Below are 143,683 nucleotides of genomic sequence, written 5' to 3'. Positions count from 1 at the left end.
TTATATTGACAAAAGAACATGTAACCAGACTGGGTAATGTGGCACAAAATGGAGAGAAGAGTTCTTTTTAAGTCAACAACCAAATGGCTTCCTGGTACACAAACATTCACAAGCATGAATGGCTATAAAATGATTCCTGGTACTCTGTGTCCCGCAGAGCAGTGTTGTCCAGTACATTAGCCACGAGGCACATGCTTCCTTTTACTTCAGTGACCAGAACTGAATGCAACATTCAAGTTGCGATCTGATAAGGGCACTTTACAGCTTCAGCCTGACGGCATCAGGTTTAAAATTGGACTGATTTGGTGATGTAGCTCAGCATTCTGTTTGCTTTATTAATTGTTGCTTTGCAATGACTGGGCATTGTCGGAGTTGAGTCTACTACCACTCCCAGCTCTTTTTCAGTTTCTCCCCATCTCGTTCAACACCATTCATTAAATATTTCCCACATTTTACTTTTAACTAGTTGATCTTCCGTGGCATTGCACACAATAAGTACAGGAAACTTTTTTTTATCCGGCACGGACGGGACCGACGTGGTGCCGGTTCATCAAACATTCCAGATAACCGAACGCTATAGTAAAAGATAGGGAGCTGAGAGCGGCGTATAAAGCAACAAACCCTGTTGCTTAGCAACAGCTTCAGAACAATGGGCACAAGTTGCAAGCGTCTCTGTAGCTTAGCAACAGCTGCAGCCACACCCTTGCACAGCAACAAATGGAGTAAAAAACGTAATAAAAGTTACCTGAACCTACTCCTGAATTTTGCCGGTTAACCGAGATTTCCGGTTATTTAGGTGCCGGTAAATCGAAAGTTTCCTGCAGCGAGCATGATCTCTCTCTCTCTTATCTCTTTGCTCCGTTTTGCTGCTTCCCTCTCTGTCTCTCCTCCCCTACTTCTGTCCTTCTCTCTCTCTCTCTGCCTTTTTCTTCTTTCCTTTCAGGTTGAGGGTGATGGGCGGCATGGCATGTTGTAGCAGGGAAAGGAGTCGTTGATGGATGCAGGCTGCTTCTGGGGTGGAGGTTGCAAGAAAAATATGGCCTTTGTGGCTTTTTTCCTCCTCAATCACTTGTACTTCCCCCACTCCCATTGCATCCCATTACCGCTTCACTTTCCCACTGTCCCTTCTCCTTCCTACCAGCCCTTGCTTCAAATACCACCTGACCTTTTCCCATTTGAAATCACTGGTCAACCCCTGTATCCTGCAAATAAATTCCTATGGTTAGGCAGTATTTATCCCATGGCTTTAAAAGAGGAAGCTCCTGCACAACAAACCTCCTGGACTTGTTTGAGGAAGTGACCACCCAACACGGTGCATCTAGATTTTCGAAAGGCATTTGAGAAAGTGCCACATGAAAGACTACTAGTTAAGCTTATAGTGTAGGGATTCAGGATAAGTCTTGCGAATGGATAAGAACCTGGCAGCACAACAACAACAACAACTTGTATTTATATAGTGCCTTTAACGTAGTAAAACGCCCCAAGGCGCTGCACAGGAGTATTTTAAGACAAAAAATTTGACACCGATCCACATAAGGATAAATTAGGACAAGTGACCAAAAGTTTGGTCAAAGAGGTAGGTTTTAAGGAGCGTCTTAAAGGAGGAAAGAGTGGTAGTGAGGCGGAGAGGTTTAGGCAGGGAATTCCAGAGTTTGGGGCCTAGGCAACAGAAGGCACGGCCACCAAAGGTTGAGCGATTATAATCAGGGATGCTCAAGAGGGCAGAATTAGAGGAGCGCAGATATCTCGGGGGGGTTGTGGGGCTGAAGGAGATTACAGAGATAGGGAGGGGCGAGGCCATGGAGGGATTTGAAAACGAAGATAAGAATTTTGAAATCGAGGCGTTGCTGAACCGGGAGCCAGTGTAGGTCAGCGAGCACAGAGGGTGATGGGTGAACGGGACTTGGTGCGAGTTAGGACACGGGCAGCCGAGTTTTGGATGACCTCAAGTTTACGTAGGGTGGAATGTGGGAGGCCAGCCAGGAGGGTGTTGGAATAGTCAAGTCCAGAGATAACAAAGACAGGGATGAGGGTAGAAAACAATGGGTGCTTGATAGAGGAATAATGTTGGGGTGGGGGGACGTTCTGTGTGGAGTGCTGCCCCAGGGATCAGTGTTGTGAGCATTATTTCTAATTCATGTCAATGTCTTGGATTCAGAAAACTCAATGCAATTTAGTAAAATTTTCAGATGGTGCCAAACTAAGAGAGGCAGTGGAATCAAAGGAGGCAGTTCAGAAATTACAGAAGGAGTTAGACAAAATATAAAGGTTGATGATGAAATTTAATGTTGACAAGTGTATAGTATTGCACAAGGGAAGGAAAATGGTCAACACATGATACTCCATGATTGTTACTGAACTAACTTAAGAAAAAGTTGAAAGAAACCAAAGAGTCTTAGTGGACGTGAGAGATTTTAAGTCCCGGGCAGGAACACGGCTTAGCGAGTGGACGGTCCACCTGGAGCAACAGCTGAGAGGCTCAACCAATTTTAATGGCTGGGTCTCATTAGCTTGCCGCTGGCCAACTTCCCGACAGTCAACGGGAAGAAGCTGCCGGGCCGTTAAAATCGGGCGGCAGGAGGCGGTTGCTATGGACTGGAGGGAACAGTTCTCGATGCTAAGGTAAGTCTTCAGGAGGGGAGAGGGAGAGGTAAGTCTTCAGGAGGGGGGAGGGAGAGGGAAGTCTGGAGTAGGGGGGAGGGAGAGGGAAGGGGAAGTCTGGAGTAGGGGGGGGAGAGGGAAGTCTGGAGTAGGGGGGGGAGAGGGAAGTCTGGAGTAGGGGGTGTGATGAAATATGCCATTCATCAGGCACTGTATTCTCTGTGTTTAGTTTAGTTTCAGTTTCATTTCCTTACCTGGATTGTATTGTGTGTAGGGCTCCGCCCATACGTGGCCCCTACTTAAGCAAGCCCCAGCGTGTCTCTCAGACAGTACAGCAGATCTCTGGATGAGAGACACTTCTCCAATGTGTATTACTTTCTGAGTTAATAAAAGCCTTGCTTTGTTCCGTTAACATTGAGTCTCGGATTCATTGAGGCACATCAATTTTATTAACTCAATTTTCAACGCAATGGACCAACTCTTGAAACCCGAACGTTTGGATTTGGACCCGTATGCTTCGGACGCATCGGCACGATTCGGACACTGGTTTAAGTGTATGGAATTCTTCCTGGACAATTCCGCAGCCATCACAGGCGCTACGGACGCTGAAAGTATGAAACTCGGAATCCTGCGGAATTGGGTAAGCCACCAGGTTTACCCCCTCATCCAAGACGCCGACACGTACCCGGCCACCTGCGACATCCTAAAGGCGCATTACCAGCAGCCTACGAACGAAGTGTACGCTAGGCATCTGCTCGCTACTCGCACACAGCGACCTGGGGAATCGCTGGATGAGTTCCTAGTCACCCTGAAAACGCTTGGCAAAGACTGCAAGTGCTAAGATGTAAAAGCCGCAGTGTACACTGACGAGCTTGTTCGTGATGCCTTTATCGCAGGCCTCAGCTCCACTTACATCCGGCAGAGACTACTGGAAAAAACGGGATTGGACCTGAAACAGGCTGTGGACACAGCGCGATCCCTGGATGTGGCCCAGAGAAACTCGGACGCCTACTCTTCGGCCCACGCCGTCCACGCCACCACGTGTGCACCAAGGGTGCCGCCATCTTGGAAGGCATCTTCCCCATCCGGCAGCCCGACACCGTCGGGGCCCCGCTCCCCCCCCAGAAGCCCTACGACAGCCGCGACGCGTCGGGGCCCCAACTGCTACTTCTGCGGGCAGCCGAAGCACATCAGAAACCTGTGCCCGGCGAAAGGCACCACCTGCTTTAAGTGCGGTAAGAAGGGGCACTTCGGGAAGGTGTGCAGAGGGAACCCCGCTGGAAAACCCGCCACCGCCGCGTGTACGCCGTGGGAGCGGCCATCTTGGACGCCATCTTGCCCGACCTCGTGGGGTCCGCCATCTTGTGAGCAGACAGCGTGGACGCCATCTTGTCTCGATCAGGGCCCTACAGTGGCATCGGTCACAGTGGACCAGACCAGACCGCACCCGCTATCCAAATCAATGGTGGACATCGAGGTAAACGGGTGCGGGGTTAAATGTTTAATTGACAGTGGAAGCACGGAGAGTTTTATCCACCCTGAACTAGCACAACAACTCTCTCTAACGGTGGTCCCTGCTCGGGGCACCATCTCTATGGTTGATAAAACCCAGACATCGCCCATTATGGGTTACTGGGCGGTACAATTGTCCGTTAACGGAACTGTATACGATAATTTTAAATTACTAATCATGAAGAGTCTATGTGCGAGCGTGATCTTGGGCCTGGATTTCCAGTGCCACCACCAAAGCATCACGCTCAATTACGGTGGGTCCCAGCCGCCCCTCACAGTGTGCGGTCTGGCTACCCTGAAGGTAAAGCCGCCTTCGCTATTCACGAACCTTACTCCCAACTGCCGGCCAATAGCGACCAAAAGCAGGAGGTACAGCTGGGAGGACAGGCGGTTTATCGCGACCGAGGTAGACAGGCTCCTGAAGGAGTGCATTATCGAATGCAGCAACAGCCCGTGGCGCGCCCAAGTGGTGGTGGTGAGGGGTAGCGAGAAGAAGTGGATGGTGATAGATTATAGCCAGACGGTTAATCTATACACCCAGCTAGACGCCTACCCGCTACCCCGCATATCCGAGATGGTGAACCAAATCGCCCAATACCGGGTGTTCTCCACCATCGACCTCAAGTCAGCGTACCACCAGCTCCCTATCAGACCAGAGGACCGCCCGTACACCGCCTTCGAGGCGAACGGACGCCTCTACCAATTCCTCAGAGTCCCCTTTGGGGTGACGAATGGGGTCTCGGTCTTCCAGAGGGAGATGGACCGCATGGTCGATGACCACCACTTGCAGGCAACCTTCCCCTACCTCGACAACGTCACCATCTGCGGTCACAACCAGCAGGATCACGACTCGAACCTCGAGAGGTTCCTGAAAACCGCACGAAAACTCAACCTCACTTACAACGAGGACAAGTGCATTTTCAACACCACGCGCCTCTGCATACTAGGCAGCGTGGTGGAGAATGGGGAAATCGGACCAGACCCCGACCGATTGCGCCCCCTACGGGAGCTCCCCCTGCCCAACACTCCCAAAGCCCTGAAAAGGTGCCTGGGGTTATTTTCTTATTATGCCCAATGGGTCCCCAATTACTCTGACAAAGCCCGCCCCCTCTTGAAAGCATCCTCTTTTCCGCTCTCTACTGAGGCCCACGCCGCCTTCAAAAGCATTAAGCGGGATATTGAGCGGGCCACGCTACAGGCAGTGGACGAGAACACTCCCTTTCAAGTGGAAAGTGGAAAGTGACGCGTCTGACTTTGCCTTGGCGGCCACCCTCAACCAGGCGAGGCGGCCCGTAGCTTTCTTCTCGAGGACCCTCCAAGGGCCCGAGATCAGACACTCCTCCGTGGAAAAGGAGGCCCAAGCCATCGTGGAGGCAGTGCGCCACTGGCGCCACTACCTAGCCGGCAAACGCTTCACCCTACTTACTGACCAGCGGTCGGTAGCGTTTATGTTCAATAATAAACAGAGGGGGAAGATTAAAAATGATAAGATTCTTAGGTGGCGGATCGAGCTCTCCACCTTCGAGTATAACATCATTTACCGGCCAGGGGCCCTTAACGAATCCCCCGACGCCCTCTCACGAGGGATGTGTGGCAGCGCCACCGGGGATCGGCTACAGACCCTCCACAACGACCTCTGCCACCCAGGGGTCACACGGCTGTTCCACTTCATAAAGTCCCGCAACTTACCCTACTCGATTGAGGAAGTTCGGTCTCTGACCAGGAACTGCCGCACTTGCGCTGAGTGCAAGCCTTGGTTCTACCGCCCAGATAGAGCCCACTTAATCAAAGCTACACGGCCCTTTGAGCGGCTCAGCTTAGATTTCAAGGGCCCCCTCCCATCAGTCGACCGCAATGTTTACTTCCTGAACATTGTGGACGAATACTCCCGTTTCCCATTCGCCTTCCCCTGCCCAGACATGACCAGCGCCACGGTCATTAAATGCCTCAACAGCCTGTTCTGCCTGTTCGGTATGCCGAGCTACATCCATACGGATAGGGGGGCGTCCTTCATGAGTGAAGAGCTACGCCAGTACATGCTGTCCAGGGGGATCGCCACGAGCCGTACCACCAGCTACAACCCCCAGGGTAACGGCCAGGTGGAGCGAGAGAACGGGACAGTATGGAAAGCAGTCACCCTAGCTCTAAGGACCAAGGGCCTCCCTATCTCCCGCTGGCAGGAAGTCCTCCCAGATGTGCTCCATTCGATACGGTCGCTATTGTGTACTGCCACTAATGCCACGCCTCATGAACGAATGTTTGTCTTTCCCCGGAAATCCACCTCAGGCGTATCCATGCCGTCATGGCTCTCCACCCCAGGTCCGGTATTTGTACGAAGGCATGTGAGGGGCCACAAGACGGACCCTCTCGTGGAGTCAGTGCACCTACTCCACGCCAACCCCCAATACGCGTATGTCCGGCACGCTGACGGAAGGGAGGACACCGTGTCCATAAAAGACGTCGCCCCAGCCGGTAACGACAACAACCACGACCACAACAGTAACAACGATCACAGCAATTCTTACCCACCCACTATCCTTTCATCACCCCCGGAAGAAGATCGACCAACGGTGCCCCCACCAACTACCCCTTCAACAACCCTGGCGGCACCCCCGGCAGAGACCCAGGAAGCCACCGGGGACACCCAGCCGACACCCGCGGCAACACAACAGCCACGTCAGTCACAGAGGACTATCAAACCCCCGAACAGACTAAATCTGTAGAAGGGGTGAATGTGATGAAATATGCCATTCATCAGGCACTGTATTCTCTGTGTTTAGTTTAGTTTCAGTTTCATTTCCTTACCTGGATTGTATTGTGTGTAGGGCTCCGCCCATACCTGGCCCCTACTTAAGCAAGCCCCAGCGTGTCTCTCAGACAGTACAGCAGATCTCTGGATGAGAGACACTTCTCCAATGTGTATTACTTTCTGAGTTAATAAAAGCCTTGCTTTGTTCCGTTAACATTGAGTCTCGGATTCATTGAGGCACATCAGGGGGGAGGGAGAGGGAAGGGGAAGTCTGGAGTAGGGGGGAGGGAGAGGGAAGTCTGGAGTAGGGGGGGGAAAGGGAAGCCTGGAGTAGGGGGGAGGGAGAGGGAAGTCTGGAGTAGGGGGGGGAGAGGGAAGTCTGGAGTGGGGGTGGAGAGGGAAGTCTTCAGGAGGGGGGAGGGAGAGGGAAGTCTGGAGTAGGGGGGAGGGAGAGGGAAGTCTAGAGTAGGGGGGAGGGAGAGGGATGTCTGGAGTAGGGGGGAGGGAGAGGGAAGTCTGGAGTAGGGGGGAGGGAGAGGGAAGTCTGGAGTAGGGGGAGGGAGAGGGAAGTCTCGAGTAGGGGGGAGGGAGAGGGAAGTCTGGAGTAGGGGGAGGGAGAGGGAAGTCTGGAGTGGGGGGGAGAGGGAAGTCTGGAGTAGGGAGGAGGGAGAGGGAAGTCTGGAGTAGGGGGGAGGGAGAGGGAAGTCTGGAGTGGGGGGAGGGAGAGGGAAGTCTGGAGTAGGGGGAGGGAGAGGGAAGTCTGGAGTAGGGGGGAGGGAGAGGGAAGTCTGGAGTGGGGGGAGGGAGAGGGAAGTCTGGAGTAGGGGGGAGGGAGGGAAGTCTGGAGTAGGGGGGAGGGAGAGGGAAGTCTGGAGTAGGGGGGAGGGAGAGGGAAGTCTGGAGTAGGGGGGAGGGAGAGGGAAGTCTGGAGTAGGGGGAGGGAGAGGGAAGTCTGGAGTAGGGGGGAGGGAGAGGGAAGTCTGGAGTAGGGAGAGGGAAGTCTGGAGTAGGGGGGAGGGAGAGGGAAGTCTGGAGTAGGGGGGAGGGAGAGGGAAGTCTGGAGTGGGGGGGAGGGAGAGGGAAGTCTGGAGTAGGGGGGAGGGAGAGGGAAGTCTGGAGTAGGGGGGAGGGAGAGGGAAGTCTGGAGTAGGGGGGAGGGAGAGGGAAGTCTGGAGTAGGGGGAGGGAGAGGGAAGTCTGGAGTAGGGAGAGGGAAGTCTGGAGTAGGGGGGAGGGAGAGGGAAGTCTGGAGTAGGGGGGAGGGAGAGGGAAGTCTGGAGTGGGGGGGAGGGAGAGGGAAGTCTGGAGTAGGGGGGGAGGGAGAGGGAAGTCTGGAGTAGGGGGGAGGGAGAGGGAAGTCTGGAGTGGGGGGGAGGGAGAGGGAAGTCTGGAGTAGGGGGGGAGGGAGAGGGAAGTCTGGAGTAGGGGGAGGGAGAGGGAAGTCTGGAGTAGGGGGGAGGGAGAGGGAAGTCTGGAGCGGGGGGGAGGGAGAGGGAAGTCTGGAGCAGGGGGGAGGGAGAGGGAAGTCTGGAGTAGGGGGGAGGGAGAGGGAAGTCTGGAGTAGGGGGAGGGAGAGGGAAGTCTGGAGTAGGGGGGAGGGAGAGGGAAGTCTGGAGTGGGGGGGAGAGGGAAGTCTGGAGTAGGGGGGAGGGAGAGGGAAGTCTGGAGTGGGGGGGAGAGGGAAGTCTGGAGTAGGGGGGAGGGAGAGGGAAGTCTGGAGTAGGGGGGAGGGAGAGGGAAGTCTGGAGTGGGGGGGAGAGGGAAGTCTGGAGCAGGGGGGAGGGAGAGGGAAGTCTGGAGTAGGGGGGGAGGGAGAGGGAAGTCTGGAGTGGGGGGGGAGGGAGAGGGAAGTCTGGAGTAGGGGGGAGGGAGAGGGAAGTCTGGAGTAGGGGGAGGGAGAGGGAAGTCTGGAGTAGGGGGGAGGGAGAGGGAAGTCTGGAGTAGGGGGGAGGGAGAGGGAAGTCTGGAGTGGGGGGAGGGAGAGGGAAGTCTGGAGTAGGGGGGAGGGAGAGGGAAGTCTGGAGTAGGGGGGAGGGAGAGGGAAGTCTGGAGTGGGGGGAGGGAGAGGGAAGTCTGGAGTAGGGGGGAGGGAGAGGGAATTCTGGAGTAGGGGGGAGGGAGAGGGAAGTCTGGAGTAGGGGGGAGGGAGAGGGAAGTCTGGAGTAGGGGGGGAGGGAGAGGGAAGTCTGGAGTAGGGGGGGAGGGAGAGGGAAGTCTGGAGTAGGGGGAGGGAGAGGGAAGTCTGGAGTAGGGGGGGAGGGAGAGGGAAGTCTGGAGTAGGGGGGGAGGGAGAGGGAAGTCTGGAGTAGGGGGGAGGGAGAGGGAAGTCTGGAGTAGGGGGGGAGGGAGAGGGAAGTCTGGAGTAGGGGGGAGGGAGAGGGAAGTCTGGAGTAGGGGGGAGGGAGAGGGAAGTCTGGAGTAGGGGGGGAGGGAGAGGGAAGTCTGGAGTAGGGGGAGGGAGAGGGAAGTCTGGAGTAGGGGGGGAGGGAGAGGGAAGTCTGGAGTAGGGGGGGAGGGAGAGGGAAGTCTGGAGTAGGGGGGAGGGAGAGGGAAGTCTGGAGTAGGGGGGGAGGGAGAGGGAAGTCTGGAGTAGGGGGGAGGGAGAGGGAAGTCTGGAGTAGGGGGGGAGGGAGAGGGAAGTCTGGAGTAGGGGGGAGGGAGAGGGAAGTCTGGAGTGGGGGGAGGGAGAGGGAAGTCTGGAGTAGGGGGGGAGGGAGAGGGAAGTCTGGAGTAGGGGGGAGGGAGAGGGAAGTCTGGAGTAGGGGGGAGGGAGAGGGAAGTCTGGAGTAGGGGGGGAGGGAGAGGGAAGTCTGGAGTAGGGGGGGAGGGAGAGGGAAGTCTGGAGTGGGGGGAGGGAGAGGGAAGTCTGGAGTAGGGGGGGAGGGAGAGGGAAGTCTGGAGTAGGGGGGAGGGAGAGGGAAGTCTGGAGTAGGGGGGGAGGGAGAGGGAAGTCTGGAGTAGGGGAGGCATTGTCGGAGTTCAGTCGACAGCCACTCCCAGCTCTCTTTCAGTTTCTCCCCATCTCGTTCAACACCATTCATTAAACATTTGCCGCATTTTACTTCCAACTAGTTGATCTTCCATTGCACACAATAAGTAGCGAGCATGGTCTCTCTCTCTTTACTCCGTTTTTCTTCTTCCTTCTCTGTCTCTCCTCCCCTACTTCTGTCCTAACCTCCTCTTGGCCCACAAGGAAACTTTAAAGAATTTTTTTTTTAATGAATTTTATGTGCCTCTTTTGAAAGAAAGAACTTGCGTTCCTATAGCGCCATTCACGATCTCAGGACGTCCCAAAGCGCTTTACAGCCAATGAAGTACTTTTTGATGTGGAGTCACTGTTGTAATGTGGGAAATGCAGCAGCCAATTTGCGCACAGCAAGCTCACACACACAGCAATGAGATAAAAACACGTAACAAACTTTACTTGAATAAAGCGTGTGAAACTTGTCCTCCAGCTGCTCCTAAAATAATTTTAAACATAGAAACATAGAAGATAGGAGCAGGAGTAGGCCATTCGGCCCCTCGAGCCTGCTCCGCCATTCAGTGAGATCATGGCTGATCATCCAAGTTCAGTACCCTGTCCCTGCTTTCTCCCCATATCCCTTGATCCCTTTAGCCTTAAGAAATATATCCAACTCCTTCTTGAATATATTTAATGAATTGGCCTCCACTGCCTTCTGTGGTAGAGAATTCCACAGGTTCACCACTCTCTGGGTGAAGAAATTCCTCCTAATTTCTGTCCTAAATGGCTTACCCTTTATCCTTAGACTGTGACCCCTGGTTCTGGACTCCCCGACCATCGGGAATATCCTTCCTGCAACTAGTCTGTCCAGTCCTATCAGAATTTTATAAGTTTCAATGAGATCCCCTCTCATTCTTCTAAACTCCAGCGAGTACGAGCCCAATCGACCCAATCTCTCCTCATACGTCATTCCTGCCATCCCAGGTATCGGCCTGGTGAATCTTCGCTGAACTCCTTCCATGGCAAGAACATCCTTCCTCAGATAAGGTGACCAAAACTGCACACAATACTCAAGATGTGGTCTCACCAAGGCCCTGTACAACTGCAGCAAGACATCCTTGTTCCTGTACTCAAACCCTCTCGCTACGAAGGCCAACATACCATTTGCCTTCTTAACCGCCTGCTGCACCTGCATGCTTACCTTCAGCGACTGGTGCACAAGGACACCCAGGGCTCGTTGCACTTCTCCTTCCCCCAATCTATTGCCATTCAGATAATAATCTGCCTTCCTGTTTTTGCCACCAAAGTGGATAACCTCACATTTATCCACGTTATACTGCATCTGCCATGCTTCTGCCCAATCACCCAACCTGTCCAAATCATCTTGGAGTTTCTCGGCATCCTCCTCACCGCACACACGCCCACCCAGCTTTGTGTCGTCTGCAAATTTGGATAATTTTGAAAAACAGCTGAAATTTTTGAAAAAATGCCAAGTCCTGAGCTCCGGAATTCCCTCCCTAAACCTCTGCGCCTCTCGACCTCTCTTTCCTCCTTTAAGACGTTCCTCAAAACCTACCTCCATCTGCCCCAATATCTCCTTACGTGGCTCGGTGTCAAATTTTGTTTTACTGCGCTCCTGCGAAGCGCCTTTGGGACGTTTTACAGTGTTCGAGGCGCTATATAAATGCAAGTTGATGTTGTTGAGTACAAACTCCTAGAAGCTAAAGAAAAATATGGCAGCATTCTGACCTACTCGCTGGTCCTGATTTGCCCCGGGCAACTAGGCACACTGCACATGTTCAGTCTGCACAATCCAAATTCAGCTCTCAACATCACAGCTCCAGGCAAAAAATATCAGCTCCAAGCCCAGACCTTTGGGAGGCTCTTGAAGTCAATGTTTTAATGATGGCATTTAAAGACACAAAGAATATAAGAACATAAGAAATAAGAGCAGGAGTGGGCCATACGGCCCCTCGAGCCTGCTCCACCATTCAATAAGATCATGGCTGATCATCGACCTCAACTCCACTTTCCCGCCCGATCTCCATATCACTTGATTCCCCTAGAGCCCAACAATCTATCGATCTCGGCCTTGAATATACTCAATGGGCTGGATTTTATCAATGACGGCGTGTAGGAGGCGGGACTACAACTTTTGGGGTTGTAGTCCCGCCTCCATCAAGTTGTGGCCAACCCACTCGACTTTCACTTGATTGACCTTGTTGAGCCCGCCCAACGGGCTCAGCAGGCCAATTAAAGGCCACCCGGCAACAGGTAACGTCACAGATTGACATTTCATCTGTCAAGAGCTTTTGACAGATGAAATATCAGCATTTGACATAGAAACATAGAAGATAGGAGCAGGAGTAGGCCATTCGGCCCCTTGAGCCTGTTCCGCCATTCAATGAGATCATGGCTGATCATCCAAATTCAGTACCCGGTCCCTGCTTTCTCCCCATATCCCTTGATCCCTTTAGCCTTAAGAAATATATCCAACTCCTTCTTGAATATATTTAATGAATTGGCCTCAACTGCCTTGTGTGGTAGAGAATTCCACAGGTTCACCACTCTCTGGGTGAAGAAATTCCTCCTCATCTCTGTCCTAAATGGCTTATCCCTTATCCTTAGACTGTGACCCCTGGTTCTGGACTCCCCGTCCATCGGGAACATCCTTCCTGCATCTAGTCTGTCTAGTCCTGTTAGAATTTTATAAGTTTCAATGAGATCCTCTCTGATTCTTCTAAACTCCAGCGAGTATAAGCCCAATCGACCCAATCTCTCCTCATACGTCATTCCTGCCATCCCAGGTATCAGCCTGGTGAATCTTCGCTGCACTCCCTCCATGGCAAGAATATCCTTCCTCAGATAAGGCGACCAAAACTGCACACAATACTCAAGGTGTGGTCTCACCAAGGCCCTGTACAACTGCAGCAAGACATCCTTGTTCTTGTACTCAGATAAGGCGAACAAAACTCTTTGAAGCTGTCAAACACTGACAATCTGGACTCCCCCACCATCAGGAACATCCTTCCTGCATCTAGTCTGTTTGAGAAGAGACGAGAGAAACTGATGCTCTATTCATTGGAACTGAGAAGGTTAAGGGGGGGTCTAATAGAGGCTTTATGAGAGGCTTTGATAAAGTAAATCAGGAAAAGCTAATTCCATTGGCTAGAGGGCATAAAATTTAAGATCATCAGCAAAAAAATGAAAGGGTAGGTTAAGAATTTATTTTACGTAAGCGATTGTTAGGACGCAGGTTGAGCATCCCTGATTTTCTTTCAGCCGCCTCGGCCCCAAGCTCTGAAATTCCCTCCCTAAAAACCTCGCTGCCCTTTTATCCACCTTGAAGGCGCTGCTTAAAAACCTACCTCTTTAACCGAGCCTTTGGTCACCTTGCCCTAATGTCTAACATGGCTCGGTGCCAAATTTTGTTCGATCGTCGCTCCTCTGAGGTGCCTTGGGAGGTTTTGCTGTGTTAAAGGCAGCTGCATAAATGCAAGTTGTTGTCAGTCGTGAAAGCAGCATTCAAAATAGCTTGAAAAAGAAAAAGAAAATAGCTGGGGAAATGGGACTAAGTAAGTACCACAATTGGCGGAATGGTCTCAGTCTGTGCTGTTAAATTCTATGATTATATGATTCTCTATGGACCAGCGGTAAAGTAAAATTTACAGAATGCCTCCTCCATATATTTTGTGTAACGGCAAGCGTATTTTCATTGTTTAAAAACAAGCTTCAGATTATTAAAGCATTAGTTTTCATTGCAATACAAAAGCTGATAGAAGCAAGTCTGGGGAGAAGGTACGTTACGTACATCCCACCACATTCTTAGTGGGCTTAGCAAAGGTACAGAACCAATTAAAGCTACTGTCCATCCCTCCTCAGTTACAAAGCTTCCTCTAGTCAAAATTCTTGTTATTGTTTGTTCCTAAGCTGTGAGAAATTGTTCTGTAGCCATTTGCTTTTAAGTGGAGTAGTCCAGAACATTTCATACCACTGCTTCTGTTGAATTACAATCACAGCAAGCTGCTGTACAGCTAATTCCAAATCTTACTTGGAAATTCCTAAGGAAACTATGGGGGAAAAATAGGGTATCGCCCATTCTGGGGTGCTAATATCGGCCGGGCGCAAAATTCGCTTCTATCGCCCCTTCTTCTTAGGCAGTCCCTCGGAACCGAGGATGACTTGCTTCCACATTAAAAATGGCTTCTCAGGTGACTGATGAGTCCAATGCGGGACCTACAGTCTCTGTCACAGGTGGGGCAGACGGTAGTTGAAGGGGCGGGTGGGTGGGGTGTTTGTGTTGACGTGCGCTCCTTCCGCTGTTTGCGCTTGGCTTCTGCTTGCTCCCGGCGAAGAGACTCAAAGTGTTCGGCGCCTTCCCGGATGCTTCTCCTCTACTTTGTACGGTCTTGGGCCAGGGGTTCACAGGTGTCGGTGGGGATGTTACATTTTTTCAAGGAGGCTTTGATGGTGTCCTTGAAGTGTTTCCTCTGCCCACCTGGGGCTCTCTTGCCATGCCGGAGCTCCGAGTAGAGCGCTTGTTTTGGGAGTCTCGTATCGGGCATGTGGACGATGTGACCTGTCCATTGGAGCTGATTGAGCGTGGTCAGAGCTTCGATGCTGGGGATGTTGGTGATGCGCTATTAATTACTCATAAAAGACTGAGAGTTAGAAGAGTAACTAAAGGCTTTTATTAACAACAGAATGGAGGTCTGCCTCGCGTGGTCGACCGGTCCAGGATACAAAGGGCTGGGGAGCAGTCACCTTTATACTAGGACCTGTGGGAGGAGTCAGCCGAGGCATGTCCAGGCATGTACACAGTGGAATACAAACAGGACAAACAGGAATACAAACAGTGGTTTACCACATTCACCCCTTGTTTAAAATTGAGTCCGGCGGGGTGAAGTGTATTAAAAGTTAGTGTATTGGAGTCTCTCCGGAGGTCTTGTCTGCTGCTGTGATCAGCGTGGCGACGGCAGGGGTAGTGAAGCTTCCGGCGTCGAGTCCAGTGTAGGCTGTGGCACAGGCGTGTCGTCCTCGTAGATGTCGAGCGGGTCGCGGGGCCCAGGCCTGCCGTCTGCTGGGGCTGGATATCGGATCGTGGGGGGGGGGTGGTAGTGGGTAGTGGGTTACTGCGGCCCCCGAGGGTGCAAGGTCTCTTATGGAGACTGTGTCCTCCCGCCCGTCCGGGTATGCGATGTAAGCATACTGGGGGTTGGCGTGGAGGAGGTCGACCCTCTCGACCAGGGGGTCCGTTTTATGGGTCCTCACGTGTCTTCTCAGTAGGACCGGCCCTGGGGACGTCAGCCATGGCGGTAGCGATGTCCCCGATGTGGACTTCCTTGGGAAGACAAACATTTTCTCATGAGGGGTGGCGTTAGTGGCAGTGCAGAGCAGTGACCGAATAGAGTGGAGCGCATCGGGGAGCACATCCTGCCAGCGGGAGGTTGGAAGGCCCCTAGACTTTAAGGCTAGCAGGACGGCCTTCCAAACTGTCGCATTTTCTCTTCCCACCTGTCCGTTCCCCCGGGGGTTGTAACTGGTGGTCCTGCTTGTGGCAATACCCCTAGTTAGCAGGTACTGACGGAGTTCGTCGCTCATAAACGATGAGCCCCGGTTGCTATGGATATAGCTGGGGAAGCCGAACAGGGTGAAGAGGTTGTTCAGACATTTAATGACCGTGGCACTGGTCATGTCCGGGCAGGGGAAGGCGAACGGGAAACGGGAGTACTCATCAATAATATTGAGGAAGTACACATTGCGGTCGGAGGAGGGGAGAGGCCCTTTAAAATCAACGCTCAGGCGCTCGAAGGGGCGAGTGGCTTTTATCAGGTGGGCCCTGTCTGGTCTATAAAAGTGCGGTTTGCACTCAACGCAGACTTGGCAGTTCCTGGTCATGGTCCTGACCTCCTCAATAGAGTAAGGCAGGTTGCGGGCCTTGATGAGGTGGAAGAACCTGGTGACCCCCGGGTGGCAGAGGTCATTGTGGAGGGCCCGCAGTCTATCGATCTGCGCGCTGGCGCAGGTGCCACGTGATAGCGCATCCGGGGGTTCATTTAGCTTCCCGGGCCGGTACAAGATCTCGTAGTTGTAGGTGGAAAGTTCGATTCTCCACCTCAAGATCTTGTCATTTTTGATTTTGCCCCTCTGCTTGTTGTTAAACATAAAAGCAACTGAACGCTGGTCAGTGAGCAGGGTAAATCGTTTTCCGGCCAGGTAGTGCCTCCAATGACGCACAGCCTCCACAATCGCCTGGGCCTCCTTCTCAACAGCGGAGTGTCTGGTCTCCGGGCCTTGGAGGGTTCGTGAAAAGAAGGCCACGGGTCTCCCCGCCTGATTGAGGGTAGCGGCCAGGGCAAAGTCGGACGCGTCGCTTTCCACCTGGAAGGGGATGGATTCGTCCACTGCATGCATGGTGGCTTTGGCAATGTCCTCCTTGATACGGTGGAAGGCTAAGCGGGCCTCTGCCGTCAAGGGAAAAGAGGTGGACTTGATCAGCGGATGGGCCTTGTCCGCATAGTAGGGGACCCACTGGGCGTAATAGGAGAAAAACCCTAGGCACCTCTTCAGGGCCTTGAGGCAGTGGGGCAGTGGAAGTTCCATAAGGGGACGCATCCGGTCGGGGTCGGGGCCGATGACTCCGTGTTCCACAACACAGCCAAGGATGGCGAGGCGGTTTGTGCGGAATATGCACTTCTCCTTGTTATATGTCAGGTTTAGGAGTTGGGCGGTGCGGAGGAATTTTTCGAGGTTTGCGTCATGGTCCTGCAAGTCACGGCCGCAGATGGTCACATTGTCCAGATATGGGAAAGTGGCCTGCAACGCATTTTGATCTACCATCCGGTCCATCTCCCTTTGGAAGACGGAGACCCCGTTGGTGACGCCAAAGGGAACCCTAAGGAAGTGATAGAGGCGGCCGTTTGCCTCAAAGGCAGTGTACTGGCGGTCCTCAGGGCGGATGGGGAGCTGGTGGTACGCTGATTTCAGGTCAATGGTCGAGAAGATGCGGTACTGCGCGATCTGGTTGACCATATCAGCTATACGGGGGAGTGGGTAGGCGTCCAGCAGGGTGTAGCGATTTATTGTCTGGCTGTAGTCGATGACCAGGCGCTGCTTCTCGCCGGTCTTAATGACCACAACCTGGGCTCGCCAGGGGCTGGTGCTGCCCTCAATAATCCCTTCTTTCAGGAGCCGCTCCACTTCGGTTTTAATGAAAACCCTGTCCCCGGCACTGTATCGCCTGCTCTTTGTGGCGATGGGCTTACAGTCGGGGGTGAGGTTAGCAAACAGTGGTGGGGGGGTGACTCTGAGTGTGGAGAGGTTGCACCTGGTGCGCGGCGGGCAATTTGGAAGCTGCTGGCTGCGGACTGTGAGTGGGGGTAGGGGTCCACCGTACGCCATCGTAACACTTTTAAGGTGGCACTGAAAATCTAACCCCAGCAGGACGGCAGCGCAGAGGTCAGGCAGGACCAGAAGTTTAAAATGATCGTACACGGTCCCGTCTACTACGAGTGTCACCACGCAGTAGCTGCCGATGTCCGCCGACTGGGACTCGGAGGCCATAGAAATCCGCTGTTGCGCAGGCAGGACTGGGAGAGAGCAACGCCGCACCGTGTCGGGGTGGATGAAGCTCTCCGTGCTCCCAGAGTCAAAAAGGCAGATTGTATCGTGACCATTTACCTTAATGTCCATTGTGGAACTGGCCAGTTGGTGCGGTCTCGCTTGGTCCAGTGTAACGGATGCCAGCGTAGGGGTCGGTGTGTCGCTGCGGGTATCAGATGAGGCGGTGTCGGGGGCCTGCTGCATCCCGGCTGTCGTCCAAGATGGCGGCGTCCATGATCCCCATGTGGCTGGAGGCGTCCAAAATGGCTGCTGTACCGGTGATTCGCACATGGCCGGGGAGGTCCAAGACGGCGGCCCGCATGGCCCACACGCGGCGCTGCTGGGGTTCGGGGTGGCTTTGGCCCTGCAGACGCTAGCATAGTGTCCCTTCTTCCCGCAGCCCGAGCAGATCGCGTTTTTCGCCGGGCAGCGCGCTCTGGGGTGTTTTGCCTGGCCACAGAAGTAGCATTTCTGGCCTTGGGGCACTGCTGTCTGGCCTTGGGACACTGCTGCGGTAGTTGGGCCGTTGTTGGGGTGTGGCTGGGGTGGCACGGCGCTATGAGGCGGTCCTACCGTGTCCCAGGCTGTCATTCCCCGCGGCGTCCACGGTGCAGAGGAGTAGGCATCCATGCCCTGGTAGGCTGCATCCAACGATAGTGCGAGTTCAGAGGCCTTGTTGAGGTCGAGGTTACTCTGCTCCAACAGTCGCTATCGGGTGTAATTGGATCTGTGGCCCGCTACAAAAGCGTCCCGGATAGGTTCCTCTGTGTACACGGCGGCCTTTACATCCTTACAACCACAGGCCCGGCCAAGCACAGACAGTGCCTGAAGGTATTCCACGGTCGATTCCCCAGGTTGTTGTTTACGACTCCCCAGGAGGTGCCTGGCGTACACTTCGTTCACTGGGCGCGTGTACTGGTCCTTGAGGAGCTTGATAGCATCCGCGTACGAGGTCGCGTCTTGGATGACCGAGTACACTCGGTGGTTAACTTTGGAGGTCAGGACATCTAGTTTGTCCTCGTCCGATTTGATTGCTTCGGAGGCGGTCAGGAATTTTTCGAAACACTTAAGCCAGTGAGTAAACTTGGTGGATGAGTCCGCCTCCCGATGATCTAAGTCCAGGCATGCTGGTGTGAGGATCTTCTCCATTATAAAAATGTTGTTAATAAAATTGATGCGCTATTAATTACTCATAAAAGACTGAGAGTTAGAAGAGTAACTAAAGGCTTTTATTAACAACAGAATGGAGGTCTGCCTCGCGTGGTCGACCGGTCCAGGATACAAAGGGCTGGGGAGCAGTCACCTTTATACTAGGACCTGTGGGAGGAGTCAGCCGAGGCATGTCCAGGCATGTACACAGTGGAATACAAACAGGACAAACAGGAATACAAACAGTGGTTTACCACAGTTGGCCTCAGCGAGAACACTGATGTTGGTGCGCCTATCCTGCCAATGGATTTGCAGGATCTTGCGGAGGCAGCGTTGGTGGTACCACTCCAATGCTTTGAGGTGCCTGCTGTACATGGTCCATGTCTCTGAAGCATACAGGAGGGTGGGTATCACTACTGCTCTGTAGACCATGAGCTTGGTGCCGGGTTTGAGGTCCTGGTCTTCAAACACTCTCTTCCTCAGGCGACCGAAGGCTGCACTGGCACACTGAAGGCAGTGTTGGACTTCGTCATCGACGTCTGCCCTTGTTGACAGTAGGCTCCCGAGTTATGGAAAGTGGTCCACGTTGTCCAAGGCCTCGACTTGGATTTTGATAATCAGGGAGCAGTACTGTGTGGCGGGGGCAGGTTGGTAGAGGACCTTTGTCTTACGGATGTTTAATGTAAGGCCCATGCTCTTGTACGCTTCGGTGAAGATGTTGACAATGGTTTGGAGTTCGACCTCAGAGTGTGCGCAGATGCAAGCGTCTTCTGCATACTGTAATTCGACGACAGAGGATGGGATGACCTTGGATCTGGACTGGAGGCAACGGAGGTTGAACAGTTTCCCGTTTGTTCTGTAGATTACCTCCTGGAGGTGATTTGAGTGCTAAATCAGGCGCTACACACCTCTCAAGGCGCTAACATCGGGGAACGAGGCGCTACCTCAGAACGCTACCGAAGCTCAGGCGATGTCCGTTACCATGGAAGCCAGACAGACCGGCGCCGTCCAGTTCTTGAAGGGGAGGGGCCATCTTGCTGGCCAGTCACACCCTGCTCATTGCAGCCTTGAATCTCGGCCTGGAGAGACCTCGAAAGCAATTGTGTTGGAAGCACTAATGGAGAGGCCCAGGGAAAGAGCTCGGCGCTTAGGAACCTCAAAAGTGGTGCCGAGGACCAAAACTCCTTAGGGCAGCGTTAAATCTCTCCAGACGTCTCTCTCCCTCTCAACCTGTGTGTACCAAAAATTTTGCCGACAAGAAAAGGCAGGAAGCGCCCGCCTTTAAATAGCGTTCCTCCAGCCCCTTCCCGACATGAAAACGTTCCTCTCTACCTGTCGTTCCTACCGGCAGGCGCTAAGGCAGGGGGCGCGACTCAATATCTGGTCCGGTGTGCTACCGGGGCATTGCACGCTCGACTGACGTCACGATCTGTGGGCGCAAAAGATCGTGGCGGTAGTGTTTAGCGCCACCGCAAAACGACTGGTCAATTTCGCGAGCGACGCTAAAATCACCGCGCTCAGGCGCTAAGTTCCTAGCGCCCCCCAGAGTCGCTAATGAGAGGCGCTAACCAACCAGATTTTGCCCCCTATATGTACTAATCAAGTAAGAACGTACACGGATGTTTCCATTTGTGAGGGAGAACAAAACTAGTGGGCATAGATCGAAGAGAGTCACTAATAAACCCAAGAGAGAAATCAGGAGAAACGTCTTTACCCAGAGTGTGGTGAGAATGTGGAACTCGCTACCACAGAGAGTGGTTGAGGCGAATAGTATAGATGCATTTAAGGGGAAGCTAGATAAGTACATGAGGGAGAAGGGAATAGAAGGATATGCTGATAGGGTGAGATGAAGAGGAGTGGGTGGAGGCTGGTGTGGAGCATTAACACCGGCATAGACCGAATGGCCTGTTTCTGAGCTGTACATTCTATGTAATTCCGTGTAATCATGCCCCTGTGGGAGTCTTAGATGGAAAATGTAAGACAAATTAGTCTTCTTTTCTCCAACAATTGTCCATTTCACTTCCTCTATCACTGTTCCACAGCAACCGTGCTGACGGGTTGATTTATTACCTTGCATCTGCCATTACATAAACCTTCTCAAAAATTCTTCTTCCACTGTAAACTGGACTTAAAAGTTTCTGAAAGTACTTTGTGTTCTAATGGTGAATAAATCCGCTCCTGAGGTATCAGCAGTTTAGAAATCTTATGAATAGAAAAGTTGACACCTGTCAAAAGAACAGATTGTTATACCACTGAACCAAGTTTTCTTTTAAATGCCGGTCTTGCCAGTGACGCCCACGTTCCATGAATGAATAAAAGAAAAGTTAACCCACTTTTACATGAAGGAGGCAAATTGATGCCATATCTGATCGGTTTGGATTAAGTTATTCCCTTTTGGTTAATGGCTTGTTTTCTCAGCCAGAGATCAAGTGAGAAAATCTCCACTGAGGGCCAATGCTGAAACCAAATATATTTATCTTTATAATTTATTCATATTAGCAGATCTCCCGTGGCGTTGCGCAAAGCAAATGTTGTTTTATCCCACGTACCATACAATATATTATCAGATTTATGGTGATTTAACAAGTTACGCTGCATCTTAATAAGCATATTGCAGCAGTTAGTGGTATTTTCAGGTTGAATTCCATGATTTATGTGCATGTTTGTCTGGCAAGTATAAATCAATGGCCACAATTATTGTGTCCGTATTCAGTCGGTAAGGGTGACCCCGAGCTTCCGGTCGCCTGTCACTTTAATTCTCCGCTCCACTCCCACTCTGACCTCTCTCCTCGGCCTCTTACACTGTTCCAACGAAGCTCAACGTAAGCTCGAGGAACAGCAACTCATCTTTCGATTAGGCACTTTACAGCCTTCTGGACTCAACATTGAGTTCAACAATTTCAGACTATAACCCCTGCCCCCATTTTTTCAGGTGGCAGCTGTTGATGATTCTGCCATCCCCATTTGCAACATTTAATCTCTCCTGCCTTCTGTCCTAGCACAGACCGGCCCTTTAGTTCCTTCCTCCCCTCCCCCTTTCCCTGCCTCTGCACCTGCTTAAACCCTGTTACATCTCTAACTTTTTCCAGTTCTGACGAAGGGTCCCAGACCTGAAACGTTAACTCTGTTTCTCTCTCCACGGATGCTGCCTGGCCTGCTGAGTGTTTCCAGCATTTTCTGTTGTTATTTCAGATTTCCAGCGCCTGCAGTATTTTGCTATTGTGCCACAATTATCGTTATATGTTTGTTTAAGTATGTAGTTAGTGCTGCCTCCTTTTTTAATAGTCCAGGATACACCAGAAGATGACAGGGAAATCTTCCAGAATGCAGGTAGTAGGAGGGAGGTTGCGGGTTTTATGTGTAGGAATGCTGGAGAGCTTGGCGGTCTGTGTTCTTAGGGTAGTGTTTGGTAATTGATGGTGAAGTTCAGGGCATGTGGCGTTGCTGGAAGGGCGCCCTTGAGGTGGAGGAATACAGCGATGTCAGGTGGGAGCGTGTGGGGTGGGGGGGCTATGGGAGAGATGGGAGGGTAATCCTGGAGTTGGGAACACCAGAAAGGCTGCTGAGAAAAAACATAGTAATCAGAGTTTTGTTGCGGCGTGTTAGCAAGTGTGGGAATCGGCTTTAGCGCTCGGCTGGAAGTAGGGAGGCAACGGTGGAAGCCGAGTCCATCGTTGTTTTTAAAAGGGAAGTGGATCATTTGCGAGCAAAATATTGAAATGGGTATTGGGGAAAGACAGGGGGATGGGACTAAGTGGCTAGCTCTCTTAGAGAGCCACCACAGGCACGATGAGCTGAATGGCCTTCTGATTCTATCAGAAATCTCATCACCTCAGATACGTAAGAATTCCCCTTCAAGTGTATGAATCCTAAATCCATTGCCATTTCCATTCATGATTTCAGGGGCAACGATAAACCACAAATTCATTCACCAGAATTATGTTTTCACTAGAAATGTCACTGCTGCAGAAACATAAGAACATAAGAACTAGGAGCAGGAGTCGGCCATTCGGCCCCTCGAGCCTGCTCCGCCACACGGCCCCTGGAGCCCGCTCCGCCACACGGCCCCTGGAACCCGCTCCGCCACACGGCCCCTGGAACCCGCTCCGCCACACGGCCCCTGGAGCCCGCTCCGCCACACGGCCCCTGGAGCCCGCTCCGCCACACGGCCCCTGGAGCCCGCTCCGCCACACGACCCCTCGGGCCCGCTCCGCCACACGGCCCCTCGGGCCCGCTCCGCCACACGGCCCCTCGGGCCCGCACCGCCACACGGCCCCTCGGGCCCGCTCCGCCACACGGCCCCTCGGGCCCGCTCCGCCACACGGCCCCTCGGGCCCGCTCCGCCACACGGCCCCTGGAGCCCGCTCCGCCACACGGCCCCTGGAGCCCGCTCCGCCACACGGCCCCTGGAGCCCGCTCCGCCACACGGCCCCTGGAGCCCGCTCCGTCACACGGCCCCTGGAGCCCGCTCTGCCATTCAATGAGATCATGGGTGATCATCAACCTCAACTCCACTTTCCTGCCCGATCCCCATATCCCTTGATTCCCCTAGAGTCCAAAAATCTATCGATCTCAGCCTTGAATATACTCAAAGACTCAGCCTCCACAGCCCTCTGGGGTAGAGAATTCCAAAGATTCACAACCCTCTGAGTGAAGAAATTCCTCCTCATCTCAGTCTTAAATGGCCGAACCCTTATCCTGAGACTATGCCCCCTAGTTCTAGACACTCCAGCCAGGGGAAACAAGCTCTCAGCATCTACCCTGTCAACCCCCCACAGGATTTTATTGGTTTGGGGAGAGAACATTCGGCGCGGAAACAGTCTCTGCCACAGCGCAATGTCCTAATCAGTGCTTGTGCTGCCACCAACTGAGAGGCTAATTTTAGACCATCTGCACAGCTGCCACTATATAAACCTACTGACATCCGACTGTATCCCCCCCCAGTGCAGCTTAAAAGGCATATCAGAAACAAAATAACATCTAAAGCAACACATGAATAAAAAGCAATCTGGAGCAAGTTGAGCTTGAATTATAATGTAATGCTCGAGTTCCCTCGGTAAACGCTAGCTTCAAGTACCTACAGAACAGGATTGCTTTTTATTGGAGTTCAGGAAATGCCATCTTAGCAGGTAGGAACTGCAGAAAGTATATCGGTTTGATTATTTGCTAATGAGCAAAATAACTGAGCATTTACAAAATTGAAAAGCTCAAGGATTTTTTTTCAACTGAAATGAATAGCTGAGCGGAGCTGAGTAGATTCTGTCATCTGACTTAAATGCATTTGTCGAGTTATTTTCTCCAACGCCATCTTTCTCCTCCCTCCCCCTTAAAGACACTGGCCTGTAATTTCCGATCAGAGGCTTCCTGCGTGCGGAGGCCTCCTATCGGAAAAAAATCTACGCCCTTACCCGAGGGCTCCCGAGGTCCGGACACTTACGCTCCTGGGATACGAAATGCGCAGGGTCCATGTATCCCAGAGGCGCAGGTGGTTCGCAAGCGTCCCTGGGATCACGTGGGCCATGGGGAGCCAATAGGAGAAGGGAATCTCCCTTCATACACTTGACAGATAGACCCGTCAAATATATGAATGGAGATCTCCCCAAAACACAGTAAAACATTAAATAAATTTTTAAAAACCATCACATTTTTAAAATGAGTTAAAATTACAATAAATTAAATATTTTAAACAAAAATTTAATTTTTCTGGAAAAATAATTAAAGCTTTTTACAGGGCTAAAAATAAACTTACCTTTTTTAAAAGTATTGTTAAATTATAAATGATTTTACCAGGCATAAGATTTCTAAGGGTTTTCAGCGGGCGGAGGTTCTGCAGAAAGCGGAACTTTCCCCCCGCAGAGGCCCTTCTCCAAGGCAGGCGTCCGATCTGTCAAGAGCATTCTTGACAGATCGGAAATGCCGGTTTTCAGCGCATGCCTGAAACCAGCATTTCCAATGTCCGCCCATATAAGCATATGGAGGGAGTCATGGGAGAGCCTGGGTGCAGCCCTGTGCCTCTGTGCAGTGTTTGTCAATGTTTGCAGCACCTCAATGCTGTAGAACACTGACAGCAGAAATGTCAAATTAAAGTTGGCCATGGTCCCTTTAAGAAAACCGACTGATGACACGTCATCAAATGACGCCACCAGACCCGCGTCCTCTAATTGGCCGGGAAATGTGCTGGACGGGCTTAACGAGGCCAATCAGGGGAAAATTCATTTCAGAGGCCGGGATGGAGCCAACAGCGGGGGTCGGGACCCACCACCGACATCGCCCGCCACGGACCCGCCGAGGTTCGTGAAATCATAATCATAATCATAATCAACTTTATTGTCATTGTTAGTGCACAAGTGCAGTACAACGAAATGTCGGCTTGCGGCTCCCGAGAGTGTACATTTAGATTAAGACATTTAAATATTCAACATTCATTTGGCTTGTAATACATTAACATAAACATAACCATAATAAAGTGCATTGGCCGATGTGCAGGCTTTAGAGTTTATTTGTGGAGTTCAGTAGGATGACAGCCCTGGGAAAGAAGCTGTTCCTAAATCGTAGCTTTACTTCCCAATATTCTGTTTCACAAGTTAAAACACATGGCGATCAATGGTCATTTAGTTTCATTTACACAAAATGTAGCAGAAAATTGACATGTAGATTGTCAAAAATAAATGTTCTGGTTGGTGGCACAGTGCTGAAATACTTGATACAACCAGCGGTGGGACTATCAATCCAATACACTAGCAACCAATCCAATACACTATTCCGGCAAGTGAGGTTTTTTGGACTTTTTGTCTGAAGGCATTGGGTCATGCTCGAGTGCAGCCTATGGGAGGCCTGCCATACCTCACCAAATGGCTAGTCTTCATGTGGCAGCTTATTTGGACACTGCCAGCATTCAACCATGGGTAGCGACAACCACACCTGCTTGTATTTATATAGCGCCTTTATCGTAGTAAAATGTCCCAAGGCGCTTCATAGAAACAAAGAAACATAGAAGATAGGAGCAGGAGTAGGCCATTCGGCCCTTCGAGCCTGCTCCGCCATTTAATGAGATCTTGGCTGATCATCCAAATTCAGTACCCTGTCCCTGCCTTCTCCCCATGTCCCTTGATCCCTTTAGCCTTAGAAATATATCTAACTCCTTCTTGAATATATTTCATGAATTGGCCTCAACAGCCTTCTGTGGTAGAGAATTCCACAGGTTCACCACTCTCTGAGTGAAGAAATTCCTCCTCATCTCTGTCCTAAATGGCTTACCTCTTATCTTTAGACTGTGACCCCTGGTTCTGGACTGCCCCGCCATCAAGAACATCCTTCCTGCATCTAGTCTGTCTAGTCCTGTTAGAATTTTATAAGTTTCAATGAGATCCTCTCTCATTCTTCTAAACTCCAGTGAGTACAAGCCCAATCGACCCAATCTCTCCTCATACGTCATTCCTGCCATCCCAGGTATCAGCCTGGTGAATCTTCGCTGCACTCCCTCCATGGCAAGAACATCCTTCCTCAGATAAGGCGACCAAAACTGCACACAATACTCAAGGTGTGGTCTCACCAAGGCCCTGTACAACTGCAGCAAGACATCCTTGCTCCTGTACTCGAACACTCTTGCTACGAAGGCCAACATACCATTTGCCGCCTTAACCGCCTGCTGCACCTGCATGCTTACCTTCAGCGACTGGTGCACAAGGACACCCAGGTCTCGTTGCACTTCCCCTTCTCCCAATCTATTGCCGTTCAGCTTCACAGGAGTGTCCTAAGACAAAAAATTGACACCGAGCCACATGAGATATTAGGGCAGAAAGAGAGAGGTTTTAAGGAGCATCTTAAAGGAGGAAAGAGAGGTTGGTAGCGAGGCGGAGAGGTTTAGTGAGGGAATTCCAGAGCTTGGGGCCCCGGGCAGCTGAAGACCCGGCCGCCAGTGGTGGAGCAATTAAAATCAGCCTATGGGCGGCTTGCCATACCTCACCAAATGGCTGTTCTTCATGTGGCAACTTATTTAGACACTGCCAGCATTCAACCATGGGTGGCAGTGCACATAAACCAGATTCTGTTCTCACCAGACATCCACGCACCATCTACTTTTCCAGCAGAGGCCACAGTGATCATCAGCAGGGCTGCTGGGTGATGCTTGCTTCTGTGACTAGGAGTACAAAGTCCATTTGAAATACCGTAATAGCCGCCACTTAACTGTCTCACTGGCCTTTATAGCTGGCAGCTTGAGGTTGAGTGAAAACTAGGTGTTAAGTGTAGCTGATTCAGCCATTGCCATTTACACCTCATCTAGAGCCATCTTTTGTTTCTTAACTTGTCCCATTACCATCTCCTTTTGCCTCGCACCATCATCCCTTTTGTCTCTTAACCCCTCCTGCCTTCCATCCTATCACAGACCTTCCCTTTTGTTCTTTCCTCCCCCTCCCCCCTCTCCCTGCCCCTACACTTGCTTAAATATCTGTTACATCTCTAACTGTTTCCAGTTCTGGCGAAGGGTCATCGACCTGAAACGTTAACTCTGTTTCTCCCTCCACAGACGCAGCCGGACCTGCTGAGTGTTTCCATCATTTTCTGTTGTTGTTAAGTGTAGCTAGCTCATTTAGTTGCTTTTCTGTTTAAAGGACTGGTATTTTTTAGCAGTTTATCTTCTCGTATGATAAGCAGAACTTAAACATTGAAACTACTGGTCAGAGCTTCTCTCCATTTCATGTTAGGGTTTAGAATTATAACATTGTCTCTCCTGGCAGTAAGACCAACACTTCTTGACAGATATACTAACTAGCTAACCAGTTACATTCAACAACATCCACCGAACTAACTGGCACATTAAATACAAGCTAACGTTGAATAGGAAACAAAATGATGAGGCAGTGTTTGCCGTACTAGGCCATATAGTTTGAGCATTTGGAACACTGACACTCAAAGATTGAGGCTGGATTTAGAGTTTCTGTAAACCCAGCTGATCAACAACAACAACTGGCCTGGATGAGTGCAGCTCCAACAACACTCAAGAAGCTCGACACCATCCAGGACAAAGCAGCCCACTTGATTGGCACCCCATCCACCACCTTAAACATCCACTCCCTCCACCACCGCCGTACCGTGGCTGCAGTGTGCACCATCTACAAGATGCACTGCAGCAACTCGCCAAGGCTTCTTCGGCAGCACCTCCCAAACCCACGACCTCTTCCACCTAGAAGGACAAGGGCAGCAGGCACATGGGAACACCACCTCCTCCAAGCTCCCCTCCAAGTCACACACCATCCTGACTTGGAAGTATATCGGCCGTTCCTTCATCGCCACTGGGTCAAAATCCTGGAACTCCCTCCCTAAATAAATTTAAAACGGAGATAGACAGTTTCCTAGCTGATAAGGGAATTCGGGGTTACGGGGAGCGGGCAGGGAAGTGGACGTGAGTCTAGGTTCGGATCAGCCATGATCCTATTGAATGGCGGAGCAGGCCCGAGGGGCCGTATGGCCTACTCCTGCTCCTACTTCTTATGTTCTAATAGCACTGTGGGAGCACCTTCACCACATGGACTGCAGCGGTTCAAGAAAGCGGCTCACCACCACCTTCTCAAGGGCTATTAGGGATGGGCAATAAATGCTGGCCCACAAACGAATAAAATATATCGCACTTTTAACGTAGCAAAACTTCCCAAGGTGCTTCACAGGAGCGTAACCTAACATAAATTTACCACGCCAAAGAAGGAGACATTAGAGCAAATGACCAAAAGCTTGGTCAAAGAAGTAGATTTAAAGGAGCATCATAAAGGAGGAGGGAGAGGTGGGGAGGTTTAGGATGGGAATTCCAGATCTTCGGCCCTGGACGGTGTGGTGAGGTGAAGGAAGGAGGGATGCATAAGAGACCAGAATTGGAGGAGTGCAGAGTTCTCAGAGGGTTGCAGGGCTGGAAGGAGGTTAGAGATAGGGAGCGGTGAGACCATGGAGGGATATGAACACGAGGCTGGGAGTTAAGATTAAGGAGTGGAGCTCAGTGAGAGTAGATAATCTCAATGCACTTCAAAATTGTGAAATGTTTGTGGATTAACAAAATGGATATCAATGGAAACTACTTGTATTGTCAAACCAGTGGCTCCAACGCAATTACAATGGGGAAATGCTTTCCAGGGAAGTGCAAAAAGGTAGGGGAGAAATTCCACAGCAGTGGAGCTGTGGAGCATGGGGTTCTCCGCATATTGTGGTTGTATTATATTCAGTTGAGCAAGGGTGTCCCATGTGTAGCTGCATCTGATGACAGGAAACGTACTTTGTAAGCGTTTCCTGTACTGGGATAGCCAACCATTCCACTGCTCACACAATCGGACTGCATTGCCTCCTGGAAGTATTTTAGTGCAGTAGAAGTTATATTGAACAGATGCCATCGAGTGGTTTGTCAGATTCAGTGTGTGCTACCCCTCCAGGGAGGCACTGGGCAGCAGTGAGCCATTTCCCTATGGCCACTGATAGCTAGTGAACGATTAAAGTGTGGGCAGAGTCCAGGGTTTACTTTGGCTTAGGATCATCATTAGGCCGCAAAGTATCTTAGCTGAAGGGGTTTTATTTATGGGGTGGGATGGGAAGGAGGACAAAAAAGTGGCAAGAAGGATGTGGAAGTCCTCCATTATAAGATGGTGGGATTCAATATAGTGTGAGTTTTCTGGAAAGAGATAAGAGAATTTTGAGTAGCTCCAGACCAAAGTGCAATTCTTTGGCCTCAACTATATTGAAACTTAACTCGAATAACCAGATGAGTCCAGATGTATCCACCACTTGAAAATGTAAAAAAATATATTAAGAATGGTACTATGGGTTAACACTATCCTTTCACCTCCGTGTTACAGCATTGTTTCTAGCTTAATTCTGTTTCCTACAACTGGGAGTCTCAATAACTATGTTCATTAATAGAGCAACTTGTTTCCTCCCCTACCCTGGCTTTATTTTTGGAGTTTTAGTACTGATTTTCAGGGTTTTTTAAGAGTCCAATTTTTTCCTGCTTTTTAAATGCTAAAAGTAGAAGTTTGAGAAACACTTGAAACCCCCTTGAGCTGTTAAAATAAAGCTTTTAATGATCCTTATACACAGTGACGTAAGAAAACTACTAGGCACTTGGTCTGAGTGTTAAACAAGGCTTTAATCGACTGTTTCACAACATGGAGATCTAGTTGTGTCCTTCACTAGTTCCTGTTAAAGAATGTCCTGAGCAAGCTGGGCCCGTGCCCGAGTATTTATGCTGTCCCTGGACAGCGCCACCAGCAGGCCGCCCAGTATTATTTCATAAGTCATTTCCACATGAATGACAAGATTCATGTCACACAGCGCTGGAAATAGAAAAATCTCCCACACTTACCAACTGTGCCACGAAACAGGACAAGTCAAAAAGTGTTGAGAACATGAAATATGTCAGGACTGGAATATTGCAGGACCTTTGTTCTTAAGGTCTGACTCCGCCACCACAGCTGGGTCGGAGTGTACAACTCTTCGCCCTGTGCATTGCGGAGTTTGCTGTGCGTGAGTACGAGCGCTCTGGACGGGGAAGCTGTGAGCTTTCGGAGCAAGTCAGACTCTCCCTTTCTGTGAAAGCGGGTAATGATTTTGGCCCAAGGTAAAAAGACCTGGCCGGAACCCCGGCTCATTGTCCTCTTAGGAGAGCAGGAAAATGGGTGAGAGGAAAGTGGAAATATTTTCTTACCGACGCAAGAGGAGGAAAAACTCTATTACAGTGTTTTTTACCTATAGAGTTGGTTGGGAGAAGAAGAAGTAATTTTGGAGTTATATACAAAAAAAAACACAGGACACACATTGCTTTGCTAATCCTTTATAGTTATCAGATTGTCACATACAAGTAACACAATTGCCTCCACCTCTGCCATGACCTTCCATAAAATAGCTTCCCAACAGACAACCATATTCCAAGAGTGTAATGTCACCATAAGGCGAATGTTAAGCTATTACACACCCTGAGGCAGATCCACACTGAACATCTGGGTATCTCAGCTCTTCAATAATACAGAGCGATAAGCGCCTCAAATGTTCTTCTTTATCGCAGTGTGGTAACGAGAACATCCTTCCTTGAAGCCAGTGGGTGATGGGTAAATTGAGCACCTTTGGATTATTCATTGAAGAAAGGCAGCCCTAAAATTTGGTCAAAATCAGCATCCTTAAATTAATAGGAATCGTGTTTGGCATCTTCGCCCTTTTATGCCGTGGACACTTTCTTATACACTTGATGGCAGACTTGGTTTTCACAGCAGATTTCCTAGAGAGAAAGCAATTATGTCAGCTAATGGCCACAAGCAGTGTTATCAATACTCAGCTGCTCAGATTGTGATGTATTGTATTATTAGAGCAGGAACAACCATCATGTCAAGTTCATCGAGCCTTTATTTTCCCTTTGCCTTGAACATAATTGTAACTATTTTAAGATATTACAATTTAGGAATCATTCTTCCCTATGTACCAAAGGCTAAAAGCTATTATTATAGTATTAAAGGACAAATCAATAGTATTATTAAGTTTGTACACTCCAAGCCAGTCTGATTAACCCTTTCCTTTCAATAGCTTTTTTATTTAAAAAAACCTATAGCTACACAAAAAAAAGCAGCATAAATGTGAGCTGGTCTGTATAGTACGGCCGTGAACTTCCAGTAACAGCAGCTTTCAAACCCTTCAGTCATAACTTGTAATAGGAATCCAATTCAAGGGAATCTAACTGGGCGAGATTTGGCTTTTCAGAATCATAGAATCATTACAGCACGGAAGGAGGCCATTCGGCCCGTCGAGCCCGTGCCGGCTCTCTGCAAGAGCACTTCAGCTAGTCCCACTCCCCCGCCCTTTCCCCGTAGCTCTGCAAATTTCTTTCCTTCAGGTACTTATCCAACTCCCTTTTGAAAGCCACGATTGAATCTGCCTCCACCACCCTTTCAGGCAGTGCATTCCAGATCCTAACCACTCACTGCGTAAAAAAGTATTTTCCGCCTGTCGCCTTTGGTTCTTCTGCCAATCACCTTAAATCTGTGTCCTCTGGTTCTCGACCCTTCTGCCAATGGAAACAGTTTCTCTCTATCTACTCTGTCCAGACCCCTCATGATTTTGAACACCTCTATCAAATCTCCTCTCAATCTTCTCTGCTCCAAGGAGAACAACCCCAGCTTCTCCAGTCTAGCAACGTAACTGAAGTTCCTCATTCCTGGAATCATTCTCGTAAATCTTTTCTGTACCCTCTCTAAGGCCTTCACATCCTTCCTAAGGTGTGGTGCCCAGAATTGGACACAGTACTCCCGTTGGGGCCGAACCAGTGTTTTATAATTTCCACACTTTTGTACTCCATACCTCTATTTATGAAGCCCAGGATCCCATAAGCCTTTTTAACTGCTTTCTCAACCTGCCCTGCCACCTTCAATGATTTGTGCACACATACCCCTAGGTCTCTCTGTTCGTGCACCCACTTCAGGATTGTACCCTTTAGTTTATATGTCCTCTCCTCATTCTTTCTACCAAAATGTATCACTTCACACTTTTCTGCGTTAAATTTCATCTACCATGTGTCCGCCTATCCTACCAGCCTGTCTATGCCTTCCTGAAGTCTATCACTGTCCTCCTCACTGTTCACCATACTTCCAAATTTTGTATCATCAGCAAATTTTGAAACTGTGCCCTGTACACCCATGTCCAAGTCATTAATATATATCAAGAAAAGCAGTGGTTCTCGAACTGACCCCTGGGGAACACCACTGTATTCCTTCCTCCAGTCCGAAAAACAACCATTCACCACTACTCTCTGTTTCCTGTCACTTAGCCAATTCTGTATCCATGCTGCCACTGTCCCTTTTATTCCATGGGCTTCAACTCTGGAGAATTTATCAGAACAACTATTCGTTGGGGAGACCAAACGCAGATTGGGTGACCACTTTGTCGAACACCTCCGTTCAGTCCGCAAACGTGACCCTGAGCTTCGGGCTGCCTGTCACTTTAATTCTCTACTGGCCTCTCTGTCCTTGGGCTCCTACACCGTTCCAGTGAAGCTCAACGTAAGCTCGAAGAACAGCGCCTCATTTTTTGATTAGGCACTTTACAGCCTTCCGGACTCCACATCGAGTTCAACAATTTCAGACCAGAACCTCGGCCCCCGTTTTTTCCAGACAGCAGCTTTTGATGATGCTGCTATCCCCAGTTACACCTCCTCTAGACCCATCTTTTGTTTCTTTACTTGTTCCATTACCATCTCCTTTTGCCTTGCACCATCATCCCTTTTGTGATTTAGTCTCTCCTGCCTTCCACCCTATCACAGACCTTCCCTTTTGTTCTTTCGTCCCCTTCCCCTTTTCCCAGCCCCTGCACTTGCTTAAAATCTGTTACATCGCTAAACCTTTCCAGTTCTGATGAAAGGTCATCGACCTGAAACGTTGAGCAGGAATTTAACTTAGGAGTTGGGTTGGAGGCGGGACTACAACTTTCGGGGTTGTAGTCCCGCCTCCATCGAGATGCGGCCAATCCACGCGATTTTCACTTGATTGACCTTGTTGAGCCCGCCCAGCGGGCTCAGCAGACCAATTAAGGGCCACCCGGCAACAGGTGATGTCACAGACTGAAATTTCATCTGTCAAGAGCTTTTGACAGATGTAATATCAGTGTTTCACAGCTGTTTGAAGCTGTCAAACACTGACAGTCTTCTAACCTGAGTCCTTCTCCACAGACTCAGTTAGAAATCTCTCCTGCACAGTAAGCTAAAGGCTGTCACTTTTGACAGTTCGTAGCCATTCTGCTTTCTGTGCCGGTGAGATGAGGGACTCCCAGAACCTAAAGGAAGGAAGGCTGAAAAGGTAAGAAATGGTATGTAAAACTTATTTAATCACTTTAGACACACCAAACACACTTACCTTTGCACTCATGCACCCATCACTCACCTGAACACCGACATCTCGACCCCTCCAAGTCCTTCAGCCCGACGGCCCGCCTCCTCTAACTTGGCGTGGTTTGGAGCCATCGGGAACCCCACACTTCAACATCAAAAATAGGGATTAGGCTAAAAACTACCTGTTAACTACCTGTTAACAGGCAGTTAATTGGCACTAATCCCCTTCCCGCCTCGGGGAGGCGGGTCCCAGTGCGGGGCGGGTACACGCCTCCTTTGAAACTGGCATGGAGGCGGGTTTGGGTGCGGGGTGGGGTCGGGACCCCCGATTTCGGGATTTTAACCCCCCCCCCCCCAACGCCTCCAATCCCGACTCCACGGCACAATGAAAATCCTGCCTGTTAACTCTGTTTCTCTCTCCACAGATGCTGCCTGACCTGCTGAGTGTTTCCAGCATTTCCTGTTTTTATTGAGGTTTAATATTGCACTTCGGTTTACTGCTTAGAACCCGGTTTACTTGATGTAAAGCATTTTTCTCTTGACAATTGCAATAGTTTAATTTGAATTTTGAGCAATAGAACAAGCTTCTGCTATAACAAAATCCCACTACTCTGGAATTAATGAAATTTTAAACCCTCAGGATTTCTTTCAGATTGACACATTAGCACTGAAGACCAGCGTTCCAACTGTGTGCTTCAGAATGTTGGGGGTGGGTGGGTGGGGGACCTGGGGGAGACAAAGCAGAAGAAAAAATCCGCTCTTGCATCCAGAGGTATCGGGATCAAGGGCTGCATTGGCAGAATTCTGGGACTAGGGAGCTGGGCTGGTTGATGTTGCACAGAATGGAGAGAAGGAATGAATGTCAAACAAATGGCTGACTATTCCACAATTCTTCGGAATCTTATCTGAGGAAGAATGTTCTTGCCATGGAAGGAGTGCAGCGAAGATTCACCAGGCTGATACCTGGGATGGCAGGAATGGTGTATGAGGAGAGATTGGGTCGACTGGGCTTATACTCGCTGGAGTTTAGAAGAATGAGAGGGGATCTCATTGAAACTTATAAAATTCTAACAGGACTTGCCAGACTAGATGCAGGGAGGATGTTCCCGATGGCGGGGGAGTCCAGAACCAGGGGTCACAGTCTAACGATAAGGGTTAAGCCATTTAGGACTGAGATGAGGAGGAATTTCTTCACCCAGAGAGTGGTGAACCTGTGGAATTCTCTACCACAGAAGGCAGTTGAGGCCAATTCATTAAATATATTCAAGAAGGAGTTAGATATATTTCTTAAGGCTGAAGGGATATGGGGAGAAAGCAGGGACAGGGTACTGAATTTGGACGATCAGCCATGATCTCATTGAATGGCGGAACAGGCTCGAGGGGCCGAATGGCCTACTCCTGCTCCTATCTTTTATGTTTCGGGAGCATGGCTGCTTATAAAGTGATCTATTGGCACTCTGAATCCTTGAGAGAACGTACCAGGTACAGTTCATCGCCCTCTATCCAGTGGGTCCATCCTCGGTTCTTCTTTTCTCCTTTCTGTACACATACTAGTTTGTTGTTGTCCCATGTAACGAGAGACTGCAAAAGAAAGCACCCAGACGAAAGGTGTCACCAAAACTCATCTTTCGGAACATGATTATTGAATTTTACAGCTAGTTGGAATAGACGTTGAGTGATCTAAGAAGTGGTGTTGAAACAGCACAGACTTTGATTAAGCCGCAGTTGGCGTACTGAATGCAATTTTGACCATCCCATTATAGGAAGGATATTCGAGCCCCGGAAAGGCTACAGCGCAGGTTCAGGGGAATACTAGGAATGTGAGCTTACTATCATGAAGAAAGGCTCATAAAATTGGGGCTCTTTTCACTTGAACAGAGAGGGCTAAGGAATGGAATCAAAGAGGTCCTCAAAATGATGGAAGGTTTTGAGGGGTAAACAGTGAAGGACTATTTCCATTGGTTGGCAAATCACTAACAAGGGGGCATTACCTCTGGATTATCATTAGCATAATGAAGAGAAAAGTTAGCACAATTTTATTTACACACGTTTATTAGAATGGAATTTACTACAAGTGGCTATTGAAGCAGAGACTATTGCATCGTTTAACAAAAATTGAGAAGCATTTGAATATAAAAAAGAGAGCATTCTATCTCCCACAGCATTACACACAGGATGGGGAGCGGCGGTAACTTTGACTTGGTGCGTTAGTGTAAAACCGCTGATAGCGAGTCGCGAGCCTGTTTCAATGGAAATAAAAATCAGAAGAGATGCAAAACAGGCGGCCGACTCGCTATCACCTCTTTTGCATTATCGTACAAAGTCAAGATTTACCGCAGGGAGATAAGTTCAAGTATAGCCTTACAACAACAACTTTTATTTATATAGCGCCTTTAACGTAGTAAAACGTCCCAAGGCGCTTCACAGGAGTATTATAAGACAATAAAACAAAATTTGACATCGAGCGGTGGTTAGACTCTCGTTTGTTGGAAATAGTCATTGCCTGGCACTTGTGTGACGCGAATGTTACCTGCCATTTATCAGCCCAAGCCTGAATATCATCCAGGTCTTGCTGCATGCGGGCATGGACTGCTTCATTGTCTGAGGAGTTGCGAATGGCACTGAACACTCTGCAGTCATCAGCGAACATCCCCATTTCTGACCTTAAGATGGAGGGAAGGTCATTGATGAAGCAGCTAAAGATGTTTGGGCCCAGGACACTGCCCTGAGGAACTTCTGTAGCGATGCCCTGGGCCTGTGATGATTGACCTCCAACAACCACAACCATCTTCCATTGTGCTAGGTATGACTCCAGCCAGTGGAGAGTTTTTCCCCTGATTCCCATTGACTTCAGTTTTACTAGGGCTCCTTGGTGCCACACTCGGTCAAATGCTGCCTTGATGTCAAGGGCAGTCACTTTCACCTCCCCTCTGGAATTCAGCTCTTTTGTCCATGTTTGGACCAAGGCTGTAATGAGGTCAGGAGCTGGGTGGTCCTGGTGGAACCCAAACTGAGCATCGATGAGCAGGTTATTGGTGAGTAAGTGCCACTTGATAGCACTGTCGATGACGCCTTCCATCACTTTGCTGATGATTGGGGCGGTAATTGGATGGATTGGATTTGTCCTGCTTTTTGAGGACAGGACATACCTGGGCAGTTTTCCACATTGTCGGATAGATGCCAGTGTTGTAGCTGTACTGGAACGGCTTGGCTAGAGGCACGGCTAGTTCTGGAGCACAAGTCTTCAGCACGACAGCCGTGATCTTGTCAGGGCCCATAGCATTTGCTGGATCCAGTTTCTTGATATCAAGTGGAGTGAATCGAATTGGCTGAAGACTGGCTCTGTGATGGTGGGCACCTCAGGAGGAGGCCGATATGGATCATCCACTCGGCACTTCTGGCTGAAGATGGTTGCAAACGCTTCAGCCTTGTCTTTTGCGCTCACGTGCTGGGCTCCGCCTCGATTTCAAAATTCCCATTCTTGTTTTCAAATCCCTCCATGGCCTCGGCCCTCCCTATCTCTGTAATCCCCTTCAGCCCCACAACCCTCCGAGATATCTGCGCTCCTCTAATTCTGCCCTCTTGAGCATCCCTGATTATAATCGCTCAATCATCGGTGGCCGTTCCTTCAGCTGCCTAGGCCCTAAGCTCGGGAACTCCCTGCCTAAACCTCTCTTGCCTCCTTTAAGACGCTCCTTTAAGCCTACCTCTTTGACCAAGCTTTTGATCACCTGCCCTAATCTCTTATGTGGCTCGGTGTCAATTTTTTGTCTTATAATACACCTGTGAAGCGCCTTGGGACGTTCTACTAGATTAAAGGCGCTATATAAATACAAGGTGTTGTTGTTGTTGCTGCAATTACACCTTCCTGCCAGTGGTGGTGCTGCAGCACCTCAACGAGAGTAATTAAAGCAGTTTACCATTAAATGACATTAGCTTTCAAAGGCAGTTCCCATTATAACTGTGGACATAGGAAATTCTGAATGAAAAAGATTGACAGATGTGTACAGATGCAAAATTTTAAATATATTATCAATCTACCTCTCAAGGTGTTGCATGCGAGGAGTCAAGGCCAAGTATAACTTGCAGGTGAAGTGGGGACAGGGAGCTGAAGGTAGCTGGATCAGGGAGCACAAGCATTTTTATATTTTCCATTATAAATTTTTATGGCCACATTTATAACTGCCTACGCGAACTCTCGCAGCATGATTACATCCTCCCTCGAGTGATGGCGATGCATCTGGAGACAGTAATTACAACTTGTTTACTTAGAAATGATTCCATTGTCAATTGTGGGCAAAGGAAATTATAATGGTAAAAGGTTGACAGGAAGTGCAAGCTGCTGTAAGATTTTTTTAATATAGATGGGGAAGTGGGAATAAAGCAGATAGCACCAGTTACGAGCTAGCGCCAGTGCAGTGGATCAGACAGTGTTCAATGAGCTGTAATATCGAGGGTGTGTGCTGAGCTTGTAAGAGATGATAAGGCGAGGATTATCTCTGAATTATTGTGTGGGATTTATGAACGAGTGGAAAGGTAAATGTTAATGAAGGCCTGAATATCCTCGTTTTGATCATTCAGGCAATATGTATTGGAATGTACCCTTTGTTGTTGAAGTTATCAGAACAAGTTTGAAGTGCTTAAGAACATAAGAATTAGAAGCAGGAGCCAGCCATACGACCCCTCGAGCCTGCTCCGCCATTCAATCAGATCACGGCTGATCATCGACCTCAACTCCACTTTCCCGCCTGATCCCCATATCCCTTGGTTCTCCTAGAGTTCAAAAAATCTATCGACCTGCGAGGAGTCGGCGGATACACAAAGGGAGGCTGAGGGCAGCGCGGACCTGCGAGGACCTGGGAGTTAATGTGCAGAGGTCCCTGAAAGTGGCGGGACATATTGAGGGAATGGTTAGCAAAGCATATGGGATCTTGGGCTTCATAAATAGAGGTATTGAGTACAAAAGTAGTGAAGTTATGCTGAACCTTTATAAAGTGTTGGTTAGGCCACAACTGGAGTATTGTGTTGTTATTTCGGATTTCCAGCATCCGCAGTATTTTGCTCTTGTACTGGAGTATTGCGTCCAGTTCTGGTCACCACACTTTAGGAAGGACATGAAGGCCCTTGAGAGGGTGCAGAGGAGATTTACCAGAATGGTTCCGGGGATGGGGGATCTTAGCTACAAGGACAGTTTGGAGAAGCTGGATTTGTTTTCATTAGAGCAAAAGAGGTTGCGGGGCGATTTGATAGAGGTGTACAAGATTATGACGGGTTTGGATAGGCTAGATGGGGAAAGGCTGTTCCCACTAGTTGATGGTACAAGGACTAGGGGACACAGATTTAAGGTTTTGGGCAAGAGATACAGGGGGGATGTGAGAGAAAACTTTTTTACGCAGCGAGTGGTGAGGACCTGGAACTCGCTGCCGACAGAAGTGGTGAAAGCGGACACACTCAATGTTTTCAAGGGGAGACTGGATGGGCACTTGAGGGAAATAAACTTGCAGGGCTACGGGGATAGAGCGGGGGAATGGGACTGACTGGATTGCTCTACAGAGAGCCGGCGCGGACTCGATGGGCCGAATGGCCTCCTTCTGTGCCGTTATGACTCTATGGGGGCGATTTTGTTAATGGGGGCACGTTGGAGGTGGGACTGCTGCTTGTCAGCTTTTAGTCCCGCCTCCATCGATTTGTGGCCAACCCACGCTATTTTCCAGCGGGCTTAGCAGGCCAATTAAGGGGAAGCTGGTTGCAGAGAATGTCAACGTATGACATTTCATCTGTCAAAAATTTTTGACAGTTGAATTGTTATCATTTGGCAGCTCTGTGAAGCTGTCAAACTGTGACATTCTCTGCAGTTTGATGAGGTCTTGCATTCAAGACCCCATCAACCACCTTTCTTTTGCAGAAATGAGATGGTTGTTGCATCTGAGAATGCAATGGCCATCTCTCATCTGCAACACAGAGGTCCGAGAGTCTCCGCATACACACCGACTGAAGCCTGCAGGAAGAAATGAAGTTAAGTACACTTTTACTAACACTTTGCACTTACCTCAGATACTCACCTCTCCACTCTTGCACCCATCACTTACCTTCACACCACACTTTTGCACCCCCCCGACCCCCGCAGACCCAGTACTCGCTGAGCTGAGGTGTTTTGGAGCCTTCGGGAAGCCCGCACTTGTGAGGGCAAAAAGGCGTTAATCCTATTTCTGCCTGTTAACTACCTGTTAACAGGCAGTTAATAGGCTTTAATCCCTTCCAGCCTCCAAGGAGATGGGACCCGGCGCGGGCCGGCTACTCACCTCCTGGCAAGATGGCATGGAGGTCGGTTGGGGCGGGTTGGGCACCCACCCCCAAATTCTGCCATTTTCCCGGCAGTCCTGCCTCCCCAGGGCTGGCAAAATTGCCCCCTATGAATCTACGGGCTGGATTTTCTCAATGGAGACGTGTTGGAGGCGGGACTTCTGGTTTCCGGGTTTCAGTCCCGCCTCCAGCGACATCTGACCAACCCATGCTATTTTCCCTTGATTGCCCTTGTTACCGGTCAATTAAGGGAAAGCCGGTGACAGATGACGTCAGCGGATGACGTGTCATCTGTCGAAAAATTTTTGACACATGAATTGTCAGCGTTTGACAGCTTTGAGAGGCTGTCAAACACTAACAATCTCTGTTCTATGGTGAGCCCTTGCACACAGGCTCACCAAGACCTCTCTCCTCAGCAGAAAGCAGATGGCTGCTGCATCTGAGAATGTAGCAGCCATTCTGTCATCTCTGCCATTGAGATGAGGCACCTCCGGATCCTCAAAGGTTGAAGCCTGCAGAAAGAAGCAAAGGTAAGGAAACTTTTTCCAACACTTTACACTCACCTCTCATAATTACCTCTCCACACTTGCGCCCATCACTCACCTCTACAGCTGACATTTCGACCCCTCTCACCCCCGCAGACCCACTGCTCGCCTCGCTGACCCTGGTGAGGTTCGCAGCCGTCGGGAAGCAATTGCAGGCGTAAAATAGGGATAAGCCTCAAAACTGCCTGTTGACTACCTGTTAACAGGCAGTTAATTGACTCTAATCCCCTTCCTGCCTCGAGGAGACGGGTCCCTGCGCAACTCGGGGACCCGCCTCCCGGGAAGATGTCAATACCCACTCCCAGTTTCTGCCATTTTCCCAGCAGTCCAGCCTCCATTCCCGCCTCCCCAGGGCTGGGAAAACTCCCCCCTATGAGTCGGTCGATACAAATCTGGCGAATTCCAAAAGAACAGCAAAATCAAGGAGTGATGTCACAGGACAGCAGGTAGGTGATTGGTGGGTGAGTATTAGCATTTTATTCTCGCTAACTTAACTAGATAAACGAATTAATATAACTATAAATAATTGTGTGAATAAAGACTTTAACTAAGAGAGTGAGAGAAGCGGCCGGGGATAAAGTTCGGCCCAACTTTTAAGACTCTTTGGGGGAAAAATTTGGTTGCTTTGCGCCTCCCGTTAGCACCTTAAGAGGGCGCTAACAGGGCACAAAGCAACTAGCGCCCGGGCGCGGTGATGTTTGCGCCGCTCGCGAAATTGACCAGACATTTTGCGGCGGTGCTAAATACTACCGCCACGATCTCCTGCGCCCGCAGATCGTGACGTCAGTCGAGCGTGCAATGCCCCGGTAGCGCCCCGGACCGGATATTGAGTGGCGCCCCCTGCCTTACCGCCTGCCGCTAGCAACGACAGGTTGAGGGGAGCGTTTTGCAGTCGGGAAGGGACTGGGGGAGCGCTATTTAAAGGCGACCGCTTCCTGCCTTTTTTTTCGGTGACATTTTTGCACCACGCATTCTGAGAGAGGGAGAGAGAGACTTCTGGAGAGATTCAACGCTGTGTTGAGGAGTTTTGGGTACTGAGCAGCACTTTGCAGGTCCTTGCATCAATTTAGAAGAGACTATGGGGGCTGCACTCTGACATCTTTCCCTGGGCCTCTCCATTGTTCTTTCCAGCAGATTTGATGTACAGGTCTCTCCAGGCTGAGATTCAAGGCTGCAATGAGCAGGGTGTGGATGGAGAGCAAGATCGACCCTCCCCTTTAAGAACTGGCCGGCGCCAGTGTGTCTGTGTTCCATTGCTGACTGACATCACATGAGCTTTGCCAGCACTCTGAGGTAGTGCCTCGCTCCTCGGCGTTAGCGCCTTAAGAGAGGTGTGTAGCACCTGATTTAGCGCTCCAATCACCTCCAGGGGTGATAGAAGCCAAGTTTGCAGTCGGAGGCGATAATTAGCGGCAGGCGCTAAACTTTGCGCCTGGCCGATAATTGCGCTCCAAACGGGGTGATACCAGATTTCTCCCCCTTAGTCTTAAGTTTATTTCTGTAAGTTAGTTAATAGTCAAATAAATAGAGGCATGGCAGGGCAGCTCAGTCCCGTGGAATGCACATCTTGTGCCATGTGGGAACTTCAGGACTCTTCCCGTGTCCTGGACAACCACACGTGCAGGAAGTATTGTCGGCTGGAGGAGCTCGAGCAGCAGCTGGCGTCACTGCAGTGCATCCGGGAGGCTGAGAGTTACGTGGAAAGCACGCTTCGGGAGGTGGTCACCCCGCAGCTAAGGAGTGTGCGGCCAGAGAGAGAATGGGTGACCGTCAGACAGACAAGGAAGACTAGGCAGGTAGTGCAGGAGTCCCCTGCATGCATCTCTCTCTCCAGCCAGTATTCAGAACTGAATACTGGTGAGTGCAATGGTTCCTCTGGAGAGTACAGCCAGAGCCAAGTCCACGGCACCAAGGGTGGGTCAGCTGTACGGGGCGGTGGAGGAGGAAGATCGGGAAGGCGATAGTGATAGGGGATTCGATAGTGAGGGGAACAGACAAGCATTTCTGCGGCTACAGACGTGATTCCAGGATGGTATGTTGCCTCCCTGGTGCCAGGGTCAAGGATGTCACTGAGCAGCTGCAGAACATTCTGAGGCAGGAGGGTGAACAGCCAGCGGTTGTGGTCCATATCGGTACCAACGACATAGATAGAAAGACGGATGAGGTCCTGCAGGCAGATTTTAGGGAGCTAGCAAAGAGATTAAAAAGCAGGACCTCAAAGGTAGTAATCTCCGTATTACTCCCTGTGCCATGAGCTACTGAGTATAGAAATAGGACGGTAGAGCAGATGAAAGCGTGGCTGGAGAGATGGTGCAGGAGGGAAGGCTTCAGATTCCTGGGACATTGGGACCGGTTCTGGGGGAGGTGGGACCTGTACAGGCTGGACGGGTTGCACCTCAACAAAGCCGGGACCAATGTCCATGCGGGTGGGGGGGGCGGCAGTTGCTAGTGCTGTTGGGGTAGGTTTAAATTAATTTGGCAGGGGGATGGGGACCAGGATGTAGCATTAGAAAGGAGAAACAAGGTGCACAAAGGATTCGGAGAGACAAATAGCACTAGAGTAAGAAATAGTCCAGTATTAGGTGGGGTCAGACTAAGAGAGAATACAAGAAGGTCTAAGACAGGTTTTCAAGGAGAGGCAATATAAACTAAAGGGTACAATCCTAAAGGGGGTGCATGAACAGAGACACCTGGGGGTATATGTGCACAAATCGTTGAAGGTGGCAGGGCAGGTTGAGAAAGCGGTTAAAAAAGCTTATGGGATCCTGGGCTTCATAAATAGAGGCAGAGAGTACAAAAGCAAGGAAGTTCTGATGAACCTGTGTAAAACACTGGTTCGGCCTCAACTGGAGTACTGTGTCCAATTCTGGGCACCGCACTTTAGGAAGGATGTGAAGGCCTTAGAGGCGGTGCAGAAAAGATTTACAAGAATGGTTCCAGGAACGAGGGACTTCAGTTACGTGGATAGACTGGAGAAGCTGGGGTTGTTCTGCTTAGAGCAGAGAAGATTGAGGGGAGATTTGATAGAGGTGTTCAAAATCATGAGGGGTCTAGACAGAGTAGAGAGAGAGAAACTGTTCCCTTTGGCGGAAAGGTCAAGAACCAGAGGACACAGATTAAAGTTGATTGGCATGAGAACCAAAGGTGACATGAGGAAAAACCTGTTTACGCAGCGAGTGGTTAGGATCTGGAATGCACTGCCTGAAAGGGTGGTGGAGGCAGATTCAATCGTGGCTTTCAAAAGGGAGTTGGATAAGTACCTGAAGAAAAATAAATAGTAGGGCTATGGGGAAAGGGCGGGGGAGTGGGACTAGCTAAGGTGCTCTTGCAGAGAGCCGGCACGGGCTCGACGGGCCGAATGGCCTCCTTCTGTGCTGTAACCATTCCATGATCTCAGCCTTGAATATACTCACTGATTCAACATCCATAGCTCAGTCTTCATTTCAAATAGAAAGGCTGACCCAAACATATTGAAAGAAGAAAAACTGGCAAGTTTGCAAAGATGGTTCCAAGGAGTATGGATGGACCATTTCCATCCCACCATCCTCTGTGACTTAGATGGAAAATCTAAACAAGATTGAAAGCATTTTTATTTCCTCTATCAATTGGCCATTTCACCTCCACTGTCGTTGTTTCACAACAATGGCAGGCGTTGATTTCTTACCTTGCATTTACGATTATCTAAGCCTTTTGTATCTTCTTCAAATTCTTCTCCCACTGTAAACTGGACTTGATAGTTTCTGAATGTGCTTACTGTTCTGATATTGAATGAATCTCCTTTCTGTTCAATAATCTTCTGAGGATGCAGCATAAGAGCAATCTTACGAGTACCAAAGTCGATATCTGTCAAAAAGAAAGACTTGCATTTCTATAGCGCCTTCCACATCTCAAAGTGCTTTACACAGCCAATTAAGTACTTTTTGAAGTGTAGTCACTGTTGTAATGTGGCACTCAATTTGCGCACAGCAAGCTCCCACAAACAGCAATGACCAGATAATCTGTTTTAGTGATGTTGACTGAGTGATAAATATTGGCCCCAGGACACCAGGGATAACTCCCCCTGCTCTTCTATCGAAATAGCACCATGGGATCTTTTACATCCACCTGAGGAAGCAGACGGGACCTCGGTTTAACACCTCATCCGAAAGACGGCACCTCCGACAGTGCAGCACTCCCTCAGTGCTGCACTGGAGTGTCAGCCTGGATTTTTGTGCTCACGTCTCCTGGAGTAGGACTTGAACCCACAACCTTCTGACCCAGAGGTGAGAGAGTGCAACCCACTGAGCCACAGCTGACACCTGTTAGGCTTTTATATCAAATAAGCCTGCTTTTAAACTGAGGAAGTAAATTGAATTCCTATTCCCCCAAAATTTGGAAATTTTCAAAAATGATACATCGGGAACATCCTTCCTGTATCTAGTCTGTCTAGTCCTGTTAGAATTTTATAAGTTTCAATAATATAGTACAGAAGGAGGCCATTCGGCCTATCATGTCTGTGCTGGCTCTTTGGTAGAGCCAACCAATTAATCCCACTCCCCCGCTCTTTCCCCACAGCCCTGCAATTTTTTTCCCTTCAAGTATTTCTCCAATTCCCTTTTGAAAGCCACAATTGAATCTGCCTCCGCCGCCCTTTCAGGCAGCGCGCTCCAGATCACAAGTCGCTGCGTAAACAAATGTTTCCTCATCTCCCCCTCTGGTTCTTTCGCCAATCATCTTCAATCTGTCCCCTCTGGTTACCGACCCTCCTGCCACTGAGAACAGTTTCTCACTCTTTACTCGATCAAAACCATTCATGATTTTGAACATCTCTATCAAAGCTCCTCTTAACCTTCTCTGCTCTAAGGAGAACAATCCCAACTTCTTCAGTCTCTTCACATAACTGTAGTCCCTCACCCCTGGTACCATTCTTGTAAATCTCTTCTGCACCCTCTCCAAGGCCTTGGCATTTTTCCTAAAGTGTGGTTTCCCAGAATTGAACACAATACTCTATCTGAGGCCTAACCAGTGTTTATTAAGGTTTAGCATAACTTTTTTTTTGCTTTTGTACTCTATTCCTCTATTAATAAAGCCAAGGATCCCACAGACTTTCTTAACAGCCGTCTCAACTTGTCCCGCCACCTTCAAAGATTTGTGTACATACACTCCCAGCTCGCTCCATTCCTGCACCTCCTTTCCAATTGTACCATTTAGTTCATGTTATCTGCTGGAGGGTTTTATTCTATGATCATCAACAACGATCGTGAATGATCAGAGAGTGATCGGGATATCAATAACCATCGTGAATGATCAGAGAGTGATCGGGATATCAATAACCATCGCGAATGATCAGAGAGTGATCGGGATCTAGTCGGCGCTCTACCTGAAAAGGTGGTGGAAGCTGATCCCATAAATAATTTTAAAAGGGAGTTGAGGATGAGGAACTTACAGGGTTATGGAGAAAAAGCGGGGGGGGGGGGTGAGACCAGGCACGACCGCTCTTTCACAGAGCTGGCACAGGCACGACGGGCCCATCATTCTATGACGGGGAACCCTAGCCATTCTTTTCCTCTCCTCAGCCCTGAGGACCTTTGTAGCAACACAACTGCATCCTCAGCTAACACAGCACAGACCAAGAATTGAACCTGTGCACCTCTGGTCTAGTACGGCTTCACACCACATCAGGAACAAGGATGTTCTTGCCATGGAGGGAGTGCAGCGAAGATTCACCAGACTGATACCTGGGATGGCAGGAATGACGTATGAGGAGAGATTGGGTCGATTGGGCTTGTACTCGCTGGAGTTTAGAAGAATGAGAGGGGATCTCATTGAAACTTATAAAATTCTAACAGGACTGGACAGATTAGATGCAGGAAGAATGTTCCCGATGGTCGGGGAGTCCAGAACCAGGGGTCACAGTCTAAGGATAAGGGGTAAGCCATTTAGGACAGAGATGAGGAGGAATTTCTTCACTCAGAGAGTGGTGAACCTGTGGAATTCTCTACCACAGAAGGCAGTAGAGGCCAATTCATTAAATATATTCAAGAAGGAGTTGGATATATTTCTTAAGGCTAAAGGGATCAAGGGATATGGGGAGAAAGCAGGGACAGGGTACTGAATTTGGATGATCAGCCATGATCTCATTGAATGGTGGAGTAGGCTCGAGGGGCCGAATGGCCGACTCCTGCTCCTATCTTCTATGTTTCTATGTCAGGCACTGCTTTTACCCAATGGCACAGAGGAGTGGTTTGGTATCTCCGTGGTTTTATGTATTTCACTCAACAATTTCACACATGAATCGGAGCTCATGACATTATGGGAAGAATCTACACAATGTCATTCTTATTCTAACTGGTGAAAAGCTAGAAACAGTGGAGGTCCAAAGAGGCTTGGGGGGTCCAGGTACATAGATCATTAAATTGTCATGAACAGGTACAGGAAATAATCAAAAAGGCTAATGGGATGCTGGCCTTTATATCTAGAGTTCTAGAATACAAGGGGGTAGAAGTTATGCTGCAGCTGTACAAAGCCCTGGTTAGACCACACCTGGAGCACTGGGAGCAGTTCTGGGCACCACACCTTAGGAAGGATATACTGGCCTTGGAGGGAGTGCAGCGTAGGTTTACCAGAATGATACCCGGACTCCAAGGGTTAAATTACGAGGAGAGATTACACAAACCAGGGTTGTATTCCCTAGAATTTAGAAGGTTGAGGGGTGATTTGATCGAAGTTTTCAAGATATTAAGGGGAACAGATAGGGTAGATAGAAAGAAACTATTTCCGCTGGTTGGGGAGTCTCGGACTAGGGGGCATAGTCTAAAAATTATAGCCAGACCTTTCAGGAGTGAAATTAGGAAACACTTCTACACACAAAGGGAGGTAGAAGTTTGGAACTCTCTTCCACAAACAGCAATTGATGCTAGATCAATTGTTAATTTTAAATCTGGGACTGATAGATTTTTGTGAACCAAAGGTATTAAGGGATAAAGGGCCAAGGTGGGTATATGGAGTTAGGTCGCAGATCAGCCATGATCTCATTGAATGGTGGAACAGGCTCGAGGGGCTCAATGGCCTCCTCCTGTTCCTATGTTCCTATATTCCTAAACCCAAGGCATCCCCATCAGAATGCACAAAACTAGAATTTAGGCAATACAATTTATATTGCCTTGATAGCACAGACCATAACTCACTCCGTCAATCAGGAGTCAGTTGTGCCTACCAATGAGATATTTATGTAGCCCGCATACCTGGGGCAGGGCAAGTGGAAACAATTCCAAGGAGGATGCCGAGAAACTCCAATATGATTTGCACAGCTTGGGTGATTGGGCAGATGCATGGCAGATGCAGTATAATGTGGATAAATGTGAGGTTATCCACTTTGGTGGCAAAAACAGGAAGGCAGATTATTTTCTGAACGGCAATAGATTGGGAGAAGGGGAAGTGCAACGAGACCTGAGTGTCCTTGTGCACCAGTCGCTGAAGGTAAGCATGCAGGTGCAGCAGGCGGTTAAGAAGGCAAATGGCATGTTGGCCTTCATAGCGAGAGGATTCGAGTACGGGAACAAGGATGTCTTGCTGCAGTTGTACAGGGCCTTGGTGAGACCACACCTTGAGTATTGTGTGCAGTTTTGGTCGCCTTATCTGAGGAAGGATGTTCTTGCCATGGAGGGAGTGCAGCGAAGATTCACCAGACTGATACCTGGGATGGCAGGAATGACGTATGAGGAAAGACTGGGTCGATTGGGCTTATACTCGCTGGAGTTTAGAAGAATGAGAGGGGATCTCATTTGTTGTGTATGTACCTTTAAGGGAATAACTGGTCTCAGACTGCAGTACCGGCAGTGACCACCCCTGTATAAAAGGCCCTAGCAGGCTTCTGTAGTTTCAGTTTCCAGGTTGTCTCCATTCAGTAAAGACTTGTTATAATCAACTCCTGCAGTCCGTGTCTCAATTATACACGGACATAATACTGGCGACGAGTGAGAAACGAACTTACCTGCAACTCGGCAGCACCTCAGACGACGTTATTGAAGGTCGAAGCCAGGAGAAAGAAAAAAAAATAATCCAAAGGAACTCGAGAAACGGGCGTCGACCGTGGGCAACCGCCCTCCAAATCATCGAATTGAAAAGTTGCAGGAGAGACTGTCGAGAGCCAGGCTTGGTTCTCCAGTCTGTGGTTTCCCAGCTAATCGGGCTGGTGGCAGGTAGTGCACTGATCCTTCCTGGGCTGCGGCGGGCTAGAGCTCGATCGGGTGGCTCTGCAACGGGGCCGGGCAGCGAGTCGGGAAACAAAGAGAGAGAGGAGGGTGGAGCACACAGGGCGCGGCCGGTGCTTCGAAGCCGGGCAGCGTTTGGACCTAAGAAGAGGGAGGGAAGTGTCCCAGAGGGTCCGCTCCACGACGGGAACGGTTCTTCAATTAACGGAGCAAATATTGAAGCGCGATAGAAAAATAAAAATACCGCGGAGAGCGGCGTTGGCAGCAGCGATCGGGGAGGCGCGAAGACCATAAGGCGTCGCCATTACAGGATAGTAAAATAAATATAATCGCCAGCAACAGCGTTGGCAGCAGCGACAGCGGCGGGAAAGCGCGGGAGGCGCCATCTTAACTCCGGGGAAGAAGGAAAAGCGCGGGAGGCGCCATTTTGATCCATGGGGGACGAAGGAAAAGCGCAGGAGGCGCCATCTTAGATTTTCAAGATGCCAAAAACTGGCGATATCACTGCCTTCGATAATGTAATAGAAGACTGGACCACGTATGTGGAAAGAGTCGAGGTATATTGCGAGGCAAACGAAATAGCCGATGAGAAAAAGGCATCGGTATTGCTAAATTTAATGGGCGCAAGAACGTACGGCCTATTGCGGGACCTGATTACTCCAGCCAAACCGAAGGCGAAGAGTTTTAACGAAATTGTTGCTATCCTACAGGAACACCTAAATCCTACACCGCTGCTGATAGCAGAAAGATTTAAATTCCACAGGAGAAATCAGCATAAAAATGAGAGCAATGCTGATTACCTTACGGAACTAAGCAAGCTATCAAAGCACTGCCAGTTCGGAGCAGGACTGGCAGATACCTTACAGGACAAATTTGTCTGTGGACTCCTGAGTGAAGGAACCCAGAAGAGGTTACTCTCAGAGAAAGAGCTGATGCTAGATAAGGCTTTCAGCGTGGCAGTATCGTACGAAGCAGCAGCAAGGGGAGCTGCAGAAATACAACAAAAGCCACAGGAATACGGCACCCACGAAATGACACGGGGATTTGCAAAATGTTATCGCTGCGGCAGAACAAACAATGACCAGAAGGACTGCTGGTCCAAGGACAAAATATGCAGGCAATGCGGAAAGATGGGACACATTGCACGAGTTTGCAGGTCTGGGAAGAAGACCAACGACAACAAAAAGGCTACGAAGAAACCGTACAGGAAAGTACAAAAGATGACGGACAGTAGTTCCGAAGACCAGATGAGCGATAGTGAATCCGGGAACAAGAGACTAAGCTGTCTCAAACTTCACAACGTAATCGCAAAAGAGGATCACCGAACCATTTAGGTCACCCTCACGATAGCAGGGTGCCAAGTCAAAATGGAATTGGATACAGGATCAGCGCTAACCGTCATGAATCGACGAGACTACGAGCGGCTATTCTCACACATACCCTTGAGAGAGACATCCATTGTCTTGAGGACGTATACGGGGCAAAAAGTATACCCCAGAGGAAAAATAAGGGTGCCTGTCGAATACAACGGCAAGAAAATACGGAAATTGTATCTCTACATTCTGCAAGATGGTGGACCACCGTTATTGGGACGTGAATGGATCAGAAAGATAAGTTTAGACTGGCACTCCATTCAGGCACTGACGGTGGCTGGTAAAAAGGATGACGACGTCACTCCTGGACGATTGTCAACAATCTTAGCTGATGCAAAGAGGTATTTCAACAAGAACTGGGCACTCATAAAGACGTAACCGCCTCGATAAAAATAGAGGAGAATGCAATTCCCAAGTTTTTCAAAGCAAGACCGGTACCATATGCAATTCGCCCAGCCGTCGAGGCAGAGCTGGAGAATCTGGAGAATGCAGGCGTGTTATCTAAGGTAGACTGGAGCGAGTGGGCGACACCCATCGTTCCTGTCATGAAGAAAACGTTAAACAATAAGTCTGAGGAGCGAAGGAAGGTTCGCATCTGTGGGGACTTCAAGGTGACGGTGAACCCAGTCCTTCACACAGTACAATATCCTCTTCCAAGGATAGAAGATATCTTCGCCTCACTATCTGAAGGGAAGCGTTTTACAAAAATTGACCTAGCACAAGCATATTTGCAGATAGAGGTTGAAGAATCCTCTAGGAAGTATCTCACGATAAACGCTCACAGAGGTCTTTACCAGTATAATCGACTGGTATTCGGAGTAGCATCAGCTCCGGCGATATGGCAGAGAGCGATGGAACAAGTCCTGCAAGGGATTCCGGGGACTCAGTGTTACTTGGACGACATCCTAGTGACAGGTGAAGATGAGAGTGAACACCTTGCCAACCTAGAGCAGGTGCTCACTAGACTACGTGAACATGGGCTACGAGCCAATCGCCCCAAGTGCGAGTTTTTTAAGAAACAGATATCGTATTGTGGCCACGTGATTGATGAAGAGGGGTTGCATAAGTCCCCTGACAAAATTGAAGCGGTTGTTAAGGCTCCAGCACCTGAAAATGTGTCGCAACTGAGGTCATTCCTCGGATTGGTGAATTACTACCATAAGTTTTTGCTGAATTTGTCCACAATTCTGCATCCACTGAACGCCCTACTACGAACGGGAGTAGCATGGAAATGGAGCAATGAATGTAAGCGGGCCTTTCAGAAGAGTAAGGACCTGATCACTTCAAGAGAAGTATTGGCTCACTACAACCCATCACTACCGATAAGATTGGCGTGTGATGCGTCTCCCTAAGGCATTGGGGCAGTACTGTCACATAAATTCCTTGATGGTTCAGAGAGGCCGATACAATTTGCGTCACGCTTGTTAACTTCAGCCGAGCGTAACTACGCCCAGATTGACAGAGAGACCCACAGCCTGGTGTGGGGGGTGAAGAAGTTCAATCACTACCTGCACGGTCAGAAATTTACTCTACTGACTGATCATCAACCTCTCGTCTCCATTTTCAACCCTCAGAAGGGCGTACCGATAATGACGGCACAACGGCTACAGAGGTGGTCCCTTTTCCTAGGGGCACACCAATATGACATCGAGTACAAAGGAACTAAACAGCATGGGAATGCTGATGGATTGTCGCGCCTACCGTTGCCGACGGTGGAAGAAGAACTGGCAGTGGATCCAGTGGAGCTATTCCACTCGACTATAGTCGAATGTCTCCCTGTGACGAATGCAAACATAGAAAAGGAAACACGAAATGACCCGACACTCTCCTGGGTCTATGATTTAACGGTGAAGGGATGGCCAGCACATGGCGAACCACTGCTGCCAGCATTCTCGCCAGCATTCTCGCCGAGAAGAGAACAGCTGTCAGTGTGCAGAGGAACCTTGATGTGTGGATCCAGAGTAGTAATTCCACCCAAATTGAAGGATAGAGTGCTCAATGAGCTTCATGAGGGTCATCTGGGAGGGGTAAAAATGAAGAACTTAGCCAGAGCGTTTGTGTGGTGGCCGGGAATCGATAGAGAAATCGAAGAGATGACCAAGAGCTGTACAGGATGCCAGAAGGTCCAAAGCGCCCCACCACAAGCCCCTCTACATCCACGGGAGTGGCCCTCATCTCCATGGCAAAGGGTGCACCTTGATTTTCACACAGAAATCACAGAAACCCCACAGTGCAGATAGAGGCCATTTCAGCCCATCGAGCCTGCACCGACACATATCCCACCCGATCCCCGTAACCCCTACACCAACACATATCCCACCCTATCCCCGTAACCCCACGTATTTAATCCCCCTAACACTAAGGGTCAATTTATCAGAGCCAATCAACCTAACCCACACACCTTTGGACTGTGGGAGGAAACCGGAGCACCCGGAGGAAACCCACGCAAACACGGGGAGAATGTGCAAACTCCACACAGACAGTCGCCCGAGGCCGGATTCGAACCCGGGTCCCTGGCGCTGTGAGGCAACAGTGCTAACCACTATGCCACCGTGCTGCCCATTTTGCTGGTCCCTTTATGGACTCGATGTTTTTAATTGCGGTGGATGCATATTCAAAGTGGCCAGAGGTAATAAAAATGTCCTCAACCACCACAGAAAAAACGATCACAGTCTTACGAACCATATTCGCCAGGAATGGGCTGCCTGAACAGATTTGCTCTGACAATGGACCAGTTTGTGTCTGAAGAGTTCCAGAGGTTCTTAAAGAACAATGGTGTTAAGCATTACACATCCGCCCCATATCATCCAGCCACTAATGGATTGGCCGAGAGGTTTGTTCAAACATTCAAGAAGGCTATCAAGGCAATGTGTAATGAAGATATACCCCTACAACACAAGGTGGATAACTTCTTGTTTGCCTACCGGAATGCGACACATGCGGTTACCAACCAAACTCCAGCCATGATGTTCTTCAATCGAAGACTACGATGCCGCTTGGATTTGGTTAAGCCAAACGTCAGAAGAGATGTGGAGAACAGGCAGTTTCAGAATATGAATGAAAGGCCGACCAGGAGTTTTAAGATAGGTCAACCAGTTTTGGCCCGGGACTACCGCACAGAGAAATGGCAGCCAGGAACGATCTGTACACGGCAAGGACCTCTAATGTATACCGTGGACGTTGGAGAGAGCATTGTAAGACGCCATGCTGACCAGATTCTAGAGTCACTGGAAAACGTCAACTCCACACCACGATCTGATACACCTGGCGATGAAACCGAAGTACCAATTGCATCTACCGCAGAATCGGTGATATTGGAAGCAGACGAACCAAACAACGACATTGATCCCGACAACCTTGCCAGAAGAACCTGATATCCCAAAGAGGCATTATCCAGACAGAATCAGGAAGCCTCCTCAAAGACTGAACTTATAATTGCTTAACTTCAACCAATGTATCTAGCAACCGTAATTGTAATTGTAATTAATTATTATTTAGTTGTTAAATGAATGTTATGTACTGTTTATCTAAAAGGGGAGGAATTGTTGTGTATGTACCTTTTAAGGGAATAACTGGTCTCAGACTGCAGTACCGGCAGTGACCACCCCTGTATAAAAGGCCCTAGCAGGCTTCTGTAGTTTCAGTTTCCAGGTTGTCTCCATTCAGTAAAGACTTGTTATAATCAACTCCTGCAGTCCGTGTCTCAATTATACACGGACATAATATCATTGAAACTTATAAAATTCTAACAGGACTAGACACAGGAAGGATGTTCCCGATGGCTAGGGAGTCCAGAACCAGGGGTCACAGTCTAAGGATAAGGGGTAAGATGAGGAGGAATTTCTTCACCCAGAGAGTGGTGAACCTGTGGAATTCTCTACCACACAAGGCAGTGGAGGCCAATTCATTAAATATATTCAAGAAGGAGTTAGATATATTTCTAAAGGGATCAAGGGATATGGGGAGAAGGCAGGAACAGGGTACTGAATTTGGATGATCAGCCATGATCGCATTGAATGGCGGAGCAGGCTCGAGGGGCCGAATCACAGAAACCCCACAGTGCAGATAGAGGCCATTTCGGCCCATCGAGCCTGCACCGACACATATCCCACCCGATCCCCGTAACCCCTACACCAACACATATCCCACCCTATCCCCGTAACCCCACGTATTTAATCCCCCTAACACTAAGGGTCAATTTATCATAGCCAATCATCCTAACCCGCACATCTTTGGACTGTGGGAGGAAACCGGAGCACCCGGAGGAAACCCACGCAAACACGGGGAGAATGTGCAAACTCCACACAGATTCGAACCCGGGTCCCTGGCGCTGTGAGGCAACAGTGCTAACCACTATGCTGCCTACTCCTGCTCCTACCTTCTATGTTTCTATGATGGTCCATTTACTTGAGATCATGAACAAAATTAAAAGGTTGTCTGCTCTTTAAAGTTCTTACTACACGTTCCCTTTTAGCAGATTAACTGGAGCACCTGGATTTCACGTCAGTTACCAAGGTCATGGGGAAAGGGGGCGCCAGACAGAATTTCCGACCCCCAAACTCTCATTCCCCGACGAAAGAAAAGACATTTATATTTCACGTTGGCAAGGAACGTTACCAAGCTACCTCGGGAGTTGCAACTGGATTCGACATGCAAGACTTGTCCACAGAAATATGTTCAGACTCACCCAGTGCTTGCATGTAAGGCTCAAAGTTCTCATTACGGATCATGTTCCAGGTCCCATTGAAATCGGTAGGCATTGTGAAAATCGAGTGGTACGGTTAAGACGAGCGGGAATAGAGAGCTAAAATGACAGCGGGAGTTCAGTACAGAAAAAACTTGCAAGTGAGCAAGTACTCCGAAAAATTGGAAATGATTACAGGCTGACCTCGAGAGCTCTGAACTGCCAACTGGACTGCAAGTAAAGGTCACTGTGGGCAGGGCTGTTAACCTCGTAAATTCCCTGAACTAATATTCAAGGACAGTTAGCACAGAATTGTTAAAAGCAAGTTCTGTTTGAAGAATACATATCTTTTATGAGGAGGTGTCTGGATTGATAAAGGGAATGCAGTAAATGTAATGTATATAGATTTTCAGAAGATGTTCGATAAAGTGTCTCATTTGTGGCTTGCTGGAAAAATTCAGGCAAATGTAGCAGCATTAATAGCAACTTGGAGAACAGACATAAAACAAAGAGCAAATAGGTGTTGTTCAGACTGTAGAAGGGCTGGAAATGTTGCGAAATCTCTATGCAGAGGATTATTGGAGTGTTAGCAAGCTAGCTTTAGATGAAACAAAAACAGAAAATGCTGGAAATACTCAGCAGGTCAGGCATCGTCTGCGGAGAGAGAAACAGAGTTAACGTTTTAGGTCGATGGCCTTTCGTCAGAACTGGAAAAAGTTAGAGATGTAACAGGTTTTAAGCAAGTGTAGGAGCAGGGAGAGGGGGGAGGGGAGGAAAGAACAAAAGGGAAGGTCTGTGATAGGGTGGAAGGCAGGAGAGATTAAATGACAGAAGGGATGATGGTGCGAGGCAAGAGGAGATGGTAATGGGACAAGTTAAGAAACAAAAGATGAGTCTAGATGAGGTGTAAATGGGAATGAAAGAAACATCAACTCCCCTCTAAACCTTCTACCAATTACTTTAAATCTATGCCCCCTGGTTATTGACCTCTCTGCTAAGGGAAATAGGTCCTTCCTATCCACTCTATCTGGGCCCCTCATAATTTTATATACGTCAATTAAATCTCCCCTCAGCCTCCTCTGTTCCAAATAAAACAACCCCAGCCTATCCAATCTTTCCTCCTAGCTAAAATTCTTCAGTCCCGGCAACATCCTCGTAAATCTCCTATGCACCCTCTCTAGTGCCATCACATCCTGTCTGTAATGTGGTGACCAGAACCGTACGCTGTACTCTAGCTGTGGCCTAACTAGTGTTTTATACAGTTCAAGCATAACCTCCCTGCTCATATTTTCTATGGCTTGGCTAATAAAGGCAAGTATCCCATATGCCTTCTTAACCACCTTATCTACCTGTCCTGCTACCTTCAGCAGGAGATGTAACACTTGCCCTTTTACCTCCTCCCTTCCCACTGTCGCGGAGGAAGCGGTTCCTTTGAAAGGGGAGGGGAGGGGAAGATGTGTTCGGTGGTGGGATCATGCTGGAGGTGGTGAAAAGGGCGGAGGATGGTCCGTTGAATGTGGAGGTTGGTGGAGTGAAAGGTGAGGTCAAGGGGAACCCTATCGTGGCTCTGGGAGGGAGGGGAAGGGTGGGAGCAGAAGTGCGGGAAATAGAATGAACATGGTCGAGGGCCATGTCAACCACGGTAGAGGAGAATCCTCGGTTGAGGAAAAAGGAAGACATATCGGAAGCACTATTATGGAAGGTGGCATTGTTGGAACAGATGCGATGGAAACGGAGAAAGTGGGAGAATGGAATCGAGCCCTTCCAGGAAGCGGGGTGGGAGGAGGTGTAGTCCAGGTAGCTGTGGGAGTCAGTGGGCTTATAGATGATGTTTGTTGATAGCCTATCGCCAGAAATAGAGACGGGGAAGTCGAGGAAGGGAAGGGAAGAGTCGGAGATGGACCATGTGAAGGTGAGGGAAGGGTGGAAATTGGAAGCAAAGTGAATGAAATTTTCTTGCTTTAGATGAGTTAGTTTAATGTTGATAAGACAATATGCACACAAAAAACATTTCACTTGTTCAAAGTTTAATTCTCCAAGTAAGATGAAGTGCCTGAAGTGAACCTGATTTTGGGAAACAAGGTCTATTGGGTATACAGCGTAAAGAGCCCAACCTTCCCAGGTTGAATCCAAAATCTCATTACAATTCGCCACTTTTTATACCTTTCTAAGCTATAAATCAACTAGCTCTCTGAACTACAAGATGTATATGACCAATGGGGAAGACTTTAATGTAGTAAAACGTCTCAAGGTGCGTCAGGGGAGCGTAATCAGACAATAATTGACACTGAGCCAAAGCAGGAGACATAAGGACAGGTGACCAAAAGCTTGGTCAAAGAGGTCGGTTTTAAGGAGCATCAAAGGAGGAGAGAGAGGCGGAGAGGTTTAGGGAGGGAATTCCAGAGTTTAGGGCCTAGGCAGCTGAAGGCACGGCTGCCAATGGTGGGGTGAAGCTAGTCGGGGATGCTCAAGAGGCCAGAGTTGGAGGACCACAGAGTCATAGAGTCATACGGCACAGAAGGAGGCCATTCGGTCCATCGAGTCCGTGCCGGCTCTCTGTAGAACAATCCAGTCAGTCCCATTCCCCCGCTCTATCCCCGTAGCCCTGCAAGTTTATTTCCCCCGAGTGCCTATCCAGTCTCCCCTTGAAAACATTGAGTGTCTCCGCTTCCACCACTTCCGTCAGCAGTGAATTCCAGGTCCTCGCCACTCGCTGCGTAAAATTTTTTTTCCTCACATCCCCCCTGTATCTCTTGCCCAAAACCTTAAAACTGTGTCCCCTAGTCCTTGTACCATCAACTAGTGGGAACAGCCTTTCCCAGTCTAGCCTATCCAAACCCGTCATAATCTTGTACACCTCTATCAAACCACCCCTCAACCTCCTTTGCTCCAATGAAAACAAATCCAGATTCTCCAACCTGTCCTTGTAGTGAAGATCCCCCCATCCCCGGAACCATGAGATAGAAGAGCGAGAAAGTCAAACCTATTTCATGCAGATAATCCTGGGCTATTTCAAAAATCCTGAGGTGCATGTTTGTGATGGGATTAAATGACCCGCACGCGAGCAGCACCACCTCAGTCCGGCTGTTTGATTTCTCCATCATGGGTTCACTGTAAAACACACGAGCAGAGTTAAGAAAAAAACCAGGGTTACCTCTCCTGCTCTTCTTCGATATAGTGCCATGGGATCTTTTACATCCACCTGATGGACGGGGCCTCGGTTTAATGTCTCATCCAGAAAGGGGGCACCTCTGACAAGGCAGCGCTCCCTCAGTACTGCGCTGGAGTGTCAGCCTAGATATTTGTGCTCAAGTCTCTGGAGCGGGACTGTGAACCCACAACCTTCTGACTAAGTGGCGAGGGTGCCACAGTTAATGGTAGGGACAGCACACACCCAGGGCCCACACTCATGCCCGTTAACTTTTCATTAACTCTATTGGCCAGAGGATGATGCTGGCAAGGATGAAGTTCACTGAAGCACTTGGACAACAGCACTGTTAGTACAAGCTGGAGATTAAGACTCACCAGAAACTGCAAGACTGTTCTGATCTTTCTTTACTCACTACATATTTACTAGTTTGGGGGATGGTTATCCATGCTGGTCACTGAAAGATTTCTCAACCTGCTGTTTCAGCTAACTGCTGAAAACCGGGTCCAGAATTTCAGGTAACCTTGAGAAAGCCATTATCTGTTTCTGCACGGGTTTAACTGGGTCAGATTGAGTAGCTCCGCTTTCCCTTTGGCTCAGCAAGGGTTTGCAGGGAAGAGCTGGATCATGGAGACCAGGAAAGCCCAGTGTCAGTCCCCAGACTGTGTGGAGGTAGCAGATTCTAGCTGGGGGCTGCAATTGTGATGCTACAGTTTGGCTTCTGTGCTCTGTTACAGAGAGGAAAATGGGCTGAGGTCCTGATCAATAAATGTTGGTTCGGGGCAAGATTGGGCTTGGTTCTGATGTCCCTGAAGTTGAATGGCCTGCTAAGGCTCATCGACAAGACTTACACATGGAAACTAACCCTTGGACTGCAAAGTCTTTTGATTTTTAACCCAATCCCCTACATGGTCATGCTCCCAGCACACAGCACAAGTAAACTTATTTATCTGTGGTTAGCGGTGAAGGGATGGCTCTCGCCGCTGACCTCGAAGAAAGCCACCTACAAAGATCTAGCGATCTCCGTGGCGTGAATTCCACCTCTCCCGACCTTAGTTTGAATCTGGGGACAAATCAAGCGAATCTCCAGCGTCCAGCCACAGTGATGTCATCAAGCAGGCTAAGCAGCCAATCACATTGAAGAATTCTCACAGAAAGACTTACATTTCTATAGCACCTTTCACGACCACCGGACGTCCCAAAATGCTTTACAGCCAATGAAGTCACTGTTGTAATGTGGGAAACGCAGCAGCCAATTTGCACACAGCAAGCTCCCACAAACAGCAATGTGATAATGACCAGATAATCTGTTTTTTGTTATGTTGGTTGAGGGATAAATATTGGCCCCAGGACACCGGGGATAACTCCCCTGCTCTTCTTCGAAATAGCGCCATGGGATCTTTTACATCCACCTGAGAGAGCAGACGGTTTAACATCTCATCTGAAAGACAGCACCTCCAACAATGCAGCACTCCCTCAGCACTGCAGTGGAGTGACAGCCTAGCTTTATGTGCTCAAGTCCCTGGAGTGGGACTTGAACCCACGAACTTCTGACTCAGAGGCAAGTGTGCTACCAACTGAACCACTGACAGCAAGCCAGGAAGTAAAATGCACAGATTATAATTGACTTTTGATAAATTTTACAGAGAGCGAAATAAAGATTTGGACATACACATGGGGTTAAGGTTGAAGCTGAAATATCAAAAACAAACTTAATTTTTTTTTATCACATTAAAAGCCATGTATTTCTTATATTAATGGAAAAGTTTGATACTCCACAAATATAAAATTAGTTTTTCAGGGCCAGAACAGTTGTTCAGCAGTCAACACACTGTTAAAAATTCAGTTACACTTCTTTCAACAAGGCTTAACTTTTTCAGGGTGGGGTTTAGCAGCAATATTCCAGTGGAGTTTTTCGGCAGGAACTGCGATTTGAATTGATTGCCGGCGGAGTTCCACGGCGCAGCCTGTGGCGGAGCAGGGAATGACTGACAGCAACTTCTGGATTTCCGCGTTTATTTGCGCATGCACTGATTCCAGATGTTGCTGCCACTTTCAGAGGAGTAATGACGGGGAACGCTGGCAGTTCCGTCGTCATTACCACCGCAAAAATCTGAGCCATAATATGCACGAGCTGGTCTTGCAATATCCAGTAAGCACAGCTTCCCACTCTCAATGGAGAATAACTAGCAACAAAAACTCCATGGAAGTCAATATTAGAAGCAATTAAGGTACCGTATCCTGAATATTTTTTTGCATAAAACCAGGTAACTTAAACATGAAGAGAAAACACGATACAGTGTGACATAAATTGTGCCATTCATGTAGAAAAGGCTTATGAAATATACTGGGTGGCCTGTTGGTGGCGCAGTCCAGGGAGAGTATAAATACTCGGCACGGGCCCAGCTTGCTCAGGGACATTTTGTAAACAGGAACTAGTGAAGGATAACTGGACTTCCATGTTGTGAAACAGTCGATTAACGCCTTGTTTAATACTCTGACCAAGTGCCTAGTAGTTTTCTTATGATACAGTGGTTGCAGTATGAAAAGGCTTTTGACACAGGTAACATGCCAAGACATTGTGGGGGTGAAATTGGTCTCTGATAGTGCAACAAAACAGGTGATAGTGAATCGGCAGCCCACTTTACACCGATCCGATTTTCTTTTAGCAATTTCACCCCCATGTGTCAGAGAAAGAAAGACCTCAAGGGGAAAAATTGGGTGTCGCCCATTTTGGGGCGCTAATATCGGCCGAGGGCAAAGTTTAGCGCCCGGTGCTAATTATCACCTCCAATTGCAAAATTCGCATCTATCGCCCCCTGGAGGTGATTTGAGCGCTAAATCAGGCACTACACACCTCTCTCAATGTGCTAACGTCAGGGAGCGCGGCGCTACCTCAGAATGCTACCGAAGCTCAGGCGATGTCCGTTACCATGGAAGCCAGACAGACCGGCGCCGTCCAGTTCTTAAAGGGGAGGGGCCATCTTGCAGGCCAGCCACACCCTGCTCATTGCAGCCTTGAATCTCGGCCTGGAGAAACCTCGAAAGCAATTGTGTTGGAAGCACTAATGGAGAGGCCCAGGGAAAGAGCTCGGCACTTAGGAACCTCAAAAGTAGTGCTGAGGACCAAAACTCCTTAGGACAGCATTAAATCTCTCCAGACGTGTCTCTCCCTCTCAACCTGTGTGTACCAAATATTTTGCAGACAAGAAAAGGCAGGAAGCGCCCGCCTTTAAATAGCGCCCCCCCCCCAGCCCCTTCCCGACTTGAAAATGTTCCCCTCTACCTGTCGTTCCTAGCGGTAGGCACTAAGGCAGGGGGTGCGACTCAATAGCCGGTCCAGGGCGCTACCAGGACGTTGCATGCTCGACTGACATCACGATCTGCGGGCGCAGGAGATCGTGGCGGTAGTGTTTAGCGCTGCCGCAAAACGACTGGTCAATTTTGCGAGCGGCGCTAAAATCGCCGCGCTCTGCGCCCCATTAGCACCCCCCAGAGGCACTAACAGGAGGTGCTAACCAACCGAATTTTTCCCCCCTCATATTTATACAGCACCTTATGTGACCTCAGGACATCCCAAAGCGCTTCACAGCCAAAAGATTATTTCTGACGTGTAGTCACTGTTGTTAATAGGCAAACACAGCAGCCAATTTGCACACAGTAAAATCCAACAAATAGCAAATGAGATAAATCAATCTGTTCGTGTTGTCTGAAGGATTAACGTTGGCTTGGACACTGGGAGAACTCCCTATCCTTCTTCAGAAAAGTGGTATGGGATCTTTAACATCCACCTGAGCAGGTAGTCCTCAGATTAACATCTCATCCACAAAAAAAAATCATATTTGACCCTGAAATGAGCTTCTGACCACATATCCACGGCATAACTAAGACCGCCTACTTCCACCTCCGTAACAGCGCCCGTCTCCGTCCTTGCCTCAGCTCATCCGCTGCTGAAATCCTTGTTGTGGAGTATTTTAAACCAACACTCGACAGAAGGTTTTAGATCGATAGTCAAGTTGTCTTTATTGCACCGGTGGGGAGACAGTCTGCTCTGTCTTAGCCAGACTTTTCCAAATTGGTACAGTAAACACTACATTTTTATACATTACAACACACATGTCCAGCTCATTCAAAATTCATTCCTGCCACCTGATTGGACCTTGGCCCACATGCATCTTCACTTATTGGTTGCCTATGCCGCGTTACATTAAAGTACCGCCTTTATTATCGGAAAAGTATATGTCCATTATCCCCCAAGCTGTTGTTGCACCTCTGACCTTTGTTTATGCCAGATGGGGTCTCATCAACATTGTACTTCTGACTCATTGTCCTCCTTTCCTGCCTCTCTAGGCCTCTTTACTTCCAACTCATTGTTTTACTTTCCTGCCAGCACAGAACTTGCATCCTCTTAGGCCTCTTATCGTTTCCACGTCCAGCTATGTTATCGCAACTGCCAGTTCAGCAACTTAGAAAAAACTTAATACTGAGATTATTGTCTTTATTACACCATTCAGTGAAACTGTCAGCGATGTCCGTTTAACCCTTTCCCCACTGCAATCCTCATCCATGCCTTTTTTACCTCTAGACTTGACTATTCCAACGCACTCCTGGCTGGCCTCCCACATCCTACCCTACGTAAACTTGAGGTCATTCAAAACTCGGCTGCCCGTGTCCTAACTCGCACCAAGTCCCATTTACCCATCACCCCTGTGCTCGCTGACCTACATTGGCTCCCGGTTAAGCATCGCCTCAATTTCAAAATTCTCATCCTTGTTTACAAATCCCTCCGTGGCCTCGCCCCCCTCCCTATCTCTGTAACCTCCTCCAGCCCCACAACCCCCCCCCCGAGATATCGGCGCTCCTCTAATTCTGCCCTCTTGAGCATCCCTGATTATAATCGCTCAACCATTGGCGGCCGTGCCTTCTGTTGCCTGGGCCCTAAGCTCTGGAATTCCCTCCCTAAACCTCTCTGCCTCGCTACCTCTCCTCCTTTAAGATGCTCCTTAAAACCTACCTCTTTGACCAAGCTTTTAGTCACCTGCTCTAATTTCTCCTTATGTGGCAAGGTGTCAAATGTTTTTGTCTTATAATACTCCTGTGAAGCACCCTGGGACGTTTTACTACGTTAAATACAAGTTGTTGTTGTCAATTGTTCAGTACTGCATCGCAGTGTCAGCCTAGATTATATGCTCAAATACTGTAGTGGGGTTAGAAACCCAAAACTTCTGACTCAAAAGCAAGACTGCCACCAACTGAGCCAAGCTGTTGTCATTGTAATCCAATGTTTTGGTGATTGAGTGAGTGGATGGGTTTGCAGGGGGAACTAAATCAAGGAGGATACTAGCCATAACGTCAAGCAAAAGACACCCTCCTTTCCCCCACTCCCCCAGTGGACTCTCTACTCACAATGCTTAGGACAGCCTCTTCATGCCTGGTGAGCGGACAAAGGATGGGAGGGCTTCCCCCTGCTCGGGTCCTTTCGCGCTGCCTTCTCTTGTGAACAAGAGACAACGCAAACTAATGTTAGAACTTGGAAGAGCAGAGAGTCCCAACGGCCATCCTTCCCTTCAGCTTGCATGATGCAGGATAATACAGTGAAAGTAGTGACAGCGTGCACTGGGGGAGGCACGTGGTAAATATATGCATATTTTGGTGTCAAGTACATCCTGCAGTCCTATAGGCAAACGGTACAGCGTGAAAGATTGTCGTAGTGCATTGATGCAGCAGCAGGTTGGGATTGCAATTTTTGTGGCATGAATGTTATGGGCATATACTTTTATTAGGTACATTCTGGCCAATCTTAACTTGGCACTACTCTGAGCTGCGAAAATTCCTTCCTCATCTGCTCCCAACCTACGGACCTTGGAGACAAAGTCAAAACCACTGGTGCAAACGCACGGCCAGCGGGCCTCTGATTTTCTGACGCTTATGGCTTGCGAGCTACCTCGTCAGGGTGCAAGGGCTTGCAACACCGGCCCAGTATAGTATATTGCATCAATCTTTGAGTTGGGAAAGTAGAGGCTATACTCTTTCACCAAGTAACCTTTGAGACCCGCGTGTCTGTCACCCGTTATCTTTGGAAAACCTCTGATTAGAACTGAAAGGTTGTACACACATGTGCTTTTGACCCAGTTGATATTATCTCTCTAAGGAATGACACAGATCCACAGACGCGCTGGACGACCAGGCGGGAGCAAGTGAAACATGAATCGTAAGTTTGATACTCAGAGACCAGTCGACACTTTGATCCGGTTATGCTGTGTGACAAGACTGATCTGCTTTCAGAAAAAGTCCTGGAGCCGGCTGCCTTCCCCCAAGGACAAGCTGACACTTCTATTCATTCTGCCCCATTTATGATGGCACATTTCCTACCTGTGTTTGGAGGAAGATAGGTTGGATGGATTTATAAGAGAGGAGAGAAAAAATCTCCATTAAATGAGGTGGCCAACTTCCTTGACAGCCTGCTGAGTAAACATACCGCACTGTACAGTGCGAGGCCACATGGATCAGGAATGCGCAATTGGTGCTGAGTGAAAGACTTGCATTTCTATAGCACCTTTCACGACCACTAGACATCCCAACGCGCTTTACAGCCGATGAATTATAGTCACTGTTGTAATGTGGGAAACGCGGCAGCCAATTTGCACACAGCAAGCTCCCACAAACAGCAATGTGATAATGACCAGATAATCTGTTTCATTATGTTGATTGAGGGATAAATATTGGCCCCAGGACACCAGGGAGAACTCCCCCTGCTTTTCTCCTTTGAAATAGTGCCTTGGGATCTTTTATAACCAGCTGAGAGAGCAGACAGGGCCTCGGTTTAACGTCTCATCTGAATGACTGCACAGCACTCCCTCAGCACTGCACTGGAGCATCAGCCTAGATTTTTGTGCTCAAGTCTCTGGAGCGGGACTTGAACCCACAGCCTTCTGACTTAGAGGCGAGTGTGCTGCCAACTGAACCACAGCTGACACTGTAAAACAATAAGTGAACAGTATCAATGACACAACATAGATTTCACCAAGGCTATTAAACTTAATTATCTTGTGCATAAGAGAAAATAACTACCAGTAGCGACTGCTATGCTAAACTTAATATTTCTCATGTGTTGGTTCTGTTCCTTTTCCGTGATGGTTTTCTGGCCTGATTATCACCCTCTGAAGGCTTCAGAAAGACGGTCCAATTTGAGCCAGGCAGGTTGAGAAAGACTTTCCCAAAAATGACTGGGACCAAGCCAATGTAACTCTCTGTTCAGCTCAAAGGGAAGCTGCTGGTCGAACATAATTTGAACCAGTCCAACAAGAGGTCTGTATCTCAATTGAATGGCTCGGTCCCTGCCTTTGACAGCTGGCTAAGACTTGATGACTAATTGTTGGAATTATTGTATCAAAATAAAACCCTTATATGTCATTACAGAATTAAAGGAACCAATCTTAGACAAAATGTTCCATCTTTAATCACTGGAGCGTTGTACAAATGAGTTAAGTAGAGAAACAGAGCCTGAATCCGTTTGTCCCTCAATAGCCAACCATAATTTCAGGCTTATATTCCTTACCCCTCACTCACATTGAAACTGTCAGACACATTGGGGGGAATTTTAACCTAAAAAAGCAGGTGGGTTTGGGTTGGGTGGGAAGTTAAAGTGTTAAAAATTGGAATCCCGACCTGAACCCACCCACTTTTGGTTTTAACAGAGGCGGAACGAGGGGGGGGGGGGGGGACGGGCAGCCAATCCGCTGCCAGGAGGCGGGTTGTTCATTTAAACGCGGTAGCCAATTTGCGCACAGCAAGCTCCCACAAACAGCAATGTGATACTGACCAGATAATCTGTTTTCGTTATGTTGATTGAGGGATAAATATTGGCCCCAGGACACCGGGGATAACTCCCCTGCTGTTCTTCTTTGAAACAGTGGCCATGTAAAACAATAAGTGAAAAGTATCGATGACACAACATAGAGTTCACCAAGGCTATTAAACTTAATGAGGCTGGAAGTCTCTGATTTAACCGCCATTTTGAATTTAACTTTAGCTGGTCGGGTTTTCCAGGCCTCGTGAAACCCGCCAGCTAATGGAAGCCGAGGACTGCTGGATCCAGGAGATAAGTGCCTTTGCAATAACCTCCTGGATCCAGCGTCCCTGCCTAACCCACCCCCCGCCATGAGGCCTCTGATTCCCCCCCACCCCACGCCTCCGATCCCTCCATGAGGCCTCCCCACGCCCCACTCACGCACCTGTGGCACTCCCTTGCTCCTCCGGTCCCCCTCCCTAAGCACCTCCGGCTCTCCGATGTCATCCTATCTGCCTTCCCCCCGCTCCTCCGGCCCACACTCACTGCTCCGGCCCCCGCTCTTTGCCAACACCCCCACCCCTGCTCCTCCGGCCCCCGCATGATCCCTCCGTCCCTCCCCTCTGCCACAGGCCTACCCGCCCGGAGCCAGACAGCCTCTCCATCTGGCTGGCTACGGGTGGGAAACAAAGGCTTCCCGTTAAATTCGGCAGGGCCCGCGGGAAACCCGTTCTCCCGGTTTCCCGACCTCTTCAGTGCTCCCCTGCGCCCAGCCCGCCTCCCCATTAAAATTCAGGCCGCAAGGTAGAAAAATTATGTAACCTTTCTAGAATGAATTTAGAAAGCACACATTGGAGATGAAATTGGGCTTCGACATTAATGCAAAACGGGCAATAGGGAATGGGCAGTCCATTGGAAAAGAAAATTGGGCGGACTGTAAAACGGGCTGGCGATTCGTTATCGTCTGTTTTGCGCTACATACGAAGACCAATTTCACCCCCGTTATTCGTATTTTACTCTTTCAGTAAAATACTGAAAAAAAGTGTCAGCCGTGGTTCAGTGGGCAGCCCCCTCGCCTCTGAGTCAGAAGGTTGTGGGTTCAAGTCCCACTCCAGAGACTTGAGCACATAAATCTAGGCTGACACTCCCAGTGCTGTACTGAGGGAGCGCTGCACAGTCGGAGGTGCCGTCTTTCAGATGAGACGTTAAACCGAGGCCCCGTCTGCTCTCTCAGGTGGACGTAAAAGCTCCCACGGCCACTATTTCGAAGAAGAGCAGGGGAGTTATTCCCCGGTGTCCTGGCCAATATTTATCCCTCAACTAACACAACAAAAACAGATTATCTGGTCATTATCACATTACTGTTTGTGGGAGCTTGCTGTGTGCAAATTGGCTGCTGTGTTTTCCTACATTACAACAGTGACTACACTTCAAAAAGTACTTCATTGGCTGTAAAGTGCTTTGAGATGTCCGGTGATCGTGAAAGGCGCTATAGAAATGCAAATCTTTCTTTCTTTCATCCAGTTGATGTGTCTGGAGTGTTTTCTACTGTTCGCCTTCTGGAATCTTTAGTAATTAGAATTGAAAGGTTGGGTAAATATGCTTGAGGCTCGAGTCATTCCCACTGATCTCGTATTATTCTGCAAACGGCATAAGTCTACAGACCTGCTGATCAACTACAATTAAAATGATGAATCATGAATGTCAGCGATTAATGTCCAGGGGCTGTGGCCAGCAATTCTGATTCGGTTACACTGTGTGACAGGTTTAGTTTGTTTACAGACAAGCCTTAAAGGTCGATATCTTTCCAGGACAGGCCGAGATCTCTGTTCAACCTGCTCCGGACAGCACATGCGCGACCCTCTCAGTCTCATTCAAATGTTCCCCGTTCTAGCCTGCATTTCCTACTTAAAAGCTTTAAACCATTAAGAATTTGTTAACCTGCTGGCGTTCATGTTTAATTGTGGGTGCAGTTTGGTTCAAATGATTGACGTAATTAAACAGAAGATATCGGTGAGCACAGATACGGTACGGGGTTGAGGGGCAGTGCAAGTGTCTGACAGCACTGGAGGCTGGTCTGCATGAGTTTGTGATCATGGGGCCTGAAATTATGCAATGCTAATGCACAAACACTTCGAACGTGGTTGTCTGAAATTCCTCTCTTGGCTATTTTAGCGGAAGAGTTAGTCTGTTTAAGCTAAATGGTTAATAGCTCTCCTAAAGTAGCAGAGCGGGGAATGTCATGCAAATGTGTTAAGCATTCATACTCCAGCATGCAATTTCAGGGTCCTAGTGATACAGGCACAAGAGCAGATGATTGAGCCCATCCAGCTCGCTGTGCAATCGAGATCCATGTTTTGTCATTTATCAGCCCTCGACTCAGCTCCTTCTACTCTTGGCTGTCTCAGCATTTGATCTAATTCTCTTTTAAATGTTCCAAAGGAGGCGGTGATTACTCGAGTATCAGGAGTTTCTTTGAGCTAGGATTGCATTCTGCCTTCCTCACCTACAGCAAGAAAGCATTTGCCTTTATATCGCAGCTTATCACATATCCCAAAGAACTTTTCAACCAATGGATTACTCCTGAAGTGCAGTCACTGCTGCTACGTGGGCAGGTGCGACACCCCGTTGGTGAACATCAAGGTCCCACAAAGGACAAAAAATGACCAGATAATCTGCTTCTGCTGATGTGGGTTGAGGGAGGAATGTTGATCGGGTCCCTGCTGTTCTTTGATTGCTGACCTGAAATCTTTAAAAATCCACCTGGACAGGCAGACTGGGCTTTGGTTTAACGTCTCATCCAAAAGCCAGCACCTCCAAGAATGCAGCGCTCCCTCAGTACTGCCCTGAATCAGCTGTGGCTCAGTGGGCAGCACTCTCTCGCCTCTGGTTGTCGGTTCAAGTCCCACTCCAGAGACTTGAGCACAAAAATCTAGGCTGACACTGCTAGTGCGGTGCTGAGGGAGTGCTGCACTGTCCGAGGTGCCGTCTTTCGGATGAAAGGTTAAACCGAGGCCCCGTCTGCTCTCTCAGGTGGATGTAAAAGATTACCAGTTGGAAGTTGCACAAGTCTATCCCGGGGACTCTTTACCCCTTGAGTTTGGCCTGGCAACTCAATGGCAAAGTGCTCCAACGCTGCCACAGCACTCCGTCCAGCTCTTCAGCACCTCTGAGGAGTTGGCGGTGCCCGGCCGAGGAGGTTCAATCCCTGCGGACAACATTCAAACATGCCGCATTTCTTTATATATCATTGTAAAGCAACCCATTTCTCAGTAAATTTTATGCAAATGTTCATTCCGGTAACGGTTCAAACAGAACACCCTCGATGCAAATGATCGGGAGTCGGGCACACTTCAATTCTAGTTTCTCAGGCAATTTGGTTTAGTTCACAATTTTCCTTTTGGGTCCACCTTCATCAACTTTATTTATTTTTATTTGTTCATGGAGTCTGGGCGTCGCTGGCAAGGCCCAGCATTTATTGCCCATCCCTAATTGCTCCTGTTTTTCGCTGCTCAATGGGGGATGAGATGTACTCCCTTCTCCTTCTGTAGAGAGCGTCTGTGACCTCCCGGCTGCAGCCATGGACGGCGAACTGCAAAATGTTTGCAATATCCGTCGTTAAAGCCTGGAAGGAGCCGCTGGTATAGAAATTGAGAGCGACTGTGGCCTAAACTGCCAGAGAGAGAGAGAGAGACGGACGTCCTGGTCCTGAGCTGAGGCTGGGGCTCTGGCTGCAAGGGGTGGCCGAGCTCTGTGACCACCTCCTTGCTGAAGCGGAGCCTTCTCGGGCACTGCTCCTCAGAGATGAATGTAGAAATGCTCCCGGAATACTTTGTGGAGGCTGGGTCATTGAATATATTGAAGGTGCCCAAGTAGACACTGGAAAATTATTCACTACCATTATTCATGTTGAGCACCCTGTTGGCCCGCCTCCCTCTGGCCACATTTTGCAATTTTTCTCTCTGCCTCCGACAGTGACACTGGAGGGCGAAGTCCAGTGCCAGTACAGCCCCCATTAAATAATGGAAATGTTGGACTATCAAATGTAACCCAAATGTAAGTGCTAAATTATTCTCAGCCAGAATACTCCGTCAAGTTGAAAACTGTCAAATGGGACAAAACGCCCGTCTGCTTGTGTCAAACGGACAAGGCAGCATTGTTTTCCGACCAAAAAATCCCCCCTGAAAGTTGACCCCTTTATATCGCGCTCCTCCAGCGCTCATCCGACTGCAAACCGCCTCCCTGTACCCGTCATTGCTAACGGCAGGCGCTCAGGCAGGGGGAGGGAGAGAGTGAATTCCTGAGCTGGGGCGCTGCGCTCTTGGATGAAGTCACGATCTCCGGGCGCAGGAGATCGTGGCGCTGGTGGTTACCGCCCCCGCAAACCTCCAGTGCAATTCCCGCCCCGCGCCCGGTCGCAAAGCCGGTAGCGCCACCCCCACCCCACGGAGGCGCAAAGGCACCCAATTTCTCCCCCTATAACATTGGAGATGTGCTCTAGCAAGCCCCTTCGTGTACCTTCACAGTTTGAGTCAGGGAGATGGGGGTCTCGTCCACCAAGTTACTGCCCTGAGGTGAGAGCCTGGCCCTTTAGATGTAGGAGATTATTAGCGAAACTGAAAGTGCACAGAGTCGGAAGAAACCTTGTGACGTGGGTGGGTAATAGGTTGGGAGGTCGGTGACAGAGGGTAGGGATAAAGAGAATGGTCGCGGAATGTGACAAATGGTCTTTTTCAGGGATCTGTACCTAGGCCTCAGCTTTTCACCAGGTATATCAGTGACTTGGATGAAGGAGGAGAGAGTTGTATATCCAAGTTTGCAGATGACAGCAAGTTAGGAAGCTGTGAAAGACCATAAGGTAACAATAAGGCAATGCACCTATTGCATTGGTGCAATAGAGGGTTCTCTCCTGCACTGTTCTGGAGGCACATCATTTGGACAAACCCCTTAGTCCTACTCCTCCTGTCCTAGGGGCCCGAGGTAGACACTGGGGGCCACTGGAAAATTATTCAACCACCATTATTCATTCTGCCAAATATATAAACCCAAAAAGAAATATGTGTCAAAGATAATGTGTGCAAACGATCCACAATTTAATATCCTGGAGAATCTGGTCCGGCCTAACATCGGGGCGAACGACTGCTTGATCCTTTCGTGTAATGTTGCAAAGGTGCTAAAATAACATCAGAGTTCTTGTCTTCACTACATAGATCGTACAAATGATGCTTTTGAATATATTCAATGACCGAGTCAGGTAGCACGTATCTAACACTCTGTCCCCTTCGCAATGCTCGCCGAACCTTTGTGGCCGAGATGTCATTGTCTATCCATTCAGTCACAAGATGGACACTTTTCCTGAACTTCCAGATGACGTCAGACTCGTAGATAAATTTTTCAAGCTTGCTTCCAAGTCGGCTGATACACACCACACCAAACTTCCCCACAATCTCTTCAATGTCTTCCTTTTTCCACAGGTTGGGAACGCCGAAAGACTCCAAAACATCTCCTCCACAAAGGAGCATCAGCTCAGGAGAGTCTGTAAAAGGAACAGCAAGACTTTTAGATGTAGGAGGCCTTCAGATTAGTTTCTTTTTTAAAAAAGTCTCAAGATCAGTTTACAACAGAACAAAAAAAGTAATTTTAAGCAATCTCCTGAGATCGTTAACACAGTAACAATTGTCCTTGTACACATATCACTGAAAATTAGCATGAAGGTACAGCAAGCAATTAAGAAAGCAAATGGTATGTTGGCCTTTATTACAAGAGGATTTGAGTATAAATAGATGCTGAGAGGTTGTTTCCCCAGGCTGGAGGGTCTAGAACTAGGGGGCACAGTCTCAGGATAAGGGATTGGCCATTTAAGACTGAGGTGAGGAGGAATTTCTTCACTCAGAGGGTGGTGAATCTTTGGAATTCTCTGCCCCAGAGGGCTGTGAATGCTGAGTCTTTGAGTATATTCAAGGCTAAGATAGATAGATTTTTGAACTCTAGGGGAATCAAGGGATATGGAGATCGGGCGGGAAAGTGGAGTTGAGGTCGATGATCAGCCATGATCTTATTGAATGATGGAGCAGGCTCGAGGGGCCGAATGGCCGCCTCCTGCTCTTATTTCTTATGTTCTTATAAGAGTAAAGACGTCTTACTGCAATTATGTAGGGCCCTGGTGAGACCACACCTGGAGTATTGTGCACAATTTTGGTCTCCTTACCTAAGGAAGGATATACTTGCCATAGAGGGAGTGCAGCGAAGGTTCACCAGACTGGTTCCTGGGATAGGGGGATTGTCCTATGAGGAGAGATTGAACAGACTAGGCCTGTATTTTCTAGAGTTTAGAAGAATGAGAGGTGATCACATAAAAAATTCTTACAGGGCTTGATAGGGTAGATGTTTCCCCTGGCTGGGGAGTCTAGAACCAGGGGGTCACAGTCTCAGAATAAGGGGTCGGCCATTTAGGACCGAGATAAGGAGAAATTTCTTCACTCAGAGGGTGGTGAATCTTTGGAATTCTCTACCCCAGAGGGCTGTGGAGGCTCAGTCGTTGAGTATATTCAAGACAGAGATCGATAGATTTTTGAATATTAAGGGAATCAAGGGATATGGGGATAGTGCAGGAAAGTGGAGATGAGGTCGATGATCAGCCATGATCTTATTGAATGGCGGAGCAGGCTCGAGGGGCCAGATGGCCGACTCCTGCTCCTATTTCTTATGTTCTCATTAATAAATGAAAAGCCAAACCTTACAGTTCAACACTAGTTCCAGCTAGTGCTGTCTATAAATAAATCATCGGGCGTAAGGCTTAGAGATTGCACCATAGATGCGGCCCACACTGCCTGAACAAGGATCTAGCACGAGCATTTTACGTTGGCCTTTTAAGTAGCCTCCCAATACCTGGGTTTATAGAAAGAAATACAAAAAAAAGTCTTCCAGTGTTCCTGCTCCCCGTACAGCGTCCCCTGCTGGTAGGAGTGTATATGAGGATAATATCAAGCTCAGCTGTGGGTCTTTTTGCAATATTTACCATTAAACAACCTGAAATCCTAAGTACTTGAGATTTAAAAAAATCAATTCTTTGCAGCACATATACTTCATATAAATTTAAATTTAGCTGCACGGTTTATAGCACCTGCTCCGTAAGTACCTTTTGCTTCCAGTGAACTGTCATCTATTTCATCGTTCTTCCTTTTCTTGCCCCTCTTGCGCGGCATTGAGTTCTTCTTCTCATTGCTACAGAGGCCCTCCAGATTTTCATGATGATGTCTGGTTAACAAATTAAAATCAACAATAAAAACAGTAAGGTTTCTTTTTAAAATGGCCACTCTTCATAGAATCATAGAACGGTTACAGCACAGAAGGAAGCCATTCGGCCCGTCGAGCCCGTGCTGGCTCTCTGCAAGAGCACTTCAGCTAGTCCCACTCCCCTGCCCTTTCCCTGTAGCCCTGCAAAAGTTTTTCCTTCAGGTACTTATCCAATTCCCTTTTGAATGCCATGATTGAATCTGCCTCCACCACCCTTTCAGGCAGCGCATTCCAGATCATAACCATTCGCTGCGTAAAAAAGTTTTTATTCATGTCGCCTTTGGTTCTTTTGCCAATCACCTTAAATCTGCGTCGTCTGGTTCTCGACCCTTCCGCCAATGGGAACAGTTTCTCTCTATCTACTGTGTCTAGACCCCTCATGATTTTGAACACCTCTATCAAATCTCCTCTGCTGCAAGGAGAAGAACCCCAGCTTCTCCAGTCTATCCATGTAACTGAAGTCCCTCAACCCTGGAATCATTCTCGTAAATCTTTTCTGCACCCTCTCTAAGGCCTTCACATCCTTCCTAAAGTGCGGTGCCCAGAATTGGACACAATACTCCAGTTGAGGCTGAACCAGTGTTTTATAAAGGTTCATCATAACTTCCTTGCTTTTGTACTCCATGCCTCTATTTATGAAGCCCAGGACCCCGTATGCTTTTTTAACCGCTATCTCAACCTACCCTGCCACCTTCAACAATTTGTGCACACATACCCCCAGGTCTCGCTATTCCTGCACCCCCTTTAGGATTGTACCCTTTCGTTTATATTGCCTCTCTTCGTTCTTCCTACCAAAATGTATCACTTTGCACTTTTCTACGTTAAATTTCATCTCATCAGCTCAGCTCAACACAAGTTTGGATTTCACAAGATATTCTGCAAAAGGAATTTCTGGCCAGAAATCTTCGGTTATTATTTACCACATAGAGTCGTCTTCATTCTCGAAATGATTAAGAATCCTCCGTACAATGGTAGGATTTGGAGCAGTGGTGTAAGGGTCTACAGTTGGCCTCATTGTGCCCAGGAGAGGTGAGGAAAAAGTCAACCCACGATCCCATTCCTGATCACTGCCCTGCCAGAGAGAGTGTGCCTGCGCACAGGTGTCAGGCGAGGCAAGATTCAAGCTCAGCTGCGATGCCCACCGCAGCCAAATAGCTTGCCAACAATGAATGGCCGTTAATGAGAAAACAACAAGCATTTCGACTCAACCCTCCCTTTTAGAAATACGCCGCATAGTCTAAGCCACAGGGGAGTACCAGCACGGTAAGAAAAGCCGAGTTGCTGTAGAATGAGTGAGGGTGACTTGCTAAGAAGGAAGTGAGGCACAGGGACCCAGAGAAGCATTAATTAAAAAAAAAAAGGTTTTGAAAAAAGAATTGACATTTTCCACAGTTTCACTCACCTAAGAACTTTAATAGTCTCCACCCACTCTTCCTGGTTGCTTTCCCAGGGATTCACTGTCACCCAGTCACAACTCTCCGTGGCCTTTTCTATCATAGCTAGACGATGTTGTGCCTCGATTAGACCCTTCTTTTTGTAGCCATCACCCACTGGAGATATAATGCCCTTTATCACGGTGTACTTCCCTGGAAAAGATAACAGATTTTTAATAAATTCATTCATGGGATGTGGGCGTCGCTGGCAAGGCTGGCATTTATTGCCCATCCCTAATTGCCCTTGAGAAGGTGGCGGTGAGCCGCCTTCTTGAACCGCTGCAGTCCGTGTGGTGAAGCTGCTCCCACAGTGCTGTTAGGGAGGGAGTTCCAAGATTCTGACTCAGCGACGATGAAGGAATGGCCGATATATTCCAAGTCAGGATGGTGTGTGACTTGGAGGGGAACTTGGAGGTGATGGTGTTCCCATGCGCCTGCTGCCCTTGTCCTTCTAGGTGGAAGAGGTCGCGGGCTTGGGAGGTGCTGTCAAAGAAGCCTTGGCGAGTTGCTGCAGTGCATCTTGTAGATGGTACACACTGCAGCCACGGTGGTTCGACTCTCTCTTTGTTGGAGATAGTCATTTGTGTGACGTCAATGATACTTGCCACTTATCAGCCCAAGCCTGAATGCCGTCCAGTTTTTGCTGCATGCGGGCACGGACTGCTTCATTAACTGAGGAGTTGCGATAGAAATAAGTGACAGAATGCATTTTGTTCTTTATATAGTCCTGTACACTTAAAATGACAGAACACCTGGCACACATTGCACAGTGTAGGCTGTCTCACCCTCCTGAGCTGCATGTGTGGCTGAGCTGCATGTGTGGCTGAGCTGCAACTACCCACACACGCAGCTCAGCAAAGCAGCAAATTGCAAGTGGCACTGCTGTTATTGCCACAAGCGCAACCCTTGCAGTGCGGAAAGCTGCAGCAGAAAGCAAGCCAGGTGCAGTGGATGGAACTACTGGGTCACTCATGATGACGAGATCTTCACGGACATTATAAAGCTTTTCCAATTGAATAATGGAGCGTCACAGTGCCTGGCAGAACCTGAGAATCACGTGTGAACTGGTCGGCAAAGTACAGATGCTGATTGAGAATTGACATAACTGAGGAAGAATAGATAGAAGCAAAATACTGCGGATGCTGAAAATCTGAAATAAAAACAGAAAACGCTGGAAACACTCCGCAGGTCTGCGGAAAGAGAAACAGAGTTAACGTTTCAGGTCAATGAGCTTCCATTAGAACTGGAAGAAGTTAGAGATACTAGGGAACAGAAGATACTCAGTGTCTCAGCAATCTCAGGTGGCTACCTTCGCCGACACTGGTTCACGGCCGCCTGCACTGGTGAACAATGATGCCAGAGAATCAACTAGTCAAATCGACCTAACTTCAAGGTGTACTGAATAGAAACTGAGAGAAATGGACTGAGAGGTAATGAGGGAGAAACAAAGTCATAGAATCATAGAATAGAACAGCGCAGGAGGCCACTCGGCCCATCGAGTCTGTGCCGGCTCTGTCAAAGAGCAATCCAGTCAGTCCCACTCTCCCGCTCTTTCCCCATATCCCTGCAATTTTTTCTCCTTCAAGTATTTATCCAATTCCCTTTTGGAGGCTACTATTGAATCTGTGTCCACCACCGATCAGGCAGCGCATTCCAAATCCTAACCACTCGCTGCGTGAAAAAAGTGTTTCCTCCTGTCGCCTCTGGTTCGTTTTTCAGTCACCTTAAATCTGTGCCCTCTGGTTATCGACCCTTCAGCCACTGGAAACAGTTTCTCTTTATTTCCTCTATCTAAATCCTTTATGATTTTGAACACCTCTCTCAAATCTCCTCTCAATCTTCTCTGCTCCAAGGAGAACAACCCCAGCTTCTCCAGTCTATCCACGGAACTGTAATCCCTCATCCCAGGAACCATGCTGGTAAATCTCTTCTGCACCCTCGTCACCTGCTTCCTAAAGGGTGGTGCCCAGAATTGGACACAATACTCCAGCTGGGGCCGAACAAGTGTTTTATGCAGGGACTGCCTAAGAAGAACATGTGCTGTTTCAGTCTGTGTGTTTGTCCTAAATGGTGTGGGTTAATTCTGTTCAGTCTTTGTGCCAATGTTCCCTCTACTTTTTTTGGGCTGCGCGGCTCCAAACTTAACATTGAAAAAGGAGAATATCATAAGTGATTAAAGTTTAACCTTAGGGTAATAAAACATGGGTAGAGAATCCATCACACGGACTGCAGCGGTTCAAGGCGGCGGCTCACCACCACCTTCTCAAGGACAACTAGGGATGGGCAATAAATGCTGGCCTTGCCAGCGACGCCAACATCTCCCCCATATCCTCACATCCCCCCCATATCTCTTGCCCAAAACCTTAAAAATGCATCCCCTAGCCCTTGTACCATCAACTAGTGGGAACAGCCTTTCTCCGTCTAGCCTATCCATACCCGTCATAATCTTGTACACCTCTATCAAATCACCCCGCAACCTCCTTTGCTCCAATGAAAACAAATCCAGCTTCTCCAAACTGTCCTTGTAGCGAAGATCCCCCAAAACCATGAGATAGAAGAGCGAGAAAGTCAAACCTGTTTCATGCAGATAATCCCGGGCTAATTCAAACATCCTGAGGTGCATGTTTGTGATGGGATTAAATGACCCGCACGCGAGCAGCACCACCTCAGTCCGGCTGTTTGATTTCTCCATCATGGGTTCACTGTAAAACACAACAGCAAAGTTAAGAAAAACTAAAGAAAGTTTTCTCAAATCTTCAGCAGAATAAACGATATGAGGCAACTTTTCCTACCCTGAAGGAGCGGACTTGTACTAAATGAGCGTTCCGCAGACTCTGGCAGCCTGTCACTACTTTGCCCAAGTGGTCATTCTTCACATACGAGCCCAGACAGTGAGCGTGGGCTGGCTATTCAACCAAGGAGGGCATAACAGTCAAGCCCCGTCCTGTCGTCACCCGATATCCATCGGGAGCAGAAATCCGGAGCGATTTCCCCACCACCCCCCTCTTCCAGAGGCTCTGAGGCTTATTGCAGGAGTATCTCCAGTAGTGCCCTTGCACGAGATCAGTGAAGGGAATGTAGCTCCAGAATCAAACCTGGGACCTTCCTGGTCTGTACAGCGTTAGACGGCACCTCCGCCCCATTGGGGGAAATTAAGAACTGAACCTTTCGGTGGGTAGCACTCTCGCCTCAGTGTCAGAAGGTTGTGGGTTCAAGTCCCACTCCAGATACTTGAGCACAAAAATACAGGCTGACACTCCATAGAAACACAGAAGATAGGAGCAGGAGTAGGCCATTCGGCCCCTCAAGCCTGCTCCGCCATTTAATGAGATCATGGCTGATCATCCAAATTCAGTACCCGGTCCCTGCTTTCTCCCCATATCCCTTTCGCCTTAAGAAATATATTTAACTCCTTCTTGAATATATTTAATGAATTGGCCTCAACTGCATTCTGTGGTAGAGAATTCCACAGGTTCACCACTCTCTGGGTGAAGAAATTCCTCCTCATCTCAGTCCTAAATGGCTTACCCCTTATCCTTAGACTGTGACCCCTGGTTCTGGACTCCCCCGCCATCAGAAACATCCTTCCTGCATCTAGTCTGACTAGTCCTGTTAGAATTTTATAAGTTTTAATGAGATCCCCTCTCATTCTTCTAAGGAAGTGCTGCACTGTCGGAACTGCCGTCTTTCGGATAAGAAGTTAAACCGAGGCCCCGTCTGCTCTCTCAGGTGGATGTAAAAGATCCCATGCCACTATTTCGAAGAAGAGCTGGGGAGTTATCCCCGGTGTCCTGGGCCAATATTTATTCCTCAATCAACATCACTAAAACAGATTATCTGGTCATTGTCATATTGCTGTTTGTGGGAGCTTGCTGTGTGCAAATTGGCTGCCACGTTTCCCACATTACAACAGTGACTACACTTCAAAAAGTACTTCATTGGCTGTAAAGCACTTTGGGAGCTGAGGTGGTCGTGAAAGGCGCTATAGAAATGCAAGTCTTTCTTTTTTTTCCTTTATTTTAATTACTGTTGACCATTTACCCACACTAAATAAATTTTTATTTAACTTTTCAGAAACATTGGTAGTGTGGGATTTTTTTCCCTGCTAAAATACAATTACCCGTACAATCCCACGTGGGTTTCAAACCCAAAGACTGCAATGCTGTTTCAAAATCAAGAGGCAAAATACTACAACATTTCGGCAGGTCAGGCAGCATCTGTGGCGAGAGAAACACTTAACGTTTCGGGGCGGTGACCATTCGTCAGAACTCAATTCCCAAGCATGAGTGTTTTAAAATCCTTAGTTTTAAACAAACAGTCTTCCGCAGTCTTTGGGTGTGACCTGCCAGTATCTTCACTGCACATTGGATCACGTTATACTGGGGCAGCTCGGTGCTAATGGGCGGTGTCCATTTCCTAACCTGCTTCGTGTCAGGTCAGTGCAAACGCACACAATCTGATTCCATCAAGTGGCATTGGTCAAAGTCAATTGATAACATCACTAGCAGTCAGCGGCAAACATTAACTGGGAATGTTATTAACTGGAAATACATCCCCGTGTTGATAAAGAGCTCTGTGGAAACTGCTGAACAAGCAGTTCGAACGTCAGGAGATAAAAGTACACGGTAACGTGAACTCTTTTCACCCAGAGGGTGGTGGGGGTCTGGAACTCACTGCCTGAAAGGGTGGTAGAGGCAGAAACCCTCCATCGTATTTGAAAAGTACTTGGATACGCACTCGAAGTGCTGTAACCTACAGGGCTACGGACCAAGAGCTGGAAAGTGGGATTAGGCTGGATCGCTCTTTCGACCGGCACGGACATACGATGGGCCGAATGGTCTCCTTCTGTTGCTGTAAATTTCTATGATTCTATGAACAGTTAACCAGCAGGGCTCAAAAATAGATTAAAAAATATGAAAGGGTGCTGGAGAAATACTATTCTACACCACAGTGCAGCGGGCCTGGGTTTGCGTTCAGGATAGTTCAGAGGTTTCCTCAAGGAAAGGCCTTAATTTTGGAGGAAGAGTCATTCCCAGGCTGCTCAAGTTCACCTGCCAGCACTTGTAGCGTCTACCAGTCCTCATCGGCACGGATGGTGCATTGTGCATATCTGAGGAAGGATGTTCTTGCCATGGAGGGAGTGCAGCGAAGATTCACCAGACTGATACCTGGGATGGCAGGAATGATGTACCAGGAGAGATTGGGTCGATTGGGCTTATACTCGCTGGAGTTTAGAAGAATGAGAGGGGATCTCATTGAAACTTATAAAAATCTAACAGGACTAGACAGACTAGATGCAGGAAGGATGTTCCCGATGGCGGGGGAGTCCAGAACCAGGGGTCACATTCTAAAGATAAGGGGTAAGCCATTTAGGACTGAGATGAGGAGGAATTTCTTCACCCAGAGAGTGGTGAACCTGTGGAATTCTCTACCACAGAAGGCAGTTGAGGCCAATTCATTAAATATATTCAAGAAGGAGTTAGATATACAGGAAACTCTTTTTTTTCTCCGGCACCGACGGGACTGGCGTGGTGCCGGTTGATCAAAAAGTCCGGATTACAGAGAGGTATACTTACCAAGGTACGAGAGCCCCATACACGGCCACAGATCCAGGCGTCCCTGTTGCATGGCAACAGGTGCAGGAACCCTGGTTACAGAGCCACTAATATGAAGTAAAACTTAACCAGCAAAATTCAGGAGTAGGTTCAGGTAAGAGAGATTTCTGGTTATTTAGGTGCCGGTAAAAAGAGAGTTTCCTGTATTTCTTAATGCTAAAGGGATCAAGGGATATGGGGAGAAGGCAGGGACAGGGTATTGAATTTGGATGATTAGCCATGATCTCATTAAATGGCGGAGCGGGCTCGAGGCCTACTCCTGCTCCTATCTTCTATGTTTCTATGCACAGATCGAACAATTCTCGCTATCATCTGGAATGAGTCTCACTCACTTTAGTTTCGGTGTCTGCTATTTTTACACAACCCACTCTTAAAAAAAAAAACTTAGCGCTATATATTTAAGTGGGGGTCACTCCTTTTGATCATACGTTAAACCGAGGCTCGCTCGGGTGGGCGTAAAAGATCCCATGGCATTATTGCGAAGAAGAGCAGGGGGAGTTTTCCCCGGTGTCCTGGGGCCAATATTTATCCCTCAATCAACATCACTAAAAAACAGATTATCCGGTCATTGTCACATTGCTGTTTGTGGGAGCTTGCTGTGTGCAAATTGGCTGCCGCATTTCCTACATTACAACAGTGACTACACTTCAAAAAGTACTTCATTGGCTGTAAAGCACTTTGGGATGTGAAGTGGTTGTGAAAGGCGCTATAGAAATGCAAGTCTTTCTTTAAATCTCACTTCTAACATTTCCCCAGTGTTGCCTGGATGAGTGCAGCTCCAACAACACTCAAGAAGCTCGACACCATCCAGGACAAAGCAGCCGGCTTGCTTGGCACCACCTTAAACATTCACTCCCTCCACCACCGGCGCACCGTGGCTGCAGTGTGCACCATCTACAAGATGCACTGCAGCAACTCGCCAAGGCTTCTTCGGCAGCACCTCCCAAACCTGCGACCTCTTCCACCTAGAAGGACAAGGGCAGCAGACACATGGGAACACCACCACCTCCAAGTTCCCCTACAAGTCAGATACCATCCTGACTTGGAAATAGATCGGCTGTTCCTTCATCGTCGCTGGGTCAAAATCCTGGAATTCCCTCCCTAACAGCACTGTGGGAGCACCTTCACCACACGGACTGCAGCGGTTCAAGGCGGCGGCTCACCACCACCTTCTCAACGGCAACTAGGGATGGGCAATAAATGCTGGCCTTGCCAGCGACGCCCACATCCCATAAACGAATATAAAAATACTCTGTTCTGTTGGTGCAAGGAGATGGGGTGAAAAACAAACTTAAAAAAGGCGAGTATTACTGTCACAAAATTTAGCTAAATAAGATTAAGTTGAAGGAAACTAAACAATCTAAAGCCAGACCCATTACCTGAGGCTAATGTGCACCATCAGTTACTAAAAAAAGGTTCTAATCAGCAACTCCCATAAAATCACAAATTCCACAAAATAAAAATTGTGACATAAGATTTTAAAAAAAGAAACTGGATTGTCTTATTTTTCATTTTGTTCTATAATCCTCTTCATTCAAATTGTTTTTGCTTGAAATAAGTTCAGCATATCTAGTAGTGCAGTTTTAACAAAAATTGCACCAAAGGCTGCTTTTTGCACCATTTCAATTCAAATTAACAAGATTTTGAGCCAAGCAATTTCTAATTAAGAGTAGACTTTTTTTTTAAAGTGAAGAACAAAATGAGAATGATTTGACAACTTATAGATAACTGTAGGTTAGATTTCTTAAACTAGTTTGGTAATATATTATTGTGCGTCCTTTTGATCAAATTTTATGTTCCAGTATTGTGCAGGCCTTAAATTCCACACCAGGCTAAATTTCAAGAGTATCCCAGCTGGGGTGCACCTTGCCTGGGAGGACTGTTCACATTGAGCCCGGCCAGCTTTTATGAGCTCAAATATCAAAAAAGTGAACAAACCAAGCGTAAAGGGAAAAAAAACACAAATTAACTCTTTGCCTACATTCATATCTATCCTCACAGAAACTATTCACACGTTTACAGTTGTATTAATCCTTTCTCGGCCTTGGAACTCTGACCAGCCTAAATTCAGTACTCTGCCTGAAAGATTCCTGTTGCAATTTGGCCTGGTTAAAAGTCTTTTACAACTGTGTTAACAGGTCTTTTAAAACATTTATATTGCCCACAAGCATTTAAATACATCAGATTAAACTTAAGCAGTTAGAGATACCTTGAAATACTAGACGTCTCCCTCCTCTTGTTGCAGTCTCCTCTGTGCCAGCTCTACAACACCACACACACACAATAATTATTTTTGAATCCTGAGGTTATTCACACTGAGCACAGTAATTGCATCTGTATTAAAAACATCAAAACAAGTCAATTTTTAAAATTGAGGATTTGAACAGTGTCAGGTCCATTTCTTACTCAATAGGACCTGATTCCGGGAAAATTGGAAGTGAAACTAGAAGCCAGTAAGCCCTGTGAAACAGGGTCAAGCTGCTAGTGGGCGGGGACTTACAGCTGTAATCTGCTCAACACTGAAAATGGTATTGCAGTAGATTGCTACTCTGCCAGATGTTAATTGACATTCTAAAAATTAATTTCTACAGGCATTCAATAGCAGTTACACAAACTAGGGTTGTATTCCCCGGAATTTAGAAGGTTAAGGGGCGATTTGATCGAAGTTTTCAAGATATTAAGGGGAAGAGATAGGGTGTATAGAGAGAAACTATTTCTGCTGGTTGGTGAGTCTAGGATGAGGGGGCATAGTCTAAAAATTATTCCCAGGCCTTTCAGAAATGAAATTAGGAAACACTTCTACACACAAAGGGTGGTAGAGTGTCAGCTGTGGCTCAGTGGGCAGCACCCTCGCCTCTGAGTCAGAAGGTTGTGGGTTCAAGTCCCACTCCAGCGACCTGAGGACAAAAATACAAGCTGACACTCCAGTGCAGTGCCGAGGGAGTGCCGCACTGTCAGAGGTGCCGTCTTTCGGATGAGACGTTAAACCGAGGCCCCGTCTGCGCTCTCAGGTGGATGTAAAAGATCCCCTGGCACTATTTCGAAGAAGAGCAGGGGAGTTATCCCCAGTGTCCTGGGCCAATATTTATCCCTCAATCAACACAAAGCATTTTTTATCTGGTCATTATCACATTACTGTTTGTGGGAGCTTGCTGTGCGCAAATTGGCTGCCACGTTTCCCACATTACAACAGTGACTACACTTCAGAAAAAGTACTTAATTGGCTGTAAAGCACTTTGAGACGTCCGGTGGTCGTGAAAGGTGCGATAAAAAAAAAGAAGGACTTGCATTTCTAAGAAGTTTGGAACTCTCTTCTGCAAATGGCAATTAATGCTAGATCAGTTGTTAATTTTAAATCTGAGATTGATAGATTTTTGTTAACCAAAGGTATTAAGGGATAATGGGGCAAAAGTGGATATATGGAGTTAGATCGCAGATCAGCCATGAACTCAATGAATGGCGGAACAGGCTCGAGGGGCTGAATGGCCTCCTCCTGTTCCTATGTTACTATGCAGGTAACCTCTGTGTTTGCAGGACATCATAAACTGCAGGAATGAGGGTCAAGTGAGTTGTAATCATCTGAATTAAATGGTTCTTACTCTTTTTGAACATAAATCTCGTCCCAGAATTTCCCCAATGTTGACAGCTCTGCTGGTGCCAGGGAAACAGGCTTAAAAAATAACGATCACATAAATAAACCTTTAAAAAAAAAAGAGTATTACTATCACAAAATGGGCTATATAAAAATCTCTCTCTCTTAGGCAGTCCCTCGGAACCGAGGATGACTTGCTTCCACATTAAAAATGAGTTCTCGGGTGCCTGATGAGTCCAATGCGGGACCTACAGTCTCTGTCACAGGCGGGGCAGACGGTGGTTGTTGCCTTTCCAGAAGAAGGTGTAGCCACCACCTTGCTCCTTGAGCTGGCCTTCCCCTGCCCGCCTGGTCTCACTTAGGGCGGCGATGTCAATGTCGAAACGTCTGAGCTCCCGGGCAACGATAGCAGTACGGCGTTCCGGTCTGTCGCTGTTGGGGTTGTCCATGAGGGTCCTGAGGCTCCAGGTCCCGAACTTCATTTTAAAGGGTGGAAGATGCCTGTGCGTGAATTCTTTTAACCCGCCCCTTCAACCACCATCTGCCCCACCTGTGACAGAGACTGTAGGTCCCGCATTAGACTCATCAGTCACCTGCGAACTCATTTTTAATGTGGAAACAAGTCATCCTCGGTTCCGAGGGACTGCCTAAGAAGAAGACGACTTTCTATTAAGCTTCATATCTACAGCAAAGGATCGACAGTTTTGCCGTGTGTACTGCATGTTCAAACGTAAAATTTATAATTACCATGTGTAAAAATTCAACAATTGATGCGAAAATTCAGAAACAATCAGGAGTTTGTGTACAAATCCTGCACCACGCGACAAGAACATGAATGTAAAACCCAATCTTTGTTCTAAAGATAGCTCAGACCATACCTCACAATTATTTCTGGGCCTCGGCGGTGACATTCTTGCAAAAGGACAGTAACCAGCTGACTAACTGTACCCTTGGTACTACAATTGTGCATATGAAAAAGGCAAGAAAATAAAATCTGATGCATTTCTGTGTCCATTCTGTGGCTGAACGACGTCACATACGCATTTCAGAATTAATTGATCAGAATCCATTTGCACAGTGGCCATTCTTTTTTTAAGATATCACCTGAGCACATAAAGCTAGGCCGACACTCCCAGTGCAGTGCCGAGGGAGCGCTGCACTGTCGGAGGTGCCGTCTTTCGGATGAGACGTTAAACCAAGGCCCCGTCTGCTCTCTCAGGTGGACATAAACGATCCCATGCCACTATTTCGAAGAAGAGCAGGGGAGTTATATTTAAGCATATATTTAAGAAGGAGTTAGATAGATTTCTAAACACAAAAGGCATCAAGGGGTATGGAGAGAGAGCAGGAACATGGTATTGAGATAGAGGATCAGCCATGATCATATTGAATGGCGGAGCAGGCTCGAAGGGCCGAATGGCCGACTCCTGCTCCTATTTTTCTATGTTTTCTATGTTTCTATGTTATCCCCGGTGTCCTGGGGCCAATATTTATCCCTCAACCAACATAACAAAAACAGATTATCTGGGTCATTAGCACATTGCTGTTGTGGGACCTTGCTGTGCGCATATTGGCTGCCGTGTTTCCCACATTACATCAGTGACTGCACTTCAAAAAGTACTTCATTGGCTGTAAAGCGCTTTGAGACGTCCGGTGGTCGTGAAAGGCGCTATATAAATGCAAGTCTTTCTTTCTTTCTGTATTAAAATAGCATTCTGAACAAATCATGTTCTCTAGTGGTCAGTTTTTAAATGAAAACCAGAAATTACTCATTAACTGTCTGTGCTCTCTCGAATTACTTTGGATCAGCTGCTGTGTTTATTTTGTTCTCACAGCAATGTCACGGCAACCCCTAATTATCCCGTCATTGCATTCTGCCACTGCTTTTAATACCGGTGATTGTGCCTGCAAAAAACACACTTAATTTTGATACATTTTGTACCCATTTGTTTGATATAATTATGGATTAACATTGGAATCCCAGTGTACACAAGGCAACAAATGACCCATACACTGAAACAGAGACCAACAGCTGAGGTCTTTACTAGAATGCACAAGCTAGGCACATAGGAACAGGAGGAGGCCATTCAGCCCCTCGAGCCTGTTCCGCCATTCAACGAGATTGTGGCTGATCTGCGACCTAACTCCATATACCCGCCTTTGGCCCATATCCCTTAATACCTTTGGTTAACCAACATCTATCAATCTCTGATTTAAAATTAACAATTGATCTAGCATCAATTGCCGTTTGCAGAAGAGAGTTCCAAACTTCTACCACCCTTTGTGTGTAGAAGTGTTTCCTAATTTCACTCCTGAAAGGTTGGGCTCTAATTTTTAGACTCTGCCCCCTAGTCCGAGACTCCCCAACCAGCAGAAATAGTTTCTCTCTATCTACCCTATCTGTTCCCCTTAATATCTTGAAAACTTCGATCAAATCACCCCTCAACCGTCTAAATTCTAGGGAATACAACCCTAGTTTGTGTAATCTCTCCTCGTAACTTAACCCTTGAAGTCCGGGTATCATTCTGGTAAACCTACGCTGCACTCCCTCCAAGGCCAATATATCCTTCCTAAGGTGTGGTGCCCAGAACTGCTACTTTTTAGATAAGTGCACAAAGGGATTCCTAATATTTATCATGAATATATTGAATTATTCAGTATTTATCTCCCCTTCTCTACTCTTTTCCCCTAAACCTCTGATCATGAGGGCAGCAGAGGTCCACATGTAGCAGCAACGTACCACTACTAATACAAGTGACATCTCTTGGTATGGGGCCATTGGAGCTTACCACAATCATGTGGTCACTTCTACTCCTCCAGGAGGGCTCACTGGGCAGCATTCAGCACTGGGAACAGTGGCCAATTTTACCCCAGCCCTGGGATACTGGAGGCCAATTGGAGCGCCCATACTGCCACCCGTAACTAAGAGTGGTGGATGCAACATAGAGCAGGCAAGCTCCCACAAACAGCAATGTGATAATGACCAGATAATCTGTTTTCGTGATGTTGATTGAGGGATAAATATTGGCCAGGACGCCGGGGAGAACTCCCCTGCTCTTCTTCGAAATAGTGCCATGGGATCTTTTACGTCCACCTGAGAGAGCAGACGGGGCCTCGGTTTAACGTCTCATCCGAAAGACGGCACCTCCGACAGTGCAGCACTCCCTCAGCACTGCACTGGAGTGTCAGCCTAGATATTTTTGCTCAAGTCTCTGGAGTGGGACTTGAACCCACAACGTTCTGGGTTGGAAGTGGCGAAATCATATTGTCTGGCTGTGAATCAGACCCAGAGAGAACGCAATTAGAAGCGATTGCAAACCCACGCTTCATTTCCTGTTTTGTTTCATTTTAATCGTTTTGAGAACATTTACATCCTCCCTCAGTCATCAGTGCACTGTCGATCTGGATTAAAATGTGGAGTTACCCCAATGGTGGCTTGCTCGGCCACTTCAGAGGGCACTGCCCACCACATAGTGAGAGGCTGGAGTCAAGTGTAGGCCAGAGTGCTGGGGTTGGCACATTCCCTTCCCTGAAGTGCGCTAATTGAGGTTTTTTTTTTTTACAATGATAGAACTTTCACGGCCATTTTTCTGCTGATACCAGCTCACGAATTACCAGAATTTAATTTCACAACTCTCCCATGATAGAATACGGGAACAGTAGCATGGCGGTAATGTTACTCGACTAATAATCCAAGGGGCCTGGACTAATGATCCGGAGACGCGAGTTCAAATCCCACCACGGCAGCTGGGGAATTTAAATTCAGTTAATTAAATAAATCTGCAATAAAAAGCTAGTGTCAGTAATGGTGACCAGGAAACTATCGGATTGTCGTAAAAACCCATCTGGTTCACTGATGTCCTTTAGGGAAGGAAATCTGCCGTCCTTACCTGGTCTGGCCGATATGTGACTCCAGACCTACAGCAATGTGGTTGATTCTTAACTGCCCTGTGAAATGGCCTGAGGAAGGACGTTCTTGCCATGGAGGGAGTGCAGCGAAGATTCACCAGGCTGATACCTGGGATGGCAGGAATGACGTATGAGGAGAGATTGTGTCGATTGGGCATATATTCGCTAGAGTTTAGAAGAATGAGAGGGGATCTCATCGAAACCTATAAAATTCTGTCAGGCCTGGACAGACTAGATGCAGGAAGGATGTTTCTGATGGCCGGGGAGTCCAGAACCAGGGGTCATAGTCTAAGGATAAGGGGTAAGCCATTTAGGACAGAGATGAGGAGGAATTTCTTCACCCAGAGAGTGGTGAACCTGTGGAATTCTCTACCACAGAGGGCGGTGGAGGCCAGTTCAGTAAATATATTCAAGAAAGAGTTGGATATATTTCTTGAGGCTAAAGGGATCAAGGGATATGGGGAGAAGGCAGGGACAGGGTACTGAATTTGGATGATCAGCCATGATCTCATTGAATGGCAGAGCAGGCTCAAGGGGCCGAATGGCCTACTCCTGCTCCTATCTTCTATGTATCTATGAAGACACTCAAGGGCAATTAGGGATGGGCAATAAATGCTGGCCTTGCCAGCGACGCCCACACCCGGTGAACAAATTTTAAAAATTAGAATCATACATCACAGAAGGAGGCCATTCGGCCCATCGTGCCTGTGCCGGCTCTTTGAAAAGAGCTCTCCAATTAGTCCCACTCCCCCACTGTTTCCCCAGAGCCCTGCAAACTTTCCCCCTTTCAATTCCCTTTTGAAAGTTAATATTTAATCTGCTTCCACCACTCTTTGCATTCCGGATCATAGCAACTCAGTGCTTAAAAAAAAATCTCTCCTCGTCTCGCCTCTTGTTTTTATGCCAATGACCTTAAAGTGAAATAGTTCACTCTGCTCAGTAAGGCAAGGGAGACAGTGTAACTGCACCGAGTGACTGTGCCAGAAACACCAGGAAAGAGGCAGCTGGAGTCATGTAAAAAAAAAATGATAGACTCTCGGCATTTGCAACCTTACCAGCATCAAGCTGCTTTAAAGGCTGGAAAGTTGCTTGTCTTTCACTCCGCTCGTTTCACTTCCTAGTGGCCCATTTCCCGAGAGTGAGCGCAGCTTCTCCCAGCGGAATTTCCGAGAAACAGAAAAAGGCGGCGCAATGTCGCCGGAAGCGGAGGCGGGCGAGTGACAGCTTCAACACTTCCTCCAGATTGGCTGCAAAGCACGAAATCGACATCCATCAGACTGAGAATTCGCCCCTTTTTATTTGGCATTTGGACACGATCCCTTGATCCTTGTTCGAGTTAAATACAATATCCAATAGTGAGAAATGTAACAAGATTGCAACAATAGCCAGGGTACAGAGGGGCTAATTGATAACAGACAACAACTTCATTTAGAATTATAGCTTTCTTCAGTTAATTACATTTTTTGTCTAAATAATTGCTTTACCTCCTTAAGAGGAGGGCACTGATGGAGCTATCTTTCGGCTGCAGACGCTGGGGCAACCCGTTATTGGTTTGAACAATAATTTTACTTTATAGAGTCATAACGGCACAGAAGGAGGCCATTCGACGCATTGAGTCCGTGCCGGCCCTCTGTAGAGCAATCCAGTCAGTCCCATTCCCCCGCTCTATCCCCGTAGCCCTGCAAGTTTATTTCCCCCAAGTGCCTATCCAATCTCCCCTTGAAAACATTGAGTGTCTCCGAGAGCTTCCACCACTTCCGTCAGCAACGAGTTCCAGGTCCTCACCACTCGCTGCGTAAACAAGTTTTTCCTCACGTCCCCCCTGTATCTCTTGCCCAAAACCTTAAATCTGTGTCCCCTAGTCCTTGTACCATCAACTAGTGGGAACAGCCTTTCCCCGTCTAGCCTATCCAAACCCGTCATAATCTTGTACACCTCTATCAAATCACCCCTCAACCTCCTTTGCTCCAATGAAAACAAATCCAGCTTCTCCAACCTGTCCTTGTAGCTAAGATCCCCCATCCCCAGAACCATTCTGGTAAATCTCCTCTGCACCCTCTCAAGGGCCTTCACATCCTTCCTAAAGTGTGGTGACCAGAACTGGACGCAATACTCCAGCTGTGACCTAACCAGCACTTTACAAAAGTTCAGCGTAACGTCTCTATTTTTGTGCTCAATACCTCGATTTATGAAGCCCAAGATCCCATATGCTTTGCTAACCACTCTCTCAATATGTCCCGCCACCTTCAGGGACCTCTGCACATTAACTCCCAGGTCCCTCTGTCCCTGCACACTCTTTAAAACTGTGCCATTAAGTGTATATTGCCTCTCCCTGTTCCTTCTGCCAAAATGCAACACCTCACACTTCTCTGTATTAAATTCCATCTGCCACTTGTCTGCCCATTCTGCTAGTCTTTCTATGTCCTGTTGCAGTCGATTGGTATCATTCTCACTGTTTGCCACACCCCCAAGTTTGGTGTCATCGGCAAATTTAGAAATTCTACTCTGTATTCCAATATCCAGGTCATTTATATATATCAAAAAAGCAGTGGCCCCAGCACTGACCCTTGGGAACACCACTGTCTACCATCCTCCAGTTTGGAAAACAGCCATTTACCACAACTCGCTGTTTTCTGTCCTTAAGCCAATTCCTTATCCAAGCTGCCAGTGACCCACCTATTCCATGAGCCTCAATTTTGTTAACCAGCCTTCTATGTGATACTTTGTCAAACGCCTTCCTAAAATCAATGTAGACAACACCCATTGCATTCCCTTCATCGATCCTCCCTGTTACTTCATCAAAAATTCAATTAGATTAGTCAAACACGATCTGCATTTTACAAATCCGTGTTGGCTCTCCTTAATTAGCTTAAACCTCTCCAAGTGCCCATTAATTTTTTCCTTGATTATTGTTTCTAAAACTTTACCCACCACTGATGTTAAACTGACTGGCCTGTAGTTACTAGGATTGTCCTTACACCCTTTCTTGAACAATGGTGTCACATTTGCCACTTTTCAATCCTCTGGCACCTCCCCCACATCTAGGGAAGATTGGAAAACACACAAAACAGGGAATGACCAAAATTTATATTAGTTTTCTTAATCACTTTTTAACCTAATTTTGAATGAGTTTTTGTTTTCCTGCTCTTACTTTTCTATTTCTCTAAAGGAGTGCTGAGTTATCTCTTTCTTCGGCTCTCGCTTTCTCTCACACGAGTCTGTGTTTGCTCCCTGTGAAAGAGTGAGTCTGTAATTTCCAGCCTAAACTATTTAAACAATGTGAGAGCGTTTGCAGTCCGTGTTATAAATTGCTGCCACTTTCGCAAATGCCTGTGGTGGAAATCCTCGATTAAAAACTTTGCCCTTTGTGGGAGCGCTCCTTTTGTTATGGTGCCATGTCAGGGTTAACATGTAGGTCGAGTTGCAGGAAGAGAGAGAGAGCGAGAGTTAAGAGAAATCCTTGATCAGAAAAAGCGAGGGGATGACCCAGAGAGAGAGAGAGAGAGAGAGAAACCCTGGATTGGAGCAAGTGGGGGAATGGATTAGAAAGAGAGAAAATACAGGGACTCCTCAATGGGAAAGCAAAAGAATGGATTTGAAACAAAAAAATTGCTGATTCATAATACGTGATCAATCACCACAGAGGGAGAGAGACCCTGGACCTTAGTTAGAATCATAGAATAGTATAGTACAGAAGGCAATTCTGCCCATCCAGTCTGTGCCGGCTCTTTCGAAGAGTAATCCAGTTAGTCCCACTCCCTGATGACTCATTTGCTAAGTGCAATGACAGGTGTGGAACTGAATTGTATCAAGCATAAAGGTTCCAAGTCCCATCGCTGCTCTCAGCCAGTACAAATATTGGAGTCATGGAATTGGTCTCGGGATCCTTGGACTGGAGAGGAAAATCACAGGGGTCGCACTCCTGGTCAGTATTTAGTGGCCCTTGCTAGAAAGTGTGGATGTGTGGACAGGAACAAGCTCAGCTATGATGCCTCTATGGTCGAATAGCTCACCTGCACTCACTGTTGGGGCTCGCACTTGAAGAACGGCCACTGGGGTGAGGTACAGCCACGGAACTGTACCCCCCACACCCACGACAAATCAATGCCTTCAGATCAGAGGGGAGAAAATTGAATCGATTTGGTTTTTTTTTTCAATCCTAGATCCTTGTGTCAGCTTGGCTCAGTTGGCAGTGCTGTCAGTTCTCAATAAGTAAGGCTGTGGGTTGAAGTCCCACTCCAGGACTTTAGCACATAATCTAGGCTATTGCTCCACTGCAGTACTGAGGAAGTGCTTCGGGTGCAATGTTAAGCAGAGGCCCTGTCTGCCTGTTCCCTTGGTTCAGGTGGATGCTGAAGATTGTGGCACTACTTGAAGAAAAGCAGAACCCCTATCCAACGTTCTCCCTTCAACCGATGCCACTAAAAATAGGAACAAACACAGAAAATGCTGGCAACACACAGCAGGTCAGTCAGTCAGCTCCTGTGGAGAGAACAGACCAGTTAACATTCTGAGTGCAGACCCATTTTCAAAACTACAGAAAATAAACAAACTGGTCGTTATTATTATTGCGTGTGGGATCTTGTGCGCAGAATTGCTGCTGCATTTGCTTACACAACAGCAGTCGCTGTACCTCTGAGTAATATGTTGAATAGGAAGTGACAGGAGACATTTGAGAACTGATACTGTGCTATTTAAAGGCAAATCTTCCTTTTTCCTTAAGTAGTTAACCTATACAGACCAGAAAGGTTCCAGGTCCACCCTCAGACTGTGCCGACCATACAATTGGCCTTCTCGCCCAAGGGTTAGAGAGAGGAAAATTGGCAGGTGTTTTCACTCCTGGTCACTATCCAGTGATAACTGTGTCAGTCCTGTCTCAGTGGGCAGCACCCTCGCTTCTGAGTCAGAAGGTCGTGGGTTCAAGTCCCACTCCAGAGACTTGAGCACTAAAATCTAAGCTGACACTCCCAGTGCAGTGCTGAGGGAGTGCTGCACTGTCGGAGGTGCCGCCTTTCGGATGAGACATTAAACCGAGGCCCCGTCTGTTCTCTCAGGTGGATGTAAAAGATCCCATGGCACTATTTTGAAGCAGAGCAGGGGAGTTATCCCCACTGTCCTGGGGCCAATATTTATCCCTCAATCAATATCACTAAAAACAGATGATCTGGTCATTATCACACTGCTGTTTGTGGGAGCTTGCTGTGTGCAAATTGGCTGCCGCGTTTCCTGCATTACAACAGTGACTACACTTCAAAAAAAGTACTTCATTGGCTGTAAAGCACTTTGGGATGTCCAGTGGTCGTGAAAGGCGCTAGAGAAATGCAAGTCTTTCTTCTCTTTTGACCCTTGCTGGGTGTTGGGTGAGATCAGGATTACTCTGACAGCTCCTGCTCCCCTCCACAGAGAATAGTAACCTGCTGACCCTCACTGTCAAGACTCACACATGAATGGCCCACATGGCTCAGGTACTGAAGGCAATCACAGAAATCACAGAAACCACACAGTGCAGATAGAGGCCATTTCGGCCCATCGAGCCTGCACCGACACATATCCCACCCGATCCCCGTAACCCCTACACCAACACATATCCCACCCTATCCCCGTAACCCCACGTATTTAATCCCCCTAACACTAAGGGTCAATTTATCATAGCCAATCAACCTAACCCGCACATCTTTGGACTGTGGGAGGAAACCGGAGCACCCGGAGTAAACCCACACAAACACGGGGAGAATGTGCAAACTCCACACAGACAGTCACCCGAGGCTGGATTCGAACCCGGGTCCCTGGCGCTGTGAGGCAACAGTGCTAACCACTATGCCCACCGTGCCTGCTGAAGTGCACAAGACACCAATACCTTCCACAACAACAATTTGCACATTTATATAACAACTTACATTTATATTTGGCAAATTGGCAATATAATATAATTGGCAAATGAATTTCAAAATAGATAAATGTGAGGTATTACATTTTGGTAAGGAAAATAAGGAGGTCACACATTACTTGGAAAATAAGAATCTAAATGGGGTAGAGGAACAAAGGGATCTCGGAGTACAAATACACAAATCACTAAAAGTTGCGACACAGGATAACAAAGCCATAAAAAAAAGCAAACCAAGCACTAGAGTTTATTTCTAGAGGGATAGAATTGACAAGTAGAGAAGTTTTGCTAAACTTGTATCGAACCACACTTGGAGTACTGTGTACAGTTCTGGTCACCATATTATAAAAAGGATATAGAGGCACTGGAGAGGGTGCAGAGAAGATTTACAAGGAGGATACCAGAAATGCGAGGGTATACATATCGGGAAAGGATGAACAGGCTGGGTCTCTTTTCTCATGGGGGAAAAAGGAAGGCTGAGGGGTGACCTAATAGAGGTCTTTAGAATTATGAAATGTTTTGATAGAATGGATACAGAGAGAATGTTTCCACTTGTGGGAAGAGCAAAACTATAAGATAGTCACCAAGAAATCCAATAGGGAATTCAGGAGAATCTTCTTTACCCAGAGAGTGGTGAGAATGTGGAACTCGCTACCACAGGGAGTGGTTGAAGCGAATAGTATAGATGCATTTAAGGGGAGGCTGGACAAACATATGAGGGAGAAGGGAATAGAGGGTTACGCTGATAGATTTAGATGAGGAAAGACGGGAGGAGGCTCGAGTGGAGCATAAATGCCGGCATGGACTGGTTGGGCCGAATGGCCTGTTTCTGTGCCGTATATCCTGTGTAATCCGATATAGCGCCCTTTAACGCAGGAAATCGTCCAAAGACGCTTCACAGGAGAGTAACTACAAAATCTGACACTAAGCCAAAAAAAGGAGATATTAGGAGGCATGGCTGAAAGCTGGTTTGAAGACATAGGAGGGTAAAAGGCAGAAAGGTTTAGGGAGGGAATCCCAGAGCTTAGGGACTAGACAGCTGAAGGCAGGGCTGCCAATGGTGGGGTGGGTGCACAAGAGGCTAGATTTGGAGGAACACAGATATTTTGGAGGGTTGTAGGAGGTTGCAGAGATAGGGAGGGGGCGAGGCCATGGAGGGATATGGAAGAGGTGGGATGCAAGGCAGTAAAGGTTGGTGCGAGAGAGAGAAAGAGGGTGGGAAAAATGTCCCTAGATCCTACCTAGAGATCCTACCCAGGACAGTGACAGCGTAACACAAAGAATTCGACCCAACACAATCGTCAATAAGCAAAAGGAAAAATATCTGCCATATTGGGCAGAAACAACAAAAACCCAAAACAAACTCAATTGCTACTTGGCCCTAAACAGACAATACAACATGGCTGATTACCTGACCATGGTAAAGGACAGCAAACTGAGAAAAACCTCGACAATGTACAGACTTAGTGAACATAGCCTGGCGATCGAAAAAGGTAGACACAGGCAGACCCGGCTACCAAGAGAGGACAGGATATGCTCTCACTGCAGTCAGGGAGTGGTGGAGACAGAGATGCACTTCCTCACAGCTTGTAGAAAATATCAGGGCATAAGGGAGAATTTCTACCAAAAATTCACAAAAATATGCCCGGAATTCAGAAATTTGAATGACAACCAAAAACTCCCATACCTACTAGGGGAAGAGAGAAATTGTGTAACCTTAGCGGCACACTATGTTACAGCTTGCCATAAACAGAGGGACAACCACTAAATATAAGAAGAGTATATACAAATTATATGAATGCATATTTATACACTCAGGGATATATCTGTTTATACACTGTATGGATAGATCTGTATTTTTGTGTTCAACCATGAATGTTTTTCGATGCTTTGGCAACATAAGATGTACCTTGTCATGCCAATAAAGCGATTTGAATTGAATTGAATTGAAAATTGAGTGGGAAAAATGTCCCTAGATCCGGTAGAGAGAGTATGGGGCCCGCTAAATCACCAAAGCTACACTAAATGGGAAAAACACACAATAGAAGCCCTACATGCAGAATTCTGCCGAAGCATCCTTCGCACCCAAAGAAAAACGCCAACAAATGCATGCAGAGCCGAACTAGGCAGATACCCACTGATAATAAACATCCAAAAACGAGCACTAAACTTCCTAAATCACCTCAAATCTAGCTCCCCAGACACCCTTCATTTCAAAGCCTTTCAGACCCAAGAGCTAAACCCAGAAAAGAGTCCCCTGAGTCAGCTGCTACTGAAACTAAGTACTCAGCCGGACCCTGACCAGCCCCAGACCAACACAGCCATCCAAACACCAATCCGAGTGAACCAAATCATTAAAAAATGCAAAGAAACCTACCTGGAACATTGGAACAAAATAACCGAAAGCCAAAGCAAATTAGAATGTTACCGGGCCCTAAAAAGAGAATATAAACTGGCAGACTACCTCACGACCATCAGAGACACAAAACAGAGACAGACCCTCACCAGGTACAGACTAAGCGACCACCAACTGGAAATTGAAAAAGGCAGATACAAGAAATCCTGGCAGCCTAGAGAGAATAGAATATGCGATCAATGTCTGGCCGGCGAGGTTGAAACAGAGATGCATTTCCTCCTAAAATGCGAAAAATTCAACACATCAAGAAACATATTATTCAACAAGCTAAGCCAAACAACCCCAGATTTCAAGGAATTGGATGACCTGTCAAAATTGAGATTAGTCCTAGGAGAAGGAGACAGACCATACCTTGGGGCCAAATATGTAACAACATGTCACAACCTGAGGACTGTTTAAAATTAAGACTGTTTAAAATTAATATTGAACGTACCAAATGAAGTACAAAGACTGTTTAAAATTAATATTGTTTAAAAGTAATATTGTATGTACCCAACAAATGTCAAATCGATTGACACCTACAGAATGTTGGAAAACTGTACCTTTTTGCTATGTAAGCTTTGGCAATATGGTTCTCTGTAAACTTTCATGCCAATAAAGCATTTGAATTGAATTGAATTGAATTGAGAGAGAGAGAGAGAAAGCCTGGATCAGAGTCAGTGAGAGAATGGATCAAAGCGAGAGGGAGCCTGTGGGTCAGAGCGAGCACTGGAGAGCAGACTGGCAACATGTTGAGAGTCATCGCTCAGTCCCTGGCTATTTTACTTCTCATTCTCCTCCTGGTCGCCAATTTTGTGGTGGTGAAAAGCGCGGAGGCTGTGACTGTGGTTTACAAGAAAATCTGCAGACAATGAAGGCGATCCTGGCCGAGCCGGTACTTTACTTTTTTTGCAATTTGCAACCAGAACGGGGCGTGAAACTTTTGAACTAAATGGCAGCATTTTCCAGAGTTTGAGGGCGGGCAGTCGGCTTTCCAGCGGAACCTTACGGTTTAGTTATACCGCCTTCCTTGAAAAGTAGTAAAAGTCTGAACTGGTAGTTTAAACCACAGCAAAAAAAAGTTTTGCAGGTTTGTGAAGTAACCGGTTAAACCGAAAGTTAATTTTTTTTTGTCGGTTTCCTCTATACATTTCCAGTTCACGGGATTTATGTTGATTTATTTCTCTCTTTTTAACGATTGTATACAGACCAGGGAATGTGATCATTGGAAAAGTTTGACATGGGAGACAAAGGTATAGAACGTTGAGACCACATATTTAGTTTCAAATTGTCTCTGTTGCTAGGAGACGGTCAATTTCCCCCTCCGTTGTTTATTTAACTCATTTCCAAGGTTTTGCCCCATCCTTTCACAGGTGGGTCACATCTCACTCCCAAAAGTAATATGGGGGGTTGGGGTGGATCATCTCTTCGGCCCTTGTTGAACCGCGCTGGTGTCAATTGGAGATAACATTCGATGGTATATATTTTTTTTTCATGTGCTGTGGAATTTATACCCACTGGCGATTAGATTTGTGTCTTGGTTTTCATGCTGGGGCCCAGGATCTGCCCAGTTTCTATTCCTGGCTAACTCCAAGGGTCTGCAGTTGTCTTTTTTCTCTCTCTTCCCCTCCCCTCTCCCTCCCCTTGCCCATTTGGGAAGGCACAAAATGGATTCTGTGTGGAGAATTGTTCAAAAACAAAAAGTTTAGCTACTTTCCCCTGATGCTGCAGTGCTAAGCCGTGCATGTTCCACATGCCCAGAGTTCATTCCTGAACTATACTGTAATGTCTCAGCTGGAGTATTAGAATTTGGCTAATTGCCCCTGAGGGTGAGGGTGCGGGGACGGTGGTGGGTGATCAGCTAGGGCTCTCTCTCCTGATTGAGGCCCCATTGGAAAGTGTATGTATGTAGATGTTGGGTGAGAGCCGGGTAAGGCAAGGCCGTGATGCCCTCCACACTTGAATAGCCTGCAAGCATTCCCTATCTGGACTGACACAGGAATGACACTTGGAAAAGGTGCTGGGCAATCGGCTGCCATGGAACTACCCAACAATAAGTAGCAATGCCTTACGAGAGGAAAAGGGAGATAATGGCAGGGGCAAATGATTATAAAACACAACCTGCTAATTGCAATGAAACCCAAGACAGATGCCGGATAAATGATAGATAGAAATATTGGACCCGGGCCTTAAGGAGTTTTGACTTAATGAATGCAAAACCCAACATCCCCATGGGTCTAACTTAGATGTGCTGAGTACAGCCAGTGGATGCAATGATAACTAAGTGAAGAAACTATTACAAATATATGGTTTACATCATGCTTTTATTTTGTACTATCTTCACCAAGTTGTAGAGTCCTTTGGTACTGGTTGCTGTTGCTTAGTATGGCGGGAAAAGCTTCTAATGGGATGTCTAGTTTGGCTCTCCATTCAATGGCCTCCTGAGATGCCGAGTGGAGGAATGAGGTTGCCTCCCGTCACAGATCTCGGTGGGCAGGTCGATGTGATGTGTTCCATGGTCTGGGACTCATGGCCGCAGTCACACTTCGGGCCATCCCTCATCTTCCACTTGTGGAGCAGGTGGGCGCATCGTCCGCACCCTGTGCGGATTGGGTTGAGCGCCGTCCACTGTCTGCGAGCGAGGTCGAAGCCAGGGACCTCTGCTGCTGGGTCAGTGATGAGGTGTTGGTTCTTTATGTTGCGTGCGCCCCACGATTCCGTCCATCCGGATCGTCTGTCGATACCAGCTGCATAAATATTGGCTGCTGTTTCCCAGAATGGCCGGCGTGATTTTAAGCGCTTTCGTGGTATTAGTCACAACATATGTTGCACTAAACAATACAACAATAACTACTTGTATTTGTATAGCGCCATTGTTTGTACCAATGTGTTTCAAAGTGTAATCAGAAAATGGACATGAGCCAAAAAATAATGCGATATTAGCAGGGGGAATCAAAAAAGCTTGAGGTGGCTTTTAAGGATGCTTAAAGGAGGAGAGGAGATTTTAGATCGGGAATTCCTAAGCATGGGTTCTAGGCTGCTGAAGGCATGGCGGTCGCTGGTGGGCTGAAGGACGGGCTTATGCACAAGAGGTCAGAATCAGAATTCTGCCAGCGCATTTCACACTTCATCTAGAGCCATCCTTTGTTTCTTAACCTGTCCCATTACCATCTCGTCTCGCCTTGAATATCTCTTAATGTCTCTTCACCTCTCTCAGACCTTCCCTTTTGTGCTTTCAACCCCTCCCCCATTTCCCAGCCCCCAAACTTGCTTTTTCATCCGTTTCATTACCTGCTTTTTTCTCGGTTCTGACGAAGGGTCTTCGACCTGAAACGTTGACTCTGTTTCTCTCCACGGATGTTGCCGGGCCTGCTGAGTTTTTCCAGCGTTTTCTGTTATTTTGGATTTCCAGCATCCGCAGTATTTTGCTATCGTATAAGAATTTGGGGAACTGGGAGCCAGTGTAGGTCAGCGAGGACAGGGATGATGGCCAACAAGACTTGGTGCGGGATTGAATACGGGCAGTAGAAGTTTGAATGAGCTGACATTATAAGAGAGTGAAGTTTGCGATGTGACCAGGAGAGCATTGGAATAGTTGAGTCTGGAGATCACAAAGGCATGGGAAAGTGTTTCAGTGGCAGATGTGCTGAGGTAGGGGTGGAGGAGGCCAATGTCATGGAGGTGGAAATTGTTGTGTCTGTGTGTTGATAGAGACACTGAAGACAGGAGTTGGTTTCATAGGTGTTTACTAAACAAAGTCTGGAGGGGAACTAACGGATATAACACAATATACAGGCTTATATAGCCCGAGTGGCCATTACCGGCATTACAGCACACATGGGGCTCTTAAAGGCACATACACTACAATTCCTCCCCTTTTAGCTAACCAGTACATAATATTTTAAGTAATTATTAATTACATGTTATAAGAAAAATAATATACACATTGCTGCAGTTAATTAATTATAAGTCAGTCTCTCTGGAGGCTTCCTGACTCGGTCCGGATAACGCCTCGGTGGTGTAGTAGTTTCTGGTGGTGTAGTAGGTTCTTGTGGCAAGGCTGATTCGGCTTGAATGCCAGTGTTGGGTTCATCAGGTTCCAGTATCACCGGATCGGCAGTAGATATGGGTATCTCTACTTCATCGTTAGGCGTATAGAGTTGTGGTGTAGGTTGTCCCTTTTCAGATGACTCTATGATTTGGTCAGCATGGCGCCTTATTATGCTTTCTCCGATGTCCACGGTATACATCAGCGGTCCTAGTCGTGTGCAGATAGTTCCAGGCTGCCATTTCTCGGTAAGGTAGTCCCGAGCCAAAACTTGTTGACCTATCTGGAAGGTTCTAGTTGGCCTTTCATTCATGCCTTGAAATTGCCGGTTCTCCACGTCCCTTCTGATGTTGGGCTTGATCAAATCCAGCCGGCATCTTAGGCTTCTATTGAAGAACATCATGGCGGGAGTTTGGTTGGTAACCATATGTGTTGCATTCCTGTATGCGAACAAGAAGTTATCCACCTTGTGCTGAAGTTTTATGTCTTCATTACCCATGGCCTTTATGGCCTTCTTGAAGGTCTGGACAAACCTTTCAGCCAATCCATTGGTGGCGGGATGGTATGGGGCAGACGTGTAGTGCTTAACCCCATTGTTTTTTAAGAACTTCCTGAATTCTTCGGACACAAATTGCGGTCCATTATCAGAACAGATCTGTTCCGGCAGCCCATTCCTGGCAAATATGGTCCTTAATACTGTGATGGTTTTTTCCGTGGTGGTGGAGGACATCTTTACTACCTCCGGCCACTTGGAGTGTGCATCAACCGCGATTAAGAACATTGAGTCCATAAATGGACCAGCAAAGTCGATGTGTACCCTTCGCCAGGGAGATGAGGGCCACTCCCATGGATGTAGAGGGGCTTGGGGTGGAGCGTTTTGGACCTTCTGGCATCCTAGGCAGCTCTTGGTCATTTCTTCTATGTCTCCATCGATACCTGGCCACCATACAAACGCTCTGGCTAGGTTCTTCATTTTCACTCCACCCAGATGCCCCTCGTGAAGCTCCTTTAGCACTTTATTCTGGAGTTTGGGTGGAATCACCACTCTGGATCCACACATCAAGGTTCCTCGGCATACTGACAGCTGTTCTCTTCTTTGCGAGAATGCTGGCAACAGTGGTTCGCCATGTGCTGGCCATCCCTTCACCGTTAAGTCGTAGACTCGTGAGAGAGTCGGGTCATTTCTCGTTTCCTTTTCAATGGCAGAATTTGTTACTGGTAGACATTCCACTATGGTTGAGTGGAACATCTCCACTGGGTCTACTGTAGGTGCCTCGTCTACCGTCGGCAACGGTAGGCGCGATAAACCGTCAGCATTCCCATGCTGTTTTGATCCTTTGTATTCTATGTTGTATTGGTGTGCCCCTAGAAAAAGGGACCACCTCTGTAGCCTTTGCGCTGTCATAATGGGAACACCCTTTTTAGGGTTGAATATGGAGATGAGGGGTTGATGGTCAGTCAACAAGGTAAATTTTTGTCCGTGTAGGTAATGGTTGAATTTCTTCACTCCCCATACCAGGCTGAGTGCTTCCCTGTCGATTTGGGCATAGTTACGCTCAGCTGAGTTCAATGAGCGTGACGCAAAAGCTATCGGCCGTTCCGAGCCATCAGGGAATTTATGCGATAATACTGCTCCTATGCCGTAAGGGGATGCATCGCACGCCAGTCTGATTGGCAGTGATGGGTTGTAATGAGCCAAAACTTCTTTGGACGTGATTAAGTCTTTGCATTTATGGAAGGCACATTTACAGTCTTCGCTCCATTTCCAAATTACTCCTGTTTGTAGCAGTTCATTAAGAGGGTGTAGAAGAGTTGATAAGTTCGGTAAAAATTTATGATAGTAATTTATTAATCCCAGGAACTGTAGTGTATGTAACCGTTCCACCTTTAAGAGAACTATTTTAAGGGTTGCACTACTTTATCTTGGCTGCTGTATACTGTAATACTGGCGGTGACCACACCGGTATATAAGTGCTGTGTAATGATTTATTGGGCAGTTCCGCCCTGACCTTCAACCAGTAAAGACCTGTTAAAGTTTACTCTTGTGGTCTGTGTAGTAATTCCCAATATAACACACAGACTTAATAGTGGCGACGAGTACGATCTTACCCTGCGGCAGAGATACATCCAAGGCAGTTGACGGGCGTCGAGAAGAGGCATCCGCCCTCAACATTCTGCTGAGAGAAGACTCGGGTCTGCAGAGCAAAGGAAGAATTCTAACACGAAGCCTTCCATCAGCAACAGGCAGTGATCATCCCTTGTATCACGGTGGCGGGTAAGCCAATCAGCGACGAGCAGCAAGTCGGCCACGTTGACTGTGAGTAGGGGAGAAAATTTAAAAAAAACGGAGGATATAAGGGCGGAGAACTCGACCACGGCCGGGGAAAAGAGCCGGACAGAAGTCGGGGCCAGAGGCGCTGAGACTGGGGCAGCGTAAGGCACGGAAGCCGCGGTGAATGCAAACGCAGCCGGTGTGAGAGACCGGGCTACAAGCGGGCTGGGAGACGCAACAGCATCGAGAGAGAGCTCGACCGCGACCGGTGAAAAAGGCCGGGCAGCTACGAGGCCGCGAGGCGCAGCGACCGGGACGATCGTAAGACGCGGGAGAAAATAAAAAAACCGCGGAGAACTCAGCCGCAGCCGGGGGGGAAAGGACCGGACTGCAAGAGGGGCTGGGAGGCACGATCGTAAGGCGCGGGAGAAAATAAAAAAACAAAAAACCGCGGAGAACTCAGCCGCAGCCGGGGGGGAAAGGACCGGACTGCAAGAGGGGCTGGGAGGCACGATTTGAAAACCGCTGGGGAGGGCGAACGCAGCAATACGGCAATCGCCATTACAGCCAGCGGGGGAGAAAGGCAAGCGCGGGAAACCGCCATTTTGAAAATAAATAAATAAATAAAAGAAAATTTTCTTTTTGTCTCTCAAGAAGATTGCGAGGATGCCTAAGCGTGGTAACATCAACGATTTCGATCCCGATGTTGAAGATTGGGCCACGTATGTAGAACGCATAGAGATATATTGTAAGGCAAATAAAATATCAAATGAAGATAAAGCATTAACCTTACTAAACTCAATGGGTGCGAAGACATACGGGCTATTGAAGCATCTTCTATCACCAGCTAAACCGGCGGATCAGACTTTCGCTAATATTGTTGCTGTCCTGAAGAATCATTTGAACCCCACACCGCTGATGTTAGCGGAACGATTTAAATTTTATGCGAGAACGCAACTGAAAGAGGAAAGCAACGCGGAGTATTTAATTGAACTGCGTAAGCTAGCGAAATACTGTCAGTTTGGGGAAAGTCTGACAGAGGCACTGAGAGACAAATTCGTGTGTGGATTGTCGAAAGAAGGAACACAAAAGCGGTTGCTTGAAGAGAATGATCTTGCACTTGATAAGGCTGTCACTATTGCAGCATCGCACGAAGCCGCAGCGAGAGGCACTGCGGAAATGCAGCTGAAGGCAGCGGTACTCAGCGTAGATCAAATGGCTTTGGGTACAACGAAATGTTATCGTTGTGGGAAGACAACACACGATCAGAACCAATGCTGGTTTAAAAACCAGGAATGTAGAAAATGTGGCAAGCTTGGTCACATAGCTAAAGTATGCCGGTCAGGAAAGAAGACCAGCAACAAAAAGTCACCACAGGAAAAGTGCAGAAAGGTACATAAGGTGGCTGAGAAGAGTTCGGATGAACAGAATTCGGATTCAGACTCCAACAGCGAGGAACTGGGTAGTCTGAGAATTCACAATGCGAGTAAGGAAGCTGACTGACAAACTATCTGGGTCACACTGCAGATAGCAGGAGTCCACGTGAAGATGGAATTGGACACCGGATCGGCGTTGACGGTCATGAATAAGCAAGATTACAAAAAGTTATTCACACATATTCCCCTACGGGATACGGAGATAGTATTGCAGACATACACGGGGCAAAGCGTATACCCCATCGGAAAGATAAAAGTCAAGGTGAGACACAAGGGCAAAGAACACCAAGGAATGGACATATATGTACTACCTGAGGGAGGTCCACCACTTCTGGGACGGGAGTGGATCAGGAAAATAAATATGGACTGGCACCCTCTAAAAGCAATGACGGTAGATTCCGGAAAAAGAAAAGATGTCAAACCTGAACGATTGTCCAGAGTACTGGATGAGGGCATATGCAGCAGTGACAGTGACAAAGCAATCAGCTCAGACTCTGGAACTGATGATGGTAAGACCAGCCCATGTGCAAAAGACAAGTCTAAAATGGACTTGCAGACTAATGATGGAAAAACGAAGGAGTGCATAAATGCTTCAGGAGAGAACAAAGTATCAGAACAGAATTCCACTGAACAACAACAACATAGTTTGACAGAGAATTCTGAGGCTGTCCAGTCTACAGACATGCACATTTCTGAGGAACACCGGGCTCGAACTCAACTCAATTTCAAACTACAACAGCAATTAGAACAAATGATTCGCCGTTTTTAGCAAGAGATGAATGCAACAAAAAAGTTCTTTGACACAGAGTGGGAGAATCTGGAAAGACAGCAGAAGCAGCTGATTGAGAAAATGGAACAGGAACACACAAACCGCCTGCGCGATGAGGCCAAACAAATCAAAGCTGAGCAAGAAAGGGAATATGTCAAATTCATCGATCAGTTGAAAGCTAAGAAGAAAGAGCACCCTTTTGTGAGCAGTGTCAGCAGTAATAAGCCACTCAGGGAATTGGTGGCAGAGGCAAAAGCTGAAGTGATGGAGGAAATAGAAGACAATAGAGAGGAAGCAGAAGATGATGACTCATCTGAACTATTATCACCCCTACCAGGTCACGCAGGTGGTCCCTCCGAACTGAGCTAAATCAGTCTGGAAGCAGAAACTTCCCAAGGTACTCGAGCCTTTAAGTCAACAATGCTGGTTCTGAAGTTACGAAAGTTCAAGCTGTTAAGTCCAGTGAAGGACTATTAGATGAATCACCCAGCAACGAGAACCAGAGACCCCTGAAAGGCGCCATGCTGACCAGATCATAGAGTCATCCGAAAAGGGACAACCTACACCACAACGTTATACGCCTAATGATGAAGCAGAGATACCCATAGTATCTACCTCCGATCCGGTGTTACTGGAACCAGATGAACCCGACACTGGCATTCAAGCCGAATCGACCTTGCCAAAAGAACCTACTACACCACCGAGAACTACTACACCACCGAGGCGTTATCCGGACCGAGTCAGGAAGCGCAGGAGGCGCCTCCGCAGAGACTGAATCTGTGAACTGTTTTTACATGAAGTTGTGTATATATGTTATGATGTTATGTTTAATGGGGAATATATATACTGTTAAGCTAAAAAGGGAGGATTGTAGTGTATGTAACCGTTCCACCTTTAAGAGAACTATTTTAAGGGTTGCACTACTTTATCTTGGCTGCTGTATACTGTAATACCGGCGGTGACCACACCGGTATATAAGTGCTGTGTAATGATTTATTGGGCAGTTCCACCCTGACCTTCAACCAGTAAAGACCTGTTAAAGTTTACTCTTGTGGTCTGTGTAGTAATTCCCAATATAACACACAGACTTAACAGGAACGACCTTAATTGTGAAACATTTTCAGGTGCTGGGGCTTTTATGACCGCTTCAATTTTTTCAGGTGACTTATGCAACCCTTCCTTATTAATTATGTGGCCACAATATGATATTTGATTTTGGAAAAATTCGCACTTGGGGCGATTTGCTCGTAGACCCCGTTCTCTCAGCCTAGTGAGCACATGCTCCAAATTGGCAAGGTGCTCGTTGTCGTTTTCTCCTGTTACAAGGATGTCGTCTAGGTAGCATTGAGTCCCCGGAATCCCTTGGAGGACTTGCTCCATAGCTCTTTGCCAGATAGCTGGAGCGGATGCTACTCCGAAAACCAGTCGATTGTACTGGTACAGACCTTTGTGTGTATTTATCGTGAGATTTTTTTAGAGGCCTCTTCAACCTCCATCTGTAGATATGCTTGTGCCAAGTCAATTTTGGTGAAACGTTTCCCTCCGGATAGTGAGGCGAAAATATCTTCTATCCTCGGAAGAGGATACTGTACCGTGTGAAGAACCGGGTTTACCGTCACCTTGAAGTCTCCACAGATGCGAATTTTTCTCTGTTCTTCAGATTTATCATTATTCAATGCTTTCTTCATGACTAGAACGATGGGTGTTGCCCACTCGCTCCAATCTATTTTGGATAATACGCCTGCATTTTCCAAATTCTCCAGCTCTGCCTCGACTGCTGGACGAATTGCGTATGGCACTGGTCTTGCTTTAAAAAACTTGGGAATTGCCGCATCTTCCACTTTTATTGAGGCGGTGATGCCTTTCAAGGTTCCTAGTTTCTCTTGAAACACTTCTTTGGCGTTGGCCAAGATGTCTTTTTAATCGTTCAGGTATGACGTCATCATCGTTTTTTTTCTTACTGGTCACCGTCAGTGCCTGAATGGAGTGCCAGTCTAAACGTATTTTCCTGATCCATTCACATCCTAACAGTGGTGGGCCACCATCTTGTAGAATGTATAAATACAACTTTTGTATTTCCTTGCCGTTGTATACAACAGGCACCCTTATTTTTCCTTTGGGGTATACTTTCTGCCCCGTATATGTTTTCAAGATAATGGATGTGTCTTTTAAAGGTATATGCGGAAATAGCCTCTCGTAATCCCGTCGATTTATTACGGTCAGAGCTGATCCTGTATCTAGCTCCATTTTAACTGGGGACCCTGCTATCGTGAGGGTAACCCAAATGGTCTGGTAATCATCTTTGGCAAGTACATTATGTAATTTGAGACAGCTTAGTCTCTTGTTTTCGGAGTCGCTATCGCTCTTCTGGTCTTCGGAGCTACTGTCCGTCATCATTTGTACCTTTCTGTACTTTTCTTTATTGATTTTTTTCCTGTCTGTGGATTTATTTTGTCCAGATCGGCATACCCGTGCAATGTGTCCAATCTTTCCGCATTGCCTGCATGCTTTGTCCTTGAACCAGCAGTCCCTCTGGTCATGGGTGGATCTGCCGCAGCGATAACATCTCTCGAAACCCTGTGTCATTTCATGGGTGCCGAAGTCCTGTGTCTTTTGTTGTATTTCTGCAGCTCCTCTTGCGGCTGCTTCGTATGATACAGCCATACTGAAAGCCTTGTCCAGTGTTAAATCTTTTTCAGAAAGCAGCCTTTTCTGTGTTCCTTCACTTAAGAGACCGCAGACGAATTTGTCTCGAAGATAATCTGCTAGTCCTGCCCTGAATTGGCTGTGTTTTGATAGCTTTCTTAATTCGGTGAGGTAATCAGCATTACTTTCATTCTTGTGTTGATTTCTCTTGAAGAATTTGAATCGTTCCACTATCAGCAGCGGTGTTGGGTTTAAGTGCTCCTGTAGGGTATCAACAATTTCTTTAAAATCCTTGTCCTTTGGTTTGGCTGGAGTGATTAAATTTCGTAACAGCCCGTATGTCTTTGCGCCCATTAGATTCAGCAGTACTGAAGCTTTTTTTTAATCTTCTATTCCATTTGCAGTGCAATATACCTCCACTCTTTCCACATATGTGGTCCAATCCTCTATCTCGCTATCAAAAGCATCAATATTGCCAGACTTAGGCATCTTAGAAAAGATATGGCGCTTCCCGCGCTTTTCTTTCTTTTCTGCAGAAAAGATATGGCGCTTCCCGTGCTTTCCCACCGCTGCTGCCGATGACAATGCTGTTTCCCGTGGTTTCCGTTCTTTTTTTAAATTTATTTACAGTTGGAGACTCGTTCCCGCCGGACTTTCTCTCTAGGTCTGAACACCGACCTGTTTGCAGCGCCAGCCGTCTCCCGAGTGCTCCCTCCCCATCTGTTACTGCTTGCCTCCGCTTTCGCTGCTTGGCCCAGCTGTAGAACCAGCCGCTGGAGCCCCAGCCTGACGCCCAGGAAGGATTAGCGCAGTACCTGCCACCAGCTTGGCCTGCTGGTGAAACCACAGCTTTTTTCACTTTCTTGATTCTTCTGGACGCCAGAGGAATCGATGTCCTTGAGGTGCTGCCGAATTGCAGGTAAGTCTGTTTCCACTTCGTCGCCACTGTTGTGTCTGTGTGTTGATAGAGACACTGAAGACAGGAGTTGGTTTCATAGGTGTTTACTAAACAAAGTCTGGAGGGGAACTAACGGATATAACACAATATACAGGCTTATATAGCCCGAGTGGCCATTACCAGCATTACAGCACACATGGGGCTCTAAAAGGCACATACACTACAGAAATAGGCAGTTTTTGTGATGGAGAGGATATGGGGTTGGAAGCTCAGCTCGGGCTCAAATAGGATGCTCAGGTTGCAAGCAGTCTGATTCAACTTGAGACTTTGACCAGGGAGGGTGATGGAGTTGGTAGCAGGGACTAAAGACGTTGAGCTTGGTCTTCCTAATGTTTAACTGGAGGAAATTACAGCTCATCCAAGACTGAATGCAAGACGAGCAGTCCGACGGCACAGAGGCAGCGGAGGGCTTGAGAGAGGTGGTGGAGAGGTAGAGCTGGGTGTCATCAGCATCATGTAGAGGTTGACCTCATGTTTATGGATGATGCCGCCAAGGGGGCAGTATGTAACTGAGGAAGAGACGGGCCCAGGGCAGATCCTTGGTACGGGGAGAATAGCGATGCCATTGCTGGAGATGCTCCGGTTATGGTATTGTATCGATAAGAGTGGAACCAAGCGAGGACAATCCCATCGAGCTGGACAATGGAGGAAGGATGATTGTGGGCGACCATATCAATCAATCAAATCAAATCAACTTTTATTGTTAGTGCACAAGTGCAGTACAACAAAATGTAGGCTTGCGGCTCCCGAGAGTGTACATTTAGATTAAGACATTTAAACATTCAACATACATTTGGCTTGTAATACATTAACATAAACATAACCATAATAAAGTGCATTGGCAGATGTGCAGGCTTTAGAGTTTATTTGTGGAGTTCAGTCGGATGACAGCCCTGGGAAAGAAGCTGTTCCTAAATCTGGTCGTACGGGTGCGAATGCATCTGTAGCGTTTCCCAGATGGCAGGAGGGCGAACAGACTGTGGCTGGGGTGGGTAGGGTTTATGATGATGGACCGTGACCTCCGTAAACAGCGTTTCTGGTATATGTGCTCTATGGTCGGTAGCCGGGTGCCGGTAATGCGTTGGGCAGTTTTGACTACCCACTGCAGGGCTTTCCGGTCATAGTAGCTACAGCTGCCATACCATACTGTGATAGTTTGTCAGGATGCTCTCTATTGTGCAGCGGTAAAAGTTAGAGAGGATCAGGGGTGACAGGTTACATCCCTTCAGCCTCCTTAGGAAATATAGGCGCTGCTGGGTCTTCTTCACCAGAGAGGAGGTATTGAGGGACCAGGAGAGGTCTTCCGTGATGTGGACTCCGAGGAACTTAAAGCTGTCCACCCTTTCCACCACAGAGAGGTCAGGATGATGAGAAGAAATGATGTACCACAATCACATTTGTAACTTTGGTTAGGGCCGTTTTGATGGTGGTAACCTGATTGGAGGGATTCAAACAGGGAGTTGCAGGGGAGCTGGGACATGGACTTGGAGAGTCACACCATATTCACATGCTTCGAAGAGGAAAGGGAGCTTGGTAGTGGAGCAATAGTTTGCAAGGACAGAGGGGTCATTGGTGGGCTATTTGAGGAGGGAGGTGGGTCAATATCTAAACAGTGGGAACCATTTACAATGTCCACTAGCATGGGAGCCAGGAAGAGAAGTTGGACGGTGAGCAGTTCAGTGGCGAGGTTAAAGGGTTGTATGTTAACTTCACGAGAAAAGGCCATTTTACCCATTCCACCTGCTCCATGATCTTCAAAAATTCCACCAGTTGGTTTTCCCAAGACATGTATCTTATTGGAATGGTAATTATTGGACTGAGTTTCAGTCCTGGTCATTGTGCTGTCTGTTTAGTAATTTTTGGTTTGTTTCAGATGTCAAGGACTGATTGGCCACAGGATGCTGCATTACTGCCTCGCTCACGCTGCTTATCATCTCAGCAAACAGCTGCCCAAACGCAGTAGAGCCAAATTGTAAGTATATCTCGGCGCATTTGAGTGTTTTAAAAATCTTTTTCTAGCCAATTTTCTCTGTCAGTTTACTCCTCTCGCCACTTCTGAAGGCGTTGAATCCTTGCTGGGATACAGTTCCCTGGACATAAGACACTATCCGGTACCTTCATAGAATGGTTACAGCACAGAAGGAGGCCATTCGGCCCGTCGAGCCCGTGCCGGCTCTCTGCAAGAGCACTTCCGCTAGTCCCACTCCCCCGCCCTTTCCCCGTAGCCCTGCAAATTTTCTTTCTTTCAGATACTTATCCAATTCCCTTTTGAGAGCTGTGATTGAATCTGCCTCCACCACCCCCTCAGGCAGTGAATTCCAGATCCTAACCACTCACTGCGTAAAATTTTCTTTCCTCATGTCGCCTTTGGTTCTTCTGCCAATCACCTTAAATCTGTGTCCTCTGGTTCTCGACCCTTCCACCAATGGGAACAGTTTCTCTCTATCTACTCTGTCTAGACCCCTCATGATTTTGAACACCTCTATCAAATCTCCTCTCAACCTTCTCTGCTCTAAGGAGAACAACTCCAGCTTCTCCAGTCTATCCACGTAACTGAAGTCCCTCAATCTTGGAATGATTCTCTTAAATCTTTTCTGCACCGTCTCTAAGGCCTTCACATCCTTCCTAAATTGCGGTGCCCAGAATTGGACACAATACTCCAGTTGAGGCCGAACCAGTGTTTTATAAAGGTTCATCATAACTTCTCTGCTTTTGTACTTTATGCCTCTATTTATGAAGCCCAGTATCCCATATGCTTTTTTAACCACTTTCTCAACCTGCCCCTCTCTGTTCATTCACCCCCTTCAGGATTGTACCCTTTAGTTTATATTGCTTCTCCTCGTTCTTCCTACCAAAATGTATCACTTTGCACTTTTCTGCGTTAAATTTCATCTGCCACGTGTCCACCCGTTTCACCAGCCTGTCTATGTCTTCTTGAAGTCTATCACTCTCCTCCTCACTGTTCACTATACTTCCAATTTGCAAATTTTGAAATTGTGCCCTGTACTCCCAAGTCCAAGTCATTAATATATATCAAGAAAAGCAGTGATCCTAGAACCGACCCCTGGGGAACACCACTGTATTCCTTCCTCCAGTTCAAAAAACAACCGTTCACCACTACTCTCTGTTTCCTGTCACTTAACCAATTTTGTATCCATGCTGCCGCTGTCCCTTTTATTCCATGGGCTTCAACTTTGCTGGCAAGCCTATTATGTGGCACTTTGTCAAACGCCTTTTGGAAATCCATGTACACCACGTCAACCACATTGCCCTCATCAACTCTCTTTCTTTAACTCTCTTTAATTCATCAAAAAACTCGATCAAGTTAATTAAACATGATTTGCCTTTAACAAATCCGTGCTGGCTTTCCTTAATTAATCCACACTTGTCCAAGTGACTGCTAACTTTGTCCCTGATTATCATTCCTAAAAGCTTCCCCACTACCGAGGCTGTATGTTGTCTGTCAGGACAAGGATATAGATGTCAAAAACAGACATCTCGGAGGAAAGAAAGAAAGAAGCCTTGCATTTCTATAGCGCCTTTCACGACAACTGGACACCTCAAAGTGCTTTACAGCCAATGAAGTACTTTTGAAGTGGAGTCACTGTTGTAATGTAGGAAACGTGGCAGCCAATTTGCGCACAGTTATCTCCCACAAACCGCAATGTGCTAAAGATCAGAGAATCTGTTTTATTGATGTTGATTTAGGGATAAATATTGGCCCCAGGACACCGGGGATAATTCCCCTGCTCCTTTTCAAAATAGTGCCGTGGGATCTTTTACGTCCACCTGAGAGAACAGACGGGGCCTCGGTTTAACATCTCAACCAAAAGACGGCACCTCCGACAGTGCAGCACTCCTTCAGCATTGCACTGGGAGGATCAGCCTAGATTTTTGTGCTCAAGTCCCTGGAGTGGGACTTGAACCCACAACCTTCTGACTCAGAGGCGAGTGTGCTACCCACTGGGCCACAGCTTGGTACAATAACCCACCAAACAGATTGGAATCTGGGGAGGTGAGAGCCCCTCTGATACGTAATCATTATTTCTGTCACTTGGGCGAACTCATTTGCTAAACAATACAATGAGGAAAATTTCCATTGTACCCAGCTGTTTCCCATCTCCCTCTCACCTGGCTTTAATTGATGACGCACCCCTAGCTACATAGCGATTGTGTATACTCCCAACTGCTCGGCCTGTTTCCAAACACAAGTAAACAGATTAAGTGGCCATCGGCTCTCAAAGAAATATTTAAAAATATTTCTATAAAATAAGCAAAGATCAATCTCTGGTCCGTCACAGTCTCACCTTCCTGCACCATGTGATCTCAGTCAGGGTGTCACAATTGGCTTTAGCGCCCCTAGACTAAGGAGCAAACACCAGACAGTGTTACTGCTTCTTACTGCTACCCAATGGAAACTGCATGTGTGGGGGCATCAGGTCAGGACAGAATTCGGCTTGGTTGTAATACTGCCGCCCATGGTCAAATAGTCTTCTCAAACTGTGATGGTACCAGTGGAGCTGTGTCCCAGTGTCAGACGGTGCCTTCAGGAGAGGAGAAAGGGGGAGAAAGTATTTGAAACAAACTTAACCGCACCACAGGGTCATAAAACCCAACCTGAGACTTCCCCACTCTTGAGACCTGACCTGACCTGGAACGTGAACTATCGGAAAGGTGCATCACCTGAGCCAAGGGCAATTGAAATCCACTCTCCTCGCTCACACTGATGCCCTCTTGCCCCTCCCTGACTGCTTCAGAAGAACATTGCCAGTTACTGTGAAGGTAATTTTCCATCTAGACTCTCAATTGGGCAGTTCGTGTCTGGTGGAGCTGGGAAAGAAAAAAATAATCTGCATCAGGAGTGCTTCCTGAATTTAAATTGGTACTTACAACTGCAAACTATTTTTTAAAAATCCATTCTGGATCCATTTTTATGCTGACTGTCAGTGCATTTTCTGTCATGAGCAAATGACAACACAGACACCCAAGGATTAACCATTCTGATGCATTTGGGAAGGACTAACAAGGCAAGGGAATACATAATAAATGGTAGGATACTGAGAAGTGTAGAGGAACAGTGGGACCTTGGAGGGCATGTCCACAGATCCCTGAAGGTAGCAGGACAGGTAGATAAGGTGGTTAAGGTGGCACACGGGATACTTTCCTTTATTAGCCGAGGCATAGAATACAAGAACAGGGAGGTTATGCTTGAACTGTATAAAACACTAGTTAGGCCGCAGCTAGAGTACTGCGTGCAGTTCTGGTCACCACAGGAAGGATGTGATTGCGCTAGAGAGGGTACAGAGGAGATTTATGAGGATGTTGCCAGGACTGGAGAATTTTAGCATGAGGAAAGATTGGAGAGGCTGGGGTTGTTTTCTTTGGAACAGAGGAGGCTGAGAGGAGATTTAATTGAGGTGTATAATATTATGAGGGTCCTAGATAGAGAGGATAGGAAGGACCTATTTCCCCTGAGCAGAGAGGTCAATAACCAGAGGGCACAGATTAAAGTAATTGGTAGAAGGATTAGAGGGGAGTTGAGGAGAACTTTTTTCACCGAGGGCGGTGGGGCTCTGGAACTCACTGCCTGACAGGGTGGGAGAGGCAGAAACCCTCATCACATTTAAAAAGTACTTGGATCACTTGACAGGGTAGATGCTGAGAGGTTGTTTCCCCTGGCTGGAGAGTCTAGAACCAGGGGGCACAGTCTCAGGATAAGGGGTCGGCCATTTAAGACCGAGATGAGGAAGAATTTCTTCACTCAGAGGGTTGTGAATCTTTGGAATTCTCTGCCCCAGAGGGCTGTGGATGCTGAATCGTTGAGTATATTCAAGGCTGAGATCGATAGATTTTTGGACTCTAGGAGAATCGAGGGATATGGGGTTCGGGCGGGAAAGTGTTGAGGTCAATGATATTGAATGGCGGAGCAGGCTCGAGGGGCCGTATGGCCGACTCCTGCTCCTAATTCTTATGATCTGACACCTTCAGGAGGGAAATAAGAAAAAAAAATTGAAATGGAACATTGTGAATGTTATTGTCACTTCCATTGAGAAAAATAACATAATGAAATAACCAGGAAATTCTATTTCCAGCAGCTGTCTCCTGCTCTGTACTATAGAGGGATATTACAGGAATGTCTCTTGCTAGTGGGTTTTGATTCATGTTGATACTGCATTCCTTTTTTTAATTCTCACTTCAACACAACATCCTTTTGTACTGAGTCACACAGCTGCAGGCATTTGCACTGAAGCTCAGTTAAACACACTGTGCTGAGCGCATCAAAATTGCAGTATTTTTAAACACTTAAACTACATATATTTAGAAAATTCTCCCAAATCCATACATGAAAGCTGGAGCAGGTTTAAAGAGGGAGTTGGGTACGGAAGACGGTGTTTATATTTGTGTTCAAAGTTACAGTGCAGTTCACTTGGAACTGGGTTTTTTTTTTTGGAAGGGATGTTATCCTTTAATCCTGTTTTGCTCTCCCTGCAACCGTCTGTTCTCTGGGAAGGTGTCAGACAACCTGGCTCCAGACCTCCATCTATTCCAGTCTTGAGTTATGTAGGAAGTCACACAACACCAGGTTATAGTCCAACAGTTTTATTTGAAATCACAAGCTTTCGGAGCGCTGCTCCTTCGTCAGGTGAAGTGGAGAGATGCATAAAGACACAGTTTATATAGTCAGAGAATAATGCCAGATGATTACAGGTAATCTTTCTAACTGCCATTTATCACACCTCGGCAGAGAGATAATCACAGCAATCAAAGGAGTGAATGGTGTCCAAACAGATTAGTCAGGAAAACATTACATCAAAGAACAATGAGGTGGGGTTACAAGGGGTCAAATGTTGCAGATGCTGGGGTCTGTATGAAAAGTTAGCGCGGGGTTCCGACTGTTCCTCCCCAGGAGGAGGAGGTGGTGCCGGCTCCCTGCTCAGTGGCGGCCTCTAGTGATTTGGAAGAGATCAGCCGCTCAGAGGATAACAAAACCTGTAAATAGAAAGACTTGCATTTCTATAGCGCCTTTCACGACCACCGGACGTCCCAAACTGCTTTACAGCCAACAAAGTACTTTTTTTGAAGTGTAGTCACTGTTGTAATGTAGGAAACGTGGCAGCCAATTTGCACACAGCAAGCTCCCACAAACAGCAATGTGATAACGACCAGATAATCTGTTTTAGTGATGTTAGTCATAGAGTTATACAGCACAGAAAGAGGCCCTTCGGCCCATCGTGTCCGCGCCGGCCATCAGGCCCTGTCTAATCTAATCCCATTTTCCAGCATTTGGTCCGTAGCCTTGTATGCTATGGCATTTCAAGTGCTCATCCAAATGCTTCTTGAATGTTATGAGGGTTCCTGCCTCTACCACCCTTTCAGGCAGTGAGTTCCAGATTCCAACCACCTCTGGGTGAAAAAGTTCTTCCTCAAATCCCCTCTAAACCTCCTGCCCCTTACCTTGAATCTATGCCCCCTTGTTATTGACCCCTCTACTAAGGGAAAAAGTTCCTTTCTATCTACCCTATCTATGCCCCTCATAATTTTGTACACCTCAATCAGGTCCCCCCTCAGCCTTCTCTGCTTCAAGGAAAACAACCCCAGCCTGTCCAGTCTTTCTTCATAGCTGAAGCGCTCCAGCCCAGGTAACATCCTGGTGAATCTCCTCTACACCCTCTCCAAAGCAATCACATCCTTCCTATAGTGTGGCGACCAGAACTGCACACCGTATTCCAGCTGTGGCCTAACCAGCATTTTGTACAGCTCCATCATAACCTCCCTGCTCTTATATTCTATGCCTCGGCTAATGAAGGCAAGTATCCCATATGCCTTTTTAACCACCTTATCCACCTGTTCTGCTGCCATCACGGATCTATGTACATGCACACCAAGGTCCCTCTGATCCTCTGTCTTTCCTAGGGTCTTACCATTCATTGTGTATTCCCTTGCCTTGTTAGTCCCTCCAAAATGCACCACCTCACACTTTTCAGGGTTAAATTCCATTTGCCACTGTTCCGCCCATCTGACCAACCCATCTATATCGTCCTGCAGACTGAGGCTACCCTCCTCGCTATTTACCACCCCACCAATTTTCGTGTCATCTGCGAACTTACTGATCATACCTTTTACATTCACATCCAAATCATTTAATGTAGACCACAAACAGCAAGGGACCCAGCACCGATCCCTGCGGTACCCCACTGGACACAGGCTTCCAGTCACAAAAACAACCTTCGACCATCACCTTCTGCCACTAAGCCAGTTTTGGATCCAATGTGCCAAGGCACCCTGGATCCCATGGGCTCTTACCTTCTTGACCAGTCTCCTATGCGGGACTTTATCGAAAGCCTTACTGAAATCCATGTATACCACACCCACTGCATTACCCTCATCCACACACCTAGTCACCCCCTCTCAAAATTCAATCAAATTAGTCAGACATGATCTTCCCTTGACAAAGCCATGCTGACTATCCCTGATTAATCCTTGCCTCTCCAAGTGGAGACTAATTCTGTCCCTCAGAATTTTTTCCAATAATTTCCCTACCACTGATGTTGGGCTCACTGGCCTGTAATTCCCTGGTTTATCCCTACTACCCTTCTTGAATAATGGTACTACATTAGCTGTTCTCCAGTCCTCTGGCACATCCCCTGTGGCCAGAGAGGTTTTGAAAATTTGTGTCAGAGCCCCTGCAATCTCCTCCTTTGCCTCACACAGCAGCCTGGGATACATCTCGTCCGGGCCTGGGGATTTATCCACTTTTAAGCCTGCTAAAACTGCTAGTACCTCCTCCCTCTCGATGCTAATATGTTCAAGTATATCACAGTCCCCCTGCCCGATTTCTATGTCTACATCATCCTTCTCCATAGTGAACACAGATGCAAAAAATTCATTTAAAACCCCACCTACATCTTCTGGCTCCACACACAGATTGCCACTTTGGTCCCTAATGGGCCCTACTCTTTCCCTAGTTATCCTCTTGCCCTTAATATACTTATAAAACACCTTAGGATTTTCCTTTATTTTGCTCGCCAGTGTTATTTCATGGCCCCTCCTCGCTCTCCTAATTTCTTTTTTAAGTATCCCCCTGCACTTTTTATACTCCTCTAGGGCTTCCTCTGGCTTTAGTCCTTTGTATCTGCCAAAAGCCCCCCTTTTTTTCCTAATTCATTCTCGTATATCCCTTGACATCCAAGGTTCCCTGGGCTTGTTGGTCCCACCCTTGACCTTTACGGGAACATGTTGCCATTGTACTCTCTCAATTTCCTTTCTGAAAGACTCCCATTGCTCCGATGTGGATTTTCCTACAAGTAGCTGATCCCAGTCCACTTTGGCCAGATCCTGCCTTATCATATTAAAATCGGCCTTCCCCCAATTTAGAACCTTTATTTCCGGTCCATCTCTGTCCTTTTCCATGACTACCTTAAATCTCACCGAACTATGGTCACTGTCACCAAAGTGCTCACCTACTAACACTTCTACCACTTGCCCGGCCACATTCCCTAGAATTAGGTCCAGTACCGCCCCCTCTCTCATAGGACTTTCTACATGCTGGCTCAAAAAGCTCTCCTGGATGCACTTTAAGAATTCTGCACCCTCTAAGCCTTTCACACTCTGACTATCCCAGTTAATATTGGGGAAGTTGAAATCCCCCACTATAATTACCCTATTATTTGCACATTTCTCTGAGATTTGCCTACATATCTGTTCCTCTATCTCCCCCTGACTGTTTGGGGGCCTATAGTACACTCCCAGCAAAGTGCTTGCCCCCTTTTTGTTTTTAAGTTCTACCCATATGGCCTCATTAGAGGAACCTGTTAATATATCATCCCTCCTTACAGCAGTAACTGACTCCTTAATTAATATTGCGACATCCCCTCCTTTTACCCCCCCCCCCCCCCCCCCCGTCTCGCCTGAAGATTCTATACCCCGGAATATTGAGCTGCCAGTTTTGCCCCTCCCTCAAGCATGTCTCCGTGATAGCAACAATATCATTCTCCCATGTGTTCATCAACACCTTCAGTTCATCCACCTTATTCGCAAGACTCTTTGCATTAAAATAAATGCCATCCAGCCTTGCCCTACTCCCTTGTGCAGTTACATATTTGCTCTGCCTTCCAAGCTGACTTGTTTTTTCCTATATATTTGGCTGTACATCACCCCCTATTATAGCTCCACTCTGTATCCCATCCCCCTGCCAAGTTAGTTTTAAACCACCCCCCCCCCCCCCCCCCCAACAGTGCTAGCAAACCTCCCTGCAAGGATATTTGTCCTGTTCTGGTTCAGGTGCAACCTGTCCGACTTGTACAAGTCCCACCTTCCCCAGAAGCAGACCCAGTGATCCAGGAAACTAAAGCCCTCCCTCCTGCACCAACTCTTTAGCCACGCATTCATCTGCTCTATCCTCCTATTCCTATACTCACTAGCACGTGGCACCGGGAGTAATCCAGAGATTACAACCTTTGAGGTCCTGCTCTTTAATCTGCGACTTAGCTCCCTAAATTCTTGCTGCAGGACCTCATCCCTCTTCCTACCCATGTCGTTGGTCCCAATGTGAACCACGACCTCTGACTGTTCACCCTCCCCCTTCAGAATGCCCTGCAGCCGTTCAGTGACAGCCTTGACCCTGGCACCAGGGAGGCAACAAACCATCCTGGAGTCACGTCTATGGCCACAGAAACGCCTATCTGTTCCCCTTACGATAGAATCCCCTACCACTATTGCTCTCCCACTCTTTTTCCTCCCTTCCTGAGCAGCAGAAGCACCCCTGGTGCCAGGAAGTTGGCTGCTGCTGCCTTCCCCTGGTAAGTCATCCCCCTCCACAGTATCCAAATCGGTATACCTGTTTGAGAGGGGGATGGCCACAGGGGTCCCCTGCACTACCTGCCTGCTTCTACTGCTCCGCCTGATGGTCACCCATTTCCCTTCTGCCTGTGCAGCCCTACCCTGCGGCGTGACCAACTCACTAAACGTGCTATCCACGACCCTCTCAGCATCGCGAATGCTCCAAAACTCATCCATCCGCAGCTCCAGCGCCTCAATGCGGTCTGCTAGTAGCTGCAGCTGGATACATTTCCGGCACATGGTCGTCAGAGACACCGGCAGCGTCCCTGAATTCCCACATAGCGCAGGTAGAGCATAACACGGGGCTGGGCTGTCCTGACATGACTTACCCTTTAATTAATTTAAATTAATTCAATACCACCAATTAAAAATATACTCTAGGACGCTTGTATGGCAGAAGTCCCTGCTACACCAGAGAGACCCTAGAAAATATAAACCGCAGAATTGAAGTTACCTTACAGCTAAATGATATATTTAAGGGCTCTGGTTTACAAACAAACTATAAACCACCGAGTTTAATTTTAAAAAGAGAGAAATACTTGCCACCCAATCACTTACCTGCTTTCTGGTGACGTCACACTGTAAGAAAGCCCGCGAAAGTGAAGTTTTATACTCACCCGGGCCTCGGCTCACTGGTCCCTCCGCTCCCGACTCCAAGCATGTTAAGGGATAAATATTGGCCCAGGACACCGGGGATAACTCCTCTGCTCTTCTTCGAAATAGTGGCCATGGGATCTTTTATGTCCACCTGAGAGAGCAGACGGGGCCTTGGTTTAACGTCTCATCCGAAAGACGGCACCTCCGACAGTGCGGCGCTCCCTCAGCATTGCATTGGGAGTGTAAGCCTAGATTTTTGTGTTCCAGTCTCTGGAGTGGGACTTGAACCCACAACCTTCTGACTTGGAGGCGAGGGTGCTACCCACTGAACCACTGGCTGACACATTTTGTGTTATAATGCATTGCTACACCGACATACTGGTGTTGGCTTGGCTCTTCTGGTAGCACTCTTCCCTTCGTTCCTCCCAAGCTACAAGTCGGCCATCCTGCTTCTTCCTCCTGCCCGCATTGAAATCGAGACCTCTCGCATCGTGTCTCCTGCACTAATTAATTCTTAATGAAAGCTTGGAGCTGTGGCATTCCTAACCTCATGCAAGCTTTCCTTCCACCTACAATCCTTGTGCTCTTAAAACCCCAGCTCAGCACCACCTCATCACTAGTTCCTCATTCAGGGTCCCCTAGTTTCTTAAAAGATAAAACTAAGTACAAGCTTCAAAAATCATACTTACCAGGAAATAAATCCAAAAGGGTCAGCTCACTTCCCACAAACCAAAAACAAGGAAGAAAATGAACATTTTATTGCCGAACTGGCTTCTCAAGCGGTTTTTTTTTTAATGCAAGTCTTTGGGACAGTCTTTCATTCTTGTTTGTCAAGAAGTGTTTCCAATGGCGGAAGGGTCGGTAATCAGAGGGCACAGATTGAAGGTGATTGGCAAAATAACCAGAGGCGACATGAGGAAACACTTTTTCACCCGAGTGGTTAGGATTTGGAACGCGCTGCCTGATCGGGTGGTGGACACAGATTCAATAGGAGCCTTCAAAAGGGAATTGGATAAATACTTGAAGGAGAAAAAATTGCAGGGATACGGGGAAAGAGTGGGGGAGTGGGACTAACTGGATTGCTCTTCGAAAGATGGGCCGAATGGCCTCCTTCTGAGCTGTACTATTCTATGATTCTGTGAGTTAGAATTAGTTCCTACTCAGGCCACTAATATAAATTCCAAAGATAGGAGAGAATTCACCTGAGAGAGACAAAAAATGAACCCGTTTCATTTTGCCTCTCTAAAGTATACTCGTTCTTGTCTGCTGATTGTGGAATAGTCATGGAATCAGTCACGGAGAAGTCCATGATCTACTTTCTTCTTCTTAGGCAGCCCCTCGGAACCGAGGATGACTTGCTTCCACATTCAAAATGAGTTCTCAGGTGACTGATGAGTCCAATGTGGGACCTACAGTCTCTGTCACAGTGGGGCAGACAGTGGTTGAAGGGGAGGGTGGGTGGGGTGCTTGGGTTGACGTGCGCTCCTTCCGCTGTTTGCGCTTGGTTTCCGCTTGCTCCCGGTGAAGAGACCCGAGGTGTTCGGCGCCTTCCCGGATGCTTCTCCTCCACTTTGTGCGGTCTTGGGCCAGGGATTCCTAGGTGTCGGTGGAGATGTTCCACTTTTTCAAGGAGGCTTTGAGGGTGTCCTTGAAGCGTTTCTGTTGTGTATGTACCTTTAAGAGTCTCAGACTGCAGTACCGGCAGTGACCACCCCTGTATAAAAGGCGCTAGAGAGCCTCTGTTTAGTTTCACTCCTGACTTCCACCAGTAAAGACTTGTTTGTTTTCACTCCTGCTGGTCCGTGTCTCAATCATTCATGGACTTAACACTAGCGACGAGTAAGAAACGAATTTACCTGCAACTCGGCAGCACCTCAGACGACGTTGTTGAAGGTCGGAGCCAGAAGAAAGAAAAAAAAATAGAGTCCATTGAAACTCGAGAAACGGGCGTCGACTGCCAATCATCGGTTTAAAAACTTGCAGGAGAGACTGTCCAGAGCCAGGCTGGGTTCCTCGGTCTGTGGTTTCCCAGCTAATCGGGCTGGTGGCAGGTAGTGCTCTGATCCTTCCTGGGCTGCGGCGGGCTGAAGCTCGATCGGGTGGCTTTTCAACGGGGCCGGACAGCGAGTCGGGAAGCAAAGAGAGAGAGAGAGGGTGGAGCACACAGGGCGCGGCCAGTGCTTCGAAGCCGGGCAGCGTTCGGACCTAAGAAGAGGGAGGGAAGTGTCCCAGAGGTTCCGCTCCACGAAGGGAAAATAATAAAAGAAAAAGAATCAATATTTAACGCGCAAGAAACCGTGGAAAGCAGCGCTAACAACAGCGGGGAAGAAGACAAAGTGCGGGAGGCGCCATTTTGTTAAATCGGGGAAGAAGGCAAAGCGCGGGAGGCGCCATTTTAGATTTGCAAGATGCCGAAGACTGGCTGTATCACTGCTTTTGATAATACATTAGAGGACTGGACCACGTATGTGGAAAGAGTCGAGGTATATTTCGAGGCAAACGAAATAGCGGAGGGGAAAAAGGCATCGATATTGCTAAACTTAATGGGCGCTAGAACGTACGGCCTATTGCGGGACCTGATTACTCCAGCCAAACCGAAGGCGAAGAGTTTTAATGAAATTGTTGCTGTCCTACAGGAACACTTAAACCCTGCACCGCTGTTGATAGCAGAAAGATTTAAATTCCACAGGAGAACTCAGCACAAAGATGAGAGCAATGCTGAGTATCTTACGGAACTACGCAAGCTATCAAAGCACTGCCAGTTCGGAGCAGGACTGGCAGATACCCTACGGGACAAATTTGTCTGTGGACTCCTGAGTGAAGGAACACAGAAGAAGTTACTCTCAGAAAAAGAGCTGACGCTAGATAAGGCTTTCAGCGTGGCAGTATCGTATGAAGCAGCAGCCAGGGGAGCTGCAGAAATTCAACAAAAACCACAGGAATACGGCACCCACGAAATGACACGGGGATTTGCAAAATGTTATCGCTGCGGCAGAACTAACCATGACCAGAAGGGGACTGCTGGTCCAAAGACAAAATATGCAGACAATGCGGGAAGATTGGACACATTGCACGAGTTTGCAGGTCTGGGAAGAAGACCAGCGACAACAAAAAGGCTACTAAGGAACCGTACAAGAAAGTACAAAAGATGACGGACAGTAGTTCCGAAGACCAGATGAGCGATAGTGAATCCGGAAACAGGAGACTAAGCTATCTCAAACTTCACAATGTAATCGCAAAAGAGGATCACCGAACCATTTGGGTCACTCTCACGATAGCAGGGTCCCAAGTTAAAATGGAATTGGATACAGGATCAGCGCTAACCGTCATGAATCGACGAGACTACGAGCGGCTATTTTCACACATACCCTTGAGAGAGACATCTATCGTCTTGACGACGTATACAGGGCAAAAAGTATACCCCAGAGGAAAAATAAGGGTGCCTGTCGAATACAATGGCAAGAAAATACGGAAATTGTATCTCTACATACTGCCAAATGGTGGACCACCGTTATTGGGACGGGGATGGATCAGGAAGATAAACTTAGATTGGCATTCCATTCATGCAATGACGGTGGACGGTAAAAAAGATGAAGACGTCACTCCTGGACGATTGTCAACAATTTTAGCTAACGCCAAAGAGGTATTTCAACAAGAACTGGGCACGCTTAAAGGCGTAACCGCCTCGATAAAAATAGAAGAGAATGCAGTTCCCAAGTTTTTCAAAGCAAGACCGGTACCATATGCAATTCGCCCAGCCGTCGAGGCAGAGCTGGAGAATCTGGAGAAGGTGGGCGTGTTGTCTAAGGTCGACTGAAGCGAGTGGGCGACACCCATCGTTCCTGTCATGAAGAAAACGTTAAGCAATAAGTCCGGAGAGCCAAGGAAGATTCGCATCTGTGGGGATTTCAAGGTGACGGTGAACCCTGTCCTTCACACAGTACAATATCCTCTTCCAAGGATAGAAGACATCTTCGCCTCACTGTCTGGAGGGAAGCGTTTTACAAAAATTGATCTAGCACAAGCATATTTGCAGATGGAGGTTGATGAGTCCTCTAGGAAGTATCTCACGATAAACACTCACAAAGGTCTTTACCAGTATCATCGGTTGGTATTCGGAGTAGCATCGGCTCCGGCGATATGGCAAAGAGCGATGGAACAAGTCCGGCAAGGGATTCCGGGGACTCGGTGTTACTTGGACGACATCCTTGTAACAGGTGAAGATGACAGTGAACACCTTAACAACCTAGAACAGGTGCTCACTAGACTACGGGAACATGGGCTGCGAGCCAACCGCCCCAAGTGCGAATTTTTAAAGAAACAGATATCGTATTGTGGCCACGTGATTGATGAAGAGGGGTTACATAAGTCCCCTGACAAAATTGAAGCGGTTGTTAAGGCCCCAGCGCCTGAAAATGTGTCGCAACTGAGGTCATTCCTCGGGTTGGTGAATTACTATCATAAGTTTTTGCCGAATTTGTCGACAATTCTGCACCCACTGAACGCCCTGCTACGAACGGGGGTAGCATGGAAATGGAACGATGATTGTAAGCGTGCTTTTCAGAAGAGTAAGGACTTAATCACTTCAAGGGAAGTATTGGCTCACTACAACCCAGCACTGCCAATCAGGCTGGCATGTGATGCGTCTCCCTACGGCATTGGGGCGGTACTGTCACATAAATTCCTTAATGGTTTAGAGAGGCCGATAGCTTTTGCGTCACGCTCGTTAACTTCTGCCGAGCGTAACTACGCCCAGATTGACAGAGAGGCCCTCAGCCTAGTGTGGGGGGTGAAGAAGTTCAATCACTATCTGCACGGTCAAAAATTTACTCTACTAACCGATCATCAACCTCTTGTCTCCATTTTCAACCCTCAGAAGGGCGTACCGATAATGACGGCACAACGGCTGCAGAGATGGTCCCTTTTCCTAGGGGCACACCAATATGACATCGAGTACAAAGGAACTAAACAGCATGGAAATGCTGATGGATTGTCACGCCTACCGTTGCCGACGGTGGAAGAAGAAGACCTTGCAGTGGATCCAATGGAGTTATTCCACTCGACCATAGTCGAATGTCTCCCTGTGACGAATGCAAACATAGAAAAGGAAACACGGAATGACCCGACACTATCACGGGTCTATGATTTAACGGTGAAGGGATGGCCAGCACATGGCGAACCACTGCTGCCAGCATTCTCGCCGAGAAGAGAACAGCTGTCAGTGTGCAGAGGAACCTTGATGTGTGGATCCAGAGTAGTAATTCCACCTAAGTTGACGGATAGAGTACTCAATGAGCTTCATGAGGGTCATCTGGGTGGGGTAAAAATGAAGAACTTAGCCAGAGCGTTTGTGTGGTGGCCGGGAATCGATAGAGAAATCGAAGAGATGACCAAGAGCTGTGCAGGATGCCAGAAGGTCCAAAACGCCCCACCACAAGCTCCTCTGCATCCATGGGAGTGGCCCTCATCTCCATGGCAACGGGTGCACATTGATTTTGCTGGTCCCTTCATGGACTCGATGTTTTTAATTGCGGTGGATGCACATTCAAAGTGGCCAGAGGTAATAAAAATGTCCTCAACCACCACGGAAAAAACTATCACAGTTTTGCGAACCATATTCGCCAGGAATGGGCTGCCTGAACAGATTTGCTCCGACAATGGACCACAGTTTGTGTCTGAAGAGTTCCGGAGGTTCTTAAAGAACAATGGCGTTAAGCATTACACATCTGCCCCATATCATCCAGCCACTAATGGATTGGCCGAGAGGTTTGTCCAAACATTCAAGAAGGCTATCAAGGCAATGTGTAATGAAGATATACCCCTACAACACAAGGTGGACAACTTCTTGTTTGCCTACCGGAATGCGACACATGCGGTTACCAACCAAACTCCAGCCATGATGTTCTTCAATCGAAGACTACGATGCCGCTTGGATTTGGTTAAGTCAAACGTCCGAAGAGATGTGGAGAACAGGCAGTTTCAGAATATGAATGAAAGGCCGACCAGGAGTTTTAAGATAGGTCAACCAGTTTTGGCCCGGGACTACCGCACTGATAAATGGCAGCCAGGAACGATTTGTACACAACAAGGACCTCTCATGTATACCGTGGACGTTGGGGAGAGCATTGTAAGACGCCATGCTGACCAGATTCTAGAGTCACTGGAAAAAGTCAACTCCACACCACGATCTGATACACCTGGTAATGAAATTGACGTTCCAATTGCAGCTACCGCAGAACCGGTAATATTGGAAGCAGATGAACCAAACCAAGACATTGATCCCGACGCAACATTGCCAGAAGAACCTGATACCCCAAAGAGGCGTTATCCAGACAGAATCAGGAAGCCTCCTCAAAGACTGAACTTATAATTGCTTAAACTTAACCAATGTACCTAGCAACAGTAATTGTGATTGTAATTCGTTATCATTTAGTTGTTAAATGAATGTTATGTACTGTTTATCTAAAAGGGGAGGAATTGTTGTGTATGTACCTTTAAGAGAATAACTGGTCTCAGACTGCAGTACCGGGAGTGACCACCCCTGTATAAAAGGCGCTAGAGAGCCTCTGTTTAGTTTCACTACTGACTTCCACCAGTAAAGACTTGTTTGTTTTCACTCCTGCTGGTCCGTGTCTCAATCATTCACGGACTTAACAGTTTCCTCTGCCCACCTGGGGCTCTCTTGCCGTGTCGGAACTCCGAGTAGAGCAATTGTTTTGGGAGTCTGGTATCGGGCATGTGGACGATGTGACCCGTCCATCGGAGCTGATCGAGCGTGGTCAGAGCTTCGATGCTGGGGATGTTGGCCTGAGCGAGAACACTGACGGTGCACCTATCCTGCCAATGGATTTGCAGGATCTTGCGGAGGCAGTGTTGGTGGTACCTCTCCAGTGCTTTGAGGTGCCTGCTTTACACGGTCCACTTGTCTGAGGCATAAAGCAGGGCGGGTATCACTGCTGCTCTGTAGACCATGAGCTTGGTGCCGGGTTTGAGGTCCTGCTCGTCAAACACTCTCTTCCTCAGGCGACCGAAGGCTGCACTGGCACACTGAAGGCGGTGTTGGACTTTGTCATCAACTTCGTGATCTACTTTAGAGCAGAGGTGTCCAAGCCTTTGTCTTCATAGGCTGCATTGGTGCATACCATGAGACCTCGGGGATATATGTCAAGTTCCTAACAAGAGATTTTGGCGTGTTCTGCTTGAGAGCATCGATCCACCTGAGGCAATGCAGCTTATAAACGGCCCTTTCCAAACCTCCAGGCTCACATATTGCAAAAAGGACAGACCAGCAAATAAAAAATGCAAGCCCACATTGGATCGAGTAGCTCGGGTTCAGGGGCTGTAGATTGGACGGCAGTTTGGACACTTGCTCCAGACCATTCTGCTATCCTGGCTGAGGGATAGGTTTTAGCAGAGATGGATTAGTGGCAGGGTAAGTTCATGCAGATTTTTTTTGAATGAATTTGCGTTTTAATTCGCTTCAAAAAGTGACAATGATTAATACTGTTCACAATTTGATTTTGCTTCTAGTGAAATCCTGGTGGTGCTGCTTGTGACCATCTTCCTTTTCCCGCAGATATTTGTGCTGCTAAGGTAAGTCAAATATTAGAAACAAAAAGTGGCTCTTACCTGGTGATTCATTCAAGAGGGTTAATAGCGAGTGGTTCAGGCCCGTTAGAACATAACATAAGAACATAAGAAGTAGGAGCACGAGTAGACCATACGGCCCCTCGGGCCTGCTCCGCCATTCAATAGGATCATGGCTGATCCGAACCTAGACTCACGTCCACTTCCCTGCCCGCTCCCCATAACCCTTAATTCCCTTATCAGCTAGGAAACTGTCTATCTCCGTTTTAAATTTATTTAATGTCGCAGCTTCCACAGCTCTCTGAGGTAGCAAATTCCATAGATTTACTACTCTCTGAGTGAAGAAGTTTCTCCTCATCTCCGTTTTGAAATGGCAGCCCCTTATTCTAAGATTATGCCCCCTAGTTCTAGTCTCACCCATCAGTGGAAACATCCTCCCCGCATCCACCCGATCAAGCCCCCTCACAATCTTATATGTTTCGATAAGATCGCCTCTCTTCTGAATTCCAATGAGTAGAGGCCCAACCTACTCAACCTTTCCTCATAAGTCAACCCCCTCATCTCCGGAATCAACCGAGTGAACCTTCTCTGAACTGCCTTGAGAGCAAGTATATCTTTTCTTAAATATGGAAACCAAAGCTTCCCAGGTTCGATCCCTGGTCTGTGCTGAGATGGTCAGTCTCAACTGGGGGGCGTTGGGAGAAGTAGCACCACAACTGGCCCTTCACTATGTCCCATTTCATTCATTTATGAATCACAGAATGATACTGCACAAAAGGCGGCCATTCGGCCCATCGTGCCTGAGCTGGCTCTTTGGTAGAGCTTATCCAATTAATCCCACCCCCCCCTGCTCTTCCCCCATAGCCCTGTAAATGTTTTCCCTTCAAGGATTTGTCCAATTCTCTTTTGAAAGTTACTATTGAATCTGCTTCCACCGCCCTTTGAGGCGGCGCATTCCAGATCACAACAACCCGCTGTGTAAAAAAGTGTTTCCTCCTGTCGCCTCTGGTTCTTTTGCCAATCACCTTAAATCTGTGTCCTCTGGTTACCGACCCTTCTCACTGGAAACAGTTTCTCTTTATTTATTCTGTAATACAGAACTTCAATTTTATTTGAATTGAACACAAGTTAGGTCAAAGTAGACATTTGAACAGATTTCAGAATGCCAGTGCGAGGCAACTCACCCATAGTTTTCCTCTTGCAGCATCCTGGGGTATGGTAGCATAGTGATTATGTTACTGGACCAGTAACCCAGAGGCCCGGACTAATGATCCGGGAGACGTGAGTTCAAATCCCACCACGGCAGCTGGGGAATTTAAATTCAGTTAATTAAATAAATCTGGAATAAAAAGCTAGTGTCAGTAATGGTGACCATGAAATTATCGGAATGTCGTAAAAACCCATCTGGTTCACTAGTGTCCTTTAGGGAAGGAAATCTGCCGTCCTTACCCGGTCTGGCCGATATGTGACTCTAGCAATGTGGTTGACTTTTAACCGCCCTCTGACATGGCCGAGCAAGACACTCCATTGTACCAAAACCGTTACGACAGAGTCAGCACTGTGGGAGCACCTTCACCACACAGACTGCAGCGGTTCAAAAAGGCAGCTCACCACCACCTTCTCGAGGGCAATAAATGCCAGCCTTGCCCAGCGACGCCCACATCCTGTGAACGAATAAATTTAAAAAAAAAAAAAAAAAAAAATCCTGGTCTCCTTGGGCCAGGAAGGGGGGAACGTTGGGCTGGGTTCCCTGCTCCTGCTGGAAATGTGTGTCCTTGAATCCAGGTGAAGACAGTTCAGTTTAAGCTCTGCTGATCCAGGGATGATGGTTCAGTATATTCTAATAAAACACACTGGGTAGGCTTGCCTGTAAAGAATGGCCAGTCAGAAGAGACATTGGAGTTCTGCCATGGTTCCAGCACTAAAATCTTTTTCCTTCCGGACTGGAGGTCAATGGGGAGTAAAATGTATTTAACGGCTCTTTTCCAGATCCTTTTACCGTCCGAAGGCTGAGGGAACGACCTAATAGAGGTCTTTAAACTTCTGAAGGGGTTTGATAGGTAGACGGAGAGAAGGTGTTTCCACTTTAGGGGAGTCTAAAACTCGGGGCCATAAATATAAGACGGTCACTAATAAATCCAATCGGGAATTCAGGAGAAACGTCTTTACCCAGAGAGTGGTGAGAATGTGGAACTCGCTACCACAGGGAGTGGTTGAGGCGTGTAGCACAGATGGCCATTAAGGGGAAGCTGGATAAGTACATGAGGGCGAAAGGAATAGGAGGATATGGTGATGGGGTGAGATAGCGTAAGGTGGGAGGAGGCTCGTGTGGAGTGTAAACACTGGCATGGACCAGTTGGGCCGAATGGCCTGTAAATACTATGTAATTATCATTGTTCCAAGATATGGATAAGCTACACTGCGGATCAGCAACCGGAGACTCGTGTGTTTTTTTCCTTCTTCATCCCTTCTGCTACCCCACAAAAAAAATCAAGTTCTTAAACTGGTTTCTTGTTTGTGGTTTATCTTTCAGACCAAAGTCATCCAGATACTGTGACCAGCCCCTCTTTAACAACCTGACTAGTTTCATAATCTTCACTTTCCTTATGACTGGTAAGAAGCCGCTGGCTGTGACTATCGCTCAGCACTGATTTTACAACTCACGATGGCTAAGAAGCACTGAAATACTTCTCTCTCTTAGCATCCATCATTTGAGATAAAATTAACATTTTGTGGTTTTATAAATGCAGTATAGAGCAGAGGGGTAATTGATACCAGAAATGCAAGGGTATGCCTATCGGGAAAGGATGAACAGGCTGGGTCTCTTTTCTGTTGAAGAGAGAAGGCCTTTAAAATGGAGGTCTTTAAAATCATGAAAGGTTTTGATAGAGGAGATAGAGAGAGAATATTTCCACTTGTGGGGAAGAGCAAAACTAGAGGCCATCAATATAAGATAGTCACCAAGAAATCCAATGGTGAGAATGTGGAACTCGTTACCACAGGGAGTGGTTGAGGTGAATAGTATCGATGCATTTAAGGGGAGGCTAGACAAACATGAGGGAGAAGGGAATAGAGGGTTACGCTGATAGATTTAGATGAGGAAAGACGGGAGGAGGCTCGAGTGGAGCATAAACGCCAGCATGGACTGGTTGGGCCGAATGGCCTGTTTCTGTGCCGTATATCCTATGTAGTAAATTTATCCAGGGTAGTGGGGCTACAGTTAAAGTTTTGGGTGCCCCACCATAGAACAGATAATAAAGTCATAGAGAGTCTACCGCGTAAATTCACCAAGGCAGTGCCAGGGATGGGAAACAGTAATTAAAATGACAGACTTGAGATACTGATACTATTTTCAGCGGGGAGAGGAGGTTGAGAGAAGATTGAGTATAGGTTTTTAAATTTATGAAGGGTTTTGAGAGAGTGAATAGGGAAAGAGTATGTTCTCTGTTTGGGTAATCAGTGACAAGGCCTCATCAATTTAAAATTGTCATCGAGAGTGAGGAGAGAGGTTTAGGAGGTTTTCTTTAAATATAGAGTTGTTGAAGCACGGAATGCTTTGCCATAGGGAGTAGGTGAGGTAGAGGTCACGGCATCTTTTAAGGAAAAGTGGACAAATATTTGAAGCCAAGGGAGACAGTGGGATTAGTTTTAGATTGGTCTATCAAAGAGCTGGGACAGAATGGATGGAGTGCACAGCCTCCTTCTGTGCTGTAAATGTCTACGGCAGTGCCGCTTGTTCATTGCAGTCTGGAGAATGTTGTTAATTACCTATAAGAACACCGGCACAGACCGGGTTTGGCCGAATGACCGGTTTCTGTGCTGTAAATTCGATCTGATTAAACAGAGAGCAGGTTAGTCGACTTTTAGCATCACCAGCGGTGTAGGATTTAAGTTAGAGCTGCGTCAGATGAAAATAATAAAACAAATGGATAATGTTGCTGAGTGGGCAGATTGATCTAACCCTCGTGAAACTTCTTCAGGATTTACCGTCCTTTTGACCTTGATGGACCCAATCCCTCGTGAGGTGAAGGTGGCTTTCCATGTATATGGAGTCGGATCATTTGGGCAGGGAATCTTAACTACTGCCTTCACCGTCAGTGCACCTCAGTGTGTAAGTTTTTCTTCTTCATCTGTTGTGGTTTTTTAATGGTATTATTATAATGTCAGGTGCTGTATCCAGTTTTTATGTTGAACTGGAAACTCTGGCCTAACTTTTCCAAACATGGTGGGTGGAGTTGCTCCTTTAATAATCCAGTGGGAAAAGGCACTGCCCCCTGATAAAGATAGAGATCCAGACCAGAAGATGGGCTGAGATTGCTGCTCTCACCTGGCGCCGCAGTTAGCAATTGGCCTCAGTTCAGAAGGAGAAGAAATCACCCAGACTTCCCAATCCTGATCACCCAGACTTCCCAATCCTGATCACCCAGACTTCCCAATCCTGATCAGCCAGACTTCCCAATCCCGATCACCCATTAAGCGAGCGCTGCAGGAAAGCATGCCGACATACAAATTAGGAGCAGGAGTCGGCCACTTGGCCCCTCGAGCCTGCTCCGCCATTCAATAAGATCATGGCTGATCTGATTACTCCAACATTCCCGTCTACCCCCCGATAACCTTTCACCCCCTTGCTTACCAAGAATCTATCTACCTCTGCCTTAAAAATATTCAAAGGCTCTGCTTCCCCACTGCCCTCTGAGGAAGAGAGTTCCAAAGACTCACGACCCTCTGAGAGAAAAAATTTCTCCTCATCTCTGTCTTAAGTGGGCGACCCCTTATTTTTAAACAGTGATCCCTAGTTCTAGATTCTCCCACAAGAGGAAACATCCTCTCCACATCCACCCTGTCCAGACCCCTCAGGATCTTATATGTTTCAATCAAGTCACCTCTTACTCTTCTAAACTCCAGCGGATACAAGCCTAGCCTGTCCAACCTTTCCTCATAAGGCAACCCGCCCATTCCAGGTATTAGTCTAGTAAACCTTCTCTGAACTGCTTCCAACGCATTTACATCCTTCCTTAAATAAGGAGACCAATACCGGACACAGTACTCCAGATGTGGTCTCACCATGGACGTCCAGCAGGGGCAGGACTGGGCTCAGCTGTGATGCCCTTGGATGTCCAGCGAACATTCACTCTAATAAGCTGACATCTGAAAAATGGCAAGTTGGGCGAAGTGCTGGATGGTCGTCAGTGCCTGTGGAATTATGTCCCAGGGAGACTCAATACCATCAGGAGATTGAGAGGGGAAATTGGTAATAAAAATACAGTCTGGAAAGATATCATTACATGCTGTGTAACACTGGGAAATCTGGAGCTTAAGAACCTGAATATAAAGGAAACAGCAATTCTTGATTTGTAAAACTGCAGTTACTTGGATTTTAAGTGTTAACACTGATAGGATTTTCTTTGTTTATCTTCTGTTAGGCAAACACAACTCCTGAGCTGTACTACTTGTCCCTTGTGCTGTCGGTATTGAGCGTGCTGGCAACAGGTATGTACTGTGTCATTATTAAGTAACGTAGGTGAAGGGTCATGGCCCACGGTGCCAGACAGCACCAAGAGTAGAATAGAAGACAAAGGCGAGAAGTTTTAATTAGATCATTCCCATGCTGAGTTTTAATGGTCTCTATATTGCATGTGGAAGGGAAGACTGAGGGGTAAGGAGTTCCACAGTTTTAATGACTGATCATTTTACATAAGCATTAGGAGCAGGAGTCGGCCCTACGGCACCTCGAGCCTGCTCCACCATTCAATAAGATCATGGCTGATCATCTACCTCAACTCCACTTTCCCACCCGATCTCCATATCCCCTTGATTCCCCAAAAATCTATCGATCTCAGCCTTGAATAAACTCAATGATTCAGCACCCACAGCCCACTGGGGCAGAGAATATTCACAACCCTGAGTGAAGAAATTCCTCCTCATCTCGATCTTAAATGGCCAACTCCTCATCCTGAGGCTATGCCCCCTAGATCTAGATTCTCCAGCCAGGGGAAACAACCTCTCAGCATCTACCCTGTCAATCCCCCTCAGAACCTTGCATGTTTCTCTGAGATCGCCTCTCATTTTTCTAAACTCCAGAGAGTATAGGCCCAATCTATCCTCATCCCAGGAATCAATCTAGTGAACCTTTGTTGCACCGCCTCTAAGGCAGATAAGGAGACCAGAACGGCACAGCACGCCCGACGTGGTCTCCCCAAAACCCTTTACAATTGTAGCAAGACTTCCTTACTCTTAGTTTTTTTTTTATTCGATCCTGGGATGTGGGTGTCTCTGGCATGGCCAGCATTTATTGCCCATCCCTAACCCCCCTTACAATAAAGGCCAACATGCCATTTGCCTTCCTGATTGCTTGCTGTACCTGCATGCTAACTCTGTTCCCAAGGACACCTACAGACATAATGTCCCCCTCCATTGGCCGTAAGAACTTGTATTCCAAAATATACAGTAAAATAATTTTTGGAAATGTCTATTTACTTTTAATTGTGTTGATCTAATATTGTGATGGTTCCACTGCTCAGCCACGTACACAGCGATCACTGTTTTCTTCATTTGGAATTCATGACCTGGCCAAAGTGGATTTTTGCGTGGGTGAATTATGTAGTCAAGATAGGCGAGAAGTGGACACCACTTTCCCCCCCAATATCGTGTCCACGGTAACCTTACTTCTTGTGGCCTGATTTTTGAGTTATGCTTTTTATGTCAGCCTTTGGCTGTCACAGTGCAATTATTAATTTCCTGCTACAAAGTGATTTTTTTTTAAAATATTCGTTCCTGGGATGTGGGCATCACTGGCAAGCCCAGCACTTATTGTCCATCCCAAATTGCCCTCGAGAAGGTGGTGGTGAGCTGCCGCCTTAAATCGCTGTAGTCCGTGTGGTGTGTCATTAGCAGTTTGGTACAATTGAGTGGCTTCCTTGGCCATTTCACAGGCCAATTAAGAGTCAGTCACATTGCTGTGAGGTCTGGAGTCACCTATCGGCCAGCCCAGGTAAGGACGACAGATTTCCTTCCCTAAAGGACATTAGTGAACCAGATGGGTTTTTAATGACAATCCTGTAGTTTCATGGTCACCATTACTGATACTAGCTTTTTAATTCCAGATTTACTTAATTAACTAAATTTAAATTCCCCAGCTGCCTTAGCGGGATTTGAACTCATTAGTCCAGGCCTCTGGATTACTAGTCCAGTAACATAACCACTATGTTCCTTACGATTGTGCTTCCCGGTTCATGTTGCTCATGCCACCTCACTTGGCCATTTACAAAACTGGGCCATGACATTTTTCAGGACACACAACTTAGGGCTCCAGATCAGGGGAACAGTAAAGGTCACACATGAAGAACGGCCACGTGGGCATGATACGGGAAAGCTCGTTGGTGCCGGTGGAGTTGTACCCTCGGAAGAGTCAGGGGTAGCGCAGAGGGATGTATTTCAGTGCCCTCTCTGCTGGGCTAGATGCTTTGTTGGTTTGACTTGCAAGTTGTCGAGTTACCTGCTGTGGAAGATGGTTGGCCCAGTCAGACAAGAATCAGCCATCTGGAGCACAACAAATATTTTCAACGCTGCAACCCAGGGTCTTGGAGCAGACTGAGGTTTCACCGGGGCTGAGAATTGTTTTGCCTCTGTTTTTCCGTACAGCATTAGACCATCCCTGTACTGCAAGTTGAGGAACAAGTGCCCTTATCTGCTATGAGGAGAGATTGTGTAGATTGGGCCGATACTCTCTGGAGTTTAGAAGAATGAGAGGTGATCTCATTGAAACATACAAGATTCTGAGGGGGATTGACAGGGTAGATGCTGAGAGGTTGTTTCCCCTGGCTGGAGTGTCTAGAACTAGGGGGCATAGTCTCAGGCTAAGGGGTCGGCCATTTAAGACTGAGATGAGGAATTTCTTCACTCAGAGGGTTGTGAATCTTTGGAATTCTCTGCCCCAGAGGGCTGTGGATGCTGAGTCTTTGAGTATATTCAAGGCTGAGATCGATAGATTTTTGGACTCATGGGGAATCAAGGGATATGGGGCGGGAAAGTGGAGTTGAGGTCGATGATCACCCATGATCTTATTGAATGGTGGAGCAGGCTCGAATGGCCGACTCCTGCTCCTAATTCTTATGTTTATGGCTGTCAGCCAGCATAGAATCTTACAAAAAGACTTGCATTTCTATAGCGCCTTTCATGACCACCGGACGTCTCAAAGCACTTTACATCCAACGAAGTACTTTTGAAGTGCAATCACTGTTGTAATGTGGGAAACGTGGCAGCCAATTTGCGCACAGCAAGCTCCCACAAACAGCAATGTGATAATGACCAGATAATCTGTTTTAGTGATGTTGGTGGAGGGATAAATATTGGCCAGGACACCAGGGATAACTCCCCTGCTCTTCTTTGAAATAGTGCCGCGGGATCTTTTACGTCCACCCGAGAGCAGACGGGGCCTCGGTTTAACGTCTCATCCGAAAGACGGCACCTCCGACAGTGCAGCACTCCCTCAGTACTGCACTGGAGAGTCAGCCTAGATTTTTGTGCTCAAGTCTCTGGAGTGGGACTTGAACCCACAACCTTCTGACTCAGAGGCGAGCGTGCTACCCACTGAGCCACTGGCTGACACAGAAGGCGGCCATTCGGCCCATTGTAGCTGGTGCCAGCTCTGAGCTGTCCAATTTAGTCCCATTCCACCCTGCTCTTTCCCCACAGCCCTGCAATAACCTCTGCCGATACAACAAAGGGGCACGGGGAAATAAACAAGTGAGGCCACACTGGAAGCTGTCGCGGTTCCTCAGCAGAGTGTGATTGGTGAGCGTGGTTTGCAAGTTTTACTGGGCTGAAATTTCCGCCGACAGTTTATATATCTTTTTCTCCTTTACCACCACCCCCCCTTCACCCCCCACAGTTTTCATCGTTTTCTTGATACCGTTCTGGATAGCTAACATTTTCTACCCGGGAATGGTTTTAAATCAGCGGTCACGAGCTGGAATCTGCCACAAGCCAGTCGCTCGCTGCTCGTATCTGTGGCACATATAACGAAGGCAGTCAACAACAAAAGAAAGAAACGCCAGTGTGAATAATGCATTTGGTTGCCGTGCAACAGTAGCTTCTGGAACATTCCACCAGCGAGAGTTTGAGCCATTCCTGTGGAAGCAACCCAAGACGAGTTTTGTCAAAAGACTCAACAGTGTTTGCTTTGTGGGTTTAATACACTCGACTGTAATACAACGGTTACATTTGGAGAATCATTGTTTCTGTGTCAGCTATATTATAAAGTTTAGACCATTTCAAATCATTTGAAAGAAATTCCAGCAGCCAGCTGTCATCTGCACACGAGAAGCATGAATACTGCAGTCTTCACGCCCAAGAAACGCAACAGGCTTTTTATTTATTGATATATTTTAAGCACTGGAGCTGGTTAACCCGTTGAGGGCGCCTGAAAATAAACAAGTAGAACTTTCATTTCCTTTGCCCTCTTCTTTGAACCGTAACGAGTTAGTTCTTTTTGCAGGAGAGCGCAAGGGGGAGGTACAGCAACCTCCAGCCTGTTCCCTGAGCTCTGAGAAACCAAAAGAACCCGCATCTATTTCTGCACATCCGGTTCAGCAAGGAAAGAACGAACGAACTTGTGTTTGTGTAGCGCCTTTCATGACCTCCGGACGTCCCAAAGCGCTTTACAGCTAATGAAGTACAAGCAGGGACTCTTATCGGACCTGGCTCAAAGTGGGCCAGAACCGTTTGACACCACTCATTATAAATTATCCAACTCATCAGCGGCCGTGCCCTTCCCGCCCCAAGCTCTGGAATACCCTGCCCCCTCAACACCAACCCCTTCACCGCTCTCTCTCCTCCTTTTAAGACTCAGCTTTTAAAACCTGCTGCTTTATCCAAGCGTTTGGTCACCTGTCCTAACGTCTCCTCCTTTAGGCTCGGTGTCGGTTCTTGTCTGATTACGGTCCTGTGAAGCGCCTTGGGATGTTTTACTATGTTAAAGGCGCCGTATAAATACAAGGTGGTGGTGTTGTTTGTTTTAGGATCCTGCTGGAATTGGAAGCAGTCAGTTGAATTGGCCCTCAGCCTCTAGTGTCCGTACCCCCACATCCAAAGCAACAATGACAGACAGGTAACGACCCTCTGGTCCATCCAGCCTGTCCCATACAGTTGCAATTCCTCGCGTATCACAATATACACTCCCCACCCCAACTGAAACCATGTGATCTCCTGGGAGAGGCAAAAAATATTTAAAAACCCAGGCCAATTTGGGGGGGGGGGGAAAACAACATGGAAATTCCTCTCCGACCCATCTAGGCGATCGAAACTAGTCCAGGAGATCACTCTGGTCCTGAATCCCCTGCAGTACCCACCTTCTTTCCTTAAAAAGGGCAGTAGACAGAAGGCTGGAAACTATAGACCGGTTAGCCTAACATCTGTGGTAGGTAAAATTTTGGAGTCCATTATTAAGGAGACAGTAACAGGACATTTGGATAATCATAATTTAATAGGACAAAGTCAGCATGGTTTTATGAAGGGGAAGTCATGTTTGACAAATTTGCTGGAGTTCTTTGAGGAAGTAACATATAGGGTGGATAAAGGGGAACCAGTGGACGTAGTGTATTTAGACTTCCAAAAGGCATTTGACAAGGTGCCACACAAAAGATTATTGCTTAAGATAAAAAATCACGGGATTGGGGGTAATATTCTGGCATGGATAGAGGATTGGCTATCTAACAGAAGGCAGAGAGTTGGGATAAATGGTTCATTCTCAGACTGGCAATCAGTAACTAGTGGTGTTCCGCAGGGGTCAGTGCTGGGTCCCCAACTCTCTACAATCTATAACGATTTGGAGGAGGGGACCAAGTGTAACATATCAAAGTTTGCAGATGATACTAAGATGGGAGGGAAAGTAGTGAGTGAGGAGGACATAAACAGGCTAAGTAAGTGGGCAGAGATTTGGCAGATGGAATACAATACTGGAAAGTGTGAGGTTATGCACTTTGGCAGGAAAAATCGTAGAGCAAGTTATTATCTTAATGGCAAGAAACTGGAAAGTACTGAAGTACAAAGGGATCTGGGGGTCCTGGTGCACGAAACTCAAAAGGTTAGTATGCAGATGCAGCAAGTGATTAAGAAGGCCAATGGAATGTTGGCTTTCATTGCTAGGGGGATAGAATATAAAAATAGGGAGGTATTGCTTCAGTTGTACAAGGTATTGGTGAGACCGCACCTGGAATACTGCATACAGTTTTGGTATCCATACTTAAGAAAGGACATACTTGCTCTCGAGTCAGTACAAAGAAGGTTCACTCGGTTAATCCCGGGGATGAGGGGATGGACATATGAGGAGAGGTTGAGTAGATTGGGACTCTACTCATTGGAGTTCAGAAGAATGAGAGGCGATCTTATTGAAACATAAAAGATTGTGAAGGGGTTGGATCGGGTGGATGCGGGGAGGATGTTCCCGATGATGGGTGAAACTAGAACTAGGGGGCATAGTCTTAGAATAAGGGGCTGCTCTTTCAAAACTGAGATGAGGAGGAACTACTTCACTCAGAGGGTGGTAGGTCCATGGAATATGCTGCCTCAAAAAGCTGTAGAAGCTACATCATTACATAAATTTTAAACAGAAATAGACAGTTTCCTAGAAGTAAAGGGAATAAAGGGTTATGGGGAGCAGGCAGGAATTTGGACATGAGTCTAGGTTCAGATCGGACATGGCCCTGTGGGTAGCGGAGTGGGCCCAGGGGCCGTGTAGCCTGATCCTGCTCCTATTTTGTGTGTCTAATTCTGTTAGATTCAGGAGATGGTTCTGTGATAGTGGATTGGCGGTTAGGATCAGATCAGCCATGATCTTATTGAATGGCGGAGCAGGCTCGAGGGGCCGATTGGCCTACTCCTGTCCTATTTCTTATGTTCTTCTGTAAGAGGTGATCTCCGCCCCAGCCAGAAAGAGGCCCGGCTCTCGCTCGAAGGAGTTCAGCAAGGTGGCGTCCATCACACGAGAAGGCGGCCTGTTCCAGAGGTCCACTATTCTCTGGGAAAAGAACCACCTCCTGACATCAAACCTAGATCTGGCCTTATACAACTTAAAATTGTGACCCCATGTCCTCCCTAACCTATTTAACTGGAACAAACTGTCAACTGGAAGACCATCTACTCCCTTCATTTATCTTATCAGATCCCCCCCCAAGTCTACGCTTCTCTAAATTGGGGAGCCCCAACTCTTTTAGCCTATCTTGATAACCAAGATAACAGAAAATGCTGGAAAAACTCAGCAGGCCAGGCAACATCCGTGGAGAGAGAAACAGAGTTAACGTTTCAGGTCGAAACCCTTCGTTAGAACTGCAGCGTTGACTCTTTCTCTCTCCACAGATGTTGCCTGGCCTGCTGAGTTTTTCCAGCATTTTCTGTTGTTATTTCGGATTTCCAGCATCCGCAGTATTTTGCTATCGTACAATGATAACCAAGATGTTTCGTTACCTATCCCTCTCCACTTTGAACCCTGTGTTTGAGTTTTCATGCACATTGCTCAGTAAAAGCAACTTCCTTCCAGACCTCCGGCACTGCTGCGAGATGTGCCAGAGTGGCCTGGGATGTCTCACACACTGATTTTCATGTTTGTGTCTCAGTTTAATCTACTACCTGGCCTCTACCTTTTGCCTCCGATCGCAGTGTGGCCGAGGCTGGTGAATGCGCGAGGTGAGGGTCGTCCCCCTGCTGCCGCTCTACGATGCTGCGCGTGGGCAACCTGTGCAGATATCACCGAGCAGAAACCACAAGACATTTTCTTTGTTTCCCCCCAAAAATTAAACTTCTCCCTGCTCTCCCAAAGCTACCTTTGCTGGCGGGTGCTTTTACAGTCATCAATAGCCTACTGGCATCTGATTCTTGCCTTATGGGTGAGCCAAGGCAGAGTGTGTCAAAGGACTATTCACAGGGGAGCCAAGCATCGGCTCTCACCTGACGTATACACGCACTCTTTCCAACAAAAGTTACTGGATAGCAATCTAAAGCAGGAACCTTGGCTGATTTAATGAAATCATGGCTGATCATCCAAATTCAGTACCCTGTCCCTGCTTTCTCCCCATATCCCTTGATCCCTTTAGCCTTAAGAAATATATCTAACTCCTTCTTGAATATATTTAATGAATTGGCCTCCACTGCCTTCTGTGGTAGAGAATTCCACAGGTTCACCACTCTCTGGGTGAAGAAATTCCTCCTCATCTTGTCCTAAATGGCTTACCCCTTATCCTTAGACTGTGACCCCTGGTTCTGGACTTCCCCCCCCATCAGGAACATCCTTCCTGCATCTCGTCTGTCTAGTCCTGTTAGAATTTTATAAGTTTCAATGAGATCCCCTCTCATTCTTCTAAACTCCAGCGAAACTAAGCCTAATCGACCCAATCTCTCCTCATACGTCATTCCTGCCATCCCAGGTATCAGTCTGGTGAATCTTCGCTGCACTCCCTCCATGGCAAGAACATCCTTCCTCAGATAAGGCGACCAAAACTGCACACAATACTCAAGGTGTGGTCTCACCAAGGCCCTGTACAACTGCAGCAAGACATCCTTGTTCCTGTACTCGAATCCTCTCGCTGTGAAGGCCAACATACCATTTGTCTTCTTAACCGCCTGCTGCACCTGCATGCTTACCTTCAGCGACTGGTGCACAAGAACACCCAGGTCTCGTTGCACCTCCCCTTCTCCCAATCTATTGCCGTTAAGATAATAATCTGCCTTCCTGTTTTTGCCACTGAAGTGGATAACCTTAATAAACTACCTGCCCTTGACAGATGGTAATTTTCTAGGACCTTGCAGGGTCTTGAGAGTTGTTGAGAAGGGTAGGACGCCAGGTTCTCAATGATAACCACGTTGCTCTGGAGCTGGGGAAAGAGACCAAATCATCAAAGATTGTTCCTCACACCACCGTCCCACGCACCCGAGCCAATTTTTTCAATGATTCCTCAGAGACGAGCAGTAACTTTCACAGAAAATCAAGTTATTTATTGCTCTCCGGAGGTTGATTCTAAATGTTACCCCCCGCCCCCACCCCAATAACAGAAGAACATTAAATCAATTTTTGCAGCACAGACCTCTGCTAACTGGAACTTGCATCTGATTCATATGTTTTGAGTACAAAGCAGAGAGAGACCAAAAGGAACGTCGTTACTTTGAAGCCACCAGCAGCCCTGAAGCTCACTTCGGGACGACTCGCATCTTTTCATTTTTTTATAAAAACAATTAATCTTTTACAAAAATGAAACATTATCAGCCCGCTTTTGTATTCCATTATAAATTCTCGTTGTCGCAGGGAGGGGGTGGGGGGCGCGTTGTCCGCCAGCTCCAGCGGCTCGGCCATCAGGCACTCGAGGACAGCGGCCGGGTAGACGGGGAGGGGGCGCTCCGGCCCCGACACGGTCGGCATAGTGCCCCTCCCCCCCACCTTGCGCAGCAGCCGGTGAATGCGGCCGACAGGAAACCGAGACCGGCTCTGGAGTCTTAGATTTGGCACGTCCTTAGCTTTTCCTCCCAGTTTTACCGCAAACCATAACATCTACAGCTTCCCCCCGCAGCACGTGGCGCTTCTCGGAGGGCGACACACCACGCCACCCGTCGAGAACCTCTGACCCCCCCACAGCCCACGTGGCCCCAGCAGCCAATCAAAGCAAAAAAAAATAAGCAACATAATTTAAATGTGATTTTTCAGTGGTTTTGTTGACTGGAGTCTGATATGCAACATTGCATGGTTTTCAATACTTTATAGAATCCAAATGATTTGTTCATTACTTAAGCTGATGAGGTTGCTAGGTAACAGAAAATGCTGGAAATACTCAGTAGGCCAGGCAGCATCCGTGGAGAGAGAAACAGAGTTAACGTTTCTGATGAAGGGTCCCAGGCCTGAAACGTGAACTCTCTTTCTCTCCACGGATACTGCCTGGCCTGCTGAGTATTTCCAGCATTTTCTGTTATTTCAGATTTCCAGCATCCGCAGTATTTTGCTATTGTATTAGAGGTTGGCAGGTAAGTGATTTTTTTTTTTAAATCTCAAGAGTTTGATCTTCCTATTCATCCACCTCCCCATTGGAGCAGGCTCGAAGGGCCGAATGGCCTGCTCCTATTTCTTATTACCATTGAGAACGTTCATGCAGCTCACTTAAGATGGGATTGGAGGCAATTGAGATACAGGAAACTTTTTTTTTTTATCCGGCACCGACAGGACCGACGTGGTGCCGGTTCATCAAAAATTCCAGATAACCGAACGCTATAGTAAAAGATACGGAGAGCTGACAGCTCCGTATAAAGCAACAAACCCTGTTGCTTAGCAACAAGTGCAGAACAATGGCCTCACGTTCCAAGTGTCTCTGTAGCTTAGCAACAGCTGCAGCCACACCCTTGCACAGCACCAGATGGAGGAAGGCAAGTACAATATGAAGTAAAACCTACTCCTGAATTTTGCCGGTGAACCGAGATTTCCGGTTATTTAGGTGCCGGTAAATTGAAAGTTTCCTGTATTGCTTGTGACAAAATAGGGAGATTTCTGTATTTTATTTTATAGTTTTTAGTTAAAGTGGAAGCCCCGTTTCCTGACACAATTACAAAATGGAGGACAGGAGACAAGATGGCTTGGACTTTCCTCTGGGAGCTTACCCATTTGCAGGTGGTCCCAGACCATTGATCAGAGGAAAATGGGACGGGGAGGCCCACCGCCAAATTCCAGCTCCTAAAACTTGTCCGTGACAGTTTCGTCATTAGTGTCAGCCGCAGCTCAGTGGGTCTCGCTCTCGCCTCCGAGTCAGAAGGTTGTGGGTTCAAAGTCCCACTCCAGGTCCAACAAGCCTGCCCCACTCCATGATGGCCGGAGCAGCAGGACTGAACACTTCCTCCCACCCGTGTCATCTCCAGGGAAGAGTCAAAAAAATCAGGAAAAAATACCGAGACCAATAAGGGAAAACATTGGCCCAGAAATTCGGGTCGGAGGCTTCCCGCGGGTGCAAGCCTCCGACCTGCACTTACCTTGCGTGCCGGCCGTTGCGCTGTGGGCCCCCGTGGAATTCCGATCCTGGGCCTGCTCCAGCTGCCGGCGCGCAGTGCTTGCGTATCCCAGGGGCGGGCGCAGTTAGTTCGATGCGTCCCCTGGGATCACGTGGGCCATGGGGAGCCAATTGGAGCAGTGAATGCTCCATTCATAAGATTGACAGGAAGAGCTGTCAAAACTTATAAATACTACAGCCCCAAAACATCACTTAATCTTCAAATAAATATAAAAACATCATTTTTAAAATAAACTATAAATTACATAAAATAACTTTTAAACAATAATTTTAATTTTTGAAAAAAAAATTATTTTCTAACAGGGCTAAAAAATAAACTTACCTTGCTTTAAAGTATTTAAAAATAATAAACCTGTGGAAAAAATGTTTTAATTTTAATTAATTCACCACTTACCTTGTAAAAAGCAGGCCTTACGCCTGCTTTTTATGTCTAACTTCTGGAGACTTAGCTTCCCGGGAAAACCTGTAAAAAAAAAACTATAAAAAAAAACTAAGTTCGATGCGCATGGGCCTCTCCCGTGCACGCGTTCAACCTCTGAACCCCTTTCAGGGGAACGAAAGTGCCGGTTTCTTTGGGGGGAAAAACCCAGCACTTCCATTGGGCCTACGGGTGAGTACCCAGTGCGTACTCACCCGTGGAGACCCGAATTTCAATGTGTTCCACAGGCTCGCCACTCTCTGGGAAAAGAAAAACCGCCCAACGTCCAGTCTATTCTTACTCTTACACAAGTTAAACTCGTGTCCTCCTCAATCTGCTAAACTGTAAAAATATATCCAGAAGCACGCCCTCCAGCCCTTTAGTTATTTTATAGACCTCCATCAGGTCACCCAAGTGTTTGCAGCTCTAAAGTAAATAGACCAAGATCCTCGAGCTTATTGGAGTAGCTGAGGTTATTTAAGCCAATAGTTCTTGTCGCTCT

The 143,683-nt window shown here is 47.5% G+C and overlaps 3 protein-coding genes across 12 annotated transcripts; 1 reads left to right on the top strand and 2 right to left on the bottom strand.

Moving 5' to 3' along the window:
- Nucleotides 1-30,367: 30,367 nt before the first annotated feature.
- Nucleotides 30,368-54,720, bottom strand: rbp7a (retinol binding protein 7a, cellular). Its single transcript, XM_085967396.1, has 4 exons — nt 54,520-54,720; nt 43,932-44,110; nt 34,899-35,000; nt 30,368-30,824 (listed from the first exon to the last, which is right to left on the bottom strand). The coding sequence occupies exons 1-4, from the start codon at nt 54,590-54,592 to the stop codon at nt 30,765-30,767; spliced, it is 414 nt and encodes a 137-aa protein (XP_085823522.1). The 5' UTR covers nt 54,593-54,720; the 3' UTR covers nt 30,368-30,764.
- Nucleotides 54,721-63,776: 9,056 nt separating this feature from the next.
- Nucleotides 63,777-136,176, top strand: LOC147100796 (uncharacterized). Of its 6 annotated transcripts, none has more exons than XM_085967391.1 (7): nt 63,777-63,875; nt 109,580-109,678; nt 126,673-126,735; nt 129,263-129,342; nt 130,710-130,840; nt 132,153-132,219; nt 135,620-136,176. In XM_085967391.1, exons 2-7 carry the CDS (start codon nt 109,605-109,607, stop codon nt 135,748-135,750), a joined length of 546 nt encoding a protein of 181 aa, XP_085823517.1. In that variant the 5' UTR covers nt 63,777-63,875; nt 109,580-109,604; the 3' UTR covers nt 135,751-136,176. The 6 variants fall into 6 exon arrangements, with proteins under 6 accessions (XP_085823517.1, XP_085823520.1, XP_085823516.1 ...); XM_085967394.1 differs by lacking the exon at nt 63,777-63,875 and adding an exon at nt 70,998-71,018; XM_085967390.1 differs by lacking the exon at nt 63,777-63,875 and adding an exon at nt 96,293-96,472.
- nmnat1 (nicotinamide nucleotide adenylyltransferase 1) lies at nt 70,525-88,552 on the bottom strand. Of its 5 annotated transcripts, none has more exons than XM_085967387.1 (7): nt 88,354-88,552; nt 83,397-83,496; nt 82,007-82,131; nt 76,757-76,884; nt 74,152-74,335; nt 72,592-72,710; nt 70,525-70,989 (listed from the first exon to the last, which is right to left on the bottom strand). In XM_085967387.1, exons 4-7 carry the CDS (start codon nt 76,875-76,877, stop codon nt 70,574-70,576), a joined length of 840 nt encoding a protein of 279 aa, XP_085823513.1. In that variant the 5' UTR covers nt 76,878-76,884; nt 82,007-82,131; nt 83,397-83,496; nt 88,354-88,552; the 3' UTR covers nt 70,525-70,573. The 5 variants fall into 5 exon arrangements, with proteins under 5 accessions (XP_085823513.1, XP_085823512.1, XP_085823511.1 ...); XM_085967386.1 differs by having other exon boundaries at nt 82,007-82,059; XM_085967385.1 differs by lacking the exon at nt 83,397-83,496 and having other exon boundaries at nt 82,007-82,059.
- Nucleotides 136,177-143,683: the final 7,507 nt, after the last annotated feature.

The sequence above is a fragment of the Somniosus microcephalus genome, chromosome 25 (assembly GCF_052327205.1).
Source record: "Somniosus microcephalus isolate GS21.2 chromosome 25, FLI_Smic_1.0, whole genome shotgun sequence".
In the NCBI taxonomy this organism is placed as follows: domain Eukaryota; kingdom Metazoa; phylum Chordata; class Chondrichthyes; order Squaliformes; family Somniosidae; genus Somniosus; species Somniosus microcephalus.
Note: the sequence above shows the minus strand (reverse complement) of the source record. Positions and strands in the feature narration are given on the sequence as shown.

Excerpts from the sequence above, each read along its gene's own strand:
- nmnat1 (XM_085967385.1), bottom strand. Across the intron at positions 76,885-82,006 it reads GAGACGTCTAGTATTTCAAG|TGAACCCATGATGGAGAAAT; the intron begins GTATCTCTAACT and ends TGTGTTTTACAG. Across the intron at positions 70,990-72,591 it reads CAGTTCACTGGAAGCAAAAG|ACTCTCCTGAGCTGATGCTC; the intron begins GTACTTACGGAG and ends TTCCTTTTACAG.
- rbp7a (XM_085967396.1), bottom strand. The coding sequence starts at position 54,592 with ATGCCTACCGATTTCAATGGGACCTGGAACATGATCCGTAATGAGAAC. Across the intron at positions 44,111-54,519 it reads GCCTTACATGCAAGCACTGG|ATATCGACTTTGGTACTCGT; the intron begins GTGAGTCTGAAC and ends TCTTTTTGACAG. Across the intron at positions 35,001-43,931 it reads TAGATAATCGTAAATGCAAG|TCTCTCGTTACATGGGACAA; the intron begins GTAAGAAATCAA and ends TTTCTTTTGCAG.
- LOC147100796 (XM_085967391.1), top strand. The coding sequence starts at position 109,605 with ATGCTGCATTACTGCCTCGCTCACGCTGCTTATCATCTCAGCAAACAG. Across the intron at positions 109,679-126,672 it reads AAACGCAGTAGAGCCAAATT|TGAAATCCTGGTGGTGCTGC; the intron begins GTAAGTATATCT and ends TTTTGCTTCTAG. Across the intron at positions 132,220-135,619 it reads ATTGAGCGTGCTGGCAACAG|TTTTCATCGTTTTCTTGATA; the intron begins GTATGTACTGTG and ends CACCCCCCACAG.